This window comes from Peromyscus eremicus, chromosome 10, assembly GCF_949786415.1.
Source record: "Peromyscus eremicus chromosome 10, PerEre_H2_v1, whole genome shotgun sequence".
Lineage (NCBI taxonomy): Eukaryota > Metazoa > Chordata > Mammalia > Rodentia > Cricetidae > Peromyscus > Peromyscus eremicus.
The window spans coordinates 65,375,938-65,520,116 of NC_081426.1; the positions used below are offsets into that span (position 1 = coordinate 65,375,938).

Below are 144,179 nucleotides of genomic sequence, written 5' to 3' on the forward strand. Positions count from 1 at the left end.
AAAGGATGTTTGGTGCTGGCCGTGGCTGCTAAGCCCACGTATAATTGCCACCTTGGCCACCACAGTCATTTGTTCATCGACCAATTTGACAGTGACGGAACTGACTTTAAGCTGACAAGTATCCACGGGGAAGATCAGCTATCCACCTGACTTGTCAAACCTACCTCTGCTAAGATCACCTTTAGTGAGCATTCATCCAGGATGTACGTAAGATGGGTTTGCCCGTCCATTTCTTTGTCTCCAATTTTATAATCTTGTTTTTCTCAAGTCTCTGATCGTCCAGCCAAGTTATTAGTTATCCTTCATGTAACTACATGTCTGGTAATTCTCCTTTTTGAAGAGCTGGGAGGATTTCCTTTCACCGCTGTCATTCAGAGATGTCCCAGAAGGGCCATGGGACCGCAGCTGCCTTCTTTAAGGTGGGCCTTACACGTTACAAAGCAACACTAATAAAGAAGACCTGAATTTCTGTTCCATCGTCAATAGATAGCAGGGGAATTCCATGTGGCCCTAGAGACAACTGGGAGAGAGGACGCAGCATAGCAAGAGAGATTCATGGACATTTGGGCCATTTCTTCATATGATTTCTGTATGTCTTCTAGACCTGCTCGGGCTTGATCTCATACATTCCACTTCTGTTTGATGATGAAATACTGGAGCTCACACTCAACTTTATGGTCTGGAGGATCAGCCAACACCCAGTTCATGGTGGGCAGTTCAGGTCTTACAGTAACTTAGTGCCCGTAGTTAAACACTCAGTATTTACTCAGGCCCAATGATTGTTCAAGAGGTGTTTCATAAGGCAGGAGTAGTTGTTACCTGTAGAAGGGTCTTGCTGCAATGGCCTATGCTGACTCCCAAATAGGGCTTGCCAAGGCTCTAAAGAACATTCTTGTCTGCCACTGGCACACGAATGAATACACACACACACACACACACACACACACACACACACACACACACACACATACATGCTGCCACTGAAAGGTGTGGTCTAGATTTAAGGAGGATCTTCCTACCTCAGAAGGTCCAGATCTTCTCACTTCAAATAATTTAATTATTTAAAAAAAAACAAAAACCCTCACAGGTGTATCCAGCTGCTTGAGTTTTGGTTAATTCCAGATGCAGTCGAGTTGACAACCAGGAATAGCCATCACACGGGGTCACAAGCAGTCCAAGAAGCAGAATAGCCTGCACAGTGTCCCGGACCCATTACAGACAGCCTCTTCTTGTGTTCTGGACCTCACTCAACACTAACAGCTTTGCGTCACCTGGGAAGTCAGCAAGAGTGATATACCCAATGAAGAACATGTTCCGTCACCAGTCCAATGTGGGTCCTCTAAGAGAGCCCCACATAGGAAGTCCCAGAAGTAGCAACTTATCTTCAGCCACAGAGGGACATCTCAACAAGGTCTGCACCACTAGAGCCCTCAAAATTTCATGTGTGGGAGAAAGTTTGTTGGGTTTGGTTTGTAACTTCTGACACGCAAGTGTGTTACCAATGGAGTTGTCATAACCTCTCTCTCTCTTTCTCTCTCTTTCTGTGTGTGTGTGTGTGTGTGTGTGTGTGTGTGTGTGTGTGTGGTATTTTCACATATGCACATGCAAGTGCCAGAGGACTTTGAGTGTCATCCTCTGTTGTTCTACAACTTATTTTTTCAAGACAGGTTCTCTCACTGACCCTGAAGCTTGTCATTTTGGCTAGGCTGGCTGGCCAGAAAGTTGCCAGGACCCATCTGTCTCTGCCCTCTAACACTGGATTTACAGGCATATGTGGCCATGCCCAGCTTTTATGTGGATGCTGGGATTTGAACTTGGGTCTTCTTACTTTGACAGCAAACACTGTTGTCCACTGAGCCATTTCTCCAGCTTCCCATTAAAATATTTTGCGCTGGGTGGTGGTGGTGCACACTTTTAATCTCAGTGTTTGGGAGGTGGAGGCAGGCAGATCTCTGAGTTTGGGGCCAGCCTGGTCCACAGAGTGAGTTCCAGAACAGCACAGAGAAACCCTGTCAAGTATTGCTTACTGTGTCCAGTCAGCATGATGTCATCGTTGTAATGGACCAATGTGATCTTTTGGGAAAGAAAGGAGGTCCAGGTCCCCATTAACCATTTTATGACACAGGGCTGGAGTTGGGTAGTGAAGGTGTTGCTGGCCTTGCCAGGTTAAGTACACTGCTTTTTTGTGCATCTCTTTGTCGGGGATGAGGAAAGACATCTGTTGGGTCAAGACACTCATATCAGCTCCCAGGGGATGAGTTCAATGGCTCAGACAATGAAGCCATGTCTGAATCAGCAGCTGCAACTGGAGTTACTGCCTGGCTAAGCTATGATAATACACTGTCATTCGCCAAGACCCACGGACCACTTAACCTCTCTCACTGGTGAACCACAGTGATGCAGGATTCTCCTGGGGTGCCTGTCAGCTCAGAGCCAGTGTCCTGCGGTTTGCCAAAGCTTTAATCATTTCCCTTTCCCCACAGCCCAGTTATCCTTGTAAAGATTGCAGAACTGCTTTGGGGAAGTGAGGAAAAAGACTCACAGTATATATTCGGGGGTCCTCAAGAGAACCTAGAATCTCCTTCATTTGAGGGGTTTGCAGTCTGTAAACTGGCTCAAGTCTGGAAGTTGATCAGTGGCTATGAAAATGACTTTTACAATTTATATTAGACCTCCACTCACTTGCCCAAGAACTTTTTTGCTTGCATAGAATAACCAAGGATTTAGCAGGTTTCATAACTATTTCATTTCTGGGCATATTATGACCATCTAGCCAGGTCAACATGGGAAGACTCTTGTGACTGTTGCTCAGCCTTATCAACTATGGTGATCACGCCCTCCTGCCTCTACTGGCTGAGTGCCAACCTTCACCTCTGCCACCATGGAAACTGGGAAAAACATCACAAAGACCATCTGTGTCTCAGGACTCTGACGCCAAGACGCCAAAGCTACTCTTTTTAATTTGGAATAAACATCATCAATGGAGGTCATATTCTTCTAAAGATATAGTAAGTTATCTTTGGGAATGGAATGCTAAGGTAGAAAAGTACACAGCTAAAGAGAACTGATGTCATGATGCCACCAGGTTCCTTTTTTTTGGGGGGGGGGGTGGTCATCTTCATGGCTAGATCAACACCTGAACTATAGGGAGAGCTTGATGTGATTTGTGTCGAATGAAAGAGCAGAAAACTAAGAAATTAAGTAGGTAGGAAATGAGCACCCCTGTGGAGACAGTGTGTGGAAGGAAGTGGGAGGATGTGGGGGGTAAATGCAGCGTGGTCCCAATGGCCTTTTCAGCATCAGCAGAGACATGGCCAAGTATTTAAGAAAGACAGGAAACAAAAAAGCACTTTTCTTTTCAAGACATCAACTAGCTGGGTAGATGGCTAAGTAAGTAAGAGCACTTGCTGTGCAAGTGTGAGGAACAGAGTTCAAATCCTAGTATCTATGGAAAAAAAAAAAACCGTGCATGCCTCAGAGCTGGGGATGCAGAGACAGCAGTATCCTGGGAGCTTGGCCCAGCCAGCCTGGCTCAAACAGTGGGCTCCAAGTTTAGTGGGCCTCTCTCAAAGGAATAGTAGGGTGGAGAGTGATAGGACATGCAACATCCTTCTCTTGCTTTTATAGACACACACAGAGACACACACACACAAACATACATAGACACAGACATACACACAGAGAGATATACAGAGATACAGACACACACACATAGACACAGAGAGACACAGACATAGACACACACAGACACACATAGACACAGATACATAGACAGATGCAGATAACAGACACATGCACACACATACACACATAGATACAGATACATAGACAGATGCAGATAGACAGACACATGCACACACATACACACATAGACACAGATACATAGACAGATGCAGATAGACACATGCACACACATACACACATAGACACAGATACATAGACAGATGCAGATAGACAGACACATGCACAAACATACACACATAGACACAGATATATAGACACAGACACACATACATAGACACAGATACACAGACAGACACAGACAGACAGACATAGACACATACACACAGACACAGATAGACAGACAGACACACACACACGCACACACACACACACACACACACACACACACACACACACACACATGCACACAGAATCCTGCATAAGTTGGGAAGAGAGAGAAGTTTCACTATCAGACTTTTCTCTGTGCAACTCCCCACACAGTTTCTTCTGGTCTGAGCTTTTATTGATCCGTGTATTTGGGCATGTGAGGTTAACGACGGTTTGCTTTTCACTCCTGTTTCTCTTGTGAGCCACTGGGCCAGTGCAGGAATGTGGGAACTAGTGACAGAGATCTGGACACTTTCCCCCAATCTAAGACATCAAGAACATTCTTCATCCCCAGAGCTCCCCATCCACTTGGTTGGTACATCTTCCAGTAGGTGAGAGCTAATGGCATCTTCAAATGGTTGTCTAGAAAACCGAACGGAAGGTGCCTGAGGAGTTTGCTAGGCAACGGAATGTCACCAGGTGATTTTGACTCCTTTCTTTGTGTGATCCTGTACTTGTGGAAATGTTTGCTTAGAGAACGTTCTGTGAGAGAAGACATCTATAAGCGTGATCTGGCTCAGGCTGCTTGTGGTGCCAGGATGGCTGGGAACTCCGTTTCCAACCCAGGTATCAGTTGGGCATCAGCAGATCGCTGAGCGTTTATTGGCTGGAATGAAGCTTGGCTGAGGTCACACAGGCTCTTGTAAACATTGCCCGGGAATGATCTCAGCACGCAAGACCTGCTACTTATGCCTCATCTCCTGCAATTTAAGTACATAACAACCAATTTTAAGAATCCCCTAACATGCTGAGTTGGTGTAACAACCAAGTCCAACTTCTTTTTTTTTTTTTTTTCAATCATCAGTTCAATAAAGCAGAGGCTTAGAAATGCCAAGCACACAAGAGCCAGTTCTCCCTTGGCTTGGAACATTGTCTCTTGGACAGGAGCTGCCTCAGATTCTCTTTATGATTTGGGCTCTTTTCTGATACTGCTGGAACCAAAGATGGGCTCCCATCTCAGCGAGAGCAAAGCTGAAATACGAAGCACAGCTGAGATTTTTTAAAGAAGAGCAGAGCAAGATTTTTCACATGTCGCAATGTTCCTCTCCAACAAAGGAAGCCTGAGGGTGTCATTCGGGGGCCCCACACATGCTCACACCGGGGCCGTCCATTCCTAAGCCTACGCAGGAGAAGGTCCTGGAAGTTAAAGCAGGGGCAGGAGATTTAAATGATGGGCGTGCTCAGCGCTTGTACCATTAAGCTCAGTTCCAGCAAATGAAAGGGCTCTTTGAAGGCTAACACAGGGGTCTGAGCCTGGTCTTAGTCCTGACACTGTCCCCAAACAGAAGCAGTGAATCAACAATGTGTAACTGAGGTCCTTCCATCACGGCACACGGCTTGGTGACAAGTGCAATTTTCTGTTCCTTCCACAGCTTCCCCATCATTTTATCAGAATAATGTGAACCTAGTGGCCCCATGAGTTGCATAATTCACAAAGGCTTTTAATGAAAACCCACAGCCTCTGCACCATCACCCTCAGCTCGGTCTACCACCTATGTTAATATCTGAGGGCTTTCTCTTCTTACTGGTGGTTCTGTTCTCCAATTTACGTTTCCTACTGATTCATTTTCTTCAGTCAGTTTGTTGTGGGCATGTTCTCGACCATTTGAAGACTTTACGGTCAATGATGAACTGCCAGAAATATCTTTGAATTCAGTTATTCCTGAGCCCATCAGAAGGCCCAGCCTGCAAGGCTCACAGCTGACTTGAAATCCAAGGAAGGCGAGTATTTCTGAGGAAGAGCAGCCATGGGTAGAGCAGCTGCTTCTGGACACCATTCAGATGTGTAAGACTGCCACTAAGACATTCAATACAATGTGGAAGAGTCAGGGGGCACCAGGAGAGCGGCCCAACATACCATCTCCCTGGAGTCTACCAAGCGCTCACCGGATAGCTTACAAAATGGGAGGAATGATCTGTGTCATGGCCAAGGAAATCTGGGAGAGGCAGTCAGCCTCCTCTACAGTTAGCTGCTGGGAAAGATGTCACTTCATCCCTCAAGCAGCTCCTTGGTAACAGGACCCCAAAGAAGTTGACTGGGACAGAGGTGACAACATCATGTTCTTGGCACTCAGCTTGCCTGTCCCGTCAGGGTCCAGACACAGTCTCCATGGACATGGCACAGAGCTATTTAGGGCACAGAGTTGTCAAATATACATCTGGGTGGCAGCCATCTCAAATGTCAGTTTGGAGTAGGCTGTGTGTCTCAGGAAGGAGAAACTGAACCTGAGCTGGAACCCGGGGCCAGAGGCAGAGGCCCTTGACTTGTGGCAATTTTTCGGGATGAGGCTTACGATGAATGACTAGGTGATGGGTGAGTATCCTCGCCACACCTCAATCTTGAGGTATTCCCTCTTTTATAGTCCCACACAAGGGGATAACACCATTATAGGCCTGGCTTGTGTCCGTCCATTCCTGAGCGGTCATAGTTAATTTGTGTGGGTGTTATTGATCAGCCTCCATCTTGTGGTTTATGCCAGGGAGACAGTGGCTATTCACTCACACAGACAACGTATGAAGTCTTTCTGCTGAGCATTCCCATTCATGATGGGGCATGCTGCTGTCTTTTTGTTTTTGTTTTTGTTTTTAGGTTTTCCTGTTTAATGGAGTACAGATTTTTAAAACACTCTCTCTCTTTTTAAAATTAACTAATTTTTCTATTATCAGCTTGATACAGTATAAATTCTTATCCTAATAGTGAAATGTTTCATTGAGGCTTGCCCAGTAATTGAGTAAAACCAAAATTTATTATAAGCCACAGTCATCCTAGAGTCCCCCCTGCTACATAGCCTCCCTGGTTCTGTGGGTTACAGTCTGATTGTTCTTTGCTTTATATCTAGTATCCACTTATGAGAGAGTACATACCATGTTTGTCCTTCTAGGTTTGGGTTACCTCACTCAGGATGATATTTTCTAGTTCCATCTATTTGCCTGCAAATTTCATGCTGTCATTGTTTTTCTCTGCTGAGTAGTACTCCATTGTGTATATGAACCACATTTTCTTAATCCATTCTTCAGTTGACGGGCATCTAGGTTGTTTCCAGGTTCTGACTATTACCAATAGTGCTGCTATGAACATAGTTGAGCATGTATCTTTGTGGTATGATTGAGCATTCCTTGGGTATATGCCCAAGAGTGGTATGGCTGAGTCTTGAGGTAGATCGATTCCCAATTTTCTGAGAAACCGCCATACTGATTTCCACAATGGTTATACAAGTTTGCATTCCCACCAACAGTGGAGGAGTGTTCCCTTTGGTCCGCATCCTCTCCAACATTGACTGTCATTAGTAAAACATTCTCTTACAATGTTCTGAATTTCTTTGTTTTCTGTTGTAATGTTTCCCTGTTCATTTCTGATTCTGTTAATTTGAGTCCTCTCTCTTTTGGTTAGTTGGGCCGAGGGCCTACCAGTCTTGTTTATTTACTTATATTTTTATTATTAAGAAATTTTCTATTCACTTTACCTACCAACCACAGATCCCTCTTCCCACCCCCACCCCCCAGGCTACAGGATGGAATCAGTCAGGACAAGGCACAGCGGGAAAGCCTTGTGCTATAAGCTATAGAGTAGCTCAAATGGGAGCCAGGCTTAATCTTCACAAGGGGCAGAGTGTTTGCTCCATGCAAACGTTTCTTGTTACTGGTGTTTTATTTGCAACTTAGTCTCACTTCATCAGCTTCTTCCCGGAGTGGATCACATAGCAAATGAAAATATTTAGGTGTCACAGAATCATAGCCTTTTAGAACAAGAAAGGATTTGGGCAGTGATTTAGTCCATTTTTGTCCAACAAAAACAAGCCCAGTGTCCTGGAACCAAACTCTCTAGATCACTGGTCAGGCCTGGGACTAGTCTAAAGCTCTTTCCAGTGAGTCACATGGAACTTCATGGATATTAAACCGGGCACCAAATAACCAGGTGTCCATGGCCTCCTCAATCAAGCCAAGGCTTTCGCTAAGCGACTAAGGCTGCGTGCAGAAGCGTATGGAAGGATTTGGAAATTATGCCAACACTTTCATAGTACTTGGCTTTGGACAACTTACAGAAACCTGATTCTTCGACCCCATGACCTCAAGAGACGTCACAGAGTTGCCCTCTGTGCCGTGCCCTCCCTGGCATAGGTGGAATTCTATATGAATTACTTACCGCTCTCCCCATTGTCCTGTAAGGGCCCTGTCAGGTTCCCCCAAGTTCCCCGAAGAAGCCTCTACGCAGGAGGAGCTTCTGTCTCCCCAACAAGGTCAGAGCTGCTGCTCTGTTCAGCAGCTGGATGTGAAGTGGTCATTGATCTTTGATCTCTGGATCTGCAGACTTCCTGGATGAGAAAAATGAAAAATATGTGTCTTCCCCAGTGGCCCATGTAACAAGCAAACAAGCCCCGTCTCCTCCTTCCCTTCTCCTTTGGCATAGCTGCTACCCCAAGAAGGGATCGTTTTGTGTTTTGGGTGCTAGAGTGCTTAGCTAAGAAGGTGGTGTGGGGTGAGATCTCCCCTTGAGCTGTTTGTGCCGTTAGGGAGCAGGGAAGAGCTTTGTCGGTTACTTAGCTGGCAGGGTGGAGAGGAACCCAGTGGAGTGAGGCTGGCGCACTCCGATTGAGAGATGGCCGACACTCTTATTCATCTGAGTGTTGCTTAGATCCATCTACTTACCCTGTTCCTGTCACTCTGGACCTGGATAGTTTAGACAGTCTCCACCCCGTTCTTGGTCCCATGTTCTGTGTAGATAAAGCTATGACCTGGCCAGTTTGTCCACCTTATTGTGCGTCAACCCAGGTGAAGTCAGTGTTACTTATCCCAAGTTTCCAGGTTTAGCCTTGAAAATCAAATCAAGTTAAGCAATCTCATCCTGTCACAGGAATCCACCCAGGCAAGACCTTGCCCCTAGTGAAGGCATTAGCCCAGAGACCCTGCTTATCTCTCTTATCTCATTCCCTACCTACCAGCTAAGGGCACAAGTCCAGATGTACACCTCTTTATTCTGGAGACATGCTTCTCTCCTCTCCCTGGAATCTGTAAATAATAAACCTTTTTTTCCCATTTATGTATGTGAGTGAGTGGTATGCATATGCCTGTATATACACGAATCATCTTCCATTGCTCTTCCAAACTTTCCACTGAGGAAGGGTCTCTTAATCAAACTCAGAGCTCACCAATATGGTTAGTCTTGCTAGCAGCTTGCTCTGGGTATTCCTGTGTCTGTCCCCTGAGACTGAAAATACAGGCAGTGGCCATGCCCACACAGCATTTGACTTGAGTTCTGGGGGGATCTGCACTCTAGTGGCCAGGCCTTTGTGGGAAGTTCTTTAACCACTGAGCAATCTCCCCAGCCCAAACCTAATATTTTTATCATTTATTCTTAAATGTGCCTCCCTGTGCTACCCCTAACTGCAGGCAGTACCCTGACATAAGTACTTCAACAGATCACAGCAGTTATATCTAGACGGGAACTCTCAGCAAGCACTACAAGTCAGAATTTCTTCTCCCCAGGCTGATATATCTTCCAGGAGCCCATTGTCTCTGTACCTTTCCCACCCACAGAGCTGGGATGAACATAGTGTCTACCCTCTATGGCTGCTATGAACAGTACGAGATAATGTCCATACCGTATCCACAAAACATGGGGCAGAGGGGATGCCCTCTACAGATTGCTATTATCCATCTCTGCTGAGACCCGAGCACATGTTCCACCAAGATGCCTACAATAAGACTTGATCCCAACTGTGTCATCATCAATGGGTGGGGACCTTGGGACGTGTCAGGATTACCCTCTGACGTGAATGAGATTGGAGCCCTTCTGCGTTGTGAAGACCCATACATAGAAGGTCATGTCTACAGAAAGAGAGCACCATTCCCAGATACAAAATCTGCCAGAACCGTGATAAATTATCCAGATGATTCTTTGTTATAACAGCCTGGACAGACCAAGGCAACCTCCAAACTATTCTCGCTTTTGCCCATCATTCATTCATTCAACAAACAGCATAATGGGCCCTGCCATGCACTAGGAAATCCCCCTTGTGTCCATTTTCCCACACCTTCCTATTGCCTATGATAATTTTCTCAGACCCAACTATATTGCAGTCCTGTTTGAAATCACGAGTCTTGTGAATGAGTCAAGGAAAGGGAGGGAATATGTACGAAAGGAAGGTGGGGTATCAAGTCAGCATGGCCATACTGCTTTGCTACTGCAGGAGACTGGACTTTATTGTTGAGTCCTCTACTAATTCTATGCTGCTCTGGCAATAGGATGCTTTCGAAATGCCTCTGTTTATCTACCAGGAAACCAAGAGCAGCTGTGCCTGGACACAGGCGTGCGTGGTACATCCTCCTCGGCCCCATTAGGTGTGGGGAAGTTTGGAGCATGAAGCCCAGGGCTTCTGCACAGGAGGTACTCCACTCGATCCTTGTCGCAGGCTCTTTGCATTCTTTTGGATTGTGTCCTGTTCTCTTTGTGTGCTGTGGTTGAACCTAGGGCCTTGAGCTTGCTAGGTCAGTGCTCTAACACTGAGTTCCACCCTCAGCTGGCTTTTGAGGTGGTTTCCTCTCCCCTCCCCCATCATCACTCTATCTGGGTGAAGGGGAGATTGGTCACACTAAGGCTATAACCCTGGGATGCTGGGACATTGCTGAGCTGAATGTCAACTTCTCCCTGAGGCAACCAGCTTTTTTATTGGCTTGCTGGCTTTCAAACTATGCTTCACAACTCAGTCTAAGCTCCGCTGGAGTGGTGGGGGAAAACAGTATTGGCCCTTACTTTAAAAGTTTGTAAGGTTAATTATTTCTGGCAGGCTTGTGAGCGCCCTTGGGAAGAGGGTAGTGAGGGGTGTTTTTCCACTTTCTCTGTCCAATACCCCATCCATGCTTACATCTTCCCCAACTTTCCTGCTAGGCTAGCTGCTGACTGGCCCTCCTTCATCATCCCTGATAAATGTTTCAGGCCAATTTGCTCTCATTAACCTCTTAGAACAGACTATGCTCTTGGTCCATAGCAGCAGCAGGTTAGGAAATTGTCAGAAGGACCTCAGTTAAGAAGCCAAAAGATAGGGCTGTTATTGAACTGGTATTTACCATTATGAACCCAGTGGTCCCGACAATGGTCAACCACTTTGGCATCCAGCCTCCTCTCTCTGGGAAGGCCCTCCTCAATGGCGGGGCACCTGGTTCAGTGGCTCAATCCCTTTGCTAGTAGGTGACAAGCACCCATTCAGTTGATTTGTGCCTAGCTTTTAGAAGAGTAGAGTTTCATCTGTCATCTGTCTATAAAATCACATCTTCCCATGTTCAGAATCCTGGGAGCCAAGGACAGTTAGAACCTGACATGCTTCCCCTGCCTGGGACACACACAACGCTCCTCTCACAGAGCTACCCTGACGCCTCTGCTCCTTTCTGGTTGAGGTCAGGGTGCTTTCACTCTGTCTCTCTGCAAGCCTGCATCATAGGTGTGAAGGCTCGTGGTCCAAAGGTTCCCAAGCAAGCCCTGGGACAGTGCCCATGAGTCAGGAAGGTTTTGTCAGCCCTCTGAGATGTGTGGCATACCCATGTAAGGCTTTACTTTTAAAAAGGAGGTTGGTGGCTCTGTTTTCTCATTTTATTTGATTTGTTTTTACTTGTAGTGAAACACACATAACGTAAACCTTTTTATCCTTACCATTAGAAGTGGCCGGTAGTGCTGGTATATTCATATTTTTGGACAGTGGTTCTTCAGAACCTTCTCACATTGAGAATCCAAAATCTTTGTCTACTAAATGACTCTGAGTTCTCTCCTTGTCCAAACCCTGCCCATCACTGTTTTCCCTCTGTCTTCATGAACATGATTATTGTGGGCACTTTGTGTAAGTGGAGTCACGCAGCGTTTATTACTGTGTTTTCATCTCAGCTCCCTTACTGTGATACCCTCCAAGTTCATTTACATAGCATGTGTCAGAATCCCTCCCCCCCCCCACACACACTGCCTCTCTCTCCCCTCTCACTATATAGCCCAGGCTGGCCTGGACCTCACAATGTAGCTCAGGCTAACCCCTATAATACTTTGGCTTCTGCTTCCCAGAGTCCTGGGATTACAGGTGTGAGCCAACCACCCACCACACCTGGCTTCCTTCCTTTTAAAGGTTGATTTGTGTTTTAGTTTCCTTTCTGTGACTGTGATAAAACACGCTGATCAAGAGCAACTTAGGGTGAGAAAGGATTTATTTCAGTTTACACGTTATAACCCATCACTGAGATAAGTCAGGGCAGGAAATCAAGTAGGTACTTGAAACAGAAGCCATGGAGGAACACTGCTATGTTGGCTGGGTTGTAGACTCATACTTAGTTACCTTTTTGTTACAACCTAGGACTACCTGCCCAGGGAATGGTGCCACTCATAGTGGGCTGGGCTCTTCTACATCAGTTAATAATAAGGACAATACCGGCACAGACACCAATCTGATTTGGAAAATTCCTCAAAAGAGACTCCCTTCCAAAGTGAGGCCTGTTGGGAAGTTAAAGCTTGTCAAGTTGACAGTTCAAGCTAATCAGGACAACTAATATTCCACAACTAATATTGCATACACACACTACCCTTTGCTTACCTGTTTCTCTGTCAATGTACACACAATAGAATTGCTTCCCCCTTTGGGCTCTGGTGGGAATGTTACAATGATTGTGCATGTGTCTGTCTGAGTCTCCACTTTCAGTTCTTCAGAATATATAACCCAGAAATGGAATGGCTGAATCATATGATAATTGCATTTTCCATGTTTTGAGGAGCCTGCACACCACTTTCCACAATGGCTGTTCCATTTAATGTGCTTATTGATTGTGATAAACATCCCACCCCGTCCCACAGCCATTCCCAAATAATCACTCAGAGGTTTAATATTGCTTACAAAGGTTTGGCCAATGGCTCAGGCTTATTACTAGCTAGTTTTTACAATTAAATTAGCCCATTTCTATTAATCTATGTATTGTCATGTGGCTGTGGCTTTTACTGGTCTGCTGGCATGTTGTTCCATGGGCAGCTGGATGGCATCTCTCTGACTCTGCCCCTCTCCTGTATCTCTGCTTGAATTTCTCTCCTGGTTCTATCCTGCCTTGCCATAGACCAAAGCAACTTTCTTTCTTTCCTTCTTTCCTCCTTTCTTTCTTTCTCTTCCTCTCTTTCTTTCTCTCTCTCTTTCTCTCTTTCTTTCTTTCTTTTTTATTTATTTTTGGTTTTTTGAGACAGGGTTTCTTCATGTAGTTTTGGTGCCTGTCTTGGATCTTGCTCTGTAGACCAGGCTGACCTCGAACTCACAGAGATCCGCCAGGCTCTGCCTCCCGAGTGCTGGGAATAAAGGCGTGCACCACCACCGCTAGGCTCAAGGCAGCTTTATTTATCAACCAATGAGAGCAGCACATTTCACAGCATACAGGAAGACATCCCACAGCATTCTGATCTCTCCACATCCTCTCTAGTACTTACTATGTTTGCATTTTTCTTAACAGTAGCTTTCCTAATAGATATGACTATATAGGGTGTATTTTGAAAAGATATATTTATCCCATTATCCTTTTTTTCCCCTCCTCTCTAGATTCCCCGGGCCAATGGAAAGTGCTGTTTCTATTTGGTTCATTCATATTCAAAATGTATTTATTCAAACAATGAATATGAATCGATTAATTACTGTATGTCAGTCACTATCCCAAGCCTTGGGAATGCTGGCTTACTTTTTTTTTTTTAGTCTATTTATTTTTATTTAATGTAAGTACATTAGTATTTACACTGCCTGCATATCTGTATGAGGGCATCAGATCTCCTGGAACTGGAGTTACCGACAGCTGTGAGCCATATGGGTGCTGGGAATTGAACCCGGGTCCCCTGCAAGAACAGCCAGTGCTTTTAACCGCTGAGCTATCTTTCCAACCCCCTGGCTTACTTATTTATGTCTGCTATAGTAAAGTTTTTGTCCTTATTGGGAAGTCACTGAAGAAAGTGTAATTTTGTACATCATTTTGGGCAGTGTGAAGACAGCTGATGGAGAATGTTTGACTGTCCTGGACACAGTAGGATAGAAAGACCTGTGTGCAGAGGTGAGCTGTGAGCTGTGATCTTCGTTACAATATAAAACCAGTTTAAATTTTTTTTTTTATTGTAGCAGGGATTCAGTTCATAAGGTATTTGCCCCACAAATATTAGGACCCAAGTTCAAGCTTGCTATCCACATCCAGGTGTGCCACATGAGCTTGTAAACCCAGCACATCGGAGGCAGAGTCAGGAAACCCCCTAGGGCTCACCTCATTGGAGGGTCCCAGGTCCCAGTGAAAGACTCTGTCTCAAAAAAACAAAGTAGCCAGCACCTGAGGAATGACATCTGAGGTTGACCTCTGACCACCACAGGCACACACATATACACTAATGTCCCCCACATCCCACGAACACACACATGAAGGAAACCATAGCAGGAACTACAGGAGATACATTTCATACTGGGAAGATGGTGAAGCAATTGTCCTACTCCAGGAACAGAGAGGAGCCAGCGCCCCCTAAATACTGCACCAAGGAGCAAATGATAAGACCGGGGTGGAGATGGGCAGGGCAACTAGCAAAGAGCATTGTGGGCCAAAGGAGAAGCTGAGCTAGGTTTTCTATGGGCCAGCAGCTTGCTCAGGCTGCCCAGTGGAAATGTATTTGTCTCTGCTGTTTTAATGGAGAATAGGAAAGACCATCTGTGCATTTGCCTCGGGGTCAGGATTCACAACGCTCTAAAAGGAATTATTTTATTTCTTGCTTATTGGTAATCTTATTCATATACAAATGAATGTACATTTTTATTTCTCCTAGTGTGTTGGATTTTGCCCACATATTGAGTTTTAGAATACTACATGCTCAAAGACAGAATTTCCGCCTGCTTCCCTCAGTAGATTTAGATTGTCCTAAGTTGTTGGGTCTTCATAACTAAATGTAAATAGAATTTTGTTCATGAATTTGCAAATTGATTTTCTCTTTAGTGACCCGTGTGGGCCTGTAGCCCATTTTCTTCTGCGTGCAATTTTACTGCTATTATTTAGATGTATGGTTTAAACAATACACTGGCATTCCTTCCGCATAAATCCTTGAATTATATTGAAATATGGGCAGCAGTCTAGCACATGATTTTCACTCCCCTTGCCTTTCATCCCTGCTTCCCTTTCCTCCTTCCTTCCTTCCTTCCCAAACCTGAAGCTGGTCACCCTCCACAGCACATGCCTGGATTTCTTTGCAGTCTCTCCCACCAATACTAAGAATCCAAGCTCTCTGGAGGCACCCAGTCGGTCCAGTCTTTACATCCCGGCTCCTTCACATCCTACCCTCATCCTAGGGTTCCAGGGGCATTGTGGACATGGGGTACCATGCATATTAGAGATGTTCAGCTTGATTGACTGATAAATGCCAGAGGGTTTCCCTACATGTGTGCATACAAGTTAGCAAGCCAGGAAAATGCTTGTGGTAGGGTTGGGTTTTTCTTTCTTTTTCTCTTGAAATGGGCTCTCATTTAGTCAAGGGTGACCTTCAACTTCTGATCCTACATCTCCTAAGTGCTGGGATTAGAAACATGTGACTGCTAGGATTCCAGGCATGTGAGTGCTAGGATTCCAGACATGCACATCCTGGGATTGCAGGCATGTGAGTGCTGGGATTCTAGGCATGTGAGTGCTAGGATTCCAGGCATGTGAGTGCTGGGATTGCAGGCATGCGCATCCTGGGATTGCAGGCATGTGAGTGCTGGGATTCCAGGCATGCACATCCTGGGATTGCAGGCATGCACCACCACTCCCAGTTAACGTGATGCTGAGAACTGAACTGGGGCTTCCTGCAGGCTAGGCTGCACTCTACCAAGTTGGGCTACATCCTCACCAAGCAATGTGGTTTACATGTGTTACATAGGGAAGAGAATGGAGGATGGTAATTCCTTCTAGCTTGCTGAGTCAGCCAGAATCAGAGCTGATGGACCTTGGAGCCGTGAGGTCCACAGGGAGGGGAAGGATGGACTCTGATGTCATGAGTTAGGACTTAATAAATTGGAAGGCTCTCAGGAAAGCGCTTTGCAAACTGTGCAAGTTTTACCTAATCCACTCTCTGAATAACTCTGCTTCTAGGCAAGAGACCAATCACATTTACAAGTATTTTGTTTGGCCACATTTTGTTTTTTTCCTTGGCAATTGCAGGGAGGACTTGGTATTCTGAAATTCTCCACCCTGCTGTGGGTGTGAGTGAAATTCTGCTTTCACTACTGTGTAAGACATTGCTCAGACTCTGACAGAGGCCTTTTTGCAAGCGGGCATGTCTGATGCCATATGCAGGTCATCCCGACAGTAGAACACTTCTTTGCTGCAGTAAGGGACGCTCACGATACTCGCTTTCCTCAACTCTCGCTGCATGTGCAGAAGGTCCTCACGTTGCATCGAAGGGTTTTATTTTATTTTTTTTTCAGTTGGTTTGTTTGAATATGAAAATAGGGTTTCCAGATAAAATACAGATCACGAGGCTGAGTTTGAAGCACATATAAGCAACACAAGATATAATGTGCACGGCACATGCTTAAATGTTAAGGAAGCATTGTTTATCTGAGATGCAAACTTAACTGGGCAGCCCGTATTTTTATTTGCTAAATTTGGCAGCATGAATTAAAAAGACCCAACCAAACCATAGCTGCAGCCAGCACTGTTGGCTAAACGTCTCCCTCGAGAAACAGGAGGGAATTGATGGAACATCTTTCTTACTCAGCATCCTCTGATCTGCTCTGTCTTTCCTTGGAAAGGGAACAAGACATGCTGGGTATAGCCAGTCATGCTGGGCTGGCAGAGACCTGGATAAGGAGGCAGACAGACTGGTGTTAGAGCGAAAAGGGCCTTCGCTAGCTGCTTGGGGACTGCTGAAGACAGCACCAATCTCAGAATAAGCACACTTGAGCTGCTAAAAAGAAAAGGGGAGAAGAAGGGCCAATTGATGCCTCGTTCATGGTCAAGGCTGCTGCCTGGTGCAATCTGTGTCCAGGTAAACCTGGGGAAAACCCGCAGTGGCGAGTTGGAGGAAGCAGGAGGGAGTGAGCCATAGCGCTCCCTGCATCGAGAGGGGAATGATGGGGAGGGGAGGAGGAGAAGCAGGCAGAAGCCCTGGCACTCCAAATGGGTGGGCTCTGCAAGGTCATCTCAGATGGCAGGAACGTGGTGGTTCAGGCTGGCAACTGTGGATGAAATCCACCTGCAAGACTTAGCCGGCTGTCACAGTGAGGGAGCAATCAGGGCCATCTGCCACCACAGAGAGCTGCTTATTCCAGGAAGGAGTGTCTGCAGCATGCTGTGACATCCTGCAGAGTCCTTTTAGAATCGCCTGGTTCAGTGGGCAGGCCGACATCAAGGGCAGTGGCTGTGAGGATAAGGGGTAGATTTGTTTGATGTCAGGCACTCCAAGGGAATTCTGGTTGGAAACAAGGTGACCTGGGCATAAAATGTTACAGTCTGTGGTTCAGATTCCCCATCTTTTTTTTTTTTTTTTTTTTTTTTTTTTCTGAGACAGGTTTCTTCATGTAGTTTCGGTGCCTGTCCTGGATCTCGCTCTGTAGACCAGGCTGGCCTCGAACTCACAGAAATCTGCCTGGCTCTTCCTCCCGAGTGCTGGGATTAAAGGCATGTGCCACCAGCACCAGGCCAGATTCCTCATCTTTAGAACAGGTTCTTGTCAGTGGTTGGTTATGTCAGACTGATATCACTGTTCCACTAGGATCTAATCCAAGCCAGAATAATTCTTCCCCGGTGTCAGTTCAGGTCCTACATCAGCTGTGAGAAAGAACAGATGGGCCAGTCAGGAAACAGGGGCAGAGGCCACGTGCTCTTACCCTCTTCTGCATAATTCTCACATCTCTCCCCACCTGCCAGCACCAGAACTTCACTTCTTAATTGCTGAAGGGTTGTGAGAAGGGTACTCGGGGGGGATGTGATAAACACGTACGAATTGATGTTGAGGCAATTAACATATTGACAGGGTGTCTGAAGGGTCTGGAAACACCTATAGTATTGTTTCAGATGGAAAATATTTAACATTGTGTGCCTTTGCCCAGGCTTCTGGGTGTTATGCGCATCTTCTGTCAGTATCTGATGAGTGTATATAATATTTATTATATGAAAACTTATGAATCAAGAGTGTCTACTTATGTTTGTAAGCCCAGCACTCAGGAGACTGAAGTAGGAGAATTGCCATCAATTCAAGGCAAACCTGCACTACAGAGTGAGCTCAAAGCCATCCAGGGTTATATAGCAAGACCCTGTCTTAAAAACAAACAAATTTATGAATATATAGAAAATATAAATACTTTTTTTCAGAGAGAAAAATATATTTAGAGAGAAGAAAACAAGTTCTGGAAAAATATTAATTGGAAAATCTAAAACTTGTCCATAGTACTGGGGATGTAACTCAGAGGTTCACTGCTAGCCCTGAATCCTGGAGCCTGGCTTTGATCATCAGCAACACAATGGTTATAAATTAAAAAAAAATTGTACATGGTCAATTGTGGTCACTTTGAACACATTTATAATACATGCAGAGTCGCCAATAATGCATTAGTGACACATTAAGGAGATGAATCCAAGCACTTCCTCTTAGTGTCCAGGGGGACCAAGGTTTCGATTCTCTGAGCTCTCCTTGTGCATTCCATCATCTTTGGCTGTTATGTGAGTTAGAATCTATGCCTGCCTGAAGGCTGTCTTATGAATCTGTCCCTACCAAAGAGCTTTGCTCTCTCTTTTACAAAAGAAGAGTACATCACACAGGAAAGGGATGAGGAATACTTCACAGACATATTTAAAAGAGTTTTGCAAGGGATTAAGTTACTGACTCCCACTGACCACAACTGACCTAAACAACAAACAGTATGGCAAACACTGTTGTTTATCAAGCAACATCTGTATGCTGCATTCAACATTTATGGTGGATATTTACTTTATAAGGTTGTTTTCCACCTGTATTTGCTGTTTCTAGCAAATGATGGTCATGACACATATTCAGACTCACATGCATTACTCTTGGGCCAAGGGCATAGAGTACATAGTTTAAGAATGCAGCTGTGCGTTAGCTTGGGTTGTAAAAGTTGATTACGTGGGAAATCCAAGGCAAGGAAGGTTGGCTGTTACGTTGTCCTCTTCAAGGAAGGTTAAACAAACAGGCTGAGGACACAGTCGGAGAGCAGTCTGAAGTGACCTCAAAGTGTATTATTCACTCTGGCTGTGTGGCCCAGCAAATGTTCCAGCTCTTAGAATGTAAACAATATTTTTATCATAAAGCATTTCCACAGTCAATGAAGGTAGAACTCTAGATTTTCTTCATAGTTGCATTTAGGTAGTTACTAAGTGGTCAGATAATTGAACTTGAATGAAAAATTCATTACTGAGATATAAAAAAAATGATAGCAACATTTGCACTGGGTACTAAGGGCATCTCTCATAGAGGTAGGCTTAATTTTACGTGAAAATAAAGAACTTATGGAAACTCTCAAGTACTCATAAGCAGCCATGCTTCCCCCGCCCCCCCCCCCCCCCCCAATTACATTTTGGAACTTTCCATCTAATTTGGAAACATTGCTAACTTGTATGCCAAAACCTGGGTTGATATTTTGGGGACTCCTGGGTCAATTCTTCCCAGCTCCACCTTCACTGAGTGGGTTCTGATTAAGGGATTAATGACCAGAGTGTTGGAGGAAGTTCTGCAGGCTCTCCTTGTCTACTTAAAGCAACAATGTAATTATTTTTTCAGTAACACTGAGCAGCCAACTTCTCTTTACTTTAGTTGAAAGCAGTAAGTCACCGGCAAGATTCCATGAAATTCTATGTTTCCTTACTTTGGTTTCCTATGTGGCACTGGAGTAGAGTGGGCCAGAGAAAGGTATCCGATCTGATCCAGATCCAGTTCTTAGAGTTTTCACTGTTGTAAAACACTGTTTGAATGACCTAGAGGAGGAATGGGTTTATTTATTTGACTTAATTCTCACGTCACACCCCATCACCGAGGATGGTGGATATCAGGGCAGAAATTTTGAACTCAAGAGAGGAAGCTGGAGGCAAGAATTGAAACAGAGACCACTGGAGGGGTGCTGCTTCTTGGCTTGTTCCTCAAGGCTTGCTCAGCCTGCTTTCCTATACAACCCAGGTCTTATACAACCCAGGGGCAGCACCACCCACAGTGGGCTGAGCTCCCAAACTTCAAACATTACTCAAGAAAATGTCCCCACAGACTTATCTATGAGCCACTCTTGTGGAAGCATTTTCTCAATTAAGCATTTTCTCTTCCCCAATACATCCAGGTTTGTGCCAAGTTGACAAAAAACATCCAGGACATCCAGTGAGTTCCATATCTAGATGCTGTGTGACATGAATTGCAGGAATCTAAGGGTCACCTTACTGTCCAGGGATGACCTTGAACTCACTATATAGAGGATCTTCATACAGTTCTGTAAAGAACAGGAAGCAACATCCTCACCCCAACTTCAATGTTTCCCATCCTTTTTGAATACAGCATAGAATATGCTACAGAAGAGGGGGTGGGTTTCACATATACTTTGAGGTCCGTATTAGTTACTCTTGTATTGCTGTGACCACAAAACCAGATAGAAACAACTTACGAGTTCCTTTGGCTCGTGGTTCCAGAGGGTCAGCCCCTGGTTCCTGGAACTTGAGCAGAACACCATGGTAACAGAAGCAGATGAGGGAGGAGCATCTTCATTACATCACAAGAAAGCAGCAGGGAGTGAGGAGCCTGGGGACCTGATGGACTTCTATGAGGCCATACTTCCCAGCTTCCATAGCCTTCCAGAAGAGTACCGATATCTGGAGAATGTGCATTCAACACAAGGGACACATTCTGTATTCAAATCATGATCCATCTGACTGCTGATCACCAAAAGGCTCTTAGTCACCTCATAATGTGAAATGCACTTAGGACTTCTTCAAAAACCTTAACAGCTTCAATATTTCTGAAAAGTCCAAATTCAGTTTCTTCTGAGACTTAAGGCAGATTTTTAGCTGTGGGTCTCTAAGATACTTGCAGAATATAATGACACAGTGTAAATACTCTCAACCCAAAGTGGGCAGATGAGGGAACAGGAAAGGACTGGACAAAATAGTAGCACAGACATTAAATCTTGTAGCCCCATGCCCATCATCTGGGATATGTGGTGACAGGTTGAGCTCCAGTGAGCGTGGGTTGCCCTACTCCACATGGGCAGTCTTTCTCTTGGTTGGCTCTACTCATTGCCCATGGCTTTTCTCCACAGCCATACCATTATTAGCATCTTCAACACTCTGAGGTCTCTGTTGCGGCTCAGGCTTCAGCCTCACAGCTTTGTGCATCAGAGCAGCAGGGACCCTTGCCTTGCCTTGCCTTGCCCGGCCTTGTATCGTTCATGATCCTGGAACTCTCTCTGTATACCTACAAAGCCAGCACGACATGGCTAAGGTCACGGTCAGCTGCTGACTTGAGCAGTATCTGGGTCCCCTTGGACCACAGCCTCAGTGGTTTCCGAGTACCTGGGCAGCTGAACCTGGGAAAACATTGGCCTGTGCGGCCTGTCTTAGTCAGGATTTCTATTGCTGTGATGAAACAGTGCTACCAACACCAGCACTAACAACCTGAGGAGGAGAGGATTTCTTTCTCTTACTCTTCTATGTCCCAGGCCATCATCGAAGGCAGTCAGGACAGGAACTCAAACAGAGCAGGAACCTGGAGGCAGGAGCTGATGCAGAGGCCTTGGAGGAGTGCTGCTTAATGGCTTGCTCCTCATGGCTTGCTCAGCTGCTTTCTTATCTAATCCAGGATCACCAGTCCAGGCTGGCACCACCCGTCATGGATTGGACCCACTCCCATCAGTTACTAATTAAGAAAATCAGGTTTGTCTACAGCCAGATGTTATGGAGGCTTTTTTCTCAACTGAGATTTTTTTTTCCTCTCCTATGATTCTAGCTTGTGTCAAGTTGTCATTAAACTAGACAGCACACAGCTCTCTGTCAGTAGGAATCTACCCCACTGTAGGCCTCAGATGCTATCTGACAGCGTTCTTAGTCCACTGGTTGATTGGTCTGTTTGTGCGTTCCAAAGGATTTACCTAAGGGTCACAAAGATGCTCTGTCCTGTGCAGAGGAGGACAGCCAGGGACTATTTAAAGGTCTAAAGATGCTCCCAGGTGAAGCGGCTCTGGACTTGGGGCATTCTAACCTCTCCATAACACCCCAGTTCTAATCCGTTAGCCCAGCCTTGCTGACGGCCCAATGGGAGGCGCAGCTCTTCACAGCAGCCTGCGTGGACGGTGGCTTAGCCAACTGTAAAAGGAAGGGAATTAAAAGCAGGATCTGGGATGGGAACTGCAGTTTGTATGAGGTATATCCCAGAACATACTGGAGACTAAATTTAGTAAATATTAATGTGCACTCATGCATGCCAAGCAGATCATTCCCAGCTGTACCCCTACTGTAGCTCAGCTCCCCCAGCTCAGCACTCAGGCCAATTGTGCTCTCATATCTGAGTTCAATACTCTAGCACTGCACATTTACATTATTTACTTTTCTCGTTGCTCTGATAAGATACCCGACATAAACAACTAAGAAGAAAGGAGGATTTGTTTTGGATCACGGTCTCAGAGAGTTCAGTTGCCATGGCAGTAGGAAAACATCTCACCTCACAATGGGAAGTACAGAGAGGGGTACAGAAGTGTATCAGGGCAAGACATAAACCCCAAAGGATGTACCCCCACTGGCCTGCTCCAACTGTGTCAGTATTCTATTCAGTGGTTCGTGTGTGTGTGTGTGTGTGTGTGTGTGTGTGTGTGTGTGTGTATGTGTGTGTGTGTGTGTGTGTTTGTGTGTGTGTGTGTGTGTGTGTGTTAGGCCAGAGGTTGACATCTGGCATCTCTCTCAATTGCTTTCCACCTTACTTTTTGACACAGTTTCTTACTGAACCTGGAGCTCACCATTTCATCTAGGCTGGCTGACCAGTAAGCCCCTGGGAGTCTACTCTCTCTTCCTGCCCAGCAATGAGATTGCAGGCCAGCTTGTGCAGAAAGCACTTTACCTAATGAGCCATCTCCCGGCTCCAGGTGATGTGCACTGTAAATCTCTATGGGTGCAGCCCCCAGCCATGCCTAGCGGCCCCTAGCTGCCTCTAGCTGCCTCTAGCCATGCCTAGCGGCCCCTAGCTGCCTCTAGCTGCCTCTAGTCATGCCTAGTGGCCTCTAGCTGCCTCTAGCTGCCTTTGGCCATGCCTGGTGGTCTCTAGCTGCCTTTGGCCATGCCTAGTGGTCTCTAGCTGCCCCTAGCTACCTCTAGCTTCCTGCCTGGGTAGTCCCAGATGATTTCCAAGAGGCCAGTGACTCTTGCTTAGTGCTGCGCTTCAGAAGCTGCTCATCTGTCAGTATTCTCCTCAACTCGATCTACCCTTGGCTTGTAGTGTGTGATTTACAGAATGTGAGGCTTTTCAGTGGTGTAAATTTCACAGCAGAAAAACCCAAGCTATTTATTCTCCACTAAAAGAAAGCAGAGCTCCCTAGAGTGAGAGTGATTTCCATTCTTGAATAATATTCTAGACTGCACTGGAATACTTATTGTGAAAAAGCAGTAACACTGTAGGAATAACAGAGAAACACAGAAAAAAGCTTAAGGGGGAGCCTATTGATCCATTTGTGAACATTTGAACACCTAAAAATAAAACCAAAATTATGGTTAATTAAAATTACGTTGAGCTGTAAAAAGCTAGTTAGTAGTGATAGCCAGAGGACAATAATGAGAATTTCCTTTTTAAATAACAAGACTTACATCTACGCTGTACTTATTCAGATAAATAAAGATGCTCTTCACATTTAATCTTATGAATACACACACAAACACACGACCGTGCACATGCACACTCACATGCACACTCACACACATACATACACAGAGGCAGATGAAAGAGTCAGAGGCTGAGCCGATTTCAGGGATGGATGTCCTTGGCTCCTGTGGTGACCAATGAGCATTCATCATTTGCTAAGTTATACGAGAGTCTGTGGAGCCTTAAGATACAGTAACCCCTTCACTGCTCACATCTCCTAGAATTTTCAGTTAGTAGAGAAACATTGAAGTAGGAATCTGGAAATAAAACTCTGGACAAGGGTTGTGCAAAAACTAGATTTAGCTACCCGTGGGTCTTTTCTGAGCTTCTAGGAGCTACAAGATTCTCAGAAAATGAAACGGCAGGATCCTTTCTCCCTCACATGCCAGCAGGCAGACTCCTCAGCACCTGCTGTAAGCCTGCTACTTGTCTCTACCTGGCAGCAGCAGAACCTAGTGTAAGCGCTATTGACCTTCATCCGACTTTTTACTCCTGATACAAGGAAACTTCCAACCCTCATGCCTTTGTCTCCTTTGGATATGGAAGTGCTTCAAGGACAACCGGGAGCCCAGGGAGGAGTGAGTGGGTTTTAATTTTAAAGAGACCAGAAATGTGTGAATGGGTGTCTGCTGGTTTGCATTTATTTGCTGTTTCCAGCTGCTGTTTCTGGTTGCCCTGGTTACTCCTGTGACTTTGCTCTGGCCCTGTGTGGTCACTCAATAGAACTGCCCATTAGAAGAAAGAAGGAGCCCCAAACCTCACACCTGGTGCCCTTCTAGAGGAAGAGGAGAAAATGCTGTCAATCAGATCCCCAAGGGACTTTGCTGAACCGAAGGATTCCTGGGAGGTGGCAATAAAGGACAGATCATTTATGATACCTGTTGATCTTCAAAGAGAGTAAAATTGGAATAGTTCATGTCTGGGGTTTCAGGCCTGGGCTAAGACTTACGTATTTAATAGTTTTGGAAGGTAAATCACACCAGAAACTTCTCTTGACAGTGTTCCTTGGACTAAGATCGGCTAGAATGGGACTGCTAGGCTGAGGCAAATTTGTCGTTCTGCTGTAGGAATGCAAAAGGGCAACGTGAATACAATTGAGAGGTTTTGAAAGGCATTTCTGTAATAGCAGAACTAGAGACATGATCTTAGAGAGAATAAAGAGGGAAAGCTGAAAGGACTCCCCAGAACTCAGGCAGAGATCGGGGAGCTTCAAAATCAGGAATCGTCGGCTTCCAATCCTGCGTCAAGCAATTCTGCCCAAGTTGACAGCAGGTACATGGAGAGGAGGTTCAGCGTGTTTTCACAAAAGACAGGGGGCTTGCTGAGAAATAGGGCCGCTAAGCGGTGATGCCTGCGTGGTTTCTGTCACACTACGCGGGCTTTTTTTGGAAGTCAGAGAGAAAACACAGGAAGGAATAAAAAGAGTCAAACGCCCTTTTACAATGTTCTCTGTGCTCCTGGACCGGATGGCAGGTTTTCACTTTATGAATAACTGCAGGCTCTGAGATGACTGTTATCTTCATTGAGTCCATGTTGAGGCGGAATTCTACCCAACTGTTGTGAGGCGGAGAGTAGCATGGAGAGTGAGGTCGACATTAGCATATTAAAGAAGCAGTTGGCACAGAGACCTGCAGCTCTTTGCCACACAGGCCAGTATGTACCAAATAGAGCATGAACAGAAAAGGCCCATGCTGTGTGAACGACCCCAAAGCCTGGGACATAAAAATTCCCAGCAGTTTGTACAGCGTTCACCAATGAACCTCTTAATTGTCCTCTCAGCTCTGGCCTCTTTCTGCTCCTGGAAGGACATCATTTCTCCGCAAACTATCTCTGCTTCTGCTATTACCCATGTGTCTCTCTCTGTTCAGGTTTTGGTTCTGGGACACAAGAAGCTGGAAATGGGACACAAGAAGTTGGAAACCCCAGTGGAGACTCACTGGATCCTAAATCCACCAACAGGTGGAGACTGGCTAATCGAAGAGTCTAGTAGGTTCCAGTCAGGCCATACTAAACATGGTTGCTTCCACAAGACGCAAGTTATACTATGGTGACCCAAATGGGAGATGGAGTGGTCATTTCTACCTTGGTGGGATGAGGAGGAAAAGGTGTACAGAGGAGGAACGCTTTCAACTGAGTCTTGAAGGAAGAGTGGATAGATGCCGGGGGTTGGAACACCAGACAAACAACCCGAAAAGTGGCCTGCAGCACAGCCAAGAGCAGCGAACGACAGGCTGGTGTTTGTCACCGTGAGCAGCTTGTATGGCTGGCTGGCTTGGTGTGGGTTGTCAGAAGCAGGCAGGATGTAACAGTAAGCAAGCTGCATGAGAAGCAGGACCTGATCATGGAATTCCCTATTTTGTGTTACAAAGATTGCTTTTTCTTATCTATTCAATAAATGCACAGATTAAAAACCTACCAAATGTGAATTCTCAGGAGACAGATTTGTAGTTCTTTTTGTTGTTGTTCTCATGGGGCTTTTAGTATAAAAGGGACGGACAGACATTAAGCTAATGATCATACAATTATTTAATTGCACACACAATAAGCATCTTCTCTGTGGAAGTTAATGATGTATAGTGGGAGTTGTAACAGGGAAATCTAACTTAGTCTAGGGTCCAACAGTTCCCCAAGGAGGTAACACAAAATCCGAGACCTGTGTAGATACTAGTCAGCTAAAGGAGGCTCATTTGGACACTTTGGAAAGAGGATTTGGACAGATAAGACATGGACAAAGGTCTGGAAACAGTTAGGCGGAGTTTTATAGAAACAGGCAGGTGGGAAAGTCACATGGCCGTATCTTCATCTCAGCAACCATTCTGTCTGCATCGTGAGGAATGCAGGATGGAGAGTGTGGTGGTTGGTTTTATGTTCTGAGGGCAAAGGGATGGCCTGATAGCAGGCCAAGCTTTACTTCTAGGTGTTCCCAGTGGCTGTCTCAGGAAGAGACCAGCATTTGATTCAGTGGATCCAGTGAAGAGTACCACTGAGATGTGCACACAGTATCCTCCAGTCCCCCAGGGGCCCAAGAACAAAAAGGCAGAGGAAGGAGCGAGTGTCTCTCACTTCTTGGGCTGCAACTTCCATGCTCTTGTGATGAGGAGAAGGAAACTACTTGACAGGTAGTTAGGGTGGGGACCTCCAAAATCAACCTGTTCTGTCCTATCCAGGAGCCAGCAATGGCCTTGATTCTATGGCTGTTCTGTCCTGGATGAAAATGCCAGACATGTTTTGGCCAGGAGGCATTGGTTTGGTTCATGTCCTAGGTTATTTATGTATTTATTTATTTACTCTTTCTTCTATAGCATAGCAACCTAATAAATACAGCTGTCTGGAAGCTACACATGAAGAGATTCTTCACTGGTCCTTGAAGACTTGTGCCAGAATCTCAACCCAGTCACCAGGATGGAGAGACATCTTGTCCACTGTGGGGACTTATGGCTGGGCCGGCTGGGCTGACCAGCCCATGTCTCCTTACGTCTCGGCCCAGTCATTTCAAAGACTTAACTGCTTCTTTAGTCAAAAAGTCTTATTAACTCCTGGACAAAGCCCCTCTCTTGAGACCCCCCCTCTACTTTCTATACTTGCTTTCTCTCTATAATAAAGCTCCTTGTTGAACTTATTCTTCATTATTTGTGAAATTCACTCTTTGAGTTTGCAACGCCAGGAACCTGGAATGTCCATTCATCCCATAGAGGTTTTAGCGACTGTGACCCTGACCACTGAGTTAAGCCCACTTGAGACTAGAAAGTCTCTGTCATACTTAGGAGGCCGCCATTTTCCCACCTCACTTGGACATCAGTGCTCCTGGTTCTTAAGGCTTTGGACTCAGAGTGGGATTTACGTGAGATCCACATTTTTTCTTAACTTCTGCTGTTTGGATGGGATGGTATTGTTGGCGTACGTGGGCACCAACTTGGAAAGAACAGATGGTGGGGCTTCCATGCCTCCAGCATCATGTGTCAGGTTCCCACAGAAAACCTTCCCTTATATCTCCAGGCATCATATTGGTTCTATTTCCTTGCAGACTCTTGGCTAACACAGGATTTGTAAGAGGCAGTTTGTGTGACGTTGTGACCCATTTGGTGGGAATGACAAAGTGACAGAATTGTGACAGAGTGGACAGAGGAGATGGAAGAGACTTGGCAGATATTTAGGGCTTCGAACTGGCTATACCTAATGACAAATAAGTTAACTATGGGAACCATGGAGAAAAATGTCGAAAGAGTAATCCTTAGCTATTTGGATGGAGCCCTGTGTGAATGGTAAGATGAGGACATGAAGGACCAGATTCGGTGGGTGGCAGGGGTGAGGGGACAGAATAAGCTTCAGTGTGGATGCCTTTACCTTGAAAGTAGATTGGCAACTGGATGTGAGCATCAAATCTTCAAAAGATTGCAGAGCAAGAGTTCCACAAATAGGAAATGTTAGCAGAGAGGTAGGTGGCGGCAGAAGCCCCAACACCTGAGAACTCTCACAAAGGAATGTGAGCCCAGTGAGAAGACAGGAGAGTCAAGGCCCGAGCCTCTGTGAGAGTGACTGAGAAGCTAGATTCCTGAGGACCAGCAGTGATGCCATGAGGTGGTCCGGGAGACTCTTGGTGCCCTTCCTCCTAACTCCATGACTTTCCTTCTCCTAGGCAAACCCTAATTCAGTGGAAATTCTCTAGCTTCGACCCAGACTGCGTGCCAACCGTCTCCCCATACAGACAGTCAGGAGCTCACACCGCACTCGTGTTTAGAGGCTGTGCAGATGCAGGGAATGACAGAGAAGCCAAGACTAAGACCTGTAAACGGATTTACTGGATTGACACTGTGATAATGTTGACTCAGAAAGTGACTTTGTGAAGAGAAACCATGACTTGTAGTTTCCAGGATGATCCATGTGGATTTGGGGATGTGAGTCGGGAGTCTGAGTGGGAGACTAGGCCTTGTCATGTAGATCCGGCATCTGTCTCAAGCTGATTGTTGGAGCGATAGGGCTCGTATTTGCCAGAATGTCCCATCACCCACCCTGAAAAATTCATTTCAGTCTGAGCGCTGTTTTCTGTCTCTACCTCCGGAGTGCTGGGATTATAGTCGGTGCCACTGTGCCCTGTTTACACGGTGCTGGGGATTGAACCCAGGGCTTTGTGCAGGGTGAGCAAACACTCCACCAACAGAGCTCTATCCCCCAGCCATAAAACGTGGCTTTTTACCAATGTTTACTTCTCTTTGGTGGCAGGCCCCTCGGGATCTGAGGGATCTTCAGCAGAATGTGGTGGTGGTGGTGGTGGTGGTGGTGGTGGTGGTGGTGGTGGTGGTGGTAGTGGTGGTGAATGATCCACATTTGGGAATTCAGGTCTCCAAGGCAGCAGTACCAGCCTACTGCCTCTGACTGGGGCCCCATGTCGCCATCATATACAAATGTACCTGGGGTCTCATGGATGTGATCGCGTGTGGCCTGGGGATTGGGGCCAGGTTGATATATTCTCAGGGTCAATAGAGTTAGAGTCACTTTCCAGATTCATCTCACACAAACGAGTCTGGACCAGAAAAGAGAGGGTTTCCAAAGAGACCTTCCCGAATTTCACATTTCCTCAGAATCCTTCGTGAGGGGATGTCCTCATCACTTTCTGCAGATGTCACGTCGGCCTTGTATTCTCCCAAGTTCCTGCTGGGGAGGGGCTGACTGGCCCCACCCTTCTCCACAGATGCCTGCTCTCCTGGCAAGCTCCTTGTGTCCTCAGAACCCTCAGAACTGAGGGTAAACAAAGAGCCCTCATCAGAATCAGATTCGTAATTGACCACCCAGTCATAAAGAGGGTCAAAAGGAGCACCTCTCAACACAGGCTCCTCAGTGGCAGGTGTGACACGAGGGCCACTGTCCCACCTTGGCATAAGGGAGGGTGGGTCTACATCTCTTGGGTCAATGTGTAGGACCTCATCGTAGACATCTGAAAACCTTTCCTCTGCATCGGCTTCCTGGAAGCTTGGCTGCTGTGTGGCCAGCCCCCTAATGGAATGGCTCACCTGCCTCTCCTCAGAAGATTCCATCGGTGAGCCCATAGCTCCCAAAGCTTCAGGGGACCCCCTTTCCTCACTCTCTCCAGACCCTTGCGTGTTCATATGTGCTAGAGTTTTGGAGACAGGAGCTACAACATCTCTTGACTGTGACAGGCGCAGTTCATCGCATCCACCATCGACGGCACTGGGAACAGTTCCCAGAGGGACAGCAGTGGAAGACCTATCCATCACATCCTCATAGAGAGAATATTCCTGAACCACTGTGTCATAATGTAATTCTTCGGGAACATTGCAGTAATCCTGCACGGCTGAAATCAGCTCGCGAGTGTCAGCGTTTGGAAGTCCATGGAGAGCCAACTGGGCTGGGTGGCCATGTGGAAGTACCTCGCAGTCTTTATTTCCGGCCCCAGTGTTGTCCTTGGGTTGCCCCGGGCTCTGTTGACTACTGAGATCCATTTTGCTGTTCCCTAGTACCCTTTCTGACATAACAGCACCGTATGGGGCTGGCTCTGTCACCTGGGAAGGGTTCTGTCTCTCATAAAGGTTTAGGTGGTGGGAAGCTTGGTGCAGTTCTGTCCCTTGGTGCTGTACACGTCGGGGAGCTTCGGCGTCATCACAGAAACCTTCATTTGAATAAGCGTTTTCTGAGCCAGGCCTTTTGTTCGGGCATCTTTGTTGCCACAGTCTGTCGATATAAGGCCTAGCGAAAGCACCCAGGCAGAAAGCCACCACAAATGTGCTGAACACTGACAGGCAGATGGGCAGGGCAAGGTCTGGGGCGTCATCATCCTTTCTGTCGGTGACATGTTCGTCCTTGGAGTCTCTGAGTTCTGTGGGGGGCTGTGGCCATATCTCCTTGAGATCATCATAGTCCACCTGTGCCTCCTTCTCCAGAGCTGAGGGGTGCATGTCCATTCCTTCCTGGGGTCTCTCTTCTTTGCTCTGCATGAGGCTTTTCACATCACTCGGGGTAGGAAGAAGGTGTGTATCCCTGGAAATTCTGATCTGAGGGGTCTCCAAATATGGCTTCTCATTCCCTGCAAGAGGGAGATGGGAAAACACACTGACTAGATGTTGGAATAAGACGCCAGGCTTTCAGAGCTTCTGTGAGCCTCCTCAATCTTCAGCTAGCTCTGTTTTCAAGCATGCATCAAGGCAACAGGTAATCTTAGTCATTCCTGTATTCATTCCTATTCATTGCCCACAGCGTGCACATGGCTCTGTATACATTTTCACGAGACTGTGAGACATAGGCCTGCTTCTCACAGGCCCAAGAGGTTGTGTTTCTGAGGTAATCTGCCTGACTGCTGCCCACAGGTGGAAGCAGCCAGATGGGAGGGCTAACACGTGGCTTCTCCTTCCTCCATACCCTCAACTACGTCGCATTTGCTAGAACATTCTATTAAGCCTCTACTGCATCTGCTTCTGCCCTACTTGTTGTAGGTTGGAATAGTAGTTCCTCACTGTTCTCCAGTTAAATAGTAAACTCTGGTAAATAGTAACCCACCCACTGTTCTCTTCTGCCCTACACACTCAGAATGCGGGTCCTGGCTGGTGACTTCCTTCTGCTCCTCATGGATGTCTTCTAAACTCAGTAGTCACGGCCATGACACTGCTTTAATGGCAAACCCAAAGCGGTCAGATTCCAGGCCTTTTATCCTCAGTCTTGTTTTCAGGATAGTGAGTACAGCAGGGAGATTAAACCTCCCCAGATTGTCCTGCCTCAGTGGTATAATCTGTTCGTGGGAGAGGGATGAGGATCAAATCAGATGAATCTTTACTTTTGAAATCTGTGCGCTTGTCTTGTGTACTCTAAGGGTCACGTTTTAGAGGTTAGGAAGCATTTGGAATGATGTTAAAACCCTTTCTTTAATCAATCATTAAGAATTGGGAGGAAATCTGCAACATTTTGGGGGCGAGGCTTCCAGGCAAAATTCTTTTCTAGCTAAAGAAATGTTATGTTTCTTTGATCATGTGGGAAAAAAAAAAAAAAACTGTCAGAAGCCAAGGAAACCGGGGCTGTTAAGTGTCAGGGATTGTCCTGTGACTCAGTCCAAGGCTGAATGGGGTGGGGACCAGCAACCTTGTTTTTTGAGAGATTGTCACTACTTTTAAGGAGACTGCCTTCTTACATGCATTTTCCAGGCCAAATGAAACTATTTCAGAAAAACTAGGGATGCCACTCACTTACCCACAGACATGTTGCAGACAGCATTCCACTTTTTCCTCCAGGATGCAGAGGTGACGTTTTGGAAACTGGCATTGTTCTCGTCACACTGCCACTGGTTATCAGCCAAGTCAAGTTCCAGGTGGGGCAATTCTAGAGCCATGGTCACAATGGGTGCAAGGGTGGTCAGTGCATTGCTTCTGAGGTCCACCACCTGCTTGAAAGGAAGGAAATGTAGGTCGGTCTGTGCACAAAGACAGTGAGGTAAGAAACTATAAGGAGTTACACACAGATATTTCCAGCTCTACAAAAGCAGTACAAATTCAGGCCTGGTATACAAGTCAGTGAATACCGGGTTCAAATCCCTGCCCTGCCCACAAAGCCTCTGCGTCTTGGCAATTGTTTGCTTTCTGTGATCCCACCTCCCAGCGTTATTCAGGGGTTAGATGCTTGCAAAAGCTTTTCAGACATCCAGACACTTCATGTTCTTTATTTGCCATATAACCTATGGCAAATCCCGGACTCACATACTATTATCGTTCAGAATTGGATCCAGGTCAAGAATTTCTCAAAACATCGCCATCTTGGACATAACAAAGGATGTGAACAATGAGGCCAGGAAGCACAAAAGAATTATGTGTGGTTGGTTGACTATCTCAGATAGTCGTACGTGGTTCTTAGCGCATTTGCGTGTTTAGTATCTGCAAGCCGACTCGTTTCTCCTGGACAATTAGAAACGCATGGAGAACCAGGGGACAGAAATGATTCAACGGCTCAAGTGACAGACCAGGGTGTGCTAAGGCTGGGCACAGTAGTGTGTGGCACAGCAGGGAAGTTATGTTGGGTCTGACTGTGCCTACTGCTAGCAGGGCAGTGTTATATACCAGGCATTCTGCGGAGCGGTTTATGTGTGTTTTCCCAGATTCCCCCAACAACTACCACGGCTCCCCTTTCACACAGTGTATCCCACACAGAACGTACTTGGTCGAGGGGTCTGGATCAGAACAGGCACTCAGCAAATATCGGAAACTATAAATCTGGTGTGGTGGTGCATCGTAATCCCAGCGCTTAGGAGGTAGAGAGAGGAGGCTCAGAAGAGAAAGGGCAGATGAAGCACCAAGCTTGAGACCATCCTGAGCTACGTAAGACTCTGTCCCAAATGAAAATAGCAACAATGAACTGAAATGCTGGAGAGTTCAAGGACAGAGTAGCAATGCTTTCTGGTCTCGTAGCTGTGTGCCTTCACTTCAAAACACACCCTCTCTGAGCTACTACATTAGTGTGGAGGAGACATTTGGGGACCATCAGGCAGTGACAACAGAACTATGTGTCAGAAAACAGAAAATGCCAACCTTGCTTCCACAAAAGAGGACATGGGTGCAAACTAGAAAGGTCACTTATCCCCAACGACAACATTTTTTCTCCCGTCCCCCAAGAATAGTCAAATTTTCACTATATAATCCACGCTGGCCTCAAACTCATGGCAATCCTCTTCACTCAGCCCCTTGATCAAGGCCAATTTCTAAATAAACATCTCAGGTTATACAAATTCCTAAGATGAGGTAAGTCTAACAACCAAAAGACTTCACCACAAACACAATCACTAGAAATACAATTGAGTTTTTCATGAACTTTAATGAGGGTGATTTGCCTGTGTTGAGCAGCTATGTGGCCTTGACTCTTCCTGAAACCAGGAAGCAGGAGGCCAGTACAAGGAGGGACAGCATCCACTTGGGCTTGGTGTTGCCCAGGGACGGGGGTTGTCCCCCATTGGTGCCCTGGCTCAGCATCACACTCAGTTATCCTCATGCTTTCTGAGGAGATATTTCTTCCTTGGTGTATTTTTATATCCTAGCATTTTTTTTTAATATTACAAATCATGGAGCTGAAAGTCAGTGTGGAGGAAAGAAAATGAATGAAATAATTCAGGAAGAATGATTTCCAAGAAAAGAGGAGAATAGAATTGCAACTTAGCAAAAGAAATCCCCATCCTACAGCATTTGAAAGGTACATATATTCCGGGAAGGCTGGGAGACGGGCAGGGTATTGCTACACAAATCACTGTATCTAAGAAGAACGAGATAAGATTAAGAAGAGAAAGGCTAATTTGAAATGTCAGTGAAACTTACTCCATCCTGTTTAAGTACGCTGATGGATTTATGTTTTAAAAATCTATTTGGCTTCCGGGACGGTGTCCCAACGGGAAGACCAACACAACAGTGCAAATGTGAAATTCATCTTCCAGAGGGAAAAAGCCAACTACTGTGATAGTCAGCTTCCTGGTGCCAAACATCTTCATCACGGTCCACAGCCAGTGGGTGGAGTTATTGCCAACCACACAGAAGGGAACGCTGAGCAGGGAACTCGATGAATATTCCCAGTACTGGTGAGTTGGGGATTATGGCTATATTCCAAACATGCTCAGAGCTGATTTATAGCTTGCCCATGCTATTCTTAACCCTGGAGCTTCGAAGACCCATGAAGTACAATAAAATGCACAGGAGAGAAACACACAGGATGAATTCCACATCCAGATGTACCCGTAACCAGTGAGCACTAGTTAAGGCTCCTCCACAACTTGCCAGTCTCCTGTCAGCCAAGTGGAGAGCCCAGCCAAGTGAAGTGAGCTCTTCCGCTCTAACAACTGCCGTGGCAGACAGACCCCAGAGTGGCCCCCGTGACCCCACCTTCTGGTACGCAGGCCCTTAAGCAATCTCTTCCCCCGAGTGCAGGCAGGATAGGCTAATTGGTTTTCAGCCAGCTGACTCTGCCAGCGCCAGCAGTGGGATGCCGCTTTCCATACCATAGAGATGCTTTTCTTATGCAGAGCAGAGAATGCCAGAGAGACTACTACCTCCAAAGCAAGATGCCACAGCGTGAATAGCCTGGTGGAGAAGACTTCAGGGCAGAAACCTGAGGGCAGGCTTAAGCCAACAGCTGGTGATGAACTGAGTCCTCAAGTCCAACCGCCCAATAAGGAAGTAAGTCCTGCCTGCCTTGCTTAGGTGTCTGTTCTCCTCCAGTGGGGCTTTTAGGCGAGTCTCCAGTCACGACACCAGTGCAGTCTCTTGAGTGACCATGAGGTGGAGGCCCCAGCTGAGTCATGTCAGAATCCCTGTCCCGCAGACATTGCGGGGTGATAGATATGTGTGGTCTTAAGCCACAAAGCTGTGGTCAGTCACGATACAGCAATAGACCACTGGTGCAGCCACTCAGGAGCATCGCCCATTGTGCATCCCATTGTTCATTCAACCGGGGCTTAAAATGCCCTCAGCTTAGCCCTGGGAAACAAACTCAGGCATGATGCTCTCCAAGAATATGATTACCATTTAGTGTGGGCGGGACGGGGCTAGGCATGGCCGACTCACCATGCTCAAACCCTGTAGGCACCAGTACCAGAAGGAAACATGCCTCCAGGTTGTGAGCTCGTGAACAGAAAGACTAAGGCATGCCTCCGAGCGGAAGTGATGTTCGACCAAAGCTGGACGGACTCATACCCCTAGTTCTTGCAAGGTAAAGGAGAAGCAAGTGGGGGTAGAGGAGACTTGAAGGGCAGGCAGGAAGGACAGTGGCACACAAGGGGACAGACAGCCGTGCACAAAGGGACAGTAATGTGGAGTGGGTCTGGAGAGGCAGCGAGGGGCTGGGCCCGGGCTGTGAAACCTTGGAAGGGTTCTAAGAAAGAGGAGCGGCATGGTTAGATTCGTGTATTAGAGAGTGCACATCCCCCCAGGTCCTGTTCTAAGCACTCCATGCGCAGTTTAGCTTCTCATCCTCACGCGGAACTACCCTCTTTCTGTTACACAGACGGGAGCCTGGGCGCAGAGACGGACGTGGTAACTGGCCCGCGGTGCTGAGGTTGAAAGCATTGAACTCTAGGCTGGAGCCAGCCAGTTCGCTGCCCGCCTCCTCACTGCTTTCTCAGTCTCCCTTCCATGAGGAGGGTTCAGGGAGCCATGGTGGGTGAAAGGGAAAGGTATCAGGGAGCCATTGTGGGTGAAGGGGAGAGGTGGAGGTTTTTTTTGTTGTTGGTTTTTTTTGTTGTTGTTGTTGTTTTTTTTGTTTTTTTTGTTTTTTTTGTTTTTTTTGGTTTTTTGAGACAGGGTTTCTCTGTGTAGCTTTGGTTTCCTAGAACTCACTCTGTAGCCCAGGCTGGCCTCGAACTCACAGAGATCCGCCTGGCTCTGCCTCCCGAGTGCTGGGATTAAAGATGTGCTGGAGGCTTGTTTTTAAAAGCACTTTGTGAAGTGCTGGGGAAGCATCTATGGTCTCTGTCCAGGCTGCCTAATATGACAGCCACTAGCCACGTGTGGCCACTGAGCATTCAAATGTGGAGATATAAAACACACACTAGAGACTGGAGGCTTTGTTTGAAAAGTGGATTGTGAACTACCACCTTAACAATTTTATATTAATTACACCTGTAAAAGCTGTTTTATTGGGTTAAATAATGTACATTATTAAAGGGTAATCTCTTCATTTCCTTTTTTAAAAAGGATTTATGTCTTAGCATTTTTAATTATGTGTAAGTATGTGCACATGAGTGCAGATGCCTATGGAGACTCTGGCCTGGAGCTAGAGTTACAGGTGGTTGTGAGTCATGTGGTGTGGGTGCTGGGAACTGAACTCCTGTCTTTCTGAGGAGTAGTGCATGCTCTTAACCACTGAACCATCTCTCCAGCCCCTCAATAACATTTGAAATTGTATGTGTGTCCAACTTTGTAGTGAACAGCAGTGACCTAGAAAAGTGTGTGTGTGTGTGTGTGTGTGTGTGTGTGTGTGTGTGTGTGTGATGGGGGTAATGAAGATAGGAACTGAAGAGTCTCTCAACTTCCCTGGCGGTCCCTCTGATATGTCTGAAGGCCACTGATAGGCGCCATCACACTGTCCTTATCAACGGGAAGGACATGGAGAAAAGCATTTGCAAGAACGGGACTTAGGGGTTCCTCAGCTTCAGCCCTATCAGGGAGGCAGTTTACAAGGCTCACAGCTCTGAAATGTGACATAGATGCCCAACTAGGAACGTCAGAGGTGTTTGGAACACCAAATGGCATGTGGTAAGTGATGCACATGTGTGTACTATTATCACTGTCATTTTTATTGCCCCTGTATGCTTTGGATATTAAAACTACAGGGTCGCTGGCCAGCAGCAACCCATATGATCCTGAGCTGCTGACATCTCAGCATTGCCACAGTGGCTCAGAAGGACCTCCAAATGCTCCAGTTTGTGCAAGAGACCTGGTACCTCTGACTGAACTTGCAGCCTAGGCAGGTGGCATTATTTGTTTATTTGTTTGTTTGTTTCATTCTGTAACCCTGGCTGGCCTGGAACTCCCTAAGTAGATTAGGCTGGTTTCAAACTCTTTAAACAACACATTTAATTTCTTGCCAACTGGTAAATGGAAACTTGGAGTTGAATCTAATTTGATTTAGATAAATAATATACCAAATGTTTTCTTTAATTTTTAGATATTGTGTCTTGCAAGCCAGCTGGCTTTGAAATTGATATGTATGTAGGTATGACCTTGAACTTAATGATCCTCTTGCTTCCATTCCCCAACCCCCAGAATACAGGTGTATGCTGGGGATCGAACCTAGGGCTTGTGACCTTCTAGGCAGGTCCTTTATCCACCCAGCCACATCTACAGCCTAATAATGTGAATTCTTGCTGCTGAGAATTCTTATTAAGTTTGTGTCCATGGTTGTGGTCTTTAAATTTTGAGCAATAGATTTCAGTTGTTTTAGGAGCTCTTAAGTAGAATCACACAGTTTGACTAACAGCGAGTAGCCCTGCACATGGAGACACCCTTCAACGGATGTAGCCCTCTCTCTAATCTAATTGGCCACAAGTCTGTATGGTTAAGACAGTATAAGAAAGACTTTAGAACCTGTAATTTTTTGAGGTCCTTAAAGGCGTCTGGGTGAATGGTGCGTATCTGGTTGCTCTTTAAATAGACGCGCTCCAGCTGGAAGCAGCTATGAAAATCAGACAGCCCAATGTGAACGATCCTGTTGAATGACAGATCCAGACTCTGCAGCGACTCCAGCTTCCACAGTCCTGGGAAAAGGAAAGGCAAATTAAAACCCAAATCTGGTGCTATTGGCAGCTGTATAGTGGGTGGTGGAAAGTTGGGGATATTGACGGCCCTCGGGTGGGAAGCTACCGAAGCGTATTGACACTGTGAAAAAACTAAGTGGTCTTAAGAGACTGGGCCAATTCACATGTGAACTTATTGAACAGGAAGGAAAAAACTAAGTCAAAATAGTACAGAATATAATAATGGCAATGTTCTTGAGGGGTACACAGATACAAACATGTAGTGTAGATATGTATTTTGTGGGGACAGAAATAAGGAGGTGAGTGAAATTATCAATAGTCATTGAAGTTTGGGGTAGGACAGCTGAGGGGAGGGAAGAGGGGTATGGACAAAGCTTTCTTTCAATTTTGTACACATTGGTTCTTTTTTTCAAAGGAGCATGTGCTCCTTTATCACACATTCATTTATTATTTATCTTTTGTGTATTTGTGTGTGGATGGCACAGTGCATGCATGGAGGGCAGAGGAGAACTACCAGTAGCCATTCTTCCCTTCCACCTTGGGGGCCCCCCCAAGGATTCGAACCCAGATTATCAGGCTTGGCTGGAAGGACCTTTCTTTACCTGGTGAGTTGTCTTACTGGTCTAGTGTGTGCTCTTTTTAAATTAAAGAATCGATTTGAAAAATTCTAACCGTGATTAAGCAAGGTGATGAGCAGATGTTTGTTAATTTGATTAACCGTGAGTAAAACTGAATGATTTCCCTATGATAACACAGGAGAAACTTACCCTGAGGTTTATTATTACATAAACGAATTCTTCCAATTTTAAAGTTTCTTATTCGGTTGTTAAAGCTTCCTTTTTTAAAGCTCTCATTGTGTATATTCATTCTACATTGTCCTGTGGTACATAAGAATATTGCTGTGCAAGTGTATTGTATGTTGAGTGTGTCTGCCTCCCCTCTCTCTCTGCTTGTCCCTTGTTCACTTGGAGGGTTCCAGTTCTGCTTCCATATCTCTCTCTCTCTCTCTCCCTCTCTCTCTCTCTCTCTCTCTCTCTCTCTCTCTCTCTCTCTCTCTCTCTCTCTCTCTCTCTCTCTCTCTCACACACACACACACACACACACACACACACACACACACCTTTATTTTTAGCCATTTCCATTCTCATAACCGTTTACCATTGGTATTATAACCATATTCTAGGTATTCTTGGATATTTCAAAGGTAAAGAAACCACAGGAAACCACAGGCAGACTTGGCTTTTCAGCACAAGAATCAGAGGGAGTTTTAGCCTCTGCCTTTGTGTCTCACTTTGTCCTGGGAAGCACACAAAAGATCCCGTTGGCACTGAGGAGGAAGAGGGTGCCAGTCACAGCAGACTTAATCCCCAGATGGGTCTCCCAGGGAGGTGCTTGCAATTTCACACGTTTCTCAGCCCTGTTCTCAAACGTGGGCTGAGTCTCTAACTTCTGTGTAGCAGATCAAGCTTATTTAGTTCCAGAACCAACTTTATTTCTTACGTACTGTCTGCAAGGTATTGACGGACGGCCAGACTGATTCTGAAGAGAGAGAGAGTAGCGTAACTGAGATGGCTGTACCACGTAGATCGTCGTATGTTCACTTGAGGCGTACAGATTAAGCAAGCGAACTTTAAAGCAATGAATTAGTCAGAAGATTATGATGGAGGCACTTGGTGCTGATGACAAATCCTTACCCCAGAAGCTTGGAGTGCTGGATGATACGACACGTAGACAAGAAAAGTTACTTGTCAGGCAAAGCAGTTCATCATCCACACCACATCACTGTACAGTGGGCTATTTGTCTGTCTTCCTGACTATCAAATGATCAAATCTTTTCTGTGCAGAATAAGGTGAACTCTTGTAATGCTTGGGATGTAGGGTTTGTCCTGTATACACAGAGATCCAAAAAGCATTGAGCCAACATTAAGGATTCAATACAAAAGCCTGCTTCTCAGGCTTCTCTGGGAAGATTCAAAGTTCCAGCTGGCGTATGACATTTGGCTAGAGCTGAATGGAGGCTGCCTGCTTTAGATGGGGCATGAGCTTGTAGAAAGCTATTATTTCTCTGAGTACACACACTGTCTGTCTCTCTCTCACACACACATACACGAGAGAGAGAGAGAGAGAGAGAGAGAGAGAGAGAGAGAGAGAGAGAGAGAGAGAGAGGGAAATTGGTCAAGAAAACTATATTTGAAAAGCAACGAGAGCGCGTCAGAGCTGGTGCTCAGAACACACGTGTGTGAAATACTCCCATGCTGCACACTTCCGTGCCTGGAGTCTGTGTGTGCTGTCCCACTGTCCTGGTCCCCCAATGTACCTTCTCCCAACTCTCCCCAAGTCCCCCCTCAACTCTTTCTTTGCACTAGCATCAGTACCAAGAGACATCCAAATGGGGACCTGGGGGGAAGGCCAGTTGTCAACCTCAGGAGTAGAATACCTCTTCTGAAGAGAAGACATGTCTTTATGCAGAGAACTTTCCTCCGTGTTGAAATGTGCAAACACACAGGCTGGGAAGGGCATGAAAGACCGCTGGGAAGAGCATCACAGGTTCCCCGCCATTTTCCTCGTACTTGTCTGGCCTATTTAGAAATGTGGATTCGGGCTTCCGAAAATGTCTCAATGCTCAGCTGAACCGAGTAGGTTCCTAGGAGCTCAGTGGAGGAAGAGCAAGCACTGGCTTTGAAGGGCAGAAACCCAACTGTGTGAAGCTCCTGTTTAATCGTGGACTCTCTCAGCTCCAAGCATTTCGCGAGTCTTTCATTTTTAATGTTCACAAAGTCCTGGGGCTTCTCCCCACTTACAAACAAAACACCAGGGCAAGACTTGCCCAGTGACAGAGTGGAAGGAGCTGGCTCAAGGCCCAGATCTCATTACCCTGTAACTGTGCCCCCAAAATAGACATGGGCAGATACTGGAAGAACTGAGTGTAAAATGGGACAAGAGAGCAGAACTCACTGGGTTCTTAGTCACTGTTCTATTGCTGTGAAGAGTCCCTGGGTCCATGGCAACTCTTAGAAAACAAAGCATTTAGTTGGGGACTTGCTTACAGCTTCAGAGGTTTAGCCCGTTATTATCATGACAGGGAGCATGGCAGCATGCACGCAGGCCTAGTGCTGGAGAAGTAGTTGAGAGTTTTACATCTGATCTGCAGGCAGAGGAAGAGAAACTCGGCCTGGCGTGGACTTTTGAAACCTCAAAGCCCACTCCCAGCAACACACTTCCTCCAACAAGTCTATACCTTCTAATCCTTTCAAATAGTGTCACTCTCTGGTGACCAAGCATTCAAATATATGAGCCTATGGGGGCCATTCTTATTCAAACCACCAAATTCCACTCCCCGGCTCCCATAGAACTCTAGACATATCATAATGCAAAACTGTACTCAGTCAAACTTCAAAATCCCCACGGTCTATCACAGTCTCAACACTGTTTAAAAATCTAAAGTTCAAAGTCTCCTCTGAGATTCATGCAATCTTTTAAGTATAACCTCCTGTAAAATCAACGTTAAAAAAAGCAGATCACATACTTCTAACATACAGTGGCACAGGATATATATTGCCATTCCAAAAGGGAGGAAAGGGAGCATAGTGAGGAAATACTGGACAAAAGCAAAACCGAAACCAGCTGGGCAAACTCCCAACTCTGCATCTCCATGTCTGATGTCAAAATACTCTTCAGATCTCCAACTCTTTTCAGCTCTGTGGACTGCAACACTCTTCATTCTCTTGGGCTGGCTCCACTCCCTGTTAGCATCTCTCCTCAGCAGTTATCCCACGGCTCTGGCCTCTTCAACATCTTGGGGTCTCCAAGGCAATCCAGGATTCACCTTCACAGCTTCACACAGTGGCCTCTCTGGACCTCCACGCAGGGACACCCCTGACACATGTCTGGCTTCAGCAGCTTTCCTTAGTCTCGGACGGAGATGCCACAACTCCTTTCTTGGATCCTTGAATCTAAAGCCAGAACCCCGAGGCTGAAGCTGCCAAGTTCTACTGCTTGTTGGAGGTGGAACTTGGCTCCCCCGTTCAGTTACATCTGCACCAGCTGTCTGTTGTGGATGGTGGCCTTTGCTGCTTAAGCTTTTCTTTGGGATACCTGCTGAGGAAAGCTGCTAATAGGGAGTGGAACCAGCCCAAGAGAGAGTTCCTGCCCTGAGGTCATCACTCCCTTTATTTCATTTAGCATCAGGCTTTCCTTAAACATTTTTAATCTCCTTGAGCACCGGATTTAACTCCAGGACACTTCCTGGTGCTCCCTTTCTCCTCAAATGGTAGTTCTGCATTTCTCCTACCCTTACTTGCTCCTTCTCAGTGTAGATCTGCACAAGAGTGACCACTTAGGAACCACACACCATAGTCCATCCGAGGCTGTTTTGAAGTCTCCTCTTCCAATGACATTAATCCAAAATGCTTCAATTTAGCCTCAAGCAGAGTCTTAGGACAAGGGCAAAAAGTAGCCACATTCTTTGCCAAAACATCACAAGAATGGTCTCTAGGCCACTAATATTATTAATATTACTAATATTCTTCCCCTCTGAAACATGAGCTGGGCCTCCAGAGTTCAAGTCTCCCTTGGCACTGTCTTCCATGCCCCCACAAGGATTGCCCACTAACCCTCACTTAAAGCATCCCAAATCTTCCATAATCCTCCAACAAACAGCACAGCGAGTCCTGTCATGGTAATACCCCAGTCCTAGTACCAACTTATGTCTCATTTTATTATTTTATGTTTTTGAATGTTTTGCCTGCATATACATACATACATACACACACACACACACACACACACACACACACACACACACACACACACATCATGTGCATTTCTGATGCCAGTGGAAGGTGTTGGGGTCTTCAGAAGAAGGTATTGGGTCTCCCAAGACGGGAGTTACAGATAGTTATGAGCTGCCATGTGAGTGCTGGGAACTGAACCTGGGTTCTCTTCAAGAGCAAGTGCTTCCCCCCCCCCCCCCAAGACAGGGTTTCTCTGTGTAACCGCCCTGGCTGTAGACCAGGCTGGCCTCGAACTCACAGAGATCCACCTCCCTTTGCCTCCCAAGTGCTGGCATTAAAGGCCTGCACCACGACCACCGGGCTGCAACAAGTGCTCTTAACCAATGAGCCGTCACTCTAGTCCTGGATGGATCATTTTATATATGCCAACTGAATCAAGCTTTTTGATTAGACTATCACTTCAGCTAGATCCTTACTGATTGCTTGTCTTCTTGATCTATTATTGACAAGGGATGTTGAACTACCAGGTTCTTTTCAACTATTCTTACGTTCCATTGCTAAGTGCATTTATGTTTAGGATTATTACAGATTATCATTATTTTTAAAGAATCATCCTCCTTATCATGATGTACTACTCTTCTTTATCCTAATAATTTTTTCTGTTCTGAGGTCTTTGTCTGGAATTAATGTAACTTCTCTGGCCTGGGGAGTGGCTCTGTGGATAAAATGCTTGCCGTGGAAGTGTGAGGACCTGAGTTCAGATCTCTAGCTTTCTCATAAAAGCTAAGTATGATGGTGTGTGTCTGTAACTCCCGTTACTGAGGAGGCAGAGACAGGTGGGTCCCAGGACTTTGCTGTCCAGCCAGTCTAGCCAAAGGTGAGCTCTAGCTTAAAGGAGAGACTCTGCCTCAAAAAGTACGGTGGGGGCTGGAGAGATAGCTCAGTGGGTAAAGTATTTGTCATATAAACATGAAAACCAGAGTGTGGCCCGCATATAAAAGAAGCCTGGTGGGTGTGGTATCCCACCTGTAAACTCAGCAACTGGGAGATGGTGGAGACAGGCTCTTTAGAGCAAGCTGTCTATCTATGTTAGCCAAACCAGCAACCCCAGGTTCCTTGAGCAACCCTGCCTTAATGTCAGGTGGAGATCAGACAAGAAAGTCACTTGTCATACCTAGCATTAATTGTTCACTTGACACACACACAAGAAAAGTCTCAACTGAGTAGTTGTCTATCAGGTTGGTTTGTAGACATGTCTGTGAGGGATTGTCTTGATTAAAGGAGGATGGCCCAGCCCACTCTGGGCAGCACCATTTCCTGGGTAGGTGATTTGGGGATATGTAAGGAAGCTAGCTAAGAATAAGCCTTCCAGTAAGCAGCATCCCTCCATGGTTCCTGCATCCAGATTTCTGCCTTGACTTCCTACCCAGACTTCCTTCAATAATGAATGTGACTTGAAAGTTTAATCCAAATAAACCCTTTCCTTCCCTGGTGCTTTTGATCAGGGTACTTTATCAAAACAACAGAGTGAAACTTCACACACACACACACACACACACACACACACACACACACACACACTTTGCCTTTCTTTTGGTTAGTACTTACCTTTCTCCACCCATCTGCAATGCAGCACATTTAGCCTCCACCATACTAGCCTAACTATCAACAGGTAAATGGTGGACTTACACTCAGCAGTGAAAAATAACAAAATATTTAATATATATGATAATACGAATAAACATCAAAATAATCACACTGAGATAAAGATGCTAGAATAAAATAAAAGTCCCCTACAGATGCTTCCTGATGTACAAAGATCTTGCATTTTAACAAATCCATCATAGGCTGAAAATATCATGTCAAAAATGCCTTTACTACAACTGACCTACCAAATATCCGAGCTTAATAATGCAGTGCACAGAGTCATTGGCTGTTTACCTTCATGACCAAGAGGCTGATTGGCAGCCATGACTCGGCCACTGCCCAGTATCATAGAGAACACCATGTTATGTATCAAAGGCCCCAGGGGAACAAAAACAAAATGCAAAGGACAGTTTCTACTGAATATGCATTCTTTTGTCACCCCTGTGAAACTGAAGAGTCATTAAATTTAAAGCATTGCCAGTCAAGGTCTGTCTGTATTGTATGATTCCACTCATGTAGATAAACGTACAGGAAGCTCAAGTGGGCTTACAATGCCTGGAGAGGAACCGGTGTTTTCCTGGGTGGAGGGGATGATGAGATGTATGGGAAGGACAGATTACACAAAGGGTATGGAGAAACTTCCGTGGTGATGGCTAGGTCACATCTGGATGGTGGTGATGGTTGGCTTACAGGCCAGAATAGCTTAGAGTCAGAGCACAGATCCAAGGATGCCTAGAGCAAGGAAGGGTAGGGGCCTCTAACACTGTAAAGACCCACACAACTGTGAACACAGCAACAGTATAATTGACAAATACTCTGAACCTTTGAAGACTATCAGAATAGCTTTTTTTAAAAAAATGAGCATCTGCTCTTATAAAGCCTGCATTGTTATCTTATTCTCTGTCAAATATTTCTGTACAAGATTTTTTTGTTGCTGTCTTTGTTTTTTGAGACAGGGTTTCTCTGTATAGCCCTGGCTGTCCTGGAATTCACTCTGTAGACCGGGTTAGCCTCGAACTCACAGAGATCTGTCTGCCTCTTCCTCCCAAGTGCTGGGATTAAAAGCATGTGCCACCACTGCCTGGCCAGAATATAGCTTTGAATATTCTATTGCCTGGAATTAAAGAAGCGACAAGGACAGAAGACTGGGGTGGATTCCACAATTGTAGGGCACTCCAACAGCACCAAAGGTGATTAACGGTGCTAAGTGTTCTGTATGACATCACTCTGTATTCCAGGCTACACAGTGTTTGTGTGTATACACATTATTTGGTGATCCTGTACACTCATTATTCTCAGAAGTAAGACTTTCTTACGTTAAGTGAGTTGTTGAAGGTCAGTTAGTAAGTAAATAGAGCCATGTAAGATGTTTTATTCAACCTCCCTCATAAAGCCAACCCAGGATTTCCCAAGAAGGGTCAATTTCTTCTGGCTGTGGGACTTGGTGTCATGAACTTCTTCCGATTTTAGAGGATTAAGATTTTGTTTTATTAAGGTACTGGTGTGGTTCTTACAGATGACCTTGACTACTTAATGTCACCCAAGATGGAGTTAGGTCATTCTAGGCTGCAAAACTAAATGGGGAAAACATGTTTCTTATTTGAGCCACTGAGGATAGGTAGTCAAGTGAGCAAAAGTTGTGAGGCGCTGGTTGGTACTGGGACATCCTATGGTAGTTAGAGTCCATGTTTCAAGCAAGGAGAATTCAGTGTTGACAGGAAGAATCTGAAGTGGCTTTGTGGAAATGGAATTAACTTTGGAACTTCATTCTGCTGACTGCATGGGCTATGAAGGGCTGGAATCTAGTCACCGAGGATTTAAGTGACCAGAGCTGGTATCACTATTTCCCTGGATCATATTAGAGTCACTAAGTGAAAAGGCAGGAGAGGATGTCTAGCCACCACCTTAGTAAACACTGTCTGTGAACAATGAACTTCTGCATGCCTTCCCAAGTGTGATCATCAGCAACCATGCCCTTCTGGAGTTAATGGCTTCAAGTTCATATTAAGAACTGAAGTAGGGTCTAAAATGGTCCAGGGTGAGACATTTTATTCAATATGTCATCCCTTATTGTGACCAAGGTGTGTAAGCGACTCAAAGTTTGTTCTCTTAGCTTAATGTCTTCTGTACATTTTGTTTCTTTAAACATTGAATTGACTTTGAGAACAATTTTGGTTATTTGTATTTCTATAATCCAATAGCAATCCCTATGGGTAAGAGAATACATAGAACACAAGATTTTCTCTCCTTCTTAATTCTTCTCATTTCCAATGTCAGGAATTATTTTACCTCGTCTCTAATGCAGCTCTCTGGTTTCTGGAACTTGGTGGGTTAGCATGAGGATGCCAGCCTGACCCGTCAGCCTCACTGAACCAACGCAAGGTGTTTGTCCTGGTACATTTCCAGGTACTCTGAAAAGCACTGAAAATACTGCTGGATGAAGGACTTAGAGGCTGACCCCATTGCTCTAAACTCCTCAAATACTGATTGCTATGGCCTGGCCGTCTGTCCCCAAGACGGCATTTGTCAGGCTTAGTCCCCAGCTTGGAGCTACTGAGAGGAAGTGAACCCTTCAAGAGGTGGAGCCTCCCGAGAGGTCTGAGGCCACTGGGGACATGGCCCTGATGGGGACTGTTGGACTTGGGGGTTCTTGCTCTCTCTCACTGTCTGATACCATGGGTTTGGACAACTGTTCTATCATGTGTTCCTGTGAGGATGTACAGCTCAAAACAGGCCCAAAGCAACAGAGTCGACTGACATGGACTGGAACCTTCAAAACTGTGAATTCAAACAAAGCTTTCCTTTTTAAGTTGTTTCCCTCAGATATTATGTTACAGTAATAATAATAAAAAAACTAATACACTGATTTGAAGTTGTTACTACTCCAAAGTTATGGGTGGAAGTTGGAACTATCATTCAGGTTACATTCCTGTCTGGCTTCTCTTTTGTATTGCCCAGCACCGGACCAGGGTGTTTCCTCCACACACAGCCTGTTGGTGATGTCACAGCTGACTCAACACAGGGGCATGCCTGACCATCGATTAGTCAACGCGATGTTCCAACATTATAAAAATGAGCTTTTCTGAGTGTCCTATAAACAGTCACTGTTAAAGACACCAGTCGTGGCTTATAAAGCTGTATGTGCTACATGGCTAGTTGCCAATTTATTCTTGTTCTGGACAAGTAAAGCACGCAGCTCCCTGCTCATGAATTATAGTGGGCTATGGATCCCATCCATGGCAATAGCTATTTAACATTTTAAAAGACAACTTGAGATTTAGAGAGTAAGCAAATTAATTATTTGTTTCTAAGTATACTGTTGTTCTCAATTTGCGCCAAGAGAGCAATAAAAACTAATATTTGCACATCACTTCCAGGTTTTTAAACTACCTTCTACAACTTGTAATTGCTACCATATACTGTGCATGGCTTACTGCATTATAGCGACCTGAGGGACCGTTTTCATGGACTCTTCACAATTCGAATAAAGCTTGACTTATGATGGCCTGAGTTACGATGTTTTTTCTTGCCAATGGTATGAAATTGTGCTCACACAGCCACTGTTTCACACCTTCGGTGCTGCCTGTGTTCAGTGTTACACGGGATAACCCAGCGTTTTATCAGAAAACGGACTTTATGTTCCGTGGCTTCCATCTGGCTGCCAGCTAATGTAAGTGTTCCGAGGATGTCTGAGGGAGGGCACACTGAGCTATGATGCCTGGTAGGTTAGGTGCTGGATTAGGTTCTTTTCTGTTGCTGGGATAAAGTATCTTGGCAAGACCGACTTAAGGACAAAGGGTTTTGGCTCACAGTTCCAGGGTCCACTGTGGCTGGGAGGGCGTGGCCACAGGTAGAGAAGGCATGGTGCAGGAGTAGCAGCAGGCTGATTACATTGCATCCAAACTGAGAAACACAGAGAAGACAGCCAGGGGGCCAAAGCCCTCCCTCAGTGACATACTTCCCCCAGCAAGATTTTTTTTTAAATCCTTCTAAAGTTTTTGTAACCTTCCCAAGGAGTGTCATTAGCTAAGGACCCAGTATTCAGAGACATGAGCCTTTGGGAGGATTGTTTAATATTCAGACTCCAATAGGAATATGTAAATGCACTTCTGATTTATGGTATTTATGACCTGTGATAGGTTTACGGTGATTATAGGTCAGGGAGCACCTGCTTTATCTAGACGTTATCATTAGACAGACTTGAGCAGGAGAGTTAAAGGGGGAAGGATAGCTCAGAAGTAGGGCAAGGCCCCAAGGAGCACCTCTCACCGACTCCTCCCTCCAAGGTGGGATTTAAGGTTGTGTACCTTGCCATAGTCAACCTCACAGAATGGCGAGGGGTTTTGGAGAGGATCTAACCTGGGCAAACTTCAAGTGTACGCTGACTACAGTGAGTTCAAATCACAAAAGGACTGGATAAAATGCCTTGCTATCCAATCAGATTCACAGATTACAGGGACTTTCTGTGTTCGCAATCTTCCTCTCCTGACAGCATTGTTTGCCAGAGTTCGAGCAGAATTCCAGATGCAGGCGTGGCTCATTTCGTTTTTCTGTTGTTTTCTCTGCATGTTCACCATTCCCCCCCTTACATTCTGGGAGGCAGACATTTAACCTCAGAGAGGAAGAAGCCTGTCTCTATACTGAGCCTTTGGCCCTGAATTGAAATTACGTTGGTATCAACCAGAACTGCAAGCCCTCTGGAAAACACATCTGTCCTCGGGAGGGAGGGTCAGAATTCTCTTCACTCTGGGACAGCATTCTCACTGGCTAACCCTGTGAGTCCCCATAGCCTCTGTTCTAGGACAAAGCAGGCCTGTGTTACTGTCCCCAGCAAAACCGAGGCAGAGGGGTTTGGAGTCCTGAACCTCAGAGGAAGGAATCCCCAGGGCTTTTCCCGAAGAGCTTTGAAGAAGCACAAAGGGGAAGAGATTTCCTCCAAACTGAAAGACTGAGAAGGGATATTCTCTGAGTAGCAAGGGGTCTCTCTCTGTCTCTCTGCACCCCCCTCTCTCTCAACACACACACACACACACACACACACACACACACACACACACACACACACACACACACACATCCTGATGCCCTGATAGAACCTAAAATTCTACCCCAGCTGTGGAGCAAGACTTAGAAAGGGCGGAGGAGGGTCAGCCTAAGACTGTTGCATGCACCCTTGCAAACACTCTCCTTACCCTCCTTGGGGCTCAGAGCCAGAATTCCTCTGTTCCAGAAAACTGAAGACTGCATCTCCAGGGCCCAGCTTAAGCTGCAGCAAGGAATTCTGATTTTGATTTCACAGTAGGAAGTTTTACATACAAACAAATATAGAATATTGTGATATTCTTGATCTACATTTGGTGGACAACTAAAAAGGCAAAATGTATTTCAAGAAGAAAAAAATTGTAAATAGGATAACATGTTTAATTTGAATTATATTGTATATTAAAAAATACCTGTATCCATTCTTTCTCAGCGCTTTCTCATATTAATAAACATATGTAGAAAACAAAATAGATATCTTGGCCAGGCATGGTGGCACTCATGTTTAATCCCAGCACTTGGGAGGCAGGCTGATCTCTGTCTGTTTGAGTCCATCCTGGTCTACATAGGGGGTTCTAGGCCAGCCTGGGCTACACAGTGAGACCCTGTCTCAAAAACAGACAAACCTAAATACATCAGAGATTATTATCTAGCACTTAGCTAAGTCCTAGGGTTTCTTGACCAACTCACACAACATCAATTCGGGTGGTACAAGTGGGAGGTTAAGCCGCACTAATTGTAAATTCCTCTTGGGCAGGCAGTGCCATTAGGAAACGCCTTTATTGTATTTGCTCGGTCAAACCGCTTTGCGGTTTCAGCTGCTCCCTTGAAACTGAACAAAATACAGCGCTCTTGTTGACATAAAACACCAGCTTCCCACGCACTGTTTCTCTGTCTCATTCATTCATTAAAAGTGCTCACCTTTAGGAGTGCCACGGAGTTGATTTCTTTGAAGTATCAGCACCTTTAGATGGGGGAGACTGCAGGGCCAGCCTCCACTGCGGTGCTTTTGCTGTGAGGGGCGAGGCAGGGGCAGATCCAGCCAGAGGGAGCGCATGGCGTTGTTGCTGAGGTTTAGTAGTTCCAAAGCATGTAACGGAGCGAGAGCGCTGAGGGTCATGTTCGATATGCTGTGGTCACTGAGGTCCAGACGTTTTATTTGCCATTCTTTTCTCGTGTGAGACTGGAAGAGGACTCGAGAGAAAAGGGAGCTCACATCCACGGTGTCTGCCGTCTGGGATGTGTGCCTTGTAGACCAGTTTGTCAGAAGATGCCCATCGCAGTGGTACTCAGAATTGTGGAAAATACTGCTTTTTCTTGGTGGGGTTGTCGCTGTTCCCAGAAAGCAAAGATCTATAACTATGACAGTAATTCCGAAGTAGAAGTCTTTCATAATGCCTGGGAAAAGGTAAGTAAATTGATTCATTCAAAATAACACGTTAAAAAAAACAATAGAAAACTTAATTTCCGACTTAAGACTTAGGAAGCATTCTTAATTATCAAGTGAAATGAACATTTGATTTCTTAGAAACTGGCCTCTGAGAGGTCGCTACCCCAAAGCTGTGACTGATAGAATGAGATGTACATACATTTTATGGGAAGACCTCCCCTCGGTATTCACAGAATAGACATTTACCAAAGCCTTACCTCTCCACTGCCTTCCCAGGATCCTCCAGCCTGGAGTCTACTTCCTAGTGAGTCCAACGTCTCTGCCGCTTGTCACCAGCGTGGGGCAAAGTCTGTAATGCTTATCTAGAACACCGTCATGTGGTTTATGACATGAATGACACACAGTTACACTAGAGAGCGAACCTCTCGTATGAATAGAAAGTGCAACTCACAGAACGGGCACCCGGCTTTTTCCCGACTGGACCCATAAGCTTTATCTTTATGGCGTTTGCTACTTTTCACATACTTTTGAAATCTTTTTCAGTATATACAAAATAAATAAAAATGGTCATGAGAAGGATGTCCTGCCCCCGAGCCGTGAGGATGTCATAAAATATAGAAATGTCAAGTCTTTTTCATGTCACTCTGTAGGTTTTGGAACAAGTTACAAAGGCTGAATATACACAGGAAAGTAATGGTAATGAGTGGGTAAATGGATCCTTGAGATTTGCCTTAAGCTAAACCCCATGAAGACAAAACCAGCGTACAAAGAATAAACTTTCTCAGCAACGTATCACCCATTCCTTTCCGGTCTCAAGCCACCTGTTTGAGCTGCCATCACATCTGAAGTACTAGAACAGCTGTACTGAACTTCCGGCCCCTGCGCCCTCCCCCATCCATTGTAGGTAACGCCAAAGGATTGGTTTTTCAAAAATACCATTTCCCTTATGCATTTTTCACCTTTGAAATTTTGAAATGTTTCTTTAATTGCCTATAGTCTGAATTCCCAAGGTTGGCATTCAAAACTTCCCATAATCTAGCTAGCCTGATGAGCTAAGTTTGATAAATTCATGTGGGGTAGTGACTGTAAGATGTGGCCCAGGCCAGGGATACATATGTCTACACCACACCAAATGAGTTTTTCAATTTGCCCCTAATCCATGATCAATGCCAATCCCTCCCTCTGTGGTCTGAACCTTGCACATTCAAGTCTCATCTCAATTACTATGGTCCGAATCCCTCTTTCTTGAGTTAGCCAGTATTTGTCTTTCCTTTCACAATACTTTCAGTAAGTATTGAATGAACATATTCAGTACCCTTCAATTGGACAGAGTGTCAAATGCCATCACACATCGTTAGTGCTCTGCTTTGTGTATTTCAAACAAAAAGGAAAAAGAGGGTGAGTATCTCCCCCACTCATGTTTCATAGTTTTAATGTTCTGGAGTCTGTCACTGGGTTGTGCTTTTCGCATGAATGAATGCACAGAATGAAGGCCATTCTCACTATAACTTCAAAACCTCTATTTCATACGAGGTCAGCTCTCTCATATCTCAGAGGGTGTCTAAATTTAGGTACATAAACTGCAAAGGTGCCCTACCTACAGCAAGGAGTAATTTATAGTATACCCCTTATACAACAGCAGAAACTGAATTCATTTTCCTAGTCAGAGAGATATTAGTTTCTACACTAAAGCTGCAATCATTATGTGCACAATTGGATGCCAAGCTAATGTAATATTAGCAAAAGAATACATCAATCATAAATATGCACATTCCTTTGTATCAGAGAAGAAAATAATGGGGTTGAAAAGCGTACCTTTTTTAGAGTGAAAGATTTCTATAATCTGGCCATTTTCAAGGTAAGGAGATTGATATATGAATAGATTTGCATTCAAAACAAGCAGATCAGAATAATTTTATTTCTAATGGGCAGTGGTGGCACACACCATACATAATCCTAGCACTCGGGAGGCAGAGGCAGGTGAATCTCTGTAAGTTCAAGGCCAGCCTGGTCTACAGAGTGAATTCCAGGACAGCCTAGGCTGTTACATAGAGAAACTCAGTCTCAAAAAACCAAAAAAAAAGTATTAATGTTAAGAAACATTATTTATATTACATACAAATGTCTATGCATGGGGCAAAACAAAACAAACAAAAACAAAACAAAACAACTCCCCCCCCCCAAAAGAAAACAGTGAGAACTCCAGAGGAAAGTACAGGTAATTAAGTAGACTGCAAGTCTTTAACTAGACTTATTCAAGTTGAAGTATGAGGAAGCAGTTAGAAACAACTGGGGACACGCATACATCAGAGTGGGCCAGAGAAGGTGAGAGGAAAAACTGAAGTAGAGAAAAGGTGGAGATGAATTCTCCCATAAGAAACTGGAAAAAGAGAATGAACTAGTGAGGCTCTCTGGGTAATGAGACATGGGAAGGACAGGACTCTGCTCTCAGGCCTACCTCAGGGTCCTTAGGCAGTTTCTAACTGCTCAGTCTCCAGTTGATTGGGCCATGTGGGGAGTTCAGATCCGTGCCCTTGAGGCTCCTCCCATCTTCCCGGCTCTGTAGCCAGGCCCCGCCCTTTCATCTCCTGGCTCTTTCCTTGGTGAGTGAACACCCTCTCCTGGGCCACCGGGGAGAAGCCTTCTGTAAGGCATATGAAACTATCTAAACGGGGACTGCACAGCTTTCTGACTCCAGAGAGGTCACATAAACAGGTCTCCGTGGCCCGGTCTCCAGCTTTATTTAGAAATCTGTGTTTGTGTAAAGTAGAAGCGCATTAATAAAGTCATTAAGAAACTGACAGCAAAGTTCACAAAATTTTATTGTAAACTCATTATAGGTTTATCTTTGTGTGGCATAGCTTGTAACCTTTGCCCCTCTTATGTCTTCGAAAGATCACAATGACCAACATTTCAGGGCTCCTCTTCATCAAGTTTAGCACAGAAATTCCACCCCCCTTAAAAACCGCTCATCAAAACCAGGTTGAATTCCTACCTTTAATCATTAAAACTGTCACACAAACTTTATTTTGCTTCTGTTACAATGCAAAAAGATTGCCAATAAAGCGTATTTTAAAAGACTGCAGCCGATGGATGGCAGCTCCCGCTTGGCTGTGTAGATTCCCGTCCACTGGGCGGTCTCTAAGGAATCTTGTGTTTATTTCTTCTGTCTCTTTGAGCTGATATCCATGTCTAAAACATTGTCCTTACTTACAAATGTTTGTTTGTTTTCCTCTTAGGGCTCCTTCCCCCCAGGCTGCGGCAGCCAAGTCCTCCGAGTGTGGTGGGTTCCAACAGAAATGAACAGATGAGCAGAAGCACCCCCCCCCCCTCAGCAGAGCTGGCAGGTCAGTGCCCCCCGCCCCCCCCCCCGGGGGGGTCTACCTGCAATGCCTTCTAGAATGCCACACCCAGTCACCAGCAGCTTTGCAAAGCATCAGGTGTTCTCTTGCCTCAAAGTGCTCAATGGAGATGTATCAAAACACAAGTGTTTCTCAAGGAAATGCAAAAATACATTTTTCATGAATTGTATTTAGTAAAGAATACTTTGTAATATAGTGTTCTGTGTTTTTAGTAAAAATATTTATTTAAAGAAATTCTCAAAACAAATTGAAAAAGAACATGTAACAAATGTACAATTTAAAAATACACTGAGCATGGAAATGAGAACTCCAAACATGATTTTTCTGGGCATTTTTAAGTTATTAAACAATCCTTGACCATATCCAGAGGCATACATCGCTCTCTTCCTTTACATCTATAACCTGCACTTAGTGTCAGGTCTCAAGTCAATCTTAACTCAGCCTGAGTTCACAATCTCTAAGGTATTCAGTTTTTTTCCACTTGACAGAACTGTGACAGTATTGAACACAAACTGTTTTCTAGGTTGGTTTTCTTATCTACACATGACCATGACAGTATACAAGCGTCCTTCTGTGTGGCTAGGCCCATGACACCTCCCTGCTGTCTACAGCTATGCATTCTGGGTACCCGATCCCATGTATCTTAGTAATACCAGAAAATTCCTTTCCAATCAAGTATAAAATACACTAGAATCCACTGGTTTGAGGGCTGTAAGTAGTTAAAATGAGACAGTGAGATGAGGAGCAGAGATCAAAGTTTTATACCTAGCTAAACATCACCTGCATCATCTCCTGCATCAGCACCCTTTGTCCTAGTGTGTACTAGTTCTTGGGTGCAGTACACTTCTAAAGGGGGACACTGGTATGGGACACTGGAGGAAATACATCGGGCAGCAGGCCCTACTGAGGCCTAGCCTCCCCATTTCCCCTGAGCCTCCCCAGCGCTTAAAGAATAACATACTGGCCTCTCTGTAACTCATTCAGGTGCTCCCATGTGGCACGCAGACCAAGCAGATCTGTCTATTGAATGACAGCTTGGAATTGGCTCAAGATAGTTTAAAATCTGACAGTGATTGGTCATATTTTCTAACAGATTAGTATCTTAACTAGAGCAGCACACATGTTTGATTTTTACCTATTAGGTAAATTAGAATTAGGCCCTTTCCATCTTCTGAGAGTTTTAAATAATTGACAATTCAGTGTAGAGTATAAAGGCAGAAACACACTTGGAATCAGTTTCCCCTAGTTTAGAATTGTACTTGAATGCCAACCCAGGATCCATCCTTTACTATGTGGTTGGTGTGGGGCAGCTCCTTAGCTTCTTTGATTCAGTTTCCTGATGGGTGAAGGTGGATTGAAGCACTTCCTGAGAGGTGCAGAGAGAATGAGAGAGACTAAACACACAGTGTCCAGGACGGTGCTGGGGAAGAGGAGGTCCACTGATGACAGCTACTGTTACCACTAGCAACAGTACACACTAGTGAGAACTGGGGTTGGAGTTCAATGGTTACACACTGCAGATACTTATATGTATCATTATTTCAAGTAAACATTCCATGACAGAGTATTTTCTTTAGTGCAAAACTAAGGAAACATAGTTTCTTACAAGCTCATAGATGGAAAGTTCTTCAATGACTTGTTTGTGAAAATGTGGCTTCGGGTTAATGCAGTAAAAATCTGTGCCTTTCCCGTAAAAGCCAAAAGACAGAGCACAGACAGTGATGCTATGCTCTCCAGACAACTCGAGTGGATCTGGAAATAACCAGAGGCTTACTTACACAGTTCTTCATCCCTTTGTCCTTTAGACAAGAGATAGCAGAATGTTAAAAACACTTCAAGATTACTTTTCATTTTATTAATTTCTCATAATTATTTTAGAGAATTGTCATTTTAGTATCAGTGCAACTTAATAAAGCATATCAGAATTTAGGCACTCAAAAGTCTCTTAAGTGTGGAGCGTACATAATCAATACAGTGGTGCTCCCCAGTTAAAACACAAGTTACCGCAAACTGTAAAAAGATGGTTCACATGCATTCTTAAAAAGAAAAGGTCAAGTGGAGAGTGGAACACACTGACCCTGGGGACAGAGCTCCTAGTGAGTGTTTCCGCAAGGGTTGTCTGCCACCTGGCAGCCCATGTTGTGGCCCGTCACTTGTACTTTGAAGAGTGTGCCGTCTGCACACATGCAGAGCTTGTATCGTACCCAGTCACCGCTCCCCGACTGGTCCCCGCTGGAGGAACTGGGCAGACGCGTTGGGCTGACCATCACGGTTCCATTGAGGATGATGCTGTTTTCCTGTGAGGACAGGAATATGGGCATAGAAGGAACTTACTAAACCAGACAAAACTTATCAACTATTAAAAGGAAAAGGTGGCAACCAGAGTAAAGTCATGACCAAAACAACTGTGGCCACAGCAAAACCAAACCACACACAGGATCAAAAGGCAACTGCTCATGGTAGTCAGCCCACACTGTGAGTCCACAAACCTGCAACAGAGCTTGCTGACACTCGTCAGACACATCCTCGCACAGTAGGACCGATGGTGACAGACCAGGATAATTTTCACCTTCTGACTCCAGACGATTTTTAGTTACTGACTAATGTTGATATTGGGGGGGGGGCACGTATTTTTCTCTTATAGGAAACTAGTTTTAGTTAATAGAAATTCAATTAAAGACTAGAACTATAAAGAAACTGAAGGTTTCTTCTTTAAACTCATAGCTACAGAGTCACTGTCATTCTGCAAGCTCTTAGGAGCCTTTGTGTGTGTGTTTGTGTGCACATGGAGGTCGGAGGTTGAACATGCGTGTCTTTGTAAATGGCTCTCTACCATACCTTATGTGGTGAGGTCTCTATCTCCCTGACACTGGAGGTCAGCCAGTAGCCTCGGCTTTCTGACCCATTCGCCTCTGCACCCTCAGTACAGGACTCTAGGCGCATAGAGGATATGTATGCCATCTGATTTGTGTGCTAGGGGTTCTGAACTCAGGTCACACGCTTGTTTGGAAACACGTCACCAGCTGAGCCATCTCAGCCTCCCAAGACCCTTCCCTTTTAGGGTCCAGTAAGTCTCTATTTCTCCCCTCCTGCCCCCCCCCCCCCCCCCCCCCGCACCTCCCCTAGGTGCTGGGGTATGACCGTAGACAAATGGGTAACTGGCCCGTTCTTGTAGAGTGCCATCCAGCTGTAAGCATGGAAGTCATCCCTTTAGGGAGGGCTTAAAGCACTGGCGGTAAAGTGGCAGAAATGGCTAGTGCTATGCACAGACTGAAGAGCGGCTTTTGTCGCAAATGCTTGGAACAGAACCACTTCACATTTCTAAGTTTATTTTATTTATTTTGGAATATCTGCATAGATTTTTACCAGGCAAACATCCAAACGTTCAGAATACAGCGCTCAACGTTATTCTGAAATAAAGTTCCAAGTATTAAGGGACCTACTTCAAGTTTCGTGTCCATGCTGCCACCTTGTGGTCATTTAATTTTACTTTCTTGAAACTATAACTGTTCAATACACTGTAACACAGGGTGACTAAAGTTAACAGTGTTTGTCTATTTAAAAACAGTCAGGAGAGATCATTTTGAATGCTCTTAATCTAAGAAGTGGTAGATATCTGAGATGATGTGCATGTTAATGACTCAAATTTGATCATGTACACATGTATAAAAACATACAATGTACCCCATAAATATGTAGATTACATGCTAATTAAAAATAAAAGTGAAAACTAAAATTTAAAAGGAAGTTTGATAAAATCATTGCTAATGATTAGCTTATATACTCTAAATCTAACTACTGATATCACCTGACTTACAAAGCCGAGTATCTTTTCAGTACTAGAAACTAGCATGTATGAATACGTCAGGCTATTTTAAGATTCGTCACATCGACAACGCAGAATGGTGTGAGGATTTCCTGGTGGACAGAATGAAAGACTCGGTAACTTAGGCATGTTCTGCATACAAAGGGCTCGGACCTCACTCCTCTGACCTTTAGTGTCAACTACAACCTGGAGCCGTGAAGGCTCGTCATTCCTCAGGGAGCTCCCTACCACAGCACCGGGACACTCCTGGGGTGGCTATGCTGCCTCTGGCAGGAGTTACAGTCCATGGTCATCCTTGTTATCCTAAGGAGGGGACTGGGCACTTTAGGGGGAAAGCCGTCCAAGTGAAGCGCCTACTTTTCTTCATAAAGCTTATTATTTCTAAGAGTTATAAACTTGAATTTCTCTTGAAAGAGAAGAATGATTTCTAAGTCCTCAGATTTAAGGCCATTTTTGTCATGTGATGCTTGGTGACACACATTTCCCTAGCCCCATGTAAGCAGCATGGTACCCAGAGGCATGTGGGATAACTCCGTTCTGGCCCAAACTACGAGCTAGTAAGAAGGGTGCAGACTATGGCTCCTCTGTATGATGTAGGAGGCTGGCCGAAACCCAGATAAAATCCGTGAGGCCAAAGCAAATGTCACAGTGAAGACAGGCTCTCCCTCACAGCTAACAGACGTCAGATAAAAACACGTGTTCTCTTCATAGCCTGGACACAAAACTTGGGAATGGATAGGAATAACCTTCAATTAAACAACAACAGCTGCTTCAGGGGACACAGGTTTTGATCTAGAATTCTCTATCAGAAGGTCTGTTTGGGTTTTATTTTTCTGCCTTTTTTTTTTTTTTTTTTTTTTTTGGTTTTTCGAGACAGGGTTTCTCTGTGTAGCTTTGCGCCTTTCCTGGGACTCACTTGGTAGCCCAGGCTGGCCTCGAACTCACAGAGATCCGCCTGGCTCTGCCTCCCAAGTGCTGGGATTAAAGGCGTGCGCCACCACCGCCCGGCATTTTTCTGCCTTTTAAAATAATATAAAAATACAAACAAGCAGAAGTAAAAATGAAATCACCTGTTATCCTATCACTCTAAGCTAAATATTGTTAACATTTTACTATATCTTTCCAGATTTTATAAACACGCACATGTTCTGAAACAAATGAGATATTCTACAAATTATTTTATAACTTTCTCTCATTTCACAACCCATTTGGAACATCTTGGCATGACAAAAAAAAAATTTCAGTAATTATATATCATTCTTCATGTAATTATATACTACTCCAAAATCATTACCTTGAATTCACACACAAAACAATACTCACAGCCTTTAACTCCACGTTGCCCCCCATGTGGAATTCGATGGTTTTGCCCATGATGAACACGCCTTCATTGCCACGCACAATTGCACGCCCGTCAACTTTGATATTTAAGTCACTGGTAGCATTGCTGGTAATCTAAAGAGGAAAACACATGCTGGAAAGAGTTCATCGGTGAAGGGGAGAACCCTCATAGAGAAGTGGAAGCTTCAATATGGGCTGTGAAGGGCGGTTTTATAATTGTGGGAACTACCATAAAGAGAGGACTTACTCTCCTGCAGGCTAAGGACAGGGTTAGAAGCAGCCCCTGGACGGTCAGGGGGCCATGTTTTCAGGCAGCCCAAACCCTCCCCCAGAGAGTAGCTGCTGCCAATTCCCCCAGTGATGTTGAAAGAACAAACCACACCCTTTCAGTGGACGCTTTCCGAACATTCAGACTTTTCACTCCACTTGGCAGATGAAACTCGTGAGTCTCATAATCCGTGCTGAATAAGATGTTCTGTGTCCTTGGGTCAAAAAACTGCATTCCAATGTCACTGGTGATAGACGTTTTGTTCTTTTCTACACTCAGCTTGGTTGTTCCTTGCTGAAAAACAATCTTCAGAAAAATGCTTTATTTGAGTATGTTTTCGAAGAATGTGCAAATGCTTCAATGTTCATGAGGACTATTATTTTTAAAGACACTACAAAACAGTAAGGTTTAAGAACTAAAATGGCAGAAAGAGCCAGACTTTAAATTCTCTTAACTGCACCTGCCCATGAGACTGGATAATGTACAACTTTAAAATGAAGGACAAAATGAAAAAGTGTGCACTCCTTTGCTGATCTATGGACCCACTGGACAAAAGCACAGGTCACAGGGAACATGGCTGGGCCAAGATGGCCAGTGTGGAGGTGAGTAACCTCCTCGGGGTTCATTCAGTTCAAGGTCTGTGTGCACTGAGCAGCATTTCTCTTCCCGATTCCACGAATCTGGACTTTCTTTTTTTTGGTTTTTCGAGACAGGGTTTCTCTGTGTAGCTTTGCCCCTTTCCTGGAACTCACTTGGTAGCCCAGGCTGGCCTCGAACTCACAGAGATACACCTGTCCCTGCCTCCCGGAGTGCTGGGATTAAAGGTGTGCGCCACTACCACCCGGCCGAATCTGCACTTTCTGACCTGGGAAGGTGCTTTTACAAAGGCTTTGTCACTGAAGAGCCCACAGTGACCTACAAACTTGTACACTCATTACTCCAGCCAGTGCTTCCATTGGGGGGAAAACTCTAGAATATTAAATACTCAACTCTAGTGAGACTATAAAGCTAAATATCACTGACCATTGGGTATTTATGAATGTGGATAGGTTTGTGTGTATAACAGATATTTTCAACAAGAAGATAGTATTTTCCAGCACTCGACTGTAGGTTTTCATGAGAACTGTGGTCCACGCCTCTCTACCCTCCGCACACTTCCTTTAGTGGGAACTTACTGGCTGGTTGTTGCCAGTGATGACCAGGTTCTCATTCCTCCTTCCTCCCACGGTGCTCTTGTAGAGCGGGTGGATGACGCCCATGTCAGACACTTGCTTGAATCGCAGCAGGCCGCTTTCGTGGAACTCCATGCTGTCACAGCCATTTGGCCCGATGCGAATCACAGCCCAGATGACAAGTGTAATCTGAAAGAGAGACGTGCTCGCTGTCACTAGTCACACACCAGACACACCGGAAGCAAACAGGAGTGAGCAGGTCCCAATGTGTGCGGCCTCCTGACAGATGTGTTTAGTTAGGAGATGAACACACTGGCTGGTGGGCTGCTTAGAGGATGCGTTATTTTTATCAATGTGTTTAGAACATGCTAGGTCTATAGTAAATGGTAGTGCTGCTTCTTCCTGCTCTCACTTCATCTTGTTCCCTAAGGACAACCGACCACGTTCAGCAACGTTAGCCACTCCGTCTGGAGTTGATCTCCCTACTTCTAAATAATGTATACTGAATTTCTTCCTCCACCGATTTCCTTCACTTATTTCCTGTTTTAGCAGGTAAGAATTTGAGCTCTCTATTACATCTTTTCTCTTCCAACTCCAAACAGACTAGGTTAAGTGTGTGTTCAGTAACCACACTTTTTGTGACCACGTAAGTATTATTTACCATCGTACCAAACACTATCCTGTAATTCTTTTTTTAATATGTATGTCTTCACAGTTCAATATTTTTTCATTTGGAAATTCAACTAAATCTCAGGCACTTCTGTATTTCTGCAAATCTCTCAGTAAAATAAAAGTTCTGCAGTTCAAGCTGCTCCGACAGTGTTGGTTCTGTTTTTCTCTTCCAGTCTATTTTCCTGGACCTGGTCTTTTTGCTCCATCCGCCCATGTGCTGAGACTGTGAACTTGCCTCTCACGCTTTCTCCCACGTGACATGCCCAGCTTCCTGTATCCCCGGATTGGAAGAGCTTGCTTCACTGCTTTCTTTTGGTAGCCCAGTGGCTTCCATAGAAGTAAAAATGTTTGGCGCATGTGTATGGTAAGACACAGTCTGTAGAATCCCTCACGTTGCGGGACGATCCGGTTGGCATGCTTCTGAGACCTGACCTCTGACCTCTGAAGGCCATGGCTTTATTACCTTGCTGTTTCCAATGCTCATGACAGGGCCAGGGTCAGTTTGCTTTTGTGTTCATCCTATGCAACACGTTTTTCTCCTCTCTAGAAATTTTGAATCTTTTTATTTCCAGTTTTCTTAAATTTTACAGTGATAGTGTCATCTGTCTGTCTGTCTCTCCTTCTGCTGCCCTCTCTTTTAAAATATATCACACTGAACCCAGAATGGTTTCAATTTTTCTAGAGAATTTTCTTTTCTCTTTTCTTCCTCCCTTCTTCCTTCCTTCCTTCCTTCCTTTCTTTCTTTCTTTTTTTTGAGACAGGGTCTCACACTATAGCCCTGGCTGTCCTGGAATTCACTCTGTAGACCAGGTTGGCCTCAAACTCAGAGATCCACTGCCTCTGCCTCCCAAGTGCTGGGATTAAAGGAGTGTGACATGTCACTAGGCTTTAGAGAGTTTTCTTAGTTCATTTGATTTGATTCCTTTCCTTCAATGCTTTCTCTATCCTCACTTTCTGAATCTCCTTTATTAGAAAGCTCCAGATTGACCCTTTGATTCTGTAGAACTCTGTGGAAGAGCTTTAATCTTTCCAATACCTGCCCACCCACCATGGATGTATATCTACTTTTTAAAAAACTTGTTTATTTTTCTTTTATGTGTGTGGGTGTTCTGCCTGCATGCACTGTCTGTGACCACATGTATACAGTGCCCTCAGAGGCCAGAGAGGGCATCACATCTTCTGGAACTGTACTGTTGTAAGCTACCATGTGGGTACTAGAAACCAACCCCTCCCCCACACCTCTGCAAGAGGAGCTAGTGCTCTTAACCACTGAGCCATCTCTCCAGCCTCATACGTGAATATCTATGAGTTCTTCATTATTTAATTGCACCATTTGAAATGCCGTGTTATTTTTGTTTCATGGGTGGAATATTGTCGTTCTCAGAAGAAGCTAATTTCAGGGAGTTCTTTTTGTTGTTATTTCCTGAGACAGAATCTCACGCAGTCCAGGCTGGCCCCTAATGCACTACGTGGTCAAGGCTGGCTACTTCCCAAACACTGGGCTTACAGGTATGCACACCATGGCTTTGTGGGGTTTGTTTTCTGCCATTCCTTGCATTTTCCCTATCTCCCTGAGTTTCTGCTTCACCCACGGTGGATAATTTGTCTCTATCAGTTTTCAACGATCACAGTTTCCGTCACAAGTCCACTGACCCCTGGCCCAGTGCTCAGACAACAGCACAGCTAGCCTGTCTCTTTGGCCCCTCCTACTGGCATTCACCACCACAGTGAGCTCATAAGGGACTCTATGTGGGGTGGACCTCCTGACCTACAGGCTTCCCAGCAGGGAGTGTTCTTCTTTACTGGCCCTGTCAAATGTCACTGTCATGTGGCATTCTTTCTCTGGGTGCTTTAACTCTCCAGAGAGGGGCCCTCCATTTCTAGGCTACTTCCAGGTAGCTGGAGGTAGAGGATGAAAGGAAAGGGGTGTGGGAAGTGAGCCTCTGCACTCAGGGTTAGGCTGCCCTGTTTTTAGGATGGAAGTTCCCTCATGCAGTGGTCCAGGGTGTCTGGACACACACGGCTTAGCTGTAGTCGGACAGAACTGGTTAGCTTCTGGTTGGGAAGTGAGGCCCAGGAATTTCACTAACCTCAGACTTTACACAATTCATCTGTTTCAATTCCTGCCTTGATCCTGAGTAGTAAGGTCCTTGTCCTTCCAACTCTGGCTTCTGCAAGGCACTTTACCAATACAGGTTATATTCTTCTGTGACACACACACACACACACACACACACACACACACACACACACACACACACACGCCTGTCTTTCTCTTCTGATAAGTTACCTGCCATTCTCCCTCCTCTTTTGTCTTCATAAATTATGCCTTAGGATTTTAGTCACTTTTCACTCTCTTCAAATACATTGATGTTCCTGACACTGTTACTTTGGAGCGAGCTTTTTAGAGAAGAGGACATTTCTATGTCTTAATTCTGCCATCCTTGCCAGAAATCTCCAATAAAGCGAATGTATAAGGCACAATAAATCCAGACTGCATGCTCCCAGTAAAGCTATTTATGGTACCTTCTTTAAAGCATGTTCCAGCTCTTCCCTGAGTGAGGGATTAGACACGAATGTTCTGGAAGTACATACATGGAGTACAAAAGGATGCTCAGGAGCATGGGACGGGGAGGAAAATCAGTGACTCACTTTGAACAGATGGTTCCATTCACTGATGGTGCCACAGGCTCCAATGCCAACCACCGGAGCTACACCCTCATATTAAAAAGCCCCTTCCTCAGAACAGTAACTACCCTGGGAAGGCACAGGCCAGTGCTCAGCATCTCAGCGAGAGTGGGGAAGGCAGAGGCCATAGGTTTTTTTTTTTTTTTTTTTTTTCAATTTTGTTCACTTATTTTTGTGCGAGTGGAGAGAGAAGCCTGCTAGGTTTTTCATGTTAAAGCACTAACTAAAGACCAATAGGAGATAAAACACCTACAGAAAAGCAGAAGGCAAGAGCATCCCAAAACACAGTACACAAGCAAACTCCATGATCTCGCTGAAAAAGATGGAAAATTCCCCAAGGTAACTGAAGAGACCATACTCTGCCCCACAGACTCACGAGTAGGTTGATGACAGCCAGGATAAACAGGAGGACAATCACACAGATGGCCAGGTTGCCCTTTCTCCCTCTCAGGCCAGTCTTATGGAGGCGATCTTCATCGATAGGAATATACCCGGCTTTAAAGTTACTATTGTGCTCTTTGTTAACGTTCCTCCGCTCCACAGCCTTCTCCCGCATGGACTTCTTCACTGGTCCATTGGAACTTTGCTAAAAACGAAACAGAACAGAACAGCTACACTCTCTTCTGATGCATTTTTTACATTCAAAGTCATAATTAAGTGTTGCTGATAGACGTCCCATGAATACACTGCAAGTCAGGTTGAACTGTAGACGTCAAGGTCACTGTCACACAGCACACATCTCTGTGCTTTCAGTCATCTGACTGTCAACGTGGGCACAGCTCATTTCTGTGCAGAGCTGGGTGGTCTTATTTTCACTAATAACTTGTTGAATTTTTACTTTTTACATCTGCATGAAAAGAATTTGGAATGGTTGACAGAGATTGCTACTTATAACTCAACCAATTAAAGTCTACATTACTCTAGATCAGCAATTTTTCAAGTGTTCAGGGGCAGTTGTGTGAGTATAAAAGTTAGGGGGGGTACCAACTGAACTCTCTTCAAGGTCTGAAATGCCAGACACATTTTAAAAATAATAATATTTGTTTTTCATCCTCACTCTTTTGAATGAATAATGGTGTTTCTAGAGGTCACGTGACCATTTATGATAACATGATTGTTCTAAGAATTAATGAAATGTTTGTTGGGCATTCCTATGCTTTCACATTTTCTAAGTTTTAATTTCTAATATGGTAAATACCAAAAGATATTTTAGAGTATAAATAGAATCTAGGATCAGAAAACTTGAGAACTTCTTAGCTTGACCACACCTAAGGGACATTAAGCATTCATGTATAACAAACAACACAGAAGGACCAGCAGAAATGGGCACTGCCCAATTTCTATATTTTTTAAGAGTTCTGAGACCATTCATTTATTGTAGAAGGCACATACTAAGACCTGTATGCTGAAACACTATCATGATACATAGGAACATAAGCTAGGAGGACGTGATCCTTATCTGCACGTATTACAGACCTGCATTGTGTGTTATATGATAAACACACTCTGTATGTCTGGGTGCCAAAATCAAGAGTATAGGCAATACATGCTTCAGAGTTCAAATGGGGGCGTTGGGACACTCTGGAGTTGTTAGGAAAATGGGGGGAGCGATGGTCAGATCTGGAACACTGGGAGAAGGAAGGTGGGAAGTAGAGAAGGGTGTAGACTCTGGTCTTTGGGAGTCACTGGAGGTGTCTGAGCACAAACGGCACGCGCTTCAGCTAAATGTTAAACGAACACTTGACAGGTAAGCAGGCTCTCTCAGATAATGTAGGAGTGGAGGTTTGAGGTAATGGGGGAATGAACTGAGGTGGGAGAGAAAAACGAATGAAGGGAAAATAAAGTGAGAGATGTGGTAAACAGCAAAAGCGCCACAGTATGAAAGGTGAACTTCCTCCTGGGGGCGGTGGGGAACTACTGAGGCACTGCTGCTGCTGGTGGGCTCCTCTTCCTACTAATAATCTCCTTCCTCTCCCCCCCTCCTTCCTCTTCCTACTCCTAATCTCCCTTCTCCTCCTCTTCCCCTCCTCCAACCTCCCTCCTCTTCTGTATTTCTTTATTCTTTTATTTAGTGTGTGTGTGTGTGTGTGTGTGTGTGTGTGTGTGTGTGTGTGTGTGAGTAAGCACATGCACCATGGTATATGTGGTATATGTCCAGAGATCAGAGGACAGCTGTTGGGAATTGGTTCTCTCATTTCACCAAGTGGGTTCTCAGGATTGAACTCAGGAACTTAAGTCGTCAGGCTTCGTGACTAGGACCTTTATCCACCAAGCCATCTTGCCAGCCCCTACTGAAAGACATTCACATGGCAGCAAAATCACGCCCCAGAGGAGAAGGGCTGGAATAGAAGAGCTGGAGAAGACGGTGTCACCACATTTCCTTGGCTTTGGAGATGAAGCTGGGGGAGAACTGCCAGGACCCTGTGACTGTGACACAGAGGCGTCCACGATGACTTCCAAACAGAATAGGTTACTTAGTTTGTGGGACCCCGAGAACAAAAGCAAGTCTTCCTGTTCAAACACAAAGTTGAGGACAGCAGATCATTAAGCCCAAAGCGTGTTTCTCCGTTCAGGCAGTCCTGCTCTGGTTAGGGTAGCCAAGTGAGCAGATGACTGTAGCCTTTGAATGGTCAGAACAGACCCTTGGAGCATCAAGATGCATGCACAGAACAGCAGACTCTCTACCTCAGAGGCTGGTTTAGTTAAGGGGTAAACCAGGAAACCAAGGAACGGCTTCGGTCCCAACCGTTCACGTTGTCTCATTTCAGCCTCACTTGTTCTTGACATTTTGTTGGGAATCTGCACTTTGCCTGTAGTTACAGCTGACGGTTGGATTTTGTTTGGCCATTTGACTTTTAGGCACTCAAAGGCAGATTTCATGTCCTCCAGGAACACATACCTAACAGGTCTCTAAAATAGCCACCTAAGGAAAAAAATCTTCCAAAGCCCATTGAATATTGGCAGCTTCACTCCCCCCCCCCCAAAGGATGTTGAAGAATGGGTCTTTTTAAAGGGAAACTATCTTACTGGTTATTTTAAAAGGGAAACAAGAGTAAAGAAGTGACTACGAAAATTGTTTTTATTATATTGTCACTCCGGCAACTACATGCACGGGCACGTATTCACACATCTCACCCACATGTGCATGCTAAAAGTACAGCCTTTCAAACTCTTCTAGGCTTACCACGAAGACCAGGAAATATTTGCTAATGCATTCCTTAAAAGTAATCTTAAACCCACTGGACACGGGTCAGTTTTTATATTGGGTGACCGGATCTCCGAGAAACCAAAGTGGGAGGGGAAAAATGTCTGCACATCGGGCAGGGCAGACACAAGACCTGGCCACGATCCACACACACCAGGCAACAGCTGACCACGACTTGGCTGGTGTCGGGCAGCCTCCCGGCCCCAGCTGACGCTATTTTTATCCGCACGGTGGCTGGCTGCGGAGGAGAGGAGCGTCCAGGAGCAGGGCTGCGCAGGCCGGTGACCCGGGTCCCTCCCGCCGAGGGACAGCTCCCCTCACCGGCCTGGTTCAGCGGCTGTGCGGGTTCCCGCCCGGCCTTCGCCAGCATCGCGGCTGCGGACAGCTCCCGCCGCCCCGCCCCGCCGCCCCGCCCCGCCTCGCCGCCCCAGCCCGGCCCTCACGCCCTCGTCCCCGCCCTCCGTGGGGACGACCCGGCCACCCCGCTCCCCAAGCCCTCTCTCGGCCTCGGCAGGCACACAGACCTGCTCAGTGGCCGCCGCCGCCGCCGCTGCCGCCGCCATCTTGGCCCGCTGCAGCCCGCGCTTGCGCTCTGGCACGGGGGTGGGTGGGGCTCACATCCTCGCTGGCCACGCCCCCTCCACGCCACGCCCCCGGCACGCCCCCGAAGGAAATCCAGAGTGGGCCGCGGGAGTCTTGTCGCCTCTGATCCACCGAGGCGGGTTACTTGCAACCGTGAGCGGCTGGCTACTGCGGGTTGGATGGGCGTGGCAGGGATCGTGCGCGCTCCGGGGCGTCCTCAAATTCCTAGGGAAAGGACGCCCTCAAAGTCCAAAACACGCCTTTCCCTTCCACACACTACCTCCCGAGATGCGAGGACTTGAGAGCTCTGGAGAGAAATGTCATCGAGAGTACTCGCGGGCGAGGCTTGGGAGCAGACCAAGTGGACGGAAGTTAGGCAGTTAAATCAAACCAGTAGTCCTCCAGAAAGACTGTGGTCAAGTCTGGCACTGTTTCTCCGAGGCATTAGAAGCAGGCTGTCTGTCCATACAACGCTGATGTGCAGACTCTACAAGGTTCTTAGGAACCTAACTATGGACACACAGTGAGCACCAGGAAGACATTCGGAGGTGCAGGGAACAGGTGCACATTGGTTGCTCTCTGGTTAACAATCCGTTATGTCGAAAGGAAAACTGCAGTAGAGTGAGTAGCATCCAACGTCCAAGAACTGTTCCTCAGGTCATGAATAGCTTCTAGAAAGTACCACGGACCCTCCCAGGGGATGCTGGACTCTGCTTCCTTTCCCCAGGAGCTGGGTCTTCCTTGCTTTTGTAACCAGTTACTTTGCTGCCCAACCTACTTCTGATGGCTGTGAAGTTTAAATAGACACTCTCACATGAGGAGTGTCTTCTAACCTTTTTCCTTTCTCATGTCTGATGTGGCGTAAGAGCTGCACCTGTGTGGTCATTTGCCTGCTCATGTCTTCTTCCCCAAGTGCTGAAACCACCTGGCTCGATCTCCATAACATACCTACATTTTAGGCAGGAAGTCCATAAATACACCCCTTTGGGAATCAGCAGTGTCTGTGTGATAGCTTGCCTCTCGTCCTGTTTATCAACGTTGACAACACAACCTTTGTCTGGTTCTGGGATCCTGTGCGTCTTTCACTGTGGTCAGAAGGTCTTTTCCTTTTTCTCGACAGACATACTCCTTTGTATCCCCCCAGACCCCATCAAGTGTCACATTCTTTTTGTTGCCGTTTGAGGCTCAAGTCAGTAGTATGAGTACTCTGTTTTTAATCTTGTATGGGGTTTCAGTTTGCAGTGTTGAAGGCCTATGTCTCAATCACACACAATAATGAAACTTATTAAATGTCGTCCAGAGCTGCCTGACATTCTGAGTTAGATAAGAAGCCCCATCTTAGTAGGGCGGTGGTGGCGCACGCCTTTAATCCCAGCACTCGGGAGGCAGAGCCAGGCGGATCTCTGTGAGTTCGAGGCCAGCCTGGTCTACAGAGCAAGATCCAGGACAGGCACCAAAACTACACAGAGAAACCCTGTCTCGGAAAGAAAAAAAAAAAAAAAAAAAAAAAAAAGCTCCATCTTGCCTGTCTCCACGCAGGTGCTTTGATAATGGATTTTTCCAAAGTCAGATGCCCCTTGGCTATCTGAAGGTCTACTTTCCCTGGATCCCCATTGCTAACAGGACATCCACTTGTTTTCCTTGCCAATGTGTCTTGTTTTTTAAGATTTGGTATTTCATGTGTTTGAATGTTTTGACTGCAGATACCAATAGGTACTGGCGGGGATCAGAAGAGGGTGTGAGACCCTGGGACTGGAGTTACAGTTATATGTTAACCTGTAAGCTGTTGCTCCAGTCCCATCCCCATTTGTCGTTTTAAAAAAAGAGAACCAATTCATTTATTCAACCACAAGCATAATGTGAGCCATTTCTAATGCTATTATTTGGAAGCTTTTCCCCCATCTGAAATATTTGGAGGGTGCTATGTGCTTGGCAATGCCTCCCAGCAGTCTTGTTTTAACTGATATTACCAGTTCACTCTGACACACACACTTTATATTTAATATTTTCTTGTGTAATTTTGCTTTTAACATCCTTATCTCCTAAGCAGACTGGGTGCTCCTTAAAAACTGGGTGCAGTATGTCATTACATATTACTCCAAGTCCTGATCACCGTAGGAACCAAATACACAATAAATGCCCATTAATTTAGATGACAGAATACTGGCTTTTTTCATTGACTATAAAAAAATGGTAAGTATCTCTGACATAGATCTGATTTAACACCCACCGTACAATACCCCAGAGAAGGACCATGTTCCCATCACCTGTGTTTCCCAAGTGCCCTTCCTGAGTCCCATCCCACCTCCTACAGGACCTCCCACATGGTGTATAAGAAGAGATCCAATTACAATTCCGGCTGCCTTCCCACTGCCTATGAAATAAACATTAACCTCTTGGTACAAACGGCTCATCATAGCCAAACCCAGGACTATTCTTGGCTTGTCTCTGACTCTGTAGTCACAGTGGACTCGACATTTCTTACCCTTGCAGCTTTTATTTCTCTGCATCCACTTTCCTGTCCCTGGTGGACTCCTGCATCCTTCCAGAGCTGGTTCTAAATGTCACCTTCTTCCGAAAAGACAGGGGAGGAGACAAGGGAAGGGAGAATCACTGTGTCCATAACTGTATAGGTGTCCTGTTAGTGCTTTACACACCGAGCTACAGTTGTTGTGTCTGTCTCTTGCAGATTGTGAGATCCCAGAGAGCAGGAAGCCAGTCTGACTTCACCTTATATATGAAAGAGATGAGTGGGTTGTCATTGAAATCCAGGAAATGCTATTCAGTGCGTGTGAAAAGGATCCATTTCCATACCACCCATCCTAGGCCCTGCCTTCATGCTGTATGTACCATGTCATTCTTCTGAGAGGATGATGGGTATCTGCCAAAAGGCTGATCAGACCTTGCTCCTCTCTCTACGATGTCTCAATATGTGCTGAGCCCTCCCCTTCAACGGCCATGGCCACAGCACCATGTATTTTCTCTTTCACTGAGCAAGTGGTACTGAAAAAGTTGACGTCAGGGATCTCCTCTGTGTTGAAGTAAGTATAACAGACACCTTGGTTGGGATTGGGGGTCGTATTTGGGCCAACACAATATACCTGTCTCATTTTTCTCTTCTATTCTGTATTTAAATTTATTGTAAATATTTATTTAGGTATCATAGTGATAACATTTCAATAGATTACAATTCTTGTAGTTTGTTTGTTCGTTTTTGGTACCTTAGGCAAACTGGACGTGAAGGATCATACAGGAAAATAATTCTGGTCTGCCCAGAGAGAATGCACACTGGTATTGTATTGGCACTCCACAGGAAACCTTGACTTTACTGCTTCCTAGAGGAGGAACCTGCCTTCAGCTTCTATCTGAACCAGTTGATTCTTCCTTTGTGAGAGTGTCCCGTGTCCCCCCCCCAACCCCACCACCCCACCCCCGTTTAAATGGAAGAAAGCATAAAGGGCAAAATTAAGTTCCTGATGTAAGAACAAAGACCACTTGGGTTAGCAGATGCTGACTAAAATGGACAAGGAGGACAAAACGTCTTAGCATACCGCGAGTAAATTCTGGTGTGTGTGTGTGTGTGGGGGGGGGCGCACACGTGTGAAAAAATATTTCGATTTCTTAACCTTATTTTTTGAGACAGGGTCTCTCCTTGAATCCGGAGTTCAGTGATTATCTAGACTAATTGGCCAGCAGTCCCAGGCAGGGAGTCTCCTGTTTCATGCCCCCCCCCCCCCTTAATGTGTGTACTGGGGATCCTTACACTTGCTTGACAAACCCCTTGCCAACCGGGAAATCTTATCACTGCGGAGACTGTTTTAAAAGCAATTTCATATCAAAGTAGAGCAAAAGCTAGTTTTCCACACAGAACACAGGTTGGCTAAGGGCTTGCACCTGTCCATGCTGAGGAAGACCTGGAAGTTAGGGCGAGGATCTACCTCACCGTGTAGCTGTGTGTGTCATTCTATAGAGTACAAATCTATTGACTTAGACCCACCGAGTGGGTCCAGCGACAAAGCCAAAGATGTAAGCCGTAAGAACGGACGTTTTAGCTCCAGTTTCACACAGGCAAACGGAGAATTCAAGGCTTGAGAGGGAGAGGAATAAAGGAGGGGTCAAGGAAGTCTGCTCAAAATTTCCACGGAGTTAACCTGCTTTCCTAGGCACGCACTGTCTGTCGCCCAGGATCGGGTGCCGCCGCAAGGTTAGGTGTCCTGCGGTCACCCAGTCCCCCGGCAGGCCTAGGCCAGCGCAGGGTCCGGCAGCAGCTCCCCCTACCCCTGCCCGTCCCTACCCGCCCCCACCCCTCCCCGGCCCCGGGTCTGGACGTCCTCCAGCCGCTCGCACAACCCGGAGGTCCGACCGCTTCGGTACCCTGGCCCTGGGCCGGCAGAGCCATCGCGAGGGGGGTGAGGGGTGGGGAGGTCGCGGTCTCGGCAACCCCCCCCCCCCAAGGTCCCCCAGTCTGGGCGCGAGCTGGGCTGGGGTGGGGCGGGGCGTTGCTGCGACGCGAGCCGCGGGTCCCTGGCAGCCGGCCGCCACGTCAAGGTTTGTTTAATAATCGACGGGTTATTCATGGCCTGGCTGGCGGGCGGCGGCCGGGGAGCTGGAACAGCGCGCCGGGCAGTGGATAAGACGTGACGCCTGCGGCTCAGGGCGCCTCCCCCCTCGGCTTCCCGAACCCTGCCAGGTCCGACCCGAGGGGGAGGATGGATACTCCAGCTGCGTTCTGAGCCTGCGCAGAAGATAACACCCCTGCGGCCACAGCACCCCACCGTCCTGCCCAGGCCACCCCCTCGTCCCTTCTACTAACTCGGTCCCCCGGAGTCGGACGCGTGGAACAGCGCGCGATGGCAGACCACTTGAAGAAGCTGGCCAAAAGCGAATCTTTTCAGAACCTCCAGGATAAAGTCACCTACTGGGTGAAGGACTACAACGTGAGTCGGGGTGGGAGACCCCAGGGCTCGCCCTGCCTAAGTTTCCCCGCACAAACCTCGACCGGGGCTGGCGTTCGCAAAGCCACCGCTTTTGAGACCCTAGACGGGAATCTCAGACTCCTACCCCGATCAAAGAAGGAAGCCCCCCTGTCTATTGGAACCCTTCAGCCGGGGTGGGGTGACTCCCGAGGCGGCAGAGCGCTAATAGGTGTTCGGTAACCATGGACGCTGGAGGCCCTAGCAACAGAAGAGCAGAGTCGGGCTGCCAGCCACTGCCCATTCTGTCTGCCTGCTTTGGAATTATTTTCTACTGCACCCTTCCCACTCCCTGCCTTTCCACAAGGTTCTCACTTTTCAGGACACCCAGGATCGTATCAGAGTGAACTTTTCTAAACCTACACCCGGGAGTTATTTATTATAGGAAAAGGGGTACTTGTAAAAGTTACACCTTTTGCGTGCTGGTCAACATAGTAGTTAGGAAGGTACCAGAGCGGCTTCCAGGAGGTGTTACCAAGAAATTACTGTGTCACCAGCATTCTGTCACACCCAGAAACCCACTCCCAATTTCATTAATCCCATTCCACCCCGACTCCAACAGCAGCATGCTGAATTTGCCTCACATTCGTTGGAAGTGCCGGGAATAGGAGGTTCTGGGTTTTACCCAGCGCACAGAGCCGTCAGCAGGGAGAGATGTGAGCTGGGAATTCAGGTTGGCCTGAGTTCTAGGTCTGAATGTGGCTACAAATAGCCAAGTAATATTTCCCAGCTACTCTGGGTCTCAGTACTTCGATCTGTTCCATGGTTGGGATTTTAATTATTATTAAATACTAATTAAATAATAATAATATGTAAAGTTACTTTCTAGTTGGGCGGCGGTGGCGCAGGCCTTTAATCTCAGCACTCAGGAGGCAGAGCCAGGTGGATCTCTGTGAGTTCGAGGCCAGCCTGGTCTACAGAGTGAGATCCAGGACAGGCACCAAAACTACACAGAGAAATCCTGTCTCGAAAAAACAAAACAAAGCAAAGAACAAACAAAAACAAACAAAAAACCAAACCGAAACAAACAAAAAGTTACTTTCTAGATCTCAGATTTTTAAAATCTAGATGGACTGGTTTCTGAATTTACGTCTGAACGCATTCCATATTTTGTTATGTGTAGTTTGGATTTGTGTCAGTTGCTAAGCATGTTCCTGTAACCCCCAAAGCTGTTTTATTAGTACTAGGGAATTTTGACTTAAACCTTAAGGTGAGTATTCACTGCAGCAAGCTCTAATTGTTAAAAAGCTCGTTGTAGGAAAACTACTTTTATCAAAAAGCTGTAAATTGTATTTGCTTTGGAAGGTTGATTTTGCTGATTGTATCCATTGGCTTAGTTAAGATTGACTTTAAAAAACAAGTCATGCATAACCCTTTACAATTAAAACCACCCCCTGGGGAAAAGTTATTTTAAAAGAAAATGAATAAATGGCTTATATTAATCCTAAACTCAGTGCATAAATTAAATTTTCTTCCAATTAGTGATTTTTCGGACTAACACCCGGTTTAACATTCCTTGATTTCCTTCCTGTGGTTTCCTTCTCTTTCATCCTCATCTCCATCTGGTAGCTGTGTGTTAACACAGGCTCACTGTGTACTGTGCCTCAGTTTCCCTTCAACCATGGTTTCACCTTCCTCAATTTCAGTTACCTACAGTCAACGATGGTCTGAAAAATATCAAACAAAATTTCAAACAAAACCAATGGCTAGGTTTTAGATTGTGTGCGGGGTAGGGTGATGAAATCTCTATTAGAGGTGGATTCGTGCTGAAGCTTGTTCAGAGTATGCCTGAGCTATACACTACCCACAGGTAGCACCGCCTCAGTTTCCAAATGGACAGCTGATGGTCTTTAAAAGTATCAATCTATGCCCCAAAGCACTTAAAAACCTTGGTTTAACTGGGTGGTGGTGACTCACCCCTTTAACCCCAGCACTTGGGAGGCAGAGGCAGGTGAATGGATCTCTGTGAGTTCGAGGCCAACCTGGTCTACAGAGTAAGTTCCAAGACAGCCAGAACTGTTACACAGAGAAAACCAAACCAAAACCAAAACCAACCAAAAAACCCCAACCAACCAACCAACCAACCAACCAAACAAACAAACAAATAAAAACCAAAAACAAAAAAAATAAAAATTTTGGTTTATTTTTAATCTTAAAGCATCTAGCAGTCTTCTGGGTCATGGAAGAAATTACTCCTTGTGGATTCAAACACAATGCTTTTTAGGGCCGATGAGATGGCTCATTAGGTAGAGTCACCTGCTGCCACGCCTTGACCTGAGTTCCATCCCCAGGACCCACATGATAGAAGAAGAGTGACTTCCACAAGTTGTCTTCTGACCTCCACATGTGTGCTGTGACTCAGTTGCACCTTCTATACAGACATAAATGTCATAAAGTGTTATAAAAATTTTCCAGGAAAAGGATGCTTGAAGAGACCAGAAGAAGGCACCAGGTCCCCTGAAACCAGAGTTACAGATAATCGTGGTGGTACATACGCCTTGTGCATGCTGAGAATTGAACCAGTGTCCTCAGAAGAGCAGCCAGTGCTCTTAAATGCTGAGCCATCACGCCATCCCTAATGGAGCTGTGCCTTAATGATGAGCCTCCATCTGCAGAAGAGAAAGAAGGCTAGAGGAAACTCCATGTACAAGAAGTAGGGTGCCTGACGGAGCTGGTGGGGCCAGGATTAGCTCAGCGTGGGGGATGGCAATGAGATGAGACTGAATAGGTTGGAGGCAGATGTCAAAGAGCTGTGAGGGGTGTGTTTGGGAGTTCAGCCTTTGCTTGAGGGCCAGAAGGAGACTCTGAAAGCACACTGCAGGAAGAAGACCACTTGGAATCAGGTTTTATACCGGTTGCTCTAGCTGTCTTGTGATGGGGAAATTGAAATCTCTAGAAAGAGGGTTTGGGGCTAAGTGATACTTGAGGCAAGAGAATGTATGAATGAATCAAACTGGCATATTTAGCAGACAAGATGAAAGACACTAAGAACACCCCTTAAGGTTTATGTGAGCCCCCACTGTTTAAATACCTGAAATTTATGGGGCAACAGCTGTATAGTTTTTTCGGCTAATTCTGTAAAAGGCAAGAATCACTTTATATGCAGAGATGAATATTGATGACAATTACTCATTGGACATGTCATTTGAAGACAAGAAATGCACCTTATGTTACACTACCTTCAGTAGGTCAGTTCCAGACAGAATCCCTCCTCCCTCTGGGATACTTCCATTGCCCCTCAAAGTCCTATGGACCAAGGAGTTAACGAGTTAGATACGCTTAGCCTTGATTCTAAAGGTGTGTGTTCTATAATTAGAGCAGCAAATGGTAAATATGCTATCCTTTATAGTCTATCCTTAAGACATGGTAGATGACATTTTTTTTTTTTTTTGAATCTGAGTCATGTTACATTTCAGCCAGGTTAGCTTCTAACTTGCAATCCCTCTGCCTCAGCCTCTTGAGTGCTGAGATTACAGGCATGCAATTGTTTTTAAAGTAAAATAAGAGATACTAGGACATTACAATTCAGAAATTTTTATTTGTTTTTTGTTCTTTTTAACAGAAAAGGGTTTCATATAGCCCAGACTGGCCTCAAACTTGATTTTGTAGCTAGAGATGAACTTGAATTTCTAATCTTCCTGCCTTTACCTCCCGTGTACTGGGATTACATATGTGAGCCATCATGCCAAGTTTATGTGCTGCTAGGGATAGAATTAGGGATTTGTGCATGCCAATCAAGGATTGCGTCAGTGGAATCCCAGCCCCTAGAAAGACTGGTTATTTAGTATGTGAGTGAGGCTAACGGCAAGAGCTGGTAATATAAGAAGAGATCTCTCTATAGCACTCTTCTCTTACCTTAAGGATTTCTATACTAGTAGTTGAAAACATGGTATTAAATGTCAGCATATAAAAAGGAGATCTTACTGAGGTGTGTATTCTGTTTTGTTTAGAATAGTATTTGTGATTGAAGTAGAGGTCTGTCAATGTTGCTAGGGTGTATTCAAACACTCACTGACCATTGGAACCGCTCCTCAGTCAACAGACTAACACGTTCTTCAGGGTGTAATCCAAGCAGTAAACTTAGAGAGAACTTTACCCTCTTCTTCATCTCTTTACTGTCAGGTCAAGCTGCAGAAACGAACAAACCCTCGGATCTCAAAATCTCAATTGGGAAGGATACTTTAAAAAAGTCCCAGGGCAGCTCTCCATCTCTGGTTCAGTTCCCCTAGGGAGAACGTAGCTGGTGTCCTCTCGTGCCATCTGGAGGAGCTGCAGGGGAAGGAAGCAAACTTGTACTGCTCTTACATGACATATCAGTCTTATCCGCCATCCCTTTGCCAGAAGCATGCTTGCGTATCCCTTAATGATGGATGTATCTTTTGAGAAAGGTATCCTTGGGCAATTCTGTGGTTGTGTGAGTATCATAGTGTATACTTACCCAAGCTGAATGATGCTGTGGAAGTGCTATCTTGTGTATGGCTGTTAGTAACAGAAATGTCGTATAACCATAGTTCTGCGGCTCCAGTCTGGTTGTCAGTCAGCTAAAGAGCGGCTGAGAGTGTGAGCACACTGCAGCATCACAGAAACCTGCTCTCACTTTCTTGGAGCTGCCCTCCACTTTGCCTTCTTGCTCCTTCATCTTTCTTTTTCTTTTCCTTTTTTTTTGTTGTTGCCACCATTTTGCTCTTTACTAACTGCCCCTTCTTCCTCAGCCCACTTTGGACACAACAAGGTGGTCCCTGAGCCCTCGGCCCATCCTGTGTCATTACCGTGATCTCACCTCTGTGGACTTCAACTCTCTCCCATCCAAAGCCGCCACCCCCCCATCCCCCCATTTCTGCCTCTCTTTAGCATTCAGGACTCTACCTGTTTTTGGTAGTGTTGGTAGTGTTGTGGTGTGAAGCATGTCTCACATGCTGAGGTTGTGGGAAGCAGTGTAGAGCCCAGCTCAAACATCCTTTCTTCGAGTGACCTATCTTCTCTTTCCTGCGTCGGTGAGTCTCCTGTAGTTAAGATAGCCAATGCATCGGATTGTTTTGAGGCTCATCCTGCAAGGTAGTCTATGTAGAGTGTCTTAGCACAGTGCTGGGAGGGAGTAGAGGTTCAGGCAGAGATTCTTATTAGACATTTCTATTTCCATCGGAGGGTCCTGCAGGCACCCTGAACTGCCCATGCCCAAATTCACTACCCTTAGGTAATGCTGACATCAATGGGATCTTGGCTGATGTAGGGGTGATTAATGATGGGGACCCTTGGGATATCCACATCCTTCATCCACTCCCCTTCAGACTTACTCTTCTACCACCCCTCACCCCTGCATCTTCTACCTCTCTTCCAGAGTCACTCTCTGATGTGACCTCTACATGATCTGTCCTAAAAAGAGTTCTGTAAGGTGAGGAGCACCCCTGATCTTGTCAAGTGACCTGACCTTGCTTGCTCTGTTGGTGTCGTCACACGTGGATCAAGCCAGAACCCTTCTCGTGGCAGGTTGAGGCTTTCCTTTGGGTCTTTGGATGAAGGAGGCACATTCTCCAGATGTGCCTGTTGTTGCTGCTTATGGGTCCTTCTCTTGAAATGCCGTCCCCTCTCCCCACTTCCTCTTCTCTTCTTTCCCCTTCTTCTCCCCTCCCCAGCTCTCTCCCCCACCCCTACCTGGAGCTTGTTTTGTTCAGCCTCTCGCTTACTTCTCACACGGAACACTTGATGTAGTCTGGGATGGTCATTTATAGACCATTTGCTTCTCATTCTCCTTCCCCAGCTGAGCTCTTCCATAAGAGTCAAAACATTTCATTTAAAAGCAGCTTCGGCATGGGGGCTGCCAATTCAAGGCCCTATATAGACTAGGAAGTCCGGGACTTATGAATGGATGAATCCGGAGACTGCGCTCTGGACAGAGTATATTTAGTTCCTATCTTTTCTCTGTTTATCAGATGATGGGGCTAATCAGGTAATGTGATCCTATTATAACTCAAGCATTGTGTGCAGTGCTTTGTGTGGGGAGCTGGGCATGCTGTGACATGCCTTGAGATAGCCTGTTTGGCTATTTGTGTTGTCTACACAAACGCTCCTTAGGATACCAGACAAGGTGTAGAAGTAGGCAGTGGAAAACCACAGACACACTTCTAATTTAGAATCTGTGCTTGTGTTAGCTCAAAAAGTCAATTGCTTCCTAAATCTGAGGACACAGAGCATCTCATTTAAATGCCTTTCATAAAAGAATTTATCTAACCAGTGGAGAATGGGATTTGAACCCAGAGCTCCCTGATTCCTAAGCCCTGATCACTCCTACGTACCACCTCACAGCTGCCTTCTGTTTCTTGAAGGGCTGGGTAGTTGGCTTAGGTTCTTATTCCTAACACTTTGCATGATATTATCATTCCTGCAGTATGAGATGGGAAATGGGCCTAGTCAGCAAGGTTGGGTAACTCGCGTATAGTCCTGACATCTATGTAGTTTACACCCATGGGATTTATTGCTTGTTCATAGTTCTGTCCCTTCTTTCAGTGTTGGAATCAGTTCAAGGTTTAGCTATGAAGGTTAGATAATGACCAAAGCAGAATAAAAGGCAAGAGGCCCACGTGACCTTCAAGTGTTTCATTCTCATCACCGAAAGGGTTCCACATCCAGTAGGGCCATCTCTTTCGCTCAAACCACCTAGCTGACTGAATTTCTTCTCAGGCTTTAGAACCTTCCCCAATATTTCAAGACAGCAACTCTTCAGTGGACTTGATGCTTCTCATCCTCCTTCCCTCCCTCCCATCATCTATCTAGTGGACACTGGTCTCCTTTTGTCTTGCTCCCCCACCCTGTATCCCGCACCCAGCACAATCCCTCCCTGCTGTTAAAGGAGTTGTAAACTCGGCACATAGAATGTTCAAAACTGAATTGTGTGTACAAGATGAGTGTTAAAGCGGATAAATGAGGCAGCAATGTGTATTGGGGGTGTAAATAGTCTCTTCAGTTCATAAGGGGATTTTTTTTCTGGATTCTACTGAGTAGAGTCATTCCTGTGAAAGCAGCCCCTTAAACTTCAATGGCTTAAACATCCACACAACAGCTTCCTCAGCCATTTATCAGTTGAGTGCCAGTGTTTATCAAGTCAACAGCTTTGGGGGTCTTTTGGCTCCATACTCCCCTTTCCTCTTAGAGATTTCACAGGATTGCCCAAGAGATTTTCTCTGGTCATGGTGTATACCACTTCCCAGACCATGACTTAAACTCAATCACAGGGTCACCTGGGTCAAACGGCTCAATCCCAGCTGTGTGCCCAGAGAGATAGATTTTGGGGGTGCCCAGCAATCTCTGTCAGAGCCTGGTAGCCCCTGGATCACACAGGCTCATGTCTATCTGCAGTGGGTTCCTGAAAGTGGGAATTGACCGGATATCTTCTGTTTTGACATTACAGACCAACTCCTGTGATGAAAATCTAAATTATTGCATCGGGCTCATCGAAGAAGTCGCCAAAGTACAAGCACAGCTCTTTGGGATCCTCACAGTGACAGCCCAAGAAGGTGACAGCAGCTTCTGCCTCCCACCCTCCCACCCTCCCCTTCCCTGTTTGCTCTCTCTCTCTCTCTCTCTCTCTCTCTCTCTCTCTCTCTCTATATATATATATATATATATATATATATATATATATTTGTGTGTGTGTGTGTCTGTGTGTGTGTATGGGTGTGTGTATGTGTATGTGTGTATGTGTACGTATGTATGTGTGTATGTAGTGTGTGTGTGTGTGTGTGTGTGTGTGTATGGGTGTGTGTATGTGTATGTGTGTGTATGTGTACGTATGTATGTGTGTATGTAGTGTGTGTGTGTGTGTGTGTGTGTGTCCTCTGGCTAAGATCTTTCCCCAGTCCTGCTGACCTACCTTGTATATTCTCTTAGGAGGACATAATGAGGGTGTGTATCCTCTGGCTAAGATCTTTCCCCAGTCCTGCTGATCTACCTTGTATATTCTCTTAGGAGGACATAATGAGGGTGTGGAAACAATCAAGGGTCGCCTTCTGCCTTTGCTGGAGACTTCTTTCAGTTCTGTAAATGTGACAAAACTTACGGAGAACAAGGACCCCTCTCTGCAGGTAAGGATGCTCAAGGATGATGCAGCATAATAAAACTGGAACTTCCAAGATAGGAAAATTAAGCAAAGAGGGTCCTTACTTAACTGCCACAAGTCAGTGTCGGCGTCTAGACAGTTGGAACCCAACCTGGAAAGACAGGATGTACCATATAAGGCATCCTGTTGTCACAACTAATAAACAAATAAGTGTATATACTTTACACTTTTAGGATTTGAAAGCCCAAACACCATGGTGCAGACTCCAGTGGGGATCCCGCAGGAGACAGCATTACGTTGGTGGGCATATGTAAGGGGATGATCACACATCATACGGCCGGACAGGAAGCCAGAACATGGGGAGGAGCCAAGCTTGCTCCTTCATCATAACTCTCTTGAGAACTAGCCAGGGTCTTCTGGTTTTCCATGCTCTAACGGCTTCTCCCATCAGTCCCTCCCTGTCACTTGCACACACCAGGGCCCAAGCTTCCAATCCGTGTACTCTTGAGGGACACAGTGTAGCCATATTATATACCATGGCAGCCAGTAGTTTTACTTCCAAAAGTTTAAATGGCTTTGCATAGATTCCTTATAAGAATGGTCATAGTTAGAGTGGGCTGTTTTGAGCAGGAAACAGCAGCTGAAGGATTTCTACTTAAGTGAGAACCAAACTGGACAGAAACCCGTACTCTCTGCAGCCCCTAGGGAAGCTGTAAACTTTTGTTTTCATATACTTATTGGTCACATGGGGACAATAAGTTTGCCAATTTAGTGGTAGGATCCTGATTTTTAAAATGTGGTAGGTATACAAAAAAAAAAAATAATAACAGCTTTGCAGAGAGCCTAGCACCCGGTGAAAACTCTCTCTAGCTAGAGATGACACTTGCCATTAATGTTCTTTGAGGGTATATGCTGGCTAGAGTTTTACTTCCTGTGGGTGTTATTCAGGGTTATGCTTTAAGTCTTTTTATTCTGGGAGTAGAGACAATGCAGGACGATGTTTTAAAGTCTTCCCTTAAAATCAAGTTGTAATTTATACCGTAATTAATTTATATTGTAATTTACAGTGAAGCCCACAGCAGAGGAGTTTTGAACCAGGAACAAACACACAAAATTCATTCCTGCACTGACACACAAGCCATCACCACCCTCCCAGCCTGCTTGTGCTACCTTCAGAGTAGCTGCGGTTCTGGTTTCCGTCGTCTGGGATTGAGGGCTCCTGGTGTAGAGTCACGCTCTTTTGTGTGTGGCTTCTTTTGCTTAGCACAATGTTTTTTGTCATCTGTCCATATTATTTTCCATGTCCATATTACTTTTTTTTTTTCTTTCCAGGTCACGTATTTTAGAGATAGAAACAAAGACCGTAATGTGCGGGAACAGGACCAACAGCCATTAGATAGTGACTTCAGCCCAGACCGCCAACAAAACCAGGTTCAAGACGAGTAAGAGGAATGCAAGTTATCTTTTTTTCAAGCAGAATTGTTCTACAGTTAATTACTTTTTAAGTTTGGAAAGAGAATAATGGGTCATGAAAAAATGTAGGGATTTGCAAATTTCTCTCTCTCTCTGTATGTGCGTGTGTGTGTGTGTGTGTGTGTGTGTGTGTGTGTGTGTAAGGGAGGAGGAGAGGGGGAGGGAAAAGGAGGAGGAGTAGAAGGTACATGGGAACTTAGTGACTGAGTTGGGGCCTGGATTTCTACATTTCTATGACCCTTGGTTCTTCACCTCTGGCTCTGTTGCTCCCTCAACAGCTCATATTTGAAATAAAGAGCATTAGCTCTGTTCGTCATTAGAGAATGTGTAGAAGAAGAAGGATGAAGTGGGGTGAGAGATGAACTGAAGAGGGGAACTGAGAATAAGAAGTAGAGCAGGGACACCTGTATTAGTTACTGTTCTTGGTGCTGAGACAGAGGATCTAATAAGAGGCAGTTTAAGGGACAAAGGGTTTGTTTTGAGGAAATAGATTCCATCACGGAGAGGAAGGCGTAGAGGCTGAATCACGGAGCAGCTGCTCACATTGCGTCTAGGCAAGGGGCAGAGAGTGATGAATGCTAGGTTCGGCTCTTTTCCCTTTCTGTTCAGTCTGGCAGGTTAGGCTGTGGCTTCCGGCTTCAACTACCCTAACCTAGATAATCCCTCATAGGCATGCCCAGAGGCTTATGTTCCAATAGTCTTCCTTCCTTCCTTCCTTCCTTCCTTCCTTCCTTCCTTCCTTTCTTTCTTTCTTTCTTTCTTTCTTTTTCTTTCTTTCTTTCTTTTTACAAGATGTAGACCATGGCTGGTCTGGAACTCACAGAGATCCACTTACCTCTGCCTCCAGAGAGATAGAATTAATGGCATAAAGGCATGTGCCACGACACATGTGACTTACCTTCTAGATGCTGTCCAGACCTATAGTATCTATCTATTATCCTTTTTTAGGGAAGCGTTTATATCTTACTAAGGTAATTGCAAACTTAGTCCAGATTTTGAAATAACTAGCTATTATATATGTCATACGTAATATATTATACTAATAATATGTGTTATATATGTGTTAAATTTAATATGTATATATTGAAAGGTTAGACAATGTCAGGCAACAGGAATAGCAGTCAGGTTAAGCTTCTGGAATCACTGCAAAGAAATCAGGCTTTGGATCTGAACTTGAGGAAGATAAGCAATTTATATGGGACACCATTCAACATGCTTAATTAAAAGTAAGCAAACAAACAAACAAACAAACAACAACTCAACCCCCATCACCCATACCATTCCTACTATGGACAGGACAGTGAGGAAGTCAGGGATGGAATAGTTTGTGACTCTGTCTTGTTCTCCGGTGGAATTTTCTTTTTTAATCTCTACATGGAAAATCTTCTGTTTTGCTTGATAAGAAGAATAATACAATTTTCCTTCTCAAATACATAGACATAGAAATGTAAAGGTGGAAGTCATGCTGGCTCCCAATGTCAACATTTTGACATACTTTTCTCCAGACACACTTAGTGTGTGCTTGTACCTCTACATACACCTATGCAGCAGTTACAGAGCAGCAGTAGCCAAATGTACACGCACAAACACCGAGTTCCTCTAAAAGACTCTAATGTGTTTCAGCCCATGCTAGCGGATCTTTCTGTTCACCACTTCTTGGTGAGCGTACCTCGTTTCTTCATAGACTTCTTTGTGTAAAGTGTCTACTGAATTCCAAGAGCCATTTCCCTTTCCAGTTGATTTGCTTCTTGTGGGATTCTTTCCTGGCTCTATTCTTAGGCATCCCAAAGGTGAGTCACTTGAGGTCTTGCACTGCCCTGTGGTCTTTGCTGGCCTTGGTTCCCTCTGGGCACTAGTGTCTTAGGCTCGTGGGTTCTGAGTCAGGGTTTATCTGGTTCAGTTTCTTGGAACATTAGCTTTCAAGGGAGGAGGTGAGGACTCTCTGGTTTCTCTACTTATAAGGGAAAGCTTTGAGAATTTGTTACATTTTGATGTCTGCCAGCACAGATGGGGTCAGAATTTCCTGCTTCCCTTTTGTGTGTCACATGGTTCTTAAGGGATGATAAGGACCAGGAATCTTGGTTGTCTTAGCCAGTGTTCTCTTGCTATGATGAGACCACGACCATTGCAACAGTTATCATTTAAAGCATTTAATTGGGTCTTGCTTACAGTTTCAGAGGTTTAGTCCATTATCATCTGTTGTTGTTCAGCTTTCTTAGCTCTAGATGGATATTCGAGCCCCATGTTGGGTACCATTAGCTGATGTTTGGTTTTTTTTTTTTTACTCTTTTTTTGGAAGGCCCGCCACCCAGCTTCCAAATAAATCACACACAGAGGCTTAATATTACTTATGAATTCCCAACCTTAGCTTGGCTTAGTTTCTTGACAGCTTTCCTTAACTTATTCCATCTACCTTTTGTCTCTGGGCTTTTCTCATTCTCTAACTTCTTTTTATTTTATTTTATTTTTTAAAGTTTTTCTTTTTTTTTTCATTAAGAAATTTTTTCATTCATTTTACACACCAATCAAAGATACCCCTCTTCCCTCCTCCTGCCCCCCCCCAGCCTCTCCCTCCCAACCTACCCACAAGAAGGCAAGGCCTCCCATGGGGAGGCACATTCAGTAGAGGCAAGTCCAAGCCCTTCCACCTGCCTCAAGGCTGCAGGAGGTGTCCCATCATAGGTAGTGGGCTCCACAAAGCCCGCTCATGCACCAGATGAATTCTGATCCTACTGCCAGCCCCCCCCCCCCAGCAGATCAAGCTACACAATTGTCTTGCCATGCAGAGGGCCTAGTCCAGTCCCATGCAGCTCCACAGCAATTGATCCGATTTTCATGAGTTCCCTGTAGTTTGGTTTGGTTGTCCCTGCATTTCTCTCCATCACTATCCTAATGCACTTGCTCATAGAATCCCTCTTCTCTCTCTCTTTGATTGGACTCCTGGAGCTCTGTCTAGTGATTGATTGTGGATCTCTGCATCTGCTTCCATCAGTCATTGGAGAAAAGTTCTGTGATGACAGTTAGGGTATTCACTGGTCTGATCTCTGGGACAAGCCAGTTCAGTTCAGGCATCCTCTCCACTATTGCTAGTAGCCCAGGCTGGGGTCATCCTTAGGGATTCCTGGCAACTTCTCTAGCACCAGGTTTCTCTCTATCCCTATGATGTCTTTCTCTATCATCTATAAATCTTACTCTTACTCCATGGCTCACTGTGTAGCTGGGTGGCTGATTCCTTCTAGATCTCTTCTCTCCTCCTTCTCTCCCTTCTCCCAGATTTCTCCCTTTCTTTACACTCTCTGCCTGGCAGCCCTACCTATCCCTTCTCCTGCCTTGCTATTGACCATTCAGTTATTAGATCATCAGGTGTTTTAGACAGGCACATTGACACAGCTTCATAGAGTTAAACAAATGCAACATAAACAAAAGTAACACACCTTAAAATATTCTACTACAGTCATCATGGTGGGAAGCATGGTGGCGTGCAGGCAGACATGTTGCTGGAGAAGTAGCTGAGAGTTCTATATCCAGATCTGCAGGCAGCAGGAAGAGAGAAACATTGGGTCTGGCTTGGGCTTTTAAAACCTCAGAGCCCAACCCCAGTGACACATTTTCTCCATGAAGGTCACACTTACTCCAAACTGCCACACTTCCTAATCCTTCTAAGTAGTGCCACTCCCTCATGACTAAGCATTCAAATATGCGAGCCTCTGGGGGCTTCTCTTATTCATATCACCACATTGGTGAATGCATATTTTTTATAAAAAGGATTTTTCTTTGGAAAATGCTTCAAGGATAGAAATTTGTAAGACTAGTGCCCACAACACCTACCTACCCTTTCATGTCATGTGTCCCATATCCTTTATTACTTCTGAGTGACTTGTTTCCCTTCCAGAGGCCTTCATGCTCACATGGAGACACGTGCTGCCATGTTCTTATTTTGGTTAGTTTTGTCTAACACCTGTTTGGCTCTTATTGTGCTTTTATTTAAGATCTCCCAAATGATGGAGTCCTGTGTGTCCTGTATCAGAAATTTGCTCAGAGAATCAAATCAATCCATCACAAAACATTTAAATAAAAATTTTAACCTGACTAAAACAGTTTCTAGTTTAGAACTGTATCTCTAGCTCTTACCTATTCTTCATGTGTGAAATTAGTCCTGTGTTGGCATGTGTGAACTTGTGCATATACACGCTCATGCTGTGTGCAAGGAGGGAAAGTACTTCCTCATCTCTGTACCTTTCCTCTTGTCTTGTACTTTTCCATTTTTTTTTGCTACTGTTGATTTTCTTCAGTTGTCTCTTGATTAAAAAAAACCCTCATTTTCCCCACATTTACCTTTAAAATCTGTAATAGATTCAAATTTTATTAGAACAAACTAATTTTCTTTCAACTTGCAACAACCATATTAAGTCATGTCTACTCCAGCACTCTTTTAGACTGTAGACACTTTAGTTATTCATTCATATCATGTTTCATCTTTCACAAAGATCCGTGTGTTAAGCACTGCTTTAAGGGCTGAGGGTAAAGAGGAATGATACAGTTTGTAGCTTGTGGTATGAATAGGAGATAAATGTGAACGGCTCTCAGGGGAAGAGGGGGCGCTGAGCATGAAGGTGTGTCCGGCGGCATGTAGAGTGGCGTGGTAGGAGGTGGACATGGGGTCACGGTGTAGATAGTGACTGACTGCCTAGTTATGTGAGGTCGGTAGGGATTCTTCATCCCCTTATTTCCCAGTCTGCTTCATCCTCTAGGTGAAGATCTGTGTTTGTCAGATTTCCAGTGCTGTTGACAAAATACCCGAGATCTAGAACTTAAAAGGAGAAATGGCTTTTTGGCTCAAGGTTTCAGAGGTCATGGTCTCTGGGTCTCTTCACTTTGGGACAGTTGAGGCAGAATATCATGCCAGGGAGTGCACAGTGAAGTAAAACGCCTAGCTTCATACTGGCTGGGCAGTGAAGAGATAAGGGACAGTCTCTGCATCCCCTTGAAGGCCCTGCTCCAGTGTGCTGTACCTTCCAAGCGGGTCCCACGTGTTCCCATTAGCATTTACAACCAGGCACCAAGCCTGCCACACTTGAGTTCTGGGCACACATTGAAGATTCAAACCATAACAGGATCTCAGTGTTTTACCCTCTATTATTTTTTTCACTAAAAGACTCATACTCTATAGACTCAGGACTACTGTGATGAAACAGCCTAGATATATCATGAAAGGAAAGTCACAGATGTCATGGACCCTTTGGGAACCTGCGATGTCTCCCCGTACCAGGGCAGCTCTGTTGGGGCCTTCATCCAGTGTTGTCCATCTCACCTCCACTCACTAAATTTAAATTCTCTAGACAGAGAAAGATGACGTGTATTGATCCAAGTTAAGAGGGTCCTGGATACTAATTTTGATGAAGGTATTTGGAAAATTGTGCTTAGTAAGTAGTGAAAATCAGGTACACAAAGCCATGAGATAGGTGTCCAAATATCTAATGAAAAGCAATATAAGGGAGTCAAGGTGGTTCAGGCCACATAGTCCACTGTGGCAGGGAACCTATGGTAGCAGGACCAGCTCCTGTCTGTGGCATCAGGAGGCCGCTTGCTCACATACTGGGAGATTGAAGAGAAAGGGGACTATTGGTATTGTGCTGACTTTCTTCCTTTTCCCAGTTTCCTCAGAAGTATTTGATGTCACTGCCCATACTAGAGAATGTCTTTCTCTCTCAGTTAATCCTCCATGGAAGCTCCTTTTCAGACAAGATCCTAAAGGAGTGCCTCACGGATACCTTAGATGCTTCTCGGTCTGTTAAGTTGACATCAGGATCAACTGTCATGAGGCTGGCGAGATAGTTCAGTGGTTAAAGGATGTTTTCTGTCAAGCCTGATGACCTAAGTTCCATGCCTGGAAGGACAGAAATGACTCTCACAAGCTATCTTTTGACCTCCACATGTGCACTGTGGCATGCATGAGTACACACACTATAAAAAGAGAACTTTAAAAAGCAACCGTAGTCAGCCTGACACTCAAGCACACCGCTTTAAACAATAATCATATATCTTGGCTCCTATAGCCTCAGGCAGATCTCCAAGTACAGAATGCATTTAGTTCATCTCTAGGAGTTCCCGAAGTCTTAAGAGTTCTAGAACTGTTCAGAAACCCAAGTTCAAAGTCTTCTCTGAGATTCAAGGAACCCCATTAGCCCATATAAAACAAAAAAGTAAGTTCTGCACTTTTAATACACAGTGACACAGTAAACATATCAATTCCTTAAAGGTATGAACTGAAGCATAGAGAAGAGAGATCAGGGCAGAGCAAGACATGACCTAGCAATTCAAAACCACATCCCGAGGCTCCATGTGTGGCATCTGGGGGTCTTTGTGGAGTTATCTAGGCTCCAGTGGCTTTAGGGGTAGCCCCATTTTTCTGGTGTCTCTAAATGTCCTGGGGTCTTCACTGAAATATAAGGAGCACTCTCACAGTTTTGTGCACAGTGCCCTTGGTAACTTCACCCAGGCTAACCAACCTTGACACACATCGCCTGCTCTCATTAGTTTTCTGGATCCTTGGTATCTTCTCTCCATGCCTCCTTCATCCTTGCATCTTGCATGCCTGCAAAAACAGTACCATATGGCTAATGCAAAGTTCTCCCACCACCTTGAGATGCAGCCCAGCACCCTTGGGCCATAGTGCAGCAGCCACCTGTGTGATTTCTCAGCTGAAGCCAGGAAAATACTAGCTGTTTTTCTGTGGAGTACCTTGAAGGCCCTATCTTGTCAAACATTCTCCCTTCAAATGAATTAGCGTTAACAGACCCAGGAACTATTGTTGGTTGGGATCTTGTCCTCTACACAACTTTTGTATCATCCCCATGCAACATTCAAAGTTTCTCTTTAATGGTGCTAATGTGTTTAATCTCTACCTGCCTGGTCTTCAACTTGAACTGGGTCCAAGGTCCCCCCTCCCCCCTCACTAAACTGCACACTTCTGTTTGCAGCCTTGTCCAGGTTCACATGGTTCTTCAGCAAACTGCACATTTTTCCGTCTTTATGATCCACTGCTCACTCTCACTGTAAATCTGGGAAATGTGGTGAACAATAGCCACACCACAATCTGGACATTATGTTGTCCTGAAATTTCCTCTGCCAAACAAAGGATGCACTGTTTTCAAATTCAACCTCAGGCCGTGGGCAGAATGCAGCCAGACTCTTTGCCAGAATGATGTGAATGGTTCCTAGTACAATTCCCAGTGAAGTTCTGTCTGTCTGAGACCTTGTGAGCTGATGCTGTCCATGCTTCTCCAGTTCACACTGCTCATATCTCCATTCTGTTCTCAGAGATCCTCCCGGAGATCTACTGAGCTCTGATCACAGCATTCTAGAGCTTTCTCCAGCCTGCAGTTGCAGCCTCCTATTATTTCCACAAACCAGTTGCGCCAGCCTCTTGGTCAGGGAGTCACAGCATTGACTCCACTTTTTAGGACCGATTTTTGGTTTAGCTACGCTCCTCAATGCTGTGAGTAAAAATCTGATGTCTTAGGTAGGGTTTCTATTACTGTGTCATAAAACACCATGACCAAAATCAGCTTGGGGAGGAAAGGGTTTATTTAATGTTACAGCTTGTAGTACATCATCCAATTAAGTCAGGGCAGGAACTCACAGCAGGTTACTTGAAGACAAGAACTGATGCAGAGGCCATGGAGGAGTGCTGCTTACTGGCTTGCTCCCTATAGCTTGCTCAGCCTGCTTTCTATAGCACCTAGGGCTTCCTAACTCAGGTGGCACTGCCCACAGTGAACTGGGCCCTCAGAGAGCAATCAACAATCAAAAGGCATCACAGGCTTACCCATAGGCCAGTCTGGTGGGGGTATTTGCTCAATTGAAGTTCTGTCTTCCTAAATGACTCTGGCTTGTGTCAAGCTGACATAAAACTAACCAGCATACCTGAAAAGATGAAACTTAGGAGAAAAACTTTTGTATTGGCTCATGGTTTGGGGGTATAATCCATTACAGAGAGGAAGACATGATGGAGGGACAAGGCATTGGAGGCATTTGGAAGCTGCTTGCTCATATCTTCACGGATCAGGAAGTAGAGACAGGACAGGAGAATGCTGGCCTTCAGTGGCTGTCCCCCACCCCCAATTAGTCAGCCCATGGGATGCTTCTGACTCCATTAGAAGTTATCCTCCCTGTCTCCAGTCAATCTTCTCTGAAAACATCCCCATAGACATACCTCCAAACATGTACTTTACCACGGTGTTTCTTAACAGAATCAAGTTGATAACCATAATTAATCACCACCATGGACAAATAACTATTTTTTTATGTTGAAAAAGTACTAGAAAAAGAAATGAAGGCCCACAGTGAAAAGCATTGAGAACAGGAATTGGTACCCAGTGGAAAATGGAGAGCTTACATAGAGAGGCTACCTGGAGACTGGATAGAAAAGGTCGGTGATGTAAGAGGACTGAGCAGGAGGAACTGAGTTTCTTTATCATTTACCATCTGATGTTGATAGCTATCTTTTAGGGACTAGCTCTGTAATCTCTCTGCATTTGACTAAGCAAGGGACACTGGCGTGTTTCTGTTTGAGTCCATCGTAATGTCTACAATATGATATGCCTGAGGGCTGAGAATCTGATGTTGCTTAGGGTGAATGTATAACTCAGGTCAGGAGTTCCCTAGAAAATCGACGCCTTGAGTTGGAAAGTCTGGCAATTTGGGAAAATCTGGTTTTAGTTACTGATTTCTCTTACAGTCTGGCTGACACTGGAAAGAGTCTTGATGGAACCAAGAGCAGATCAACCATATCCCTCATGGCTGCAGAGGAGGAGATAAATCAGCTAAAAAAGCAGTAAGAAAATAAAACAACCCATAGAGTTCCTGCAGCTGCTGCCGAGTCACTGAGTCTAGCTTTTCAATCATTTATGACAACGTGAGAATTCACCATAAAGAAGGAGGAAGGGCAGCGGCATTTTTATGAATGTTTAGTTTCTTTTTTTTTCCCACTATAGGAGTTTCTTACTGACTACAGGCAATTTCTAAAATGTAGCACAGTGTCCAGGAACCTAAAAACCTCTCCTCATTCTAGTGGTACTTACTGTTTGTCACCACCTGCTCTTTCTTCCAGTTAATATATTGAAATCACAAAGAGCACACTGAAGTCTATATGGTTTGGAAGTCCACCTTTTCATTTTATATACTTTTTTTAATCACCAGGAAAAAAGTAATGCAGAAGTTAGTTTCAAATAGGTCCATCATCTTAAATTGTTTTAGAATTTCCTTCATGTTGAGCACTAACTTGGATATTAACGTTTAATTCTGGATGCAACGTAGAGGGAAACTTTTGTTAAATCTTAATTTAGACTTCAGACTAGTTCCTAATGATTGTTTCTAAAGGGAAACTGTGAACACAGGTCCTTTATCTTCTCTTAAGTTTGACGTCCCATCCTTCCCCCAAGTATATTTTACATGTACACATATGCACACCGCAAGACACACATACTTTTCACATACACCTTAGCTTGATTTAGTTTTCATGTTTGTTTTAGTGTTAGTTTCTTCTAGAACATTCCTGAGGCTTCTCAGGATGCTGTTACGTTTTCTACATCTTTCTTCTCCTGCCTCATTTGGATCTCTTATGTCCTGGTTGGTACACCACCTTGAGTTCACGGGCGAGATTACCCAGCTGTCTTCTGTCGTTTCTAGTGCGCCTTTACATCCTTCGGTGCTCCTGGCTTCACGACATCCTAACCAGCCTTTCCTCCTTTCTTTCCCTTCAACTGGTGTCGTTTTCATCACCACGGGTTCTCAGGGTTTTTGCTTCTGTTTTACTGTGGTCACACTTCTTTGGATCTTAATGAGGGTGTTGGTTTTATGTCTAACATTTTTTATTTTATTTTATTTTAGTGCTGCATTGTTTTTAGAAGTCCCTACCTCCAGCTAGCCTTCTACTGTCTTCCTTCATACTGTCTGTCCAACAAATGAGCTAGTGAGGGTAGGGGGTCATACCGGTGTTGGACTAAATTTTGAAGGTTCAATGTTTTTGGAGTTTTGTACAATGAAGATGAGTCCAGTTGTAAAGCACTCTACTTCCCCCCGGGCAACCCACGTTAATAGCCTTTCTTCAGGAAGCTTCCCACCTGTGACCTGTAGAAGTGGGCTGAATTCTTATCCCTGTGGTTTTGTTCTTTACTTATTGTATGTCTTCACATCTATTTCCTTGGGAGTTTCCCCGCGCAATAATGGCATGCGAATGGTACCAGTTGTTTTCTTCCTCCTTCCTTCCTTCCTTCCTCCCTTCCTCCCTCCCTCCCTCCCTTCTTTCCTTCCTCTCTCCCTTCTCCCTCCCTCCCTTCTTTCCTTCTTTTCTTCCTTCCTTTCTTCCTTCCTCCCTCCCTTCTCCCTCCTTCCCTTCTTTCCTTCTTTTCTTCCTTCCTTTCTTCCTTCCTCCCTCCCTTCTCCCTCCTTCCCTTCTTTCTTTCCTTCCTTCTTTTCCACTCCCTTTTCTTCCTCCTCCTCTATGCCCTTCCCTACCTCTTAAAAAAGTGTTTCCTTTTTTTTCTGTCCTGTTTCCTTTCTTTCTCACCCCCATTTCTTTTCCTTTGTTGTTAGACTTAAATCTCTTCAAGCCCAGGAAGAAACCCGCCACAGAAACTCAGACAGCCGGCGCTCTGAGGCTTCCAAATCCGACCGTCGAGTTTCAAGCAAACGGATCTCAGATGCGCGGACCTCAGAGCCACGGAGCCAAGAGGTGATGTCAGACTATGGGAAACAGCTCCAAAATCTGAAGGATGAGATAGCTGTCTTGTCTGCTGAAAAAGCCGGTCTCCAGGGAAGGTCTGAAAAACTCTTACGGATCCCTTCATTTGCTTTTCATTTCTTTTTCCCCCCTGAGTTAGTAGCAACAGCCTGGATAGTAGAGAGAGGACAACAAAGTGAAAGCCAAGCCCCAATGGCCTGGGAAGCTTCGGTTCGTAAAAGGGTTAATTTCTAGAACTGCACCCTTCTATCCAGGAAAAATGGCTGAGAGGATGAAAGTGGTGTCTTGGCCTTGAAACCAGGCTTGTGCGAGCTGGCTCTTCAATGGTTAATCCATTGAAGTTGAAAGAAGGTTCCATAAGCTGAAGATCTTTCCCTAAGAGTCCTGTGTCCAGGGACTGGAGATGATTGTTCATTCCACCACATTACATCCCCCCCCCACCCCCTTGAGCCACACTCGCATTTTGTAGCCAAGATTGGCCTGCGGTTCACTGTACAGTCCGGGGTGGCTTGAGATTTGCAATCCTCCTGCCTCAACATCTTGAGTGATGGGACGCCAGTTGTGAGCCACCACACCTGGCTGGAGTTTCCTCTTTTCTCTCTCATGCTGGTGATGGCCGTGTGTAGGTGGTGTTCGGGAAACTCCTCCCTCTCCCACGATGGGGCAGAGGAGGAGGCCAGCATTAAGTGAAGCAAAGCAGTTGTGTCTCCAACGCTGCATTTCCTTACTTATTCTAGTCCCCTCCCCTCTGGCGTCTCCCGATTGAGGTTACTGAAGCCCTGGTTCTTGACCCTCAGTTTGCGTAGATGTTTCCGGAGTCCTCCGTTTTGTGGAGGCTCTCCTCTGCTGTACCGATACTGGCTGGCACTGAACTGTCAGTAGGGATGGTGGAAGTCAATGCACCATGGGAACTGGCAACACCAGCAAGGCAGGAGGCCGTCTCCACTCAAAGAGTCTGCTGACTGGATGACTGCTTTATCCTGCTCCTTGTGTAGTGCTTTCTGTAAGACCTCTCTTTGGAGCCTGATTGCCTTGGGGCTGACTGGTCTGATATCTAATAGTTTACTTCGCGCTTGATAGCAGTCCAGTTTCAATTACAAGGTCCCGGGAAGCACTTGGATGCTGTGTTAGTACTCCAAGCTCAGTTTTAAGAAACTCCAGCATCTCTGACGTGTATGCTAACTCCAGCCCTCACCTTGAGGGCTTCCGGTTCCCGCTTAGTGAAATAGCCAGTTGTCAAAGCTGGAGACCCAGGGTGACTGAAAATATAAATTGAGGCATTCATGAATTGTGAATTCTAATTCACTAGGTAAATAGGGGGTATTCTTTCCCATTTCTGGGGGCCTTTGGAGATAAAAATGCCTCCCCCTAGTGGAGAGATGATCCCCACAGACCTTCCCCCTGCCTGCCCACATGTGAGAGGTTGTATGGTGCTGGTGTGTCATTCGATGTGTCCCCACACAGAAGAATAAGAGTTCAGGAAGTCCAAGAACAAGGGAAGAGGGAATCACAGTTTTGCCCAGCGGATTCTCGTTCACCCACAGGTCAACCAGGAGCCGGTCTCCTAGCCCTAGCCGAAGCCGCAGCCGCAGCCGCAGCCGCAGCAGGTCCAACAGCCCCTGCACCACAGTGGCCAAGATCAGAAGCCCGTCCCCAAACCGGTCCAAAATATCCAGCGTGGCTCGCAAAGCTGCTCTCCTGTCCCGCTTCAGCGACGCCTATTCCCAGGCCCGCCTGGATGCGCAGTGTTTGCTGCGACGCTGCTTGGACAGAGCGGAGACGGTGCAGCGGATCATTTACATCGCCACAGTGGTAAATGCGACATCTGCAGCTGGACTTCGGGTCCTTGGGGGCAGTGGGAGATCGATCACAAAGTGAATCATGCAACCTTAAAAGGCTGGTGCATCCTGAAGTTAACTCCACATCTGTCCCGGCTCTCTTCCTCCCCCCCGCCCCCATTCTTTCACTATAGATATTTGGGAGCTATTCATTTTTCACGACTGTGAACTGTCACACATATTCACATTTATGTTGGCCAGACATTTATTGCAGTGTCCGTCACTCAACCCAGGACCATCTCAAACGGCACCATGTTAAATTGATAGTGTACCTTTTGTGGGATGTGACTACACGAGCACATAGTAGGGCTTTTGCTGTAAATGATTATTAACTATTGGTCTTCTGCCAGCCTTAGAAAACTAGAGGATGAGATCGTGCACTCCTCTGCCTAAGTGATTTATGAGTTACTAAAGCTGCCAATGCTTCAACTATTTGAGTGCTGCAGATTAAACAGACATGTAAATATAATCCTCGGTTTTCAAAGTGAATATATGTGTCCTATGGGTGGATGCCACCTTGAGACCCCATTATCAGAATGAACATGAAGAAACAGAAACATCATGTTAAGGTGAGAGCAGACAGATCAGAAATTCTGGATCTATTCAGTTATGTCAAAGGTCAGCAAACTATGTGTATGGGCCACATCTGGCTTGTTCCTACAACACTGTGCAGGAGCTAAGAATGAAGAATGGTTTTATACTTTTAAAGGGGGTATGATTAAAAAAACAGTCAGTGACAGAAATGGTAGCCACTGAAACCTAAAGTGTTTACCATTTGGTTCTTTATAAGGAAAGCTTATCAGGCCCTGGCTTGTAACTAAGTGATTTGGTTAAAGGTGTTTTGTGATATGGTTAAAGTGATTTGGGTAAAGCTTGAGAAACCAATACATACATGCATAACAGGTATTGGATAAAGTCTTATTGAGTTTGTAATAGAAACCTGGGACAGGTTGTTTTCTCTTAACATGTTGGCCAGTACCATGGCATTGCTGTGTGCCCACAGCACCGGAACTTCCGTCCCTGGGTCTGCATTGTCTTGCTTTTGGCACCCAGAGTTACCAACACAAGGCTTACTTGTCTTAAAATTAATGTGTTATCATGCACATTTCTACACATGTTTTAAAACTGAGAGTTGTACTATGTCCTAAGTCAAAATTGTGTTTGGCCAACCGTGCTTAGTTATCTGAACACTGGTTCGATGTTGCCTTCTGAATTCTTCCTAATTCTTTTCTTTGGACCTTCTCCTCTCCTCTCCTCATCAGATAAACTTGCTGTGTTTTCATGTGCAGGAGGCATTTCACGTAGCTAAAATGGCGTTCAGGCACTTCAAGATCCGGGTAAGGAAGATGCTGACCCCGTCGCACGTGGGCTCAAATGACTTTGAGAGCGCGGTTATGGACTACATCATCTGCCATCTTGATCTCTATGACTCGCAAAGCAGTGTTAATGTAAGTGTTGAGTCTCTTCAGAGGGCTAGCGTGTGGCTGGTGATACATACCGAAGACCGATAACTTAGGAATCCGTCTGTATGTTTGGTGTTATGTCTATGTGGGGGAAGAGAAGAACAACATTCAATTTGCCTTACAGAACCGGTCCTTACTGGCAGCTTTTCTTTTTTGCATGCAAGAGTGGTGTGTGTGTGTGTGTGTGTGTGTGTGTGTGTGTGTGTGTGTGTTTGTGTGTTGCATGTGTCTGGGAGGGTGTGCACACATTTGTGGAGGCCAGAAATTGACACTGGATATGCCTCTTGATCACTCTTTAATTACTAAGGCAAGGTCCTTTGTTGAGTTTGCCAATTTGGGTGATTTAGCCAGCTAGGTTGCCCAGGGAACCTCCAGTCTCTGCCTCTTTAGTGCTAAGACAGACCTTGAATTTATATGGGTGCTGGGATTTGAAGGCAGGTTTTTATGCTTGTGGTGGATGCTTTATGCTCTAGCCATCTCCTTAGTTTCTTACTCAGACATGGGGAAAAGTTCTGAGCTTTACAATCACATCCTTTAGGGGTGATTTTAAAGAGGTCTTTGAGATTGGGAGTTAAAGTATTTTAGTTCTTTTTTTTTTTTAAGATTTATTTATTATGTATACAGCATGTATGACTGCTGGCCAGAAGAGGGCACAGGATCTCATTACAGATGGTTGTGAACCACCATGTAGTTGCTGGGAATTGAACTCAGGACCTCTGGAAGAACAGTCAGTGCTCTTAACCTCTGAGCCATCTCTCTAGCCCCAGTATTTTAGTTCTTAAGAGCAAGGACTCTGGAAAATGACCTTGACGTTGCCACGTGACTACTGTGTTGCTTTCCACATTCATTTAAACTCCCAGTACTCTGTTTTTTTCCAGTCTCTGAAAGGGAGCATCAGAGATCATTATCCCACAGAGTTCCTGGGTCAGGTCAATGAAAGGAGGTGGGTCATTTGTCTAGCACAAGACTTGGTGCATAGTAAACACTTAATAAAAGCAACCTACTTTGCCTGGCATCTCCTACATTTACTCACAGAAAAAAAAAATCAGGAGGGAAGATGGCTCATTTGGTAAAATGCCTGCCGTGGAAGCATGAAGACCTGAGTTCAGATCCCAGGCACACACATAAAATCTGGGTGAGGTGGCACACATCTGTAACCCCAGCACGAGGGATCAGAGACTGGCAGATCTCTGGGACTCATTGACTGGCCTGACAGCCTACCTAAATCAATGTGCTCCAAGTTTGTGAGAGACCCTGTCTCAAAAAATAAGATTGAGAGCAATAGAGGAAGACATGCATCGTTGACCTGTGGACTCCACATGTACCTGCATTCATGTGTGCACACACCCATATGAACATGTACTCCCCCCCATGAACTTATAAATATCATGAGCCTCTTCCTTTAGTTTTTAAGAGGGATTTTTCTTGCTTTCAGTTTGTTTCTGCTGTCTTCTCTCTTCTTCCCCTACTAGGAAGCGGCAGCATCCTTCTCCTTGTAGCACACCTACCCCCTTTCCTGGATTAACTTATTTTAGTTCACATGCTCTTTCCCATCTCCCATCAGTCATAATTGGTGTCGGGAATCCTCTGGATGTCGGAGCTTCTTGTCACAAGTTGGCAGCCAATTGATGCCATCTTTTGCTTTTCAGGATGTGATCCGCGCCATGAACGTCAACCCCAAGATCTCCTTCCCTCCTGAAGTTGACTTCTGCCTCCTCCACGACTTCATCCAGGAGATATGCTGCATTGCCTTTGCAATGCAGTCCTTGGATCCACCACTGGATATCGCGTTTGGGGCCGATGGAGAAGTCTTTAATGATTGCAAGTAAGATCCATATGAGCAGGCGCTGAAAGATGCTCACCGTCTCTGCTCCCCAGGAAGATGAAGGGGAGAGAACCCTGGTAGAGAAATCAGTAGCCACTCCCATGCCTTGAGTTTCTCTGTACCATCATCCGAACCCCCTCTTGGGCTCATTCTTCACTGACCATATTAGCTTTGGGGAGACCTAAGGAGTTGCCTGGAGCCTGGCTGGAACATTGGTAGTTAAAAAAATGTATTCTGTGAACACAAATACAGTTTTAAGGATTAATTTTGTTATTTTTATTGTGTGTGGTGGATGCACGTGTGTGCACATGTGTGCAGAGGGACGCTCCCCGTGGAGGTCAGAGGTTGACGCTCAGAGACAGTGGTTCTTATTGCGTGATTTAGGCCAGGTCTCTCAAAGTGTGGTGTGTGCACCACCAACCTCAGAAAGCAGTCCAGGCATTTCTTAGGGATGCACACATCTGTACCACAGTGTGCGCTGTTTGCTGCAGTGGTTCCAGCATGGGGTTTGGGAGGCTGCAGTTCACAAACACCAGGCACACTCCATGCACACTGACATGCTGGACTCCTGTTTAGAAGTATTAGATTCTACCAAATTTCACACGGTGAATATTCCACTAATAAATCAGAAGAAGTTGAAATAACCTGAAACATTCATTGAGATTTGACAAGATCTTAGCTATAGCTGGAGATCACCTGAGGAGAGATCAAGCTAGTAGTTAAGAAGGTCAGCTCTGGCTTCAAGCTACTTAGATTTGAATCCATTCACTATGTGATCTTGGGTATGGTCCTTTATTTTTTTCTGTCCTTCAATTTTCTTCTCTTTCAAGGGGTGAGGGGTAGTAATGCTTCTTCCTCAGGACTGTAGAAGGCTAGCTGTGATAACTCAGATGCAACATTTTGGATGATGCCAGGCATGTAGTGAGTGGTCAGGAGTAAGAACTCTGCTTCTTTGTTTTAGCCGTAGTTCAGGATAAGTAGCCAAGACATCCATGCCACAAAATATCCATACACACACACACACACAAAATTGGGAGAGAGTCACCAACATCTTAATTCAGATACTCATTTATCTGCTGAGTATCTTCTTTGGATGTGGTCACTGAGACACATTCCAATCTAGCTATGTAAACATTCGCCTAGATTTGTATGAGAAATATTGTAGAAAACCTCAGAGGACTTGGTCTATGCTTCTAGCATTTTCTAGACTTGCAGCTCTTATAATTCTGAGGAGACTAGAGATGGGATGAAGTTTGTTGACGTGATGTGTTCTTAGCAAGTCTGTGCCAGAGGCCAGTTGTTCCTGGTTTCTCTTCGAAGAGCATATGTCCATCTCCTTAACCACAGAATGAGGATCTGAGCCCTGTTTAGACCCAAGCCTAGTCAAAAATGAACTTTTCAGTTGGGTTTCCTCTAGTTATGCTACAAAACACTTAACTTCCAGCTGGTGGCCATACCCCAGTCATAGAGCGCATGCTTAGCCTGCACAAGGCTCTGGGGGTGACCACCACCATGGAAAAACAATTTCTTACTCTGTTCTCTTGTGCATTCCCACAGGTACCGCCGCAGCTATGACTCGGATTTCACTGCTCCCTTGGTCTTTTATCACGTGTGGCCTGCTCTCATGGAGAATGACTGTGTCATTATGAAGGGAGAAGCTGTCACCAAGAGAGGGGCTTTTGTACGGTGGCCTTGCATAGTGACAATTCATCCCCAGTGTTTGATTCACAAGTTCGAGAACATTTATAAACCCAAAGATTCTATAAAAGAAGTTGATAGAGTTGTTTGATAAGATTTCATACGAAGGAGAAGGAAAAACAGCTGTCTGTTGTTTGGAACGTCCCACAATTCTTTGCAATTCCCCGGCAATGAATTCATTGCTGCTCTTCTGTCTAAAGATGGAGTTAGCCGTGACTTATTTATCTCTTCCATCTTAGAGATATTTTGACATTTCTCCGTTTGGGGAAATTATGCATGTATCCTGTTTTTCTTTCCTTGGTATGATGTATAGGGAAGGGAAGGATGGAATAAAATGGGGCAGAGAAGGTGGGGAGAAAGGAGCCATTTGGCTTTGGAAGGATTGTTTCCTATGCAGCTCTTGGCTCTAGATGGTTTGACTATCTTAAAAAGTTGAGTAGCCTTCCAAATGGAGTCTTTAGTGTGTGTGTGTGTGTGTGTGTGTGTGTGTGTGTGTGTGTGTGTGTGTATGTGTGTGAGAGTGTGGAGTTTGTGTGCTGGGATCTGGGATCCATGGTCACAGGGACTTTGGATATGCATATACCATGATGTATTATTTACCTCATCCTTTCCCAGACAGAACTAGGTGAATGCTGAAGGGAGTCCCTTGGTCCAGAGCTGAGGTGGTGGTTTTGGTCCCTGTTTTCTGAACTGGGTGAGAGGGGAGGTGCGTTGAGGCTACACATAGTAGGGGAATAGAGAAGTTTATTAAACAAACAAACAAACAAACAAACAAACAACAACTTAGAATATTGGTGTTTGTTTTACAAGTTAAAATCCCATTGTAGTGAAAACTACCTCCATAAAAGTGTTTTGTGTTTCAAAAGCTGAGCTTATCAAAATTGGCTTTTGTCCCCTTGACAACACATGAGCTCTACAGTGAACATTTTCATAACATAGTATTCTTGCCCTTACAACTCCCTGTTAGGAAATTTTTACTAATGGAATGTAGTTTGGAAGGAGGGAGGTGACTTGGTCACAGTCTTTATGATCATGTCAAAGAGTTATTGTCTATTGATCCCCTCTCTCACAAGCACACTTATATTTGCCCCTTTTTATGGACACACAATTAAAACAGCACATCTACCATGAATTTGGTGTATAATTTTCTTCATATGGACTTAGTAGCTGGCCCTGCAGAGGCCTTTTATTGTGTTCAGTGAGATTTCTTTTTTCTGTGGTCTATATGACCTCGGTGCTGCATTTACATGGTAGATACTTAAAGTGAGCAAACAGCCAGCCATGAATCCCAAAGCCAAATGTGAGGACTAACAGTTTACTCATGAAAACACTCCTCCAAGCACCAGAACGGGAACACCCTCAAGTTTGTTATAACGGGGTTTTACTGGAGAAGTTCTTGCCACATACTGTGTGGTAGGAAATAATAGGAGTGTTGCTCACACTGGTGACAAGGGGGAAAAGCTGTCCTGTCAGTTGAGCCTGTGGTAAGCCGCGTCTGCTCTAACAAACTCATGACTCCTTCTCTGTCTCTCTTTCTCCTTTTAGTGGAGTTCTGTGCGACCTATAACACGCTGCCGCAGCAGGAGTTTAAGTCCCATCTGTCCTCGTAACCGCATTGGATTAAGCACGGTACATTCCTGTCTAGTCATTCATGCAGAAAACCTTCTATGTTGATACTTTCCTGTGAAAGGGGTGATGGCCAATCTGTAGGTAGTAAGAAAAGCTGTTGCTCTGATACAAACCCTGTGTGTCTTTGTTTTGTGTTGTTTTGTTTTTTATACCACGATGGCTAAGAAACTTAGTGTCCTAGAAAGAGATGGAAGTGCTTGTCTTTTCAGTTTTCCTGTTGAGGTCTTTCAAGGAATGAAAGACTTTACCTATTTAAAAGCTGTATTCTTTGCAACCTTGAAGAGGCTGTTAGGGAACGGACAGTTGGACATGGGACATTTGAGTCACAGATCTGAACACAGGTCCCTGTTTTTTGTTTTTTGTTTTTTCCAGAAATTAATACATGAGTTTGGAGGGATTACTTAAAGAGTCTAGATTGAAGTACTCTCTAAAGGGCAGTGAAAGTATTACTTTGTCCCCAAAATCAGTAGAAAAGATAAAATTAGTTTCTTTGTATATTAATCCTTGGAAAGATTACTAATCTATTTAAATTAAGAAATAACAAAATATTTCTGAGGGCTGGAGAGATGGCTCAGAGGTTAGGAGCACCGACTGCTCTTCCAGAGGTCCTGAATTCAATTCCCGGTACCCACATGATGGCTCACAACCATCTATAATGAGTTCCGGCACCCTCTTTTGTATTTGTAATAAATAAATAAATCTTTAAAAAAATATTTCTGAAAACTCTCACTATTTACATCACAATGACTCATCCCTGTCCACTTACTCACCAAATAATACTTAGTCAACATCTGTTGAATGTGGGGCTGGACCAAGAAAGACAGGCTACGGATCTACCGTTTCTTCAGCTGGAGATTCTTCCTATGTGTGTTTGACCTTGTTCTCAAGGACAGAGCAGTGAAGGACTGCAGGTCAAAATACCTCACATCTCCCACCTGCCTCAGGCAATGCGGTGGCAGAGCTTCCTCTGCAGAACAGCTCTATAATTACTCAGACCCACCATCATCTCTGAGTTTAGCAAGCACCCACTATTCCTCCAATAGGCTCCTTCTCAAACAGAACTCAAAGGCCAGATGGGAGGGATGCAAAAATAACCAGATGCGGTCTTCTCCGTGAATGGGTCACCATAGAGGAAGATCAGTGTACTTTGAACAACTTAGCTGGATGATCACGATGCAGATCAAGTTAAGAGGTCCATGGGTGATGTGGTGTGATGTAGTCTATAATGTGAACACCTAGAGGTGGTGAGGAAACAGCATGGAATCTGGGACTTGATTGGTTTTTCAGAATGGTCAGATGTCACAGAGGAAGAAAACTACGTAAGAATTGCTAGGGAAGTGGAAAAGACCCACAATGGACACAGTCCTTTTGCTCTTGGAGATTTTATAAAACTGAATTACATTAATGAATAAATATGTACAGTAGGTCAAAAAGAGGACCATGCATTTAGTGACCTGATGGATAAAAAGGGAACCTTGGGAGCATCATGATGGGATGTCTCCCTATCCCAAGAGGAAACGGTGTATCAGAGGGGAGAGTAGTTGAGACTAGTATTAGTAGAAGGTTCTCCAGCCCTGGAGATTTGGACTCTGGATTTAGTAGAAGTTTTATCCAAGAGGAATGTCCCCTGCACTGAGTCCTGAGACGTGTTTGAACCTGCTTCTCTTTATCATTCTATGCTCAGGGAGAGCAACATAGATTCAAGTGTAGATGAAGACATAAAACACATCCTCAAAGATGAAACTGAGCCAGCTTCCCTTCTCTGCCCATCTCTGTCTCCCTTCAACATAGATAACACCTCCAAGATGAAGTGTAAACACTTTGGTTGGTCTGTCTTTTAGGCTTAACTAAGGCCATGATTCCCACAGAACGGATTCCACCTTGGACAGTATCTAGTTACCTAACCTGTTTTAGAGTTCCCAACAGAAAACAGGCTTGTAGCTGGTATCAGACATGAAGGCACAGTATGGTAGTTTCTTCTTAGAAAAGGTAATGGTAAGATTTGAAAATCCTTCTTTTATGGATGCTCAGACCTTCCTTAGTAGGGCAGGGTTTGGACACATGAGAACTTTTATAAAGAGTCTTGGAGCTAATGCCATAATTTTAGCTCTTATTAGTTATGTTTAAAAAACTTCTCTCGGGGTTGGGGATTTAGCTCAGTGGTAGAGCGCTTGCCTAGCAAGCGCAAGGCCCTGGGTTCGGTCCTAAGCTCTGATAAAAAAAAAACAAAACCCTCTCCCATTAAGCCATTGAATCTGTCATAATTTTAGCTCTTACTAATTATGTTAATTTTTTCTCTTCTCTTAAACCATTGAACCCAACTTCCAATCACCAATATTATTTATTAGATGTGCATTTACTTAAAAAGCTAGGCAGACGCATGTGATGTGGTGTCTCAGAGCAACTAACTGGCTAGTTTTTGTTTTATCTTATTATGTTTTATTTTGTTGTGTTTTGTTTTTATCTCTTAGAAACCTGTTCTTTTTTCTTTCCTTTTTTAAGAGCAATTTGCTACTCTCTCTCTTTTTTAAAAAAATGATTTATTTATTTATTTTATGCATATGGCACTCTATCTGCTTGTATGCCTGCATGACAGAAGAGGGCATCAGAACCCACCGTAGATGGTTGTGAGCCACCATGTGGGTGCTGGGAATTGAACCTGGGTCCTCTGGAAGAGCAGCCAGTGCTCTTAACTGCTGAGCCAGCTCTCCAGTCCCCTGGCTAGTTTTAGGAATTACTCCTGTCCAGGTGTTTCATTCTCTGAGCACTGTATGTTGTTCGATTCACCACACTCTTTTCTGTTTTCAGATGTCTCGGAGTCGGAGTCCTTCTCCAATAAGATGTACATTGCCAAGTAAGTGGGACAATCAAAATGGAGCGGGCTTTCTACTTTTTAGACAGCCTCCGTATTATGCCACATTTTAGAGCAAAATGATTATTCTTGGGGAATATTTTTCTTCTCCAGTTCACACTGTTTATTTCATTTCTGGGCCCTCTCATCGATGGTGCCTGAGCTGGTCTCATGGTTTACAGAAAAGCAACCTCCATGGAGAGATTGAACTGCTACGTCCCTTTGTATTTAGACAACCCTGAAGAACGTGCAAAAACTTGGCCATAGTAACAAACTGTTTGCTTTTCTCCCTAGGATACTAAAACCACCAGCCACGTTCGTTTGCCACAGTCCATTGGAACCGCCAGCTTCTTCAGTGCCTCCGCCCACCTGACTTGTCTGCCTCCGACCTCACTTAACATGAAATGAAAAGGCAATTCTGTGTATCACTCCGCACAGAGAGTTTAATGCTTTGGCTCAGTGCCTTTGTAACTCTGGGTAACATAGCCACTCCTTTTATTTTGTAGGAACAAATTCCGTCAATTTCATAAAAACAATGACATAGGCATATAGGATCACATTCATTTGAACGAAGTCCATTACAAAGGAATGGACTTCCCTCCCAAAGTACTGGGCTCTTTCAGAGCAACCTAGGAGTGAAAGTAGAAGCCATTATCCAGCTGAGTCCCGAAAGAAGGACAAGTGCTTTTCTTTGCAGATCAGTCATACATGCTCTTATTGTTAGCATCAGCTTTTAGCCCTGAAACCGTGGGCTCAGTCTTCTGATCCCCTTTCAAGGTTTCCAAAGCATCTGTAGCCTCAGGCGGGGAAGTTCATCCCAGCACCACTCACGTCAGGGAAAATGTAGACCATAGAAGACATTAATGTAAAGGGATAGAACAGTTAGCTTGCTTCTCTCTTTGTACTTTGGCTGAATGTCAAAGCTACTGGGTTTTCTGTTTCCCATTTTCTTTTCTCTTTCCTTCCTTCCTTCCTTCCTTCTTTCCCTTCTTTTTCTTTCTTTCTCTTTTTGTATACAGGTACCAGAACTAACTCCCCCATATTCCCCCCTTTACATGTTTTCTTGCAAGATACACAATTAATCAACAAATTTAATCAACTAACAATTGATTAACAGTCAAGCTTAATCAGCTAATGAACTAAACAGCTCATACACTGGCACCTTATTACAGATAGGTTAATGCTGAGTAATAAAAGATGTCCCAGAATCGGGCCACGTGAGAGGACTTCCTATAAAGCCGTGCTGTGGTTAGACATCAGCTTGAGATCCGTGTTCATCATCTGCCGTTTATCTCATAGCTAGGACCGCTTCAGAGTTTTAATGCGTGTGTTGAATGTAGAGCTGACCACCCCTACACTTACTCCTCTAGCTGTGCTGAATTTTCCTGGCGTCTTCCTGTGACGTCACCGGCTATGACTGAACATCAGCAATGGGAGGCACCTTGCCACCCTTGGGCGTGACTTTCTGAGATGGTGGGCCTCTCAGAAAATTACGTTTCAGCTAAAAGCCAGGCTTATCCAACTTAGACAGTGACAGCATTCCTGAATGACCAATTGTGTGTTAAAACTGCAATAGTCACTTAAAAAAAAGGCCTTCCTTTTTTTTAATGAACATTAAAATTTCAAACCAACTTTTATTTTTTTAACTAACCATCAAAATAATATTTTTTTCATTTTTCATTTTTTCATTTTTCTTTATTAAGAATTTTTCTACTGACTCCACATACTATCCACAGATCCCCCTTCCTCCCTCCTCCCACCCCCCAGCCCTCTTTCCCAAGCCACCCCATGTCCCCACATCCCCCAAATCGAGGTCTCCTCTGGGGAGTCAGCAGAGCCCAGCACACTGAGCCTAGGCAGGTCCAAGCCCCTTCCCACTGCACCAAGGCTGTGCAAGGTGTCACACCCCAGGCACCGGATTCTAGAAGCCTACCCATAGACCAGGGACAGATCCCGATCCCCCTGCCTGGGTACCCCCCCCCCCCAAACAGTTCGAGCCAAACAACCGTCTTCCATATCCAGAGGGCCTAGTCCAGTCCTATGGGGGCTCCACAGTCACCCGTCCACAGTTCATGGCAAAAGGCCTTTCTTAAGATCTTACTAAGTATTGAGGATGCCTCTGTATCTTAAGTTTCTTTTTTCCCCCTAAAACCCTACGTGTCATGTAATTTGGAAAAAGCAGTCCAGTTATTTGCTCTCAATCCTATTGAGCCACTCTCCTTTTCTCAAGTTTCTAATTTGAGCTCCCATGCAGAGAAAGCCAAATAGCGAAGAGCATCTTTTGGAAGGCGTCCACGATCCCGGAGGAGGCTAGCCTGTCCTCATGGCATCTGGGTGTGGGAGGCTGGAAAGCTCTTGTTTTGTACTCTGGGTCAGCGTGGGTTTCTGTGTTGTTGCTCAGCATCCAATAAAGCCCCAGTAGAGTGCTGTGCTCTGACATGTCCTCCTTCCAGATTCTCAGGTTCCGTGGCGCCCCCCACCTTCACTAATCCGTGGTCGTGAACCACGGTCACACATTCATCAAGTAAATACGGACCGTAGCCTGCCCCGGCTGGCTTGACCCTGAGATGGCTGCAGTCCACGGGGGACCCAAATGGCTGGATCTGTTTTGTCTTAATCACAGCTCCTCTCGCCTGCTCAGGATGCCCCTGCGAACCCCGCTTGGCTGTTTTCCTTTACGTGACTTCGGTGGCTCCTCACAATAGCTAGGTGTGTCTGTGGCTTTGTATATAAGGAACTTTTTTGTTCATTGCACTCTACAATCTTGTTTCAGTGTCTTTTGCTTTAGAGTGAGACCTTGTCTCGTTTTCTTCTGTTGGTGCACAGCGCTGGTTCTTTACCTTTTTGAAGGGGAAATTATACATTTACATACATATATACATATATACATATAGATATATATATCTCCCGGATTTGTCCTATAGTACTGAGGATATATATATGGAGAAGGGTTGGCTTTATGGAGTTTAATGTCCCATTTAGCTGTATTCCTTTGTGATTTTCTGGTCATAAAGAACAGATGTGAATACATAAGAACTTGGAGCCGCTGAAAGCTGGGCTTGTAGTACACAACTGTAACCTCAGCACTTGGGAGACCAAGGCAGGAGAGTTGTCAAGAGTTTAAGGCCAGTTTGTGCTATTTAGTGAGTTCTAGGGCAGCCTGAGCCGCATAGGATGGCCTTGTCTCAACCAACAAAAAGAAAAACACACAGAGAGAAAGGTCCAGTAAATATAGTGAAGAAAATGCTACATGGATCCCATGACGGATTCAAAACTATTATCAGGCAAATATCTCTACATAGAACAAAGCTGTGGGGCAGCTGGGGACAACGCCCCAGCCAGCGCAGTGCCTGTTGTACAATTATAAAACTCCAAGTTTGGATCTAGCACCAAGGATCCAAAGGCTGAGCCAGAGACAGGCCCGCTGCTGGAGCTCCTGGTCCACCAGTCTAGAGAAACAGATGAGCACAGGTTGGGGGGTGGGGGAGAATCATCTCAAAAAGAAGATGGAAGCAAACTGAGGAAGACACTTGACATGGATTTCTAGCCTCCACATTCAACATGTGCACACACACACACACACACACACACACACACACACACACACACACGCATCCAAGGTGGGGGGCAGAAAGGGTGTTCGGAAAGGGAAGGGTAGATTAGCATGGTAAAATACACCAGAGAATAGAGCTCAACTTTAGAATCTGTACTCCTAGCATTGTTAAGTTCGTGTGAGAAGCAGAAGCAGTTCTGAGGACATGGCTTTGAATGTCCCACTAGTGCAGCTGTTTGCCCCCACCCATTTTATCTTTAAGCTACAGGGCATGATCACTCTGATTTGCTTTTGTAGGCACACCATACGTCCTGTAGTGGGCATAGTGCGGCCAGCATCATCCTGTAAGGCTGGAGTTGGTGGGAGATTTCTTAGTGGTATTGCTTTGAAAAATTCCACTCATGTACCTAAGGGTAAGATGTTCTGGAACTTTAAACTAGAATTTATAAACTGCATTAGACCATGGAATTGTGAGCCCAGGAACCATATGGATAAGTGGAATTTAGAATGGCATGTTAGCCTTAATGCTGGAAGGAGCAGAGGCCTTGAGAATACGGTACGAATAGCTTTCTTGTTGCAAATGAGATGTAACCGGACAGTTTCACACTTGAAAAACAGCCCAGCAGAGGTCAGCATGACCACACTTTCCAGAATGTCACCAACAATTAGCCATCAAAACTGGGCATCTACTTGTCCTTCTCCTGGATGGGTGACAGAGGAGAGTGGCAAGTGTGTATACTGCAGATTTAATTACAAATTGGGTTATAGTGCTCTTAGAATTGTAATGAAATGTTGTACTAAAATACGCTGTAAAATGTACTAGAAAAGCTACTTAGTAATTGGGCAATGGCTAGAAGATCTTGGGTGTCACACTGTAAATCAGGTCAGCAACTCACTTCTTATGTTGGGACACTGGGGCTCCAGGGCATTATATTTCTAACGATATATTTAATAATATATAATATATATTTCTTCTGTCTCTTTAGTTCAGGGAACAAGTTCCAGAGCCCTGCCATAAAATAGCATGGGCCTGGCCCTGTGGGTCATGAGTGTGTGGTAGGATAGGCCAGGGTTCCTTAGGTATCATTCAAGAAGCTTTTGCTGGGGTGTTACAGGCTATTCCAAGACTTTCAGTGGTTGGAGAGAGCTTTTAATGGGGCTCTTACAGGGTGGCAATTTAGAAACCCTGTTCCAGGACATGCTTGTCTTTAGATTTTTTTTTTCATTTTTAGAGTTAAATGTGCTGCTGACTATCGAAAACCATTGTATTAACTTTTACAAGTGAATGACCTATCAGAGTGATGTCATCTGCTAAACACACTGTCTAGTCACTGAGCAGTGAGTGCTCTGGTGACAAGTGGCAGTGAAATTTGGGAAATACTAGCTAATACGTGCATGTTAAAATTTAACTTCCACTGTGAGGCATTGTGGGGGTGAAATCATAATTCTATGAGGCTTAGAAGTGGGGCTTTGGGGAGGTGTTTAGTATTAGATGATAGAGCCACTAAGTGGGGGTGTGATTCAGTCCCTGTGGCTGCAGGAGAGACATACATACACACCCATACTCACTATTTTCTGCTGCCTGGTGCTCTGTGCCATCTGTGGACTCTGTTAGCAAGAAGGCCATCCCTCCATGTGTCCCTTAGACCTTGTACCTCCAGGACCTTGAGTCATAATAAAACCTTTTTAGAAAATAAAGTCATCTGCTTCTAGTATTTTATTACAATAATGAAAGATGTACTAATACAACCAGTCATTGAATAAAAGATCCAAATCTGAAATCTCTTATTTGTGTTCTTTATACATGCTTATTTTTGCTTTCTACTATATATGTGTGTATATATAATACGTTATATAATATAGTATATATTAACTATTATAAACACTGTATTATAAAAACTGTATTATAAAATAAAATTACCTCTAATTCCAATGCTGATGCTATGAGGCTTAGAGTTTATCCAGCATGTATGTTTTCCTTTAAATACCCTGTCTGTACATTCATTTCTAATTTCTCTCTGGTTCGCTCCAAATTTCTCCCTTTCCCTGGGTTTCAATTGTTCTTATCTCTTTGATACAAATCTATTTCCCCTTAAATGTCAGTACCTAACCTTTAGAGTAAGTACGAGTGAATTGAAGACAGCAAATGGCATTTCACATGAAGATTCATGTATGTCCTGATTCATATAATGCATTAATTTTACTGAACTTCCAAACAATTTCCAACTTTAAATATTTAGCGTATTAAAAACAACAAATTTAAAAAATGAGTTATACGTACAATAAATCTGAACTATAGTTATTCTTAGCTCATTGAGTTCAATGAATGTATTAGCTAGTATTTCCCAAATTTTTGACAAAAATACCTGTTATGCACATCAGAGATGCATTCTTGGGTTTTCCACCAAACTTACTAAGAGTCTGTGGGGTATCTGTATTAGCAGGTCTTAGGTGATCATTGCTGTGATGAAACACTGTGACCAAAGCAACTTGGGAAGAAAAGGGTTTATCTGGCTTACATTTCCATGTCACTGTTCATCACTGAAGGAAGTCAGGACAGGAACTCAAACACGGCAGGAACCTGGAACCAGGAGCTGATGCAGAGACCATGGAGGGGTGCCGCTTACTGGCTTGCTGCCATGGCCTGCTTTCTTATAGAACTCAGAACCACCAACCCAGGGATAGCACCACCGACCATGGGCTGGGCCCTCCCCCATTGATTGCTAATTGAGAAAATGCCTTACAGCTGGATCTTATGGAGGCATTTTCTCAATTGAGGTTCCCTCCTTTCAGATGACTCTAGCTTGTGTTAATTTGAGATAAAACTAGCCAGCACACAAAAAAACAGGCAGGTTTGAAAATATTGGCCTAGGACCAGGTGTTAGTAACCCCACAAACAGAATGGCATAGACCCAACATATTGCCTGGAACTTTCTAAATGGAAAATGCTGTGCTAACCTAGTAACCTCTGAGTGTATTCAACTATTTGTCTTAACCTGGAAATATGTAAGTCACTGAAAATTGAATATATTTAATCTTTATCTGCATGTATACCTAAAACACATGACAAATTATAAGCTATACATTTAGATGGTCGATAAAAGAGGAGGAGGAGAAAGAAGGTCAACATTTTCTTGTTTTTAGTGTCTGGACAATTTTGTTGTTGTTGTTGAGATATGTATTTTTTCATTCTCTTACATTGTAGAAGTCTGTGTTCAGCATGTGTATTTGAAAGTTGGAGTCATAACTAGGATTATGAGTCCTAATGGGTGCGTCTGAATAGTCATGGTCACATGCCAAAGGGAGCTAGAAGTTACCTGGGTGACCGAGGCTTGTGATTCCTCTGCTTGTCTCTAGAGGAAAATTCTAGATAAGGGAAAGTGACATTTGAACATCAGATCTCACAGGTGGCCTTCCTTGACTGGAATTCCCTCAGACATTCAATAGAAAAGTTTGGCCTTTTATTTTGAAAAATATCGGTGATCCCCAAGCTGTTAGAAATGAACTCTGCCCATTCTCTAACGAACAATGAAGCATTTCCCCTCTTTTTCTCAAAGCCCAATTTAATTTCCCACTACCTAACACATCTCAGTGGTGAAATGTGGAGTCTAAGGAAAGAGCCACATGTAATCCTACTTTGAGTGAGACATTTAAGAGGCTTGGCTGGGTTAATAATTCTATAAGAAATGACAGTTCTTTTTAATGTTTCTTGATTGAAATTCAATCTTTCTCCATTGAATAGTTGATGGTGATAATGTAATATAAAATGACATTGAAGTTTGGAAACCAAAGATGTAATAGTTCACGGCCATGATGTCCCCCTCCCTAACTAGCTGAGGCCAAAATTGGAAGAAATTCAAAGGGCTAGATTTCCTAGAGAAACTCCAGGCCAGTGACCCAGAACTTCCCTGGGAAATACATGAGAGAAGCCACTAGATGGCAATGTTGCTTAGGAAATAAGGGGCACGCATCTGAGAAAGAAACAGAAAGCCCTTAGATAATATTTACAACTTCATTACTGGTTTAACTGCTTATTATAAATTTGAACAATATCTTATATTGATAGTGAATGGTCAATATAAAACCATAGTGTCAGAAAATTAATTTAGTAAACAACTATGCCATAACACCTGATAATGGATTTATGCATTTGATCCCCTTGAGGCTCAAGAACCAAATTCTTAAGCTCGATGGGCAAGGGTGGGGGTCACTTTTTTTTTTTTTTTTTGGTGTTTCAAAATTTCAGTCGAACACCGTCATTGTGTCAACCTGGGTTCTTACTGAGATGCAGTGCAATGGTATGTTTGGGACATCCTTTTTGCTCTTACTGTTGTTGTGGAAGACCCAGGCTGCATTCCCAGCACCTACACCATGACTCACAATTATCTCAACAGCAGCTCCAAAGGACCTGATGCCCTCTTCTGTCCTCCAAAGGTACCTGCACATACATGGGGCACATGAACTCAGGATGGCATATATACACATAGACAGACAAGTACACACACATAGTCACTTGACTTCAGTGCTTTTTTCTTGCCTTCCTGTATGAGTGAGAATGGGTGACATTTGTCTTTCTGGATCCAGGTTACCCACTCAGTTGTCTCGTTCCATTCATTTACCTACAAATTTCATTTTTCTTTATAGCTTATTAAAATCCTACTGTGTATAGGGACGGTTTCATTATCTGCTCATCAGTTGATGGACAACTAGTTTGTTTCCATGTCACAGCTACTGTGAATAGAGTGGACGTGAACATGGATGAGTATGCCTCTTTGTAGTAGGATGTGGAGTCCTTCGGGGATATGCCACTGGTGGAGCTGTGAGAGAAAACCTACTTCTGGTTTCTGAGGAACTGTCACATGATTTCCATAGTGGCTGTACCAGTATGCACTCCCACCAAGAGTGAAGAAGTCACACACACACACACACACACACACACACACACACACACACACACACACCCCTCCACCCCTAGCCTCCACAACACTTGTCTTTTGTTAATCTTAGCTATGCTGACTGAGGTCAGATGAAATCTAAAAGTAGTTTTCGCTTGCATTCCTCTGACGGTTAAGGATGGCAAACATGTACGAACATATCTCTTGGCCACTTGGCTTTGTTCTTCTGATGGCCTTTATTGTAAGTGGGTTGTTTCCTTAATGTTTCATGTTTTTAGTTCTTTGTGTATTCTAGACATGAACTTTCTGTCAGGTGTAAAGCTTGGCTTACAGCAGCTGTAGTTTCCTGCAAAAACATCCTCACAAGATCAAGCCAGCCAACATCTAGCATGGCTAGGGGAGGGGAGAGCTCATGAGACCCAATCCCTGAAGAGCTATTGCCAGTTGACAGCTTCTAGGGGAGGGAAAACAGTTTTCTTTAGGGGTGTGGCTCCTGGAGATTGAGTACACTCTAGTGGATAGCCCCACCCCCGTGAGTCTATGAGCGTGTGAGCAGCACAAACTAGACTCCATAGGTTGGTTTTTTAAAAAAAGACACACACTTGGGATGGAGTGGGGAGCAAATGGAGACTAGATCTGGGAGGAGTTAGGGGAAGGAGTTGGGGTAAATGTATTCAAAATACGTTGTTTGCTTGTATAAAATTTCAAAGTATTAATAAAATATAAACAAAATGGTCTTACTGCAACTGAGAAAAAGAACCCCCCCCCCAAAAAAAAACCCAAAAAATAAAACCAAAACAAATCCCTGCAAAGCAAAGTTGCCCTCACCAAGCTGCTTAGGGTTGCCCACACCAAGCTGTGTGGTTAGGGACACAGCTGATTCACACCAGGAATCAAGTTTCTTATTAAGACAATCTACAGCCACAGAGAGAGAGAGTTGTAGTATCGTGATTACGACACACCACTCTGAGAACAGTGCCCCCTCGCATTGCACAACACCCAAGGCCCCCAGTGAACCTGGGAGAGAGGAGGAGGAGGAGGCTTCAGGACTGGTTTAAACGACATCTTCAAAGTTCTAGGAAAGCCTTATCTGAGAAGAGAACTCTGCTCCCACCCCACCCCTCCCACCTCCTGTTAAGCCTAATTCTTTAAACAGGGCTTCTTTCTTTCTTTCTTTCTTTCTTTCTTTCTTTCTTTCTTTCTTTCTTTCTTTCTTTCTTCCTTCTTTTGGGGGAGTGGGGAGAAGGGAAGCATTTCTTTAGGAAAAAAGTAATTTGAATTCAAGTGAGGTAATTTAAGTAGTTGCTTTAGATGCCAATAACTCAGTAGTACTGTTTTAATGCAGTTAAGAAACAATGGAACGAAATCTATAATGAGCTATGTCAACATCTTAAGGGAGGATGGGAATGTCCCGAGTTGCCTGTAAACCAGCTCAGCCTGTCTGGGGGAGTCCCACTGTGATTTGTGTCTGTTCATTAAGTCCTGTTGGAAACAGAATCAAACCCAAGAAACGACTTCCTCATCCCAGATGAAATAACGTGTTATCAGGAACTTATCTCTATTGTCTCAAAATTGAAGAGTGGCGTGTGTGAGAAACAGTGACTCTCTCAGTTTCCATATCTGGTGACATGGCTGTGAGCATGGATTCCACAATTCCTCTTCCACCTTATTTCTGGGGGTGTTTGAGGTCCCGCCCTGACCATTGAGCAGAACTGTCAGTCTGACATACAGATGCCATCATTGGCTGCTCTAAAAATAGCATGCTTGACCTATCAAGGGAGCACTGAAAAAAACTATGAAGGAATTCAGCAGCCGGAGGCTGTCTTATTTGAGTAAAACATCGTCACCATTCATATTGAAAGAGGACATCTTGTGTCGGAAAGACAGATACTGACAGATAACTGAGGTCTGCTGACTGCAGCTCCGCTGTACACTCTTCGGCTGAGTTCTGAAATATGTATGAATCCATGCACAATGCCAACCACTGGACCACCATCAGTACCCATGCACGATGCCAACCACTGGACCACCATCAGGATCCGTGCATGATGCCAACCCCTGGACCACCACCAGGATCCGTGCATGATGCCAACCTCTGGACCACCATCAGGATCCACACATGATGCCAACCCCTGGACCACCATCAGGATCTGTGCAGATGCCAACCCCTGGACCACCAGCAGGATCCATGCACAATGCCAACCACTGGACCACCATCAGTACCCATGCACGATGCCAACCACTGGACCACCATCAGGATCCGTGCATGATGCCAACCCCTGGACCACCAGCAGGATCCATGCGTGATGCCAACCACTGGACCACCATCAGGATCCATGCACAATGCCAACCCCTGGACCACCAGCAGGATCTATGCATGATGCCAACCCCTGAACCACCAGCAGAATCCGTACACGATGCCAACCCCTGGACTACCAGCAGGATCCACACATGATGCCAACCTCTGGACCACCAGCAGGATCTGTGCATAGTGCCAACTGCTGGACCAACAGCAGGATCCATGAGTGATGCCAGCTGCTGGACCATCAGCAGAATCCATGCATGACGCCAACCACTGGACCACCAGCAGAGTCCATGCATGATGCCAACCACTGGACCACCAGCAGAATCCATGCACAATGCCAACCGCTGGACCACCAGCAGAATCCATGCACAATGCCAACCGCTGGACCACCAGCAGAATCCATGCATGATGCCAATCGCTGAATCACCAGCAGGATCCATACATGATGCCAACCTCTGGACCACCAACAGGATCTGCTCACAGTGCCAACCGCTAGACCACCAGCAGGATCCATGCACAATGCCAACCACTGGATCACCAGCAGGATCCACACATGATGCCAACCTCTGTACCACCAGCAGGATCTGCTCACAGTGCCAACCGCTGGACCACTAACAGGATCCACAGATGATGCCAACCACTGGACCACCAGCAGGATCCACAAATGATGCCAACCGCTGGACCACCAGCAGGCCTGTTTTGATTTTTAATGTTAGAAAAAAGAGGGACTGGAGAGATGGCTCAGCAGTTAGGAGCACTGGCTGCTCTTGCAGAGATTCTGGGTTCCATTCTCAGCATCCACATGGTGGTTTACAACAGCCTGAAACTCCAGTTCCAGGGGATCAGATGATTTCCTCTGGCTTCTATGGAACCAGGCATCCAGTTGGTATACTTACATACATGCAGAGAAAACATCCACACATTAAAAAAATTAGAATAAAGACTAGGACCAATCTTGAGCTGCCTGGCCAGACTAAGTGACCAAGGATAGCTGCCACTCAGACAAAGCAAGTCCACTAACTGTTGTTTTCAAAAAGTACACAAGTAGCTTAGGAGGAAAAAAAAAAATCAGAATTTTGTTGCATTTCCTTAAGCTTTTAGACAGAAAAACAAACCCAGCCTGACTTATATGAACCAATTTTTTCTTTTCTTTTACCTTTCTTTCTTCCCCATCTATTCCTCTTTCCTTCCTTCCTTCCTTCCTTCCTCCCTCCCTCCCTCCCTCCCTCCCTCCATCCCTTCCTCCTTTCCTTCCTCCCTCCCTTCCTTCCTTCTTTCAAATAGAGTCTAAATAGCCCTGGCTGACCTGAAACTCACTATGTAGAGTAGGCTGGCCTCAAACTCACAGAGATGCCCCTGCCTCTGTCTCCCAAGTGCTCAGATAAAAGACATGTGCCTGACTTGTCAATGGGTGTGTATGAGGATGCACCTTCGTTGTTTTTTTTCTTCCAAAGCATGTAAAATAACATGCATGGGAATAGGGCATGAAAACAGTCTGCTGGCTGAGTCCTTTCTGGCAAGCTGTCCACTTGAGCTCTCCTCACACCCTCCGTGACCTTTCTCCAAGATTTACCACAGGTGAGAGGCCTGCTTTTTATTGTCAGAAACTTCAGACAACTGCCTTGGTGTAGCGTGATTCATTTGTTCCTCTGAAATGTGCACATGTAGTCACAAATCAGCAGACACTGGGGGCCTGCTCCATGATGTCCCCAGTGTCTAACAGTCCTGCCTGCAGTCTCAGCCCCAGTCCCAGGGCTCTGACTGACAAAAGACCTTTGACCTCTGAAGTCCCAGAGCCCTGAGGGGGTGCACAGCAAACACGGAGGAACAAGGAGAGTGTGATGTTAAACAGAACATTCTCTGAGCTTTGTTGAGAGGAGACAGCTGGGCATGACTTCATCACTTCCTCTCTTTCAGGGCTTTAAGAACAGCAGACCTCCTGGGCTCCCTGGGGAACATGGGGTTCCAAGTAACTCGGGAAAAGTAGGGTGTGCTGAGATGAAGATATTGCCTGTTCCCAAGGATGGTTCCTTCAGGACTTAGACCAGCATTTTCCAGCACCAGCCCAAGGAGGATGAGATTTGATCCATTCTTGGAAAGCACAAAAACACACTGCCCACCTCACACTCTGGCGTGACACAAGCTGGAGACTCCTCTGGGTGGCTTTGCCTTGATTGTGTGGAGCATCCTGATAGAGAAGCTTGTGTCAAAAGGGAGAGTTCAGAGTTTGGTCAGCCATGGTTCTCGAATCTACCCATGCCTCTCAGAGTAGCTTCTGAGAGGAGTGGATGCCAACTGTAAACCCTTGGGTCAAAGGCTTCAAATGTGGGGGTGCCATGATCCCTTCAAGAAGGGCATCAGATTTAGGGGCATTTTATTCTCAGGCAACCCTAGACAGAGGTTGGGAGTGTGGTTGTTTGAATGAAAATGGCTCCCATAGGCCCATAGAGAGTAGCACTATTAGGAGGCATGGCCTTGTAGGTGAGGTCTTGTTGGAGGAAGTGTGTCACTGGGGGGGTGAGCTTTGAGGTTTTAGAAGCTCAAGCCAGGCCCAGTGTCACTCTCTCTTCTTGCCAGATGTAGAACTCTCAGCTACCTCTCCAGCACCATGTTTGACTGCATGCCACCATCCTTCCCTTCCATGATGATAATGGACTAAACCTCTGAACCTGTAAGCCAGCCCCAATGAAATGTTTTCCTTATAAGAGTAGCCATGATCATGATGTCTATTCACAGCAACAGAAACTCTAACTAAGACACAATCCCATTGGAAATACTCTCAGTCCCACAAGACCTGCTTCACTCCTGTGGGAAAACATTGCCATTCATGATGGTGCATCTGCCACGAGCAAATGTTTTTCACTGGATCTCCCTATTAGAGGTTCTACCACCTCAATACTACTATGCTTCAGACCAAACCTCCACAACATGGACCTTTGGGGGACACACTCCAACCATATCTAAACCCTGTCCCTGGAGCAAAGTGGCAGATACTGGTAGAACCAAAGGCATGAAGACTGGCCTCTGCCTCTGAGGTGGCAATCAATCTGTCTACTTCTCTGGCCTCATATTCTCATCACTGTTTCCTGGAGCCACATATAGCTCCATCATTGAACAAGGACCAACTCTTTATCCTTTGGGTACAAGGATCAGGCGATTTGATCTGTAGACTCCTTCTCAGATCTTGGATTTAAGACAGATACCTAGAAACCCTTGCTCTGCTCATGGCTCCTTTGTGAACTAGGGGACACTGAATAACTTCCCAGAGACTTACTGTGGTGGTTTGAATGAGAATGTCTCTCATAGGTTCATATATTTCAATACTTGGTCTCCAACTGGTGGAACTGTGTGGGAAGGATTAGGAGGTGTGGCCTTGTCAGCTTTGAGGTTTAAAAATCCCATGCCATTCTCAGTTAGCTTTCTCTCTCTCTGCTTCCTGCCTGTGGGTCAGGATGCAAGCTCCCAGCTACAGCACCATGCTTGCCTGCCTGATGCTTTCCCCCTACCATGAGGATCATGTTTGTAAGAATTAAATTTAACCATACAGAACAGGTGCTAAATAGATGCTCTGGGAACACAAACCACAGAACACCAGAGAAACAGCTGTGGAAGTTACCAGTTCTTCATTGCCAAGGAGCATCTTGAGCATCTCACTTTCCTGTGACACTCCACCTGGTCTCAGCCCTCTGTCCCCAGTGTCTCTGAGTCTCTGTGTTTTCTGGCCAGAAGTTCCTGACCACAGACCACCATGGGCATTCTAGGAACCTCAGGACTTTAACCTTGGGTTGGTCCTTGTCTTAGTAACAGAGGAGCAAGTAGAGTGTTAAGAGGCCAGATGGGTTTTCCTACAAGATGCATTGAAAACATTTTTTTTGAAAAGTAATAAGAATTGTGCATAAAGACTTAGTAATATTTTTTTTTAATGGGAAAGAGAGCAGACACTTGGAAGCCTGAGTAGCTTAAAACAGCCCAAAGGGAGTATTTGGAATGTTTTACCACAAGGGAATGATAACTATTTGAAGTGAGGTGTTTTATTTATTTGACTTGATCATTACACAATATATGTGCATTAAAACATCAGAATGCACTCATGAAATTGGATGATCAATATGTCGATTAACAAGACAACAGATGGGGCTGGAGGGATGGCTCTGTAGTTAAGAGTGCTTGCTGCATATGTAGAGGATTGGAGTTCGGTTCCCAGCACTGACATTGTGGGGCTCAGAACTGCCTGTGACTTCAGCTCCTGTGGAATCTAACACTTTCCTTTGACCTCTATACACATAGAGGTCCATGCATAGGTGCATAAACACAGACACATGTATATACACACAAGTAGAAAGTTAAATATATTTAAAAAAATAAAGCAAACATCCATCTCGGTAAAACGTACCGGGAGCATCTTGCCGTATGTCATCGTCCTACTTTGAAATACTTTGCATGGTTCTAAGACAGGAAGAAAAGCTAAGACCTAGGAGATAAGGAATCTTGACTTCTGTTTTTGTCCTGATGAACTCACAAGCACTGGGACTAAAGATCCATGCACTACTTCATGTAGTAACGCGACTGTTCTGCAGAATCCCCATCTCACATGAGCTGAGTAACTGGTATAATTTCTGACCTACTCTGGCCCGAGGTGCTGATGACAGGAAGTAAGTTTCCATTCCTCTTTGCACAGTCAGTTTTGACGTCAAATGTCAGTATTTCCGAGCACAAGAATTTTGTCTAGTCTAGTGGATGTCATAAGCAGACGGCACGATCCCTTCCAGTCTGCTGATGTAAAAGCTTAGCAAAGTAGGAATCACCACAGGCCCACTCCCCCATTTTCCTATTAACACAGATGACAGCAGAGTCTGAAAACCAGTCATAGTTTAATACTCTGGTAAATCCTTCGCTTGGCTGCTCGCACTTTTAATAATTGAAAATTCAATTAACTTGACTATATGAATATAGGCAGGGCACAAGCTCGGGTTTTATGTGGAGCCCAACTTGGAGAACTCCCAGGCAGCTCATGGACTCTTTTTTTTCAGCATGAACCTGCAGGGCCTTATCCAGCCTCCCCCTCTCTGATTGCCATATGGTTCTCACCGCAACTTTAATCAGGCCCAGGCTTAGCCTGATGTGAAATAAGATCTAAAGGCTTCGAGAAGTCACCCTAATGAATCTGGAGCAGCTGGGGCCCACAGGCCAAGAGGAGCGGGGTTAGAAATCACCATTTTCAGTCTGGATTTCCAGTCCACCTTAAAGGGAACACTGCTCATATCTTAGAACCTTGGAAACGCTGTCTGACCTCGGGGGCTTCCTGTGAACCTGAACTTGGCTTTGTACCAGTTTAGGAAACGACAAATGCCTCTTTGAATAATGGCATGCCTGGGTCTGGATCATTTGGCTTCAGTGAGGGTTCGAATTTGGTTTTCCAGTAAATAGTAAGAAAGAGCCATGGACATTGCTACAGGTCAGGTCAGTATGTGTCTTTTCAAGAGTTTAGTTGATTCCCATCACTGCAGCCAGAGGGAAGCTTTGCGGGACGGAAAAAAACTGCCAATTAGGTGTCCTTGGCATGGCATGAAATGAGACATTGGGCCTGGAGCTTCAGCGGGGCTTCGAGGACGCTTGGGGGGAGTCGAGAGCAGAGGCAGACGGGCTTGGCACGATGGTCACCTCAGTCCACACTGACCCTTGGGAGGAGTGAGGGGAGGCGCTGTGTCTAGAGAGCAGCACCCACTGCCTGCCACAAGCTGGCTTTGCAGTCCTCGGTGGAAACAGACGTGCGACATTCTCTTGTTTGGTACCCAGGAAACAGGCTGGAGACATCAAACCCTTCCTTCTAGACCTGTCACTTCCTAGCTTATGACTCAGGCCCCTTCATTTACTGTTTGTACAATGGGGTTAGAAAGGTCAACCAGATGCACTTTATGTGAGATACCCAGGAGAATTGCTACAGAAGTAAGTAGGACGTGTAGACTTTGGGTTATTAGAATTCAGTCTGACAAACCCACAATGGCCTCTCTCTAACCAGATGAATAAAGAAAACATCTCTACTGACAGAACTGATAACATGTTTACAGAGCTTCTCAATCCTGTCACTTTGGGAGTGGACTGACTGTAATTCAGTTTACACCCATGGTTTAAACTTATGTTTGATCCAGTGGCTGAGAGGATAATTTCATAGTATTTTAAATCTCTTCATTCCCTAATTCTTCAGGATGGTACTCAAGTGAGTACGGGATGGGCATTACAGGTCTGTGTGCCCATCATTTGGGATGCATAAGTCATGTTTCTAAGGTTTGTCTATAAGGGGAAGGGGAGGGGGGAATCTACAGGGTTCCTTCCACCGAAGCAGAAGCTCTGGCATCTAGCTTAATGGGACTGTTTGAAAAACGCCGCTTCAGGAAGTTCCTCGTTTATGTTGCCAACTTTGATGAAAAAGATCCTAGAACTTTTGAGGGCATTGGCCCTAAGAAGACCTCAGTGAGAGATGTGTATAAGAAGTTTGACTTGGGCCAAGATGTTATAGACTTCACTGGCCATTCTCTTGCACTGTACAGAGCAGATGACTACTTGGATCAGCCGGGTTATGATACCGTTAACAGAACTAAACTTTACAGCGAGTCTTTGGCAAGATAGGGTAAAAGCCCGGACCTTTATCTGCTCTATGGCCTTGGAGAATTGCCACAAGGATTTGCCAGGTTAAGTGCTATATATGGAGGTACCTACATGTTGAATAAATCAATTGAAGAAATCATTGTGCAAAATGGGAAAGTGGTTGGTGTGAAATCTGAAGGAGAGATTGCTCACCGTAAGCAGCTCATCTGTGACCCCAGCTATGTCAAAGATCGGGTTGGAAAAGTGGGCCGGGTAATCAGAGTGATCTGTGTCCTTAGCCACCCTATCAAGAATACCAGTGATGCCAATTCCTGCCTGATCATCATTCCACAGAATCAAGTCAACCACAAGTCAGATGTCTGTGTTTGCATGACCTCCTTGGCACACCACGCGGCAGCACAGGGCAAATACACTGCCATTGTAAGTACAACTGTGGAGACCAAGGGACCGGAGAAAGCAATCAGACCAGCTTTGGAACTCTTGGAACCAACTGAACAGAAGTTCGTCAGCATCAGTGACCTCTTTGTACCGAAAGGTTTGGGAACAGAGAGCCAGCTCTTTATTTCCCGTGCCTATGACGCTACCACTCTCTTTGAGACAACCTGTGATGACATTAGAAGTATCTATAAGAGAATGACAGGATCTGAGCTTGACTGTGAAGAAATGAAGTGCAAGAAGAATGACATTTATGGAGGAGACTAACAGCAGTACATATAATGTAATTAGGACAAACAAAATTTGGCAAATAATGTGTATTGTATGAAATCAATACTGCAAGTCCTGCTTTTATGATCAAAATGGAGATTGAAGAGTGCTATACCAGTGAATACTCCTTCCCTTCACTTTTCTAATATCATGTATTAACTTGTTTTCATGGAATGGCTAGTCAGAATTGGTTGGTTCTGTTCAATTTAACCAGACTGGCTTTTTTTTTTTTTAAGTGAAGGAGCTGCTCTAAACAAATATTGATAGAGAACTTGATACAGTACTTTTATCTTTTAATCAGTGCAGCCTTTGCGATTGGGTCTGCTCAAGAGCTGGAAATATACAATTTGTGACATCCTGATATTGGGAGTCTAAATTGAATATTCCTTGGTTTGGGAAAACATTCAAAGTTTTCTTGCTTTTGCTATGTGAAGTATTAAAGCAGGACCCAAACCTTTTGTTCATGTGGGTATAAACTTCTAACCAAACTTCAGACTTAGGAAGTTGTTTGGAGGGAAGCCAGTATGTGGTATTTTAACCTACTACAATTGCTGAGAAGGAGAAAGGAATCTTATGTATGGTAAGTAGGGAAAACATAGGTATGGCTTCTTCAATGGACCAAGCTGCACTGTGGTATTGATTTGACAGAGCCTCGATTTCAATGATGTCTGTCTCAAAATGGCTCCAAGTGATTTCTGTACTGCAAAATCAAGTCAAACTCTGGAAAAAAAAATAGTCCTTAGTGACAAGAGCTTGGGATGTAAATGTCCCGTACTCTGAAGACGTGTGTACAAAAAAGCAGCTCAGCGCAAATGGAGGATCCGGGTTCTTCCCACTCACCTAGAAGTCACAAAGTGGATCTTGTCTCTGATGTAACTACTATGCAAATCTTGATTTACAAATGTTTCTGATTGCAGAAGCTGCTGGGAAAATACACCCACTGTGACCCACGCATTCATTCTGTCTGTTTACCGTGTCCCTCCTACATAGTCGGATACTGTGGTTTGCTTGCCTAGGATAGGTTGGATGGAAGCAGCTGGGAGACTTCAGTGGAAAATTCTTGATTGAACCCACTGGTGATGGAACTTGGATGTCATCTGGACTCTCCTGAACTCTTCCCATGGAAATGAAGGCAGCTGGACCAAGTCTCACGTAATGACTAGTACCCATGTCAGATTCAGAAGTTCGCTTTCACCTCTGGCTCCACTGTCCCCTTTCCTTGAAGTCTTATTTTGCACTCTGCATCTTAAAGCCACTCCGAATTTTCCACACCCACGTGACTCCAGGCTTACCTATGTCTTCTTGAGCCTCCCATCCCTGCAGTCCTGAACACACGGGCGTGGGCTGTGGTAGCACTTTTGTTGGAGGCTTCCTGTGGGTTCCTGTCAGGGAGCTTTGCTTTACCACTGTAAATACTATACACAGCAAATGACTGTGAAATAATCAGCACAACGTTTTTGTATTAAATCCTTTTTCCATCAGGGTTGTCAAGACACCTAGCTCTACCAGGCATCTCACCTGCTCTGACACACCATGTGATGTCTGGGTTTCTTGTCATCTCACTTGCTCTTCTGTGTTCATTTTCTTGCTTTCTCTTGATTTTAGCTTTCCTCCATTTCCACTTATCTCCCAGAATTCCACAGCCTTCTGCAGCCCTTATGCATAAAGTAGTCCCAGACTCACCACTTCGTACTTTTCAAGCTCTACAGAGGACCAAGGTGGACATGTCTGCTGCCTGTGACAAGGGTGCTGCATCCATGATCTCTCAACAACATGGCTGTCTGCACAAGACCACACCAACCAACACACCAACACAGATGGGAAAAGGGTTCATAAGGCCCCACCCTCAGTTGCAAAGCTAAAGGTAGGGGGCTGGAAAGATGGCTCATCAGTGCAGAGCATGTATCACTCTTGCAGAGGACCTGAGTTTGATTCCCAGCACTCATATTAGGTGGCTCACAAACACCTATAACTTCAGCTCCAGTGGGATCTTTGGCTTCTGCAGGCAAAATATACTTACATGCATGTGCTGTGTTTCCGCATAACTAAAAATAAAATTTAAAAAGAGAAAAGCTAAAGGTAGTCAATGGCAAGAGAGAGAGAGAGAGAGAGAGAGAGAGAGAGAGAGAGAGAGAGAGAGAGAGAGAGAACAGACAGACAGACAGAATTAATTTTCTCCAGGGATAGGTCCCTGATAGGTCACTCAAGACTGAGTGGTCAACCCTAAATCTGTGTGCATCTGGGCAACACTAACTGAATTCAATGTGTGTGTACAATAATAATTATAGAAGAACAGCGCATGAATTTGAGAGGGCAATATGGTAGTGGGGGACACAGGAAGAGATGTAGGGAGATAAGGAGGGGTAAAATGATAAAATATAGTATATCTGTGCTTGAAATTCTAAGAAAATAGTCCATGAATAAAAATGTAAATTTCATGTTCTAAAGTAAGATGGGGGAGTTTCCTAGGTTCCAGTACTTAGTGATTGTCCTCCATCAATTTATCTTATCTAATCTCAGCTCTCTGTCCATAAGCTGAGCACAAGAACAACTTCTGGGGTTAAATGAGGCAGCTCTGATCAGTGAGAGCCAGAGATGAGGAGGAGGATAAGGATAACACAGCACCGAGTCAATGTTGTAAGGGCAGATACGCGTCTTCCCACAGTTGGTAAAGCCCATCCCGTGTAAAACACAATGGACCTTAGTGTAACCATGGACTTCAGGTATTAATAGAGAAGTTCACCATTAGACCAATACTTGCCCCAGAGCTACCGCAGTAAAGCAAAATGTTGGTAATGAGACGTCAGGGTGGGAGGGTTGATATGAAAAAAAATGCGAACATGATAGACCAGTGTTGGTGATGAAGATGGCAATGTTCATTATTGCTTCAAACCTATCCTGGGTTATTGATAAGGGACAAGGACAGGGGTACTGTGCAAAGTCCAGAACGCTGTAACTTCTTACATGTTCTATTAGCTAAGGAAGTAAGCCCAGCTCAGGTGCAGGGACTGGAGAAACAGATAGACCTTTTATTGTTTGTTTGTTTGCTTTTTGTTTTCTTTCTTTTTTCCTTCCTTCCTTCCTTCTTTCCTTCCTTCCTTCCTTCCTTCCTTCCTTCCTTCCTTCCTTCCTTCCTTTCTGTTTTTTTTTTTTTTTTTTTTCTGAGAAAGAGTTTCTCTGTGTAGCCTTGGCTTTCCTGGAACTCACTCTGTAGACCAGGCTGGCCCTGAACTCACAGAGATCTGCCTGCCTCTGCCTCCCAAGTGCTGGGGTTAAAGCCATGCACCACCACTGCTTGACCAGAATACTATTAATGACAGGAGGTGCAGTGTGTACTGCAAAGGGCCTAGGTGCAGCGATCACACTGTGAAGACCTGAGTGCAGCGATCACACTGTGAAGACCTGAGTGCAGCGATCACACTGTGAAGACCTGGGTGCAGCAATCACACTGTGAAGACCTGGGTGCAGAGACCACACCGTGAAGACCTGAGTGCAGCGATCACATTGTGAAGACCTGAGTGCAGCAATCACACTGTGAAGACCTGGGTGCAGAGACCACACTGTGAAGACCTGGGTGCAGAGATCACACTGTGAAGACCTGGGTGCAGAGACCACACTGTGAAGACCTGGGTGCAGAGATCACACTGTGAAGACCTGGGTGCAGAGACCACACTGTGAAGACCTGGGTGCAGAGATCACACTGTGAAGGCCTGGGTGCAGAGATCACACTGTGAAGACCTGGGTGCAGAGACCACACTGTGAAGACCTGGGTGCAGAGACCACACTGTGAAGACCTGGGTGCAGAGATCACACTGTGAAGGCCTGGGTGCAGAGATCACACTGTGAAGACCTGGGTGCAGAGACCACACTGTGAAGACCTGGGTGTAGAGACCACGCTGTGAAGACCTGGGTGCAGAGATCACAATGTGAAGTCCTGAGTGCAGAGACCACACTGTGAAGTCCTGGGTGCAGAGACCACACTGTGAAGGGCCTGGGTTCACTTGCAGCCATCTTCGTTTAGATAACCACCAAGAAGATGATCACAGGTTTCTGCTTATCTCTCCTTCTGAGATTTTCATAGGGGCCTTAGGTCCTTCACACTCAGCTGACCAAATTCCTGGAACTTTTTCTTTTACCTAATTAGAGAGTTTGGGTTTTTAAACTTGACATTTACCAAAGCTTAAGATTTTAATCCAGAAAGACAAAGGGAAAGAAAATCCCCTCTAGAAGGCACTTATGTCCACTTTGACCTTAATGCATGGGAGCGTTTGTGAAAGGGACCTACAACCTGTCACAGGCCTGGAAACACGTCAACAACCAGCTCAGTTTTTATTGTGTTATCCAGAGCAGTGATCTCGGTTGCTCAATTACACTGGAAAAAGAAAAAGAAAAGGATTCTATTTACCACAATTTACGAAGCCCAAGACACTCAAACAACTGATAACCTTTGCTGTAAGAAACAGGGGTAACAGCCACCCTGGGAATAAGCACAGATTGGGCTTAACTCCGCTCTAGACATTTCATGATGTTTGGTGGAGAAATGCTCCAACTCATGGTCTGGTTGCCACGGTTTCCATCAGTTAGTTGCCCTTGGGCTACTGCTGACGTCTGTGGAGAAACACTGTGCAATTTTACGGGAAAAGTATTAAGAAGAAATCCGCCCACATCATGAAGAAATGGGGTTGAAAACTTTCCACTTCGCTACATGACTTATATTTTTAGTTGTAGGAAAATATTTGGCTTCTTCATCACAGGCTCAGTGTGGGATATCAGATGTTCTGAGGAAAAAGTCCTAAACACCATCTGCTGTTGAATGTACATGAACATTGACCCTACCTCTGCCCCAGACACCATGTGCTGTCTGTCTGTCTGTCTCCTCTTGACTCCAATATCTAGGACGTGCGTCTGAAGGGATTAAAACTCTCTCCGTTTCCTAGGGAAGGGGACGTGATGTTTCTCAGAGTATGTCGTCCCTCTGCTTATCCTGGATCTGATGTTATGCTTGAGAATTGTTCATTCGTAATGCAATTCCATTTCTCCAACACCAAGGAGCCGGTTGTAGGGAGACTTCCTGCTAGCCAGGGTCCAGGCCAAATGGAAAAGAGACAGTTTCTGCCTTTCTTTTTCTGAGTCATTCAGTCTTGGCTGATGCTGTGCTGTAAGTGCTTTTAGAATATTTCCCAAAGTGTATCCATGGAGAACAGATCCAGTAGAATGTTCCATAGTCAGATAACTGAGGAATGCTGGAAACCAAAACTCTGTTCTTGGAAAGCTGCTGTGCAAACCAGCAAGGAAAGCTTCCAGAAGATTCTCTGTAAAGAAATGCATTTCTTTCATAGTCCAGTCTTCCACACTTGCTCGTTTAGAGGCTCCTTAAGAATAACCGTTCTAAATAATAACAACGCTTCTAAACACTGTAGGCAATTCTGTCATGCACTGAGGTAGAGCAGGGGATAGGGCAGGGTGGGGGCATTCTGGCCACTTAAGGACCTGTCTCGTGGAACATGGGTTGTCCCTCATCTCACAAAAGTGCTGTTAGTGACTATACACACTTTTCATTTCTAGTCAGAGCTCTAGGGATGTGAATGGCGGCAACATGGGATGCTTAGAAATTGTGGTGGTTTGAAAGAAAATGGTCCCCCAAAGGGAGTGGCACTATTAGGAGGTGTGGCTTTGTTGGAGTGGGTGTGGCCTTGTTAGAGGAAGTGTGTCACTGTGGAGGTGGGCTTTGAAGTCTCATATGTGCTCAAGATACTGCTCAGTGTCTCAGACTACTTCCTGTTGCCTGTAAGCTGTAAGACTCTCAGCTACTTCTCCAGCACTATGTCTGCCTGCACACCACCATGTGCCATCATGATGATAATGGACTGAACCTCTGGACTGTAAGCCAGCTACACCAATTAAATGTTTTCCTTTATAAGAGTTTCTGTGGTCATGGTGTCTCTTCATAGCAATAAAAACCATAAGACAGAAGTTGGTACCAGGGACTGGAGTATTGTGATGATAGTCCCGACCATGTTTTTGTTTGAAGGAATGTAGACCTTGGCATTGTGGATTAGAAAAGCAGTTGAATGCTTTAAGTGCTGCTTAATGGGACATACTAGTAGGAGCATGGAAGACAGTGGTGCTGAATGTGATTTGATGAACTGAGGGGGGCTGGCTCATGATGTTTCAGAGGAGAAGAATTTTAGTATGTTACCTAGAGACCATTCTTGTGGTATTTTGGTGAAGAAAATGGCTGCCTTTTGCCTTTGTCTGGAGAGTCTCCTGAGGCTAAAGTGAAGAGTTTTGGATTAATCCCTTGGCAGAAGAAATCTCAAAATAGCCTAGTATAGACTCTGTTGTGTGGTTACTAGTGTTAACTCTAATGAAGATTTATAATGAAAAGGAACAAGCTGAGCAAGGAAAAATATTTGAGGAGAAAAGGAGCACCAGGAAGTGAAATGGAGCTAAGTCCTGTACTCAAGGAGATAAACAGATTAAGAAACGAAATAAAGAGAGTGGTGACCTCAGGGCAAGATCTCACCCAACTAAGTTTCCAACTTGTGAAAAGGAATAAAGAAAAGCTTACAGCCAGGGATGATGGTACACACCTTTAATCCCAGCACTGGGAAGACAGAGTTTGGCAGATCTCTGAGTTTGGGGCCAGCCTGGTCTACAGAGTAAGTTTCAAGACAGCCAAGCTTAGGCAGTGAAGGACAGAAAGCGGGTGAAGATGTAATTGGTTGATTAAGGAGACCATGTTCCAGCCCCAATAAGCAGCAGAACTTGGCAGCTTTGGCCATGTGGTTCTGGAGTTAAGGACAGAAGAAATGGGTTATGGAATTTTCCTCCACGTCTAAGGAAAGACACTGAGGCCAGGCATGTGTCAGGGTTGTCCCTGAATTGAGGCTCAGAGAGGCCATTGTGTGAAGCTGTGAAGGAGAAGCTTGGATTGCCTTGGAGACCCCAAGATGTTGGCGATGCCAGAGCTGTGGGATACCTGCCAAGCAGAGCTGCTAACAGGGAGTGGAACCAGGCCAAGAGAGAGAAGTGTGTTGCAGTCAACAGAGCTGAAAGAAGTTGGAAATCTGAAGACTGTTTTGACATCAGGCATGGAGTTGTAGAGTTCAGAGTTTGTCCAGCTGGTTTTTGGTCTTGCTTTGGTCCAGTATTTCCTCACTATGCTCCCTGCCCTACGTTTTAGAATGGCAATGTATATCCTGTGCCATTATATGTTTGAAGTATGTGATATGCTTTTTGATTTTGATTTTACAGGGGATTACAGTTAAAAGATTACATGAATCTCAGAAGAGACTTTGAACTTTAGACTTTTAAATAAGTTTGAGACTGTTATAAACTATGGGGACTTTTGAAGTTGGGCTGGATGCATTTTTGCATTATGACATGGCTACGAGGCTTTGGGGGCCAGGGAGTGGAATGTGGTGGTTTGAAAGAAAATAGTCCCCAAGGGGGTGGCACTGTTAGGAGGTGTGGCTTTGTTGAAGAAGTTATGGCCTTGTTGGAGGAAGTGTGTCACTGTGAGGGTGAGCTTTGAGGCTTCTTTTGCTCAAGCTTCACTCAGAGTGATACTTTCTTCACTTCCTGTTGCCTGCAAGATGTAGGACTCTCAGATATTACTCCAGCACCACATCTGCCTGCATGCCACCATGTTTCCTGTCATGATAATAATGGACCAAACCTCTGAACCATAAGTGAACTACTCCAATTAAATACTTTTCCTTTATAAGAGTTGCCATGATCATGGTGTCTCTTCACAGCAATAGAAACCCTAACTAAAACAGAAGTCAAAACAAAAGTCTTACCCCCCCCAACACACACACACACACACACACACACGTACACACACACACACACAATTAAAAAAATACATCTTAAAGAATTAGCCACGGCAGGGCTGGGGATATAGCTCAGTGTTTAATCACTTCCCTAGCACAGATGAGGCGAGGTCTCCATCTGCAACACTAAAAGCAGATGAAACAGCAAAACAAAGTGATAGAACCCCAGAAAAAAAAGAAATAGTAGGTTAGTTATGAAGAGTAAGAAAGGAGAGAAGAGAGAGTGTGAAGGAGGGAAGAAAGGGAGGGGGGATGAAATGAGGAAGGGAGGAATTCTGAATAAATGAAACTGGAGGTCCTCGCCCTCTGCAATGAACTTGCCTTGCTCTCGATCTCCATAGTTTGATATTTATTGGCTCCAAGGCAAGGCAGAATGGGTATGAATCAAATGATATGTATATATATTTGAATGATATATAGATATATACATATGTATCACTCAGTTACTATAATCAACATACATTGATCATATATTACATTAATACATTATATAAACCATATAAATCAATATATTAATATGTGTATATTAATACATATTAATAAATAATATAGTCTATACTATAAATACATATAAAGGATGAGCCAGATCAAGAATTTCTTTTTTTAAACTTTGTATTGATTCTTTGTGAATTTCACATCATGTACCCCAATCTCATTCTTCTTCTCATCCCTCCATATCCACTGCCCTTGCCATTACCCCAAAAGAAAACAAACAAACAAAAACAAAAAGCCCAACCCAAACCAAACTAAACCAAAAAATTCTGCCTTGGAAGCTGCAGTGTGCCGTGGTGTGTCACTCTTTTGCCCAAACAGCTTTGCTTGCTAATGTTCACAGCCATGGGTCGCTGGTCTGGTTCCAGGCCTCTGGCTTCTGTCACACTATCAATACTGGATCCAAACCCGGACTCTTAGATATCAGGCAAGAGGCAGACCCACACCACAGAGTCCGCTCTCCAGCACTGACCTGGTGAGGGCTGGGGCCAGCTCCCTCCAGCGCCAAAGTCAGCAAGGGACCGGGCCAACTCGCCTGCTCTCACCGCCTTTGGTGGCTCTCCCACGCTGCCCAGGTAAGAGGTAGGGCTGGCTCACCCACACCACAAGGGCCAGCTCTACTGTGCTGCCCAGACGAGTTGGTCTCCTGAGTGCTGCAGCCTGTGAGAGGCTGGACCAGCGCTCCGGCTCTCAGGGCCAGCTCTCTCATCTGCCATAGGTGCCAAGTGAGGAGAAGCTCTCCCTTGCTCACACTTCCTCATGGCTTACGGGGACGGGCCAGCTCTCCTGAGTGCAGCGGCCAGTGAGGGACGGGGCCAGCTCTGTGCAACCCTTGGGCATCAACATGGACTTGGGCAGCAGTGAGACAAGGGGTGTCCACACAGCCTTTGTTGGTAACATGGGCCAGGGACATCGACTCAGACCTCTGCTGCTGCAGGACCACAGACCCAGACATGGCCTTTGGCAGCGGCATGGACTGTGACAATCCATGGCCTTAGGTGGCAGCTCAGGCTACTCACACCAGGCTGTTCTTCACTGCCCTCACATCTCTGGTTCCACCTCTCTTCATAGCGCTCAAACTGTTCAGCTTCTCTTTCTTTACCATCTCTCTACCCCGTACTTGCTCAACGCCGTGGCGCCCACACGCTCGCACCAGCATGGCTGAGGGTGGGGATGTCTCCAGGGTCTCTTACGTCTGGCCTGCCGCTAGGAAGCGTTGGAAGCCGAATCTGAACTCAAGTCAGTTGCCGTAGCGGCTTCTTTATAAGGTACTGGCCCCCTTTTTTGACGCTGGGTCAATTCTTATTATTATTGACTCTCTGAAGTTTGCCTTCACCAGCCAAGCTCTAAGAGAGCAGGAAAGCGCATCTGCCGTGTTCCCCAATGCCAAGAAGCGGGGCTTGGCCCAGAGTCAACACCATCTTCCGCATCTCCTGCTCTGCCTCTCTCAACAGAGCACACCACTCCGTTTTTCTATCTTTCCCATGTCTCCTTCACGTTTCTGTGCTTTGTAGCGGCGTCCAGTCCCGCCGGGGGTAGCGCTTGGCTCTCTTTCTCTGCCCCTGCCCCAGGTCCCAGATCAAGAATTTTCAAACTCCCTTAACCTGCAAACCTTTCTTAAAAAGTGCATTATTGCAACTGTGTGTATATGGTGTGTGTGTGTGTGTGTGTGCACGTGTGTGTGTGTGTGTGTGTCTAGGTCAGAGATCAACTTTCTGCAGTCAACCTTGCTGAAGAAGGGTCCATCTTGTTTCTGCTCCTCTTCATCCTCTGGGCTGGTTGTCCTGTGAGCTGCTGCTGGCAGATTATCCTGTATCCACCTCCAGTCTCACCGTGGGAGTGCTGGAATTACAGATGCAGGCCACCACATCCAGCTCAGCCCTCTCCACCCCTCCCTCTCCACCTCCAACCACTCCACCCCTCCCCACCCTGCCACCTCCACGCCCCTCCACCTTTTTGTCTTGAAAGAATTCTTACTTGGAAATCCCAGACATGTAATAATAGGGTGAAGGGAGATTCTTTTGATGTGGTAGCATGGAAGGGAGCTATAACGGTGGGGTGGAGGTGTGAGAGGCTGAGTTCTTCTCTACAGACCTTCTCTAACCACTGTACTGGCTTCAGAGCTTGAAGATTTCCAGGTGAGTGAGGTAGGTCCTGAGGTTTCTTGCACACTTGACATTCTAGTTTTGAATCTTCTTATCTTGGGAGAATGTGCTTAAGAATAGCACAGACCAGTCGGAATGTAGGATCGTCACAGCATGGTTAACAGCCAAGGGGAGAATTGCCAGGCAGTCTTAATGCAGCTGCCTGCTGGGTTTGGAGTGTGGCAGAGAGCAATCTTCGAAAGCAGCTCCCGCTTTGTCTTAAAAGCCCAAACCTAGTCCCTGCTGGGTGTGATGTTAACTGCATCCATTTGTGGAACTGGGCTGAACTGAAGAGACCTAGCACTTCAGGTACACATCAGGGAAAGAGCTGATGGTTTCTTTACTCCGAATCCATACAGATCGTCACTTTGACAATCCAGGTCCACACACAGATGATAAAAATGCTCATGTAAGTTTCCTCTACATTGTGGATGCTTCGAACTGAGCATCTGAGGCTTCCTGTACTATGATGCACTTAAAGATGCTGGGAGACATGCATCCACCTGAATTTGGGCACAGAGCTGCTCACTCATAAATTGTTGTGGTGACTGTATCTATGGATGACTCGTGGTGTTGACCAGAAGAGGGGCATGTTTGCACACCACGGCATCATGCTTAGCCGGACTCTCAGGGAAGAGTGACGCCACATTTTCACACTTGTTCAGGACTCTGGAAATGCTGTCCCTCAAGACTCTATCTGGAGAGAACCCAGATGCACTGTACAATGGATGGCAGCTTCACAAAGACACGGTCCATTGTTTGTGGAACCTACTGGAAAGAAGCAAAGACTTCCTCCCTGATGACTGCCTAAGCAATGAGCAAGTCTAGGAAAGGAAGACAGACATGGACGTCTCAGGGCAGCCATCATGGGATCCTGAAGAGACAGCCCAGATTGAATCAGACTTTTATGGTGTCACTCGATTAAGGGTTATAACAAGAAATTCCTCAAAAGTAGAACTATAGGTTCATGGTGAAACCCACTGGATGTTCGCCATACTTACTGTTTGTAAGACCAACTGGTGTCCCATAGGCCACAGTGCCTCAAAGGAAGGGCACCATGTTTCTTTGCTTCTCAGGTACTTTATATCTCTAGACTCTGGCATAACATCCAGTACATAGTAGGTGATTCTTTGACCTGGATATTCTCTTCTTGTCTTTCTTGGACCTATATCAGCAGTCCATCCCAGGGCCTTCTGTCAAGTCTCTTCCTGTGGGGTGGCTCTGTAATATCACCTTTTCTTTATAAGCACTTCAAGAAATCTCTAAGTGTGTAGATGCTTTGGTCTCAAGTTACTACCTTGTCTTACAAGATGGGAATTCCTTTCTGCCTTATTTTTTTTTTTTTGTCTATAGATGCTGACTGCCAGATTTTATTACCATCTCTGCCTAAAAATATGGGTCTTCAGAAGCCAGTTTCCCATTCCCAACAGAAGGCAAACTAATTAGAAGTCTTTAGGGCAAGTTTTATGGGGGCAAAAATGCATTTTTAGAGCAGCCGGGGGAACTGAGAATACCTTAAATAAAAAATAGAAAGTGAGAGGGTCTCTTGGGTTTGCAAATGTCCGAGTGAGGAAATCAACCAGAAACCCCACTCCCCCAAGGGCATCGAAGGTAATGTGGAGGCTCCCAGAAGAGCTGAGGGTAATCCTTCAGTGCACAGAGAGGCTGCAGGTGGCATGTTTCAGAGATCGAAGAAATGGGGCACCCTATAAATTTTGCTAACTAAAGCACCCATAGCATATCTACTACTTAGAGTCTGAAACTTGGAGGCAAGTGAGAGAAACTGAGGCACGAAACAAGTTCAGCTTTCTAAGTTCTGGGGGCAGAGTAGGAGCAGCATTGCAGAAGCCAGGTGATTTCTGTACGTGAGTCTCAGTTTCTTAGAATTACAGGTCTTAAGCGGGACAGTCTGCCATCTAATTTTGGCTCCACAATTAATAATGTTGCCAGGTCATCACATTATCCACTTTGTTTTTCAATTTTGTCATCTAGTGAGTGGAGTTTATCACAATACTTACCTTATAGTGGTTTTGTTCAAGCTTCCAATTAATTAATGCCCATAAAATTCTTAGTGTTCCAATATGTCATACTCAAAAATGCCCCATTATTATCCTCTATGAGGCTATGTGCTCTTTCATTTAAACTCTAATGGTTTTTCTTTAAAATTCATTTCTTTTTATTTAATGTGTATGTGTGAGTGCCTGCACGTATATATGTGTACCACATGCACCTGATGCCCTTGGAGGCCAGAAGAAGGTGATGGACCCCTTGGGAACTGGAGTTATATTTATAGGTGGTTCTTAGTTGCCGTGTGGGTGTTGGGAACTGAACCCAGGTCCTATACAAGAACAGTGAGTGCTCTTAACCTTTCGTGGTTCTCAACCTGTGGGTCATGCAACACCTTTAGGGGTTGAATGACCCTTTCACAGGGGTCACATATATACGATATTCTGCATATAAGACATTTACATTATGATTCATAACAGTAGAAAAATACAGTTATGAAGTAGTAGCAGAAATAATTTTATGGCTGGGGCTCACCACAGCATGAGGAATTGTATTAAAGGGTCACAGCATTGAGAACCACAGTAAGCCATCACTCCAGTCCCAAACTCCAAGGACTGATTACATCAACTGAGCAGGATTTGTTACAGAATTGTGTGTGTGTGTGTGTGTGTGTGTGTGTGTGTGTGTGTGTGTGCTCCCTGTTTTAAAGGACAATTTGGGTCCTTTCACTTAATAAAAAAGAATTTCAAGATTGCAATGTCAGAGCACTAAGCCAAGCAAAGGGCCCTTTCTCTGGGAGCTCTTGTGTGACCCACGGACCATACACCCAGGAGACTGGTCCTGGAAGATTTTAGGAACAATACATTCACAAAAGAAGTCCGGGAAAGCTAATTACCCTCCTTTGCTGGAAAAGTCAGGGTACAAGCCATGTATGAAGACTAAACCATTCTAAGAAAACATTATCAGGATGGACCATCACAGAACATAATTTAGGCACATTGCTGGTGAAATGTAGCAACCGTCACTAGATTCATACAGAGAACCAAAGCACAGATGCCAGTGCGGAGCTGATTATTCCAGAGTTCCCTTTTACCTTTCTTTGCAAATGAGGGGCTCCCCCAAAGCTACATAAGACTACAATAACCAGGAAATCTGTTTTTCACTTTTGATTGGTGATCGCCAGGACATAATTCTGGATTGAGTGTTTCTAGGTCATGCGTGGCTTTCCAATAAGAAAGATTTACGACCCAGATGAACAAAGAACCAAATAGCAAATAACAGCTTTGATTGAATGGATGAAGAAGAAAGTACACGTTCTACTTACTCCCTGCCAAATCCTTTCAGCTTGGGGATGTGTATGGGCTACAGTTGCTGGAAGTTAATTGACAGATCAAGGCAACCAAGAGGAAATTAAACCCTAGACAAAAATGGATCTATGCCCTGGGTCATTAAGTAACATATGAATATATGCATGTAAATACATATTTAAATCACATTTGGGAAGCTCTTCATCTACTATTGTCTACAGTTCTCTGAAGGCTCAGACGTTCCCAGTGAGGCAGAAAGCCATGGGCAAATGTTTTTCAGATAGAATGAATGGATTACGTTGAGTATAAATGAGATTTTATATTCCCTTTATGTGATGCTTTTTAATGTTCTTTCTTTTCTCATCTAAGGAGTTAAAGCACAGCTAATCACTCATTTTTCACATGAGTGAAAAAGTTATTATTATTATTATTTAAACAACAACTTATTTCTTTTATTTTCATCCTAGGGACTTTTGACAATCACTGTTTAATGTTTGGACTGGAAAATAGAGATGGCAGAGGGAGGCAGGGAAAAAGAAACAGATGTATGTGTTTCAAATGTCTTGAATACTCATTCATTGTCTGTATAGGAATATAGGAACAATAATTTTTAATCTGTAGTACAAAATTATTAGTGCTTCACATCGACAGTATGAACTTACCATAAGATGGCAGTTCAGCAGGAAACACTGGAAAATGAACTGAGATAAAGAGATTCAGCAGATACCTAAAAACCAGAGGAAATGTCTAAAAAAAGAATACCTGTAAGGTTTATCACGTTTGCTGTGTTGATACTGGTTGTGCGGACAGTCTCAGTTTCAAATTCCCGAGTATGCGTCATCTTGGCAATCTGGACAGAGATTCTCTATTCTCTGAGCACTTGGGCGGAGGTTTCAAAAACTTTGAAATGTTATGAAAGACTTAAATACGTATTTTCAACTAGTGCTAAAATGCTGCCTTGCTCCCAGCTGCCATTTTTCTAGCTGTTTTCTGACTCATCTGTCCTTCTGGGACATCCTCATGCATACATCAGCAAATATGACTGCAGATGAATCCTCTCATCCAAACGCATGAAAAGAATAAAATTTTAATTTAGATGGCAGGGGTTCAAAGCTAGCATCTGAAATGAACCGGTGGCTTTGAATAAACACCTGACGTAGCTTTCCAATGTCTAGGAGCCTGAATTTCTCCAGTTACTTTACATCAGAAGGAAAAGTCAGTGGCGCCAAAGGCCAGGCTCCTGGGATACCTTTTCAAACCTTCAGTGAGCATCTTGGAAATTTCTCCATAGTACACACAGGAAGAGGGTGCCTTAGTTAGGGTTTTTTATTGCTGTGAAGAGACACCATGACCATGGCAACTCTTATAAAGGAAAACATTTAATTGGGGTGGCTCGCTTACAGTTCCGAGGTTCAGTCCATTATCATGCAGGCAGATATGGTGCTGGAGCTGAGAGTCCTACGCCTTGACTCAGAGGCAAGAGGAAGTTGACTGTCATACTGAGTGAAGCTTAAGAAAAGAGAGACCTCAAAGCCCGCCCCCACAGTGACACACTTCCTCCAACAAGGCCACACCTCCTAATAGAGCCACTCCCTTTGGGGGCCATTTTCTTTCTAACCACCACAGAGAGATATCCACCATTTTTTCTCTTTCTTCCTTTCTTGTTAGAAATGGAAGCAACCTTTATTTGATATACCATAGAATATTTATTGGACCATTAGTAATGGTATGATTTGTTTTAATTGGTGTTTTATTTCTTCTTTTCCTTTTGCTATTAAAAATTATATAGAGAGCTAGACTTATTTTACAATTCTTTAATACCAGCACTTGGAAGGCAGAGGCAGACAGACTCTGTGACTTTGAGACCAGCCTGTTCTACATAGTGAGTTCCAGGACAGCCAAGGCTATATAGTGAGACCCTATCTCAAAAGAAAAACAACAACAACAACAAAAAACCAAACTAAACAAAAACCATAATTAATAAATTGCATAGTTATATTTCCCATCAAGGAGGTACCATAGACCTCGAAACATCACACATATTGCTATTCTTAGTTGCCCATCAGAAATAGATGCTAAAAACCCCACGTACTTCAGTCTCAAGATATAGTTAAAACAAGCTAGAACTGAGCTGGAAGCTCCCTCCTGCATGGCTAACTTTCAGAGTGTCAGAAAGGCAACCCAGGTTGCTTGGGAGATAGGGAGGGCATCTGTGGTCTTAAAAACTTTAATTCTTACCTGCCAAGCAAGATGTGCCCACTGACACAAGAGTAGCTCAACTGTTGGGGTGATAACCACATGCTCTCAGATTGCATGCGAGGCCTGCTTCACAGAAGGGAGCACATGGCTGGTACTGTAGACCTAGGGGAAACAACCCATGTCTCAGGACGTCATAGGTCAGAGGGAGGAACTCACTGACATTGTTTAGCTAAATTGATATGGCAACAAACTATGTTCTAAAAATTGGTATTTATATCCATAGACAAATGCTCCCCTCAGCCTTAGTCAGAGAAGCTTCTCTTTGCAGTAAATGGCATGGATGCAGAAGATTCATGGTTGCTGCTCAAGGTGCTTAGCATGAGTAACAGTTGAGTGCTTAGCTCCAAACAGGTCACTTCTAAGACTCAGGGGAGATCACAGAAAAGAGAGCAGAAAGAATGTAAGCACCCGAAGACAGGGAGAATGGTTGCACAACGCTGTCTCCAAGGCACAACAGAGCCATCAAAAACATGATCTTCTAGTAGCTATGGTTGCCTGCATGGGCCTGTGCAAGACAGGGCCTGTCAACAGTCACGGATCAGGGAGGAGCCCCTGGGCTCCTACTTCTCCTTGCTGACGGATTTGATACTGATGGATTCTGAGGGAGAGAGTCATTCTCTTTAGCAGCGCACCCATCAGGAAGCCCACTGGGCTCCAATGCATAGATAGTTCCAAACCCATGGCCACGCAGGCAGTCCTGGTTAAAGTCAGTGCAAAACAAAACACAATGACATGAGCGTGGTAAAAGACCCATAGTGCGGAGGGGGCCCCTAGGGATGGGACAGAGAACAGAGTCGGGAGTGAAAGTAAACAATGTATGGAATTGCCAAAGAACAGATTTAATTAATTAAAGAACCTCGAGAGTGAATAGATTGCATAAATATCTTTTACCAGGCACACTTAAAACAATTTTAGGCTTTAAAAAAGTCTTTTAAGTAGTTATTTTTCTTTTTGTGAGTGTTTATTAACAAGCATTAGTTGCACATTTTAATGAGGTATGGTGTACACGGCATGCACTGATGAAATCCAGTCTCCCCCCACCCCCATATCCTAATCTGTGTACCCATCCCAGTGCCTACTTACCACTTTTTACTTTCAAGCAATTTTTTTTAAGTTTCTACAAACGTGAGGGAGTGCGTGCCTTTCTGCATGTGTTTATTTCACTTTACACAATGTGCTCAAGGTTGACCTCATTGCACAATGATTGCATGTCTGACTTCATAATACACCCCAGTTCTACCTCCTTTTCCCGATGATGGTAGGCTTGCATCTCATTCTTTTTCACAGTTCTGTACTACTCTATTGGTTACATGCACCAATTTGAACTATGTAGCTCTTGTTGAGTACCTGGGCCAATTCTATCTGTGAATAGACTTGAATCCTTAAGAAAACTGCTTTGCTGAGATATAGTTAACAATGAACCGGACTCATTTAAACCACACAATTGGATTCATTTGGGCACACGAGACTATCATCAAAATCAAGACAATGGACATTCCTAAGGCCCCCGAAGTTTCCTCATCTTTTATAATCCTTCCCTCACACCAGCCCTCGAGAAGAACCCTCATTTGTTACCTTTACTGTCAACTTATCTGCCCATTTTTGAATTTTATATTAACAGAATTGTATAAGTCGATCCAGGTGGTGTGTGGCTTCTTTTACTCAGCACGGTTATTTCGAGATTAAATGCATTGTGTGTGTAAATAGTGCATCCACTTGATAGCCGAATAGTTTTCCATTATGTGGATATACTACAATTTGGTTTTTGATGGACATTTTCTTTTGGATCACACAGTGACTAAATGGTGAAAACTTCAAGAATTCTTTTGCAAGGCAGTATACCATTATGCATTACCTTAGACATTTCAGTTGCTCCGCATTCTTGCCAACATGTGGCACGGTCAATTCTCCTCATACTAGGCATGCATAATTGTGACTTTTTTCTTAGGAAGTTTTTCATATATCACATAATGACTGAACCATTGGTGAATAACGAGTTTTATGAACTTCATTTTACATCTGGATAGTGGGTATATCTTTTAGTTGGCTAATTCAGTACAGCAATTGACCCCAAACCTGAGACTAAGCATCTCTGTTTTGTTTCTGATCTTGGAGGGAAAACAGTTTTTTACCAGGAAGTTTGATGTTAGCTTTGGACTTTTGTAAATATATTTTAGAAGTTTCCATATGTTTCTAGTTTGCTGAGAGCTTTAGTTAAGCATGGACGTTCACACTGGATTTTGTTGAGCACAGGTTTTATTCATCTGTTGAGACAATCTTACATTTTCCCTCTGTTTATAAAAATGGGAATTATATTGATGGTTTTGAAGGTCAAACCAATTGTCATTCCTGGATTTAAAAAAAACAACAACACTTGGTTATCTTCTATTATTCTTCCCCCCTATAGTTTAGACTTCCTAAAGTTTTGTTTGGGATTTTTTTTTAACCTCTATAATCATGAAAGATAGTTACAATTAATTATTCTTTTATGTCTGGTTTTAATAATACAGAAAAGATGGTCTCATACAACCAACTGAGAAACATCCCCTCTTCTTGAAGTTTCATGAAGGATTTGCATGGAATTGAATTATTCTTAGGTAAGCTCTCCATAGAAAGCATCTGGCCCTAGCGTTTTCGTATGAGAATGTTTTCAAACTACAAATAAATTTTATATTGGGTATAGAGTTATTCAGATTTCTGAATTGCATTGGTGATTTATCTCATCTTGGTTGTTGAATTGATTGGCATAAAGTTGTTGTCAATATCTCCTTATTATTCTTTAAATAGCCCTAAAAATATTTAGTGATAGAACTACTCTCACTCCTCATATTTGTAACCCATGCATTCTGTTTTTATTTTCTCATAAATCTAGCTACACATTTATTTTATCATTAACTAATATAGTAGCTTGTTTAGTAAATGGTCAGATTCTCTCGGGCTTTCTTAGGTGAACTGTGGCTAGTTTAGGACTAATTTGAGCACTTCTCTGATTTTGGTTTCTGAAACTCTAGCCCCTTCGACCTCCCCAGACTTTAACTTTTGTCTCCTCAATTCAAGGCGACTCCACACTGGGCCTGGGCCCCCCACTCTGCCCTCTGTAAGGAGATGTTTCAGTCCATTCAATACATTTGTCTCTCATCCCTTGGGATTGCTGTTCTTTCAGCCTGGGGCTTGCTAGCTTGAAGAGCCTGCTTTTATAAGTTTTGTCTGTTTTTAAGTTAATCCAGTCAGGAAAGTAAATCTGACCATGTTCCTTGTTGTGTGGCAGGAAGTTGATATCACCCAGATAGAGTTCTAAAGGCTAGTGTTTACTGGGAACTGTATTCTAAGTGTTTCTAGGTACAATACAGTAAAATGGAAAAGCACAGAACCAGAGAACTATAAAACACCCTATTATAATTCCCATCTTAGAAGTGAGGGAATCAGGGCACAGAAGGATTAAATGTTGCTGAAAAGTCTGATATGGGCAAAGCCAAGAGCCCGTGGCTTGCATCCAGATGTATCTGTTGCCAAAGACACCTTCTTCACCAGACTCTTCCTGTGGCTCTTACGTTTAGCTCTGACTGTTTAAACAGATCTGGGAAAAACAAATTGCTTTGTTTTATTGTCATCAACATGGAGCTCATCCTTTCCAGAAAACTCTTTTTTTACTCTCTCTCTCTCCCCCCCCACCCCGTGTGTGTGTATGTGTGTGTGTGTGTGTGTGTGTGTGTGTGTGTGTGTATGTGGTATATGCATGTCTATGCACGTCTGTGTGTATGTGTGTGTGTGTGTGTGCACACTTCCCTATGCATATGTATGTACACATATGGAAACCAGAAGTCTGTACCAATGTTCTCTTCTAACATCCCTAACCTTATTATTTATTTATTTATTTATTTATTTATTTATTTATTTATTTATTTATTTATTTATTGAGTCAGAGTCTCTGATTGAACCTGATGGTCACTGACTGGATAGGCTGCCTGACAAGTTACTCCCCAGGATCTGCCTGTTGCCACTCACCGGTGCTGGGGTATAGATACTTGCTAGCATGACTGGCTTGAAGTAGGTCCTGGGATCTGAACTCGGGTGCCCATGCTTTTGGAACAAGCACATTGTCCACTCAGCCTTCTCTCCTGCCCCCTCCACTTCTCCTTCTCCCCCCCAGTGGATGCCAGATGGGGAAATCCTATAGGTTCCATACTATAAAGCCTGATTTCAAGATTTCCTTGTGTACATAGCATTAGTTTATTTGGGACCTTGACTTTTTCTTCCTGTTTGCACCGAAGCAAATTAAGGCTGAAAGTTTATACCATAATAAATTTCCACTACAAATGTATTAATTTTGGTCAAGAAATGACCAACTTCTTTCAAACAAGAAGGGGAAAAGTTTAAAAAGAGAACATTTTCTCGGCGAGAGCTGTGAAGATATCCCTGAAGTTTGTATGGAAGGAAAAATGAGGTTCAACTTTCAAGTCCACTGCCAACTTGAGTGTGAGACCTGGCATGAGGGCTCCTCTGTGGAGAGAGCCACTGGCACATGCCCACAGCACTTCCAGGAATCCTCAAGAAAGCCCCACAGGGCAGAAAGATGCTGAGGCCAACATGGTTTACACAAAGGCAGAAGAGTGGTTTGTTATGGATCTTTTTGAGGGGAATATTAACACAAAATTACAGGGGTGACTCGGAGATGGATTTGAGTATAATTCTCATGTTCTCAACCACTTGAGACTCAAGATGTCATATCAGGGGTAGAGATGCACAGACCTTAATCCAGGGCTGGAGGATGGATGCTATACTCAGTGTTAGGATTTGAACTTCTTTTCTAGTCTCTTTGTTCTCTCTCTCTCTCTCTCTCTCTCTCTCTCTCTCTCTCTCTCTCTCTCTCTCTCTCTCTCCTTTCTCTCTCTTTCTGTCTCTGTCTTTCTCTGTTTGTCTCTCTTTCTCTTTCTCTCTCTCTCCTCTCTTTCTTTTTCTCTGTCTCTCTGTCTCTTTGTCTCTCTGTCTCTGTCTCTCTCTCTCTGTCTCTCTGTCTCTCTCTCTCTCTGTTTGCACATGTGCATGCACACACATGTATCTGTGTCCTTGTTGAATTCTACTTACATAAGTAAAGTGTATTGTTGAAAAATAGGAAATATATATACCTTAAACTGCTTTGGTGACCAAAAGCCTGGGAATAGATAGCCCAGGGACCTAGGGTAAAACCAAATACTACTGTTTCACTAAAAGAACGCAGTAATAAAATAACTCCTTAACGACATTCTGCTGTTCAGTGACTTGTTCAGCCATCTTCAGAGAAGTTTCTTCCTGCAGCAGATGGGAATAAAGATAGAGACCACAGCCAGACAATACGCAGAGAGTGGGAGACCTGCAAACACTCAGCCCTAAGGGATGCCTCCATCAAATCCCTTCCCTCAGGACTCAAGGAAACCT

The 144,179-nt window shown here is 44.8% G+C and overlaps 4 protein-coding genes across 9 annotated transcripts; 2 read left to right on the forward strand and 2 right to left on the reverse strand.

The window, feature by feature from the left end:
• Positions 1-28,795: 28,795 nt before the first annotated feature.
• On the reverse strand, positions 28,796-50,993 carry Lrrc66 (leucine rich repeat containing 66). The gene is given in 8 exon segments (XM_059275778.1): positions 28,796-29,164; positions 29,166-29,242; positions 29,287-29,374; positions 29,376-29,469; positions 29,471-30,992; positions 32,147-32,336; positions 38,011-38,180; positions 50,522-50,993. Coding segments are annotated over 8 exon segments (2,634 nt in total). The 3' UTR covers positions 28,796-29,143.
• Positions 50,994-54,550: 3,557 nt separating this feature from the next.
• Positions 54,551-73,258, reverse strand: Sgcb (sarcoglycan beta). 3 transcript variants are annotated; one of them, XM_059276007.1, is made up of 6 exons: positions 73,168-73,258; positions 64,696-64,905; positions 60,963-61,148; positions 59,902-60,093; positions 59,502-59,633; positions 54,551-56,649 (listed from the first exon to the last, which is right to left on the reverse strand). In XM_059276007.1, the coding sequence occupies exons 2-6, from the start codon at positions 64,873-64,875 to the stop codon at positions 56,446-56,448; spliced, it is 894 nt and encodes a 297-aa protein (XP_059131990.1). In that variant the 5' UTR covers positions 64,876-64,905; positions 73,168-73,258; the 3' UTR covers positions 54,551-56,445. The 3 variants fall into 3 exon arrangements, with proteins under 3 accessions (XP_059131990.1, XP_059131991.1, XP_059131989.1); XM_059276008.1 differs by lacking the exon at positions 73,168-73,258 and adding an exon at positions 71,328-71,474; XM_059276006.1 differs by lacking the exon at positions 73,168-73,258 and adding an exon at positions 68,049-68,121.
• Positions 72,676-105,078, forward strand: Spata18 (spermatogenesis associated 18). 4 transcript variants are annotated; one of them, XM_059276003.1, is made up of 13 exons: positions 72,677-73,043; positions 80,485-80,590; positions 81,042-81,157; positions 82,465-82,574; positions 91,346-91,441; positions 93,202-93,426; positions 94,894-95,161; positions 96,477-96,635; positions 98,300-98,475; positions 100,033-100,156; positions 101,719-101,802; positions 104,611-104,656; positions 104,948-105,078. In XM_059276003.1, the coding sequence occupies exons 1-13, from the start codon at positions 72,957-72,959 to the stop codon at positions 104,953-104,955; spliced, it is 1,605 nt and encodes a 534-aa protein (XP_059131986.1). In that variant the 5' UTR covers positions 72,677-72,956; the 3' UTR covers positions 104,956-105,078. The 4 variants fall into 4 exon arrangements, 3 of the variants coding, with proteins under 3 accessions (XP_059131986.1, XP_059131987.1, XP_059131988.1); XR_009381913.1 differs by lacking the exon at positions 104,948-105,078 and having other exon boundaries at positions 72,676-73,043; positions 100,033-100,206; positions 104,611-104,662; XM_059276004.1 differs by lacking the exon at positions 91,346-91,441 and having other exon boundaries at positions 72,678-73,043.
• Positions 105,079-121,634: 16,556 nt separating this feature from the next.
• LOC131920411 (rab GDP dissociation inhibitor beta-like) lies at positions 121,635-122,714 on the forward strand. The gene is given in 2 exon segments (XM_059274747.1): positions 121,635-121,647; positions 121,705-122,714. Coding segments are annotated over 2 exon segments (1,023 nt in total).
• The last annotated feature ends 21,465 nt before the right edge of the window (positions 122,715-144,179 follow it).

Bases quoted from the DNA above. Each gene is read 5' to 3' on its own strand.
- Sgcb (XM_059276006.1), bottom strand. From the start codon at position 68,087: ATGGCGGCGGCAGCGGCGGCGGCGGCGGCCACTGAGCAG. The intron at 60,094-60,962 runs GTAAGTTCCCAC...ATTTTTCTGAAG, and splicing joins TCACTGGCAACAACCAGCCA to ATTGTTTTTCAGCAAGGAAC. The intron at 59,634-59,901 runs GTGTGGTTTGTT...TTTCCTCTTTAG, and splicing joins GGAAAGCGTCCACTGAAAGG to ATTACCAGCAATGCTACCAG.
- Spata18 (XM_059276003.1), top strand. From the start codon at position 72,957: ATGGCAGACCACTTGAAGAAGCTGGCCAAAAGCGAATCTTTTCAGAAC. The intron at 81,158-82,464 runs GTAAGGATGCTC...TTTTCTTTCCAG, and splicing joins ACAAGGACCCCTCTCTGCAG to GTCACGTATTTTAGAGATAG. The intron at 101,803-104,610 runs GTACATTCCTGT...TTCTGTTTTCAG, and splicing joins ACCGCATTGGATTAAGCACG to ATGTCTCGGAGTCGGAGTCC.